Source organism: Pholcus phalangioides, unplaced genomic scaffold, assembly GCF_987345545.1.
Source record: "Pholcus phalangioides strain wild (caught in Gottingen) unplaced genomic scaffold, Ppha-v1.0 ptg000037l_1, whole genome shotgun sequence".
Classification (NCBI taxonomy): domain Eukaryota; kingdom Metazoa; phylum Arthropoda; class Arachnida; order Araneae; family Pholcidae; genus Pholcus; species Pholcus phalangioides.
Window position 1 is genome coordinate 2,949,379 of NW_028301624.1, and position 118,876 is coordinate 3,068,254.

The 118,876-nt window shown below is 36.2% G+C and overlaps 2 protein-coding genes across 2 annotated transcripts; both read left to right on the top strand.

Annotated features, from left to right (window-relative positions):
* The first annotated feature begins 41,648 nt into the window (after positions 1–41,648).
* Positions 41,649–54,819, top strand: LOC149065914 (sperm receptor for egg jelly-like). The gene is made up of 6 exons (XM_089253323.1): positions 41,649–41,742; positions 42,471–42,775; positions 43,422–43,581; positions 43,828–43,993; positions 49,773–49,969; positions 54,512–54,819. The coding sequence occupies exons 1-6, from the start codon at positions 41,649–41,651 to the stop codon at positions 54,817–54,819; spliced, it is 1,230 nt and encodes a 409-aa protein (XP_089109449.1).
* A 501-nt stretch (positions 54,820–55,320) lies between these two features.
* Positions 55,321–89,859, top strand: LOC149065915 (polycystin-1-like protein 2). Its single transcript, XM_089253374.1, has 22 exons — positions 55,321–55,434; positions 56,406–56,568; positions 57,732–57,883; positions 59,576–59,698; positions 59,899–60,021; positions 65,211–65,319; positions 66,726–66,805; positions 68,507–68,637; positions 68,849–68,975; positions 69,401–69,800; positions 73,544–73,791; positions 76,467–76,691; positions 76,869–76,970; positions 77,835–77,950; positions 79,663–79,828; positions 81,015–81,287; positions 81,580–81,706; positions 83,176–83,432; positions 84,611–84,743; positions 84,881–85,125; positions 86,951–87,122; positions 87,354–89,859. Exons 1-22 carry the CDS (start codon positions 55,387–55,389, stop codon positions 88,853–88,855), a joined length of 5,022 nt encoding a protein of 1,673 aa, XP_089109500.1. The 5' UTR covers positions 55,321–55,386; the 3' UTR covers positions 88,856–89,859.
* The last annotated feature ends 29,017 nt before the right edge of the window (positions 89,860–118,876 follow it).

Genomic DNA, 118,876 nt, shown 5'->3' on the forward strand with positions numbered 1-118,876 from the left:
AAAATTTCCATTTTGAACTCATCCGAATGAGTAGACGAAGCAAGCAGGTAAAATGTACATCATTTCGACAAGAAATTGAATATTCGATGGAAAAAAAACTATGTAACACCTCTCCTGTAACCTTTGTCTCCACTTACATGCATTCTGCAACTGACTGAACTCGTCCTTCGGTACACCAAGCTATTTGTTGTCAGCTAAGGCAGTGTTTCCGATTAGTGATTACTCAAGGACTGCTTGGTCTAACAGCAAAGAGATTAAGGACTGTCTAGGCTGTGCCATAATCATATTATTCACTATAATTTCTGCTTTGTTCTTGGTCGGTTCTAGACATTTTTCAAATTTAACCAAATAATAATAGTATTATTTTGATGATAAAAAATCACCTCTCCCCTTCACTTGGTGCCCTAAAACATTGCCTCCTTTCAGTTGACACCCTAAAAAAGTCAGTCCCCCCCTCTCTGTTGGTGCCTACTGTGGCCCATAGTTCGCAGGATTCAAGATCCAGCCTTATTTGTTTTTTCCTGAAACGTGTCTAGCCAAACGTCTCAAAACCATCTGGGGTTCATGGGACCCCATATTGAGAACCACTAGTTTATTGAATGGAAAGAAATCCGGTTTATTTTCACTTAGGGATCAATAATTAATGGAGAAAAAAAGTTTTCTGAGCTGTTTGATATGCATCATTTTTATTTTGTTTGCATGCGCAAAAGTGACAGTTATTCAAAAATCTTTGTTTAGAGGTTCACCTTAATATTAAACTAATGGGATGTGTTCTGTTCAATGAAAATGCAGCTGTTGTTCTGAGGTGGCCGTTATAAGAGGTTTCACTGTACCATGAAAATTTGATTTCCAACTGACCTGTCAGAAGTTTGAATAAGTCCTTGTGAGTAAAGAATCTGGTCGATCTCTCATGATATGCTATTCTACTTAAATGCTTATTTTATGTGTGAGGTGAGATCGAAAGTAGAGCAGCATAAACAAAACTAAAAACATTGTTTCGGCATGTATAAAATTTACCATAGACTAAAAACAGTATTTCTGTGCTGTAGCAACTCATTCCCTCTTATCTATGATCCCACCAAGATTATTCCTAAACTTGTGTGAAGGGTGAATGTTTGAGAAATAAAAATTAGCCCAGATTTTTGGCAAGATTTTCCAACTTACCTTACCTATATATCTTGGTTGCTTGTCCAATTATGATTCATTCTTGAAGGTTGCCATAGCATGAAAGTACCTAAAAAAAAGTTATGATTGGTCCAGAACAATAGGGAAGGACTAAATTTTTCATAATAAAATGACCCCAGATGGGAGAATACAAAACACGTTGCATATAAAAAGAATGATGAGTACAAGCACATAGGTCAAGGGGTCTTTTTTACCCATGGCCCTCTGTTTATGGTCTTTTTCACATGTGGCCCTCAGAGCTTTTTGCACTGGCCGGCCAACGAAAAAGGTTTACTTTGTTACAGAATCTATGGAAATGCAGAAAAAAAGACCCTCAATGAAATTACAGAATTACTGTAAAAAAAAGAAAGATTTTGAACTAACGAGAGAAATAATTTCAGAATTGGTGGAAAAAAAGTATTTTTCAATTCACACATGGAAAATTCATAATTAATGAAAAATATTTCCAGAATTATTTAAAATATTTCCAGAATTATTTAAAATATTTCCAGAATTATTTAAAATATTTCCAGAATTATTTAAAAAATTTCAGAATTAATGAAAATTCATATTTTTAATGAGAAAATTTCAGAATTGATAGAAATTCATATGTAATGTAAAAATATTTTAAGATCAATGAAAACTCATTGAATAGAAAAAATAATTTCTCACAATTGATGAAAAAATAATTTTGGAATTGGGATGAAAATTCATATAATTTCTCAGAATTGATAGAAATTCATATTTAATGGGCAAATAATTTCTCAGAACTGATAAAAATTTATGAATTAGTAAATAAATAAATTTTTTCAATATTTAGAACCCCTGAATTCCGTCAGGCCGACCTGTTCAGACGCCACTATATGAATCTATAAGTGATTCTAAATTCGTAAGACTCCTAAACAACCATTTTTTTTTTGGTCATGTAATGTGTGGTAGAATCGCAATGGCGGATAGTGCACAACAGCACTTCAACAAAAGCAAATACCTTATTTTTCTGATGGATTTGCCATGATAATTACAATCAACCATTCGAGGGTGTAGGGAGTTGCGATGTGGTAGGCCGGCCTACTCACATGAGCGCAGCATAACCTTGGTGGTCCTTGTGCCAATAAAAAACAAGCTCCAATCCGAAGGTGCATATGCACCCTTGAATGGTTGACAACAAATATCCCAGCAAATCCGTCGGAAAAATAAACTGTGTGTTTTTTGGCCAAGTGCTGTTGAGCACTCTCTAAAAACACCCTCTACCACTTTTGCCACTGTGATTCAACCACACATTCTATGATAAAAAAAATGTTTGATTATAGGTGTCTTATATCACCTCTTAAACTGTATCCCATGGATTTATAATCACTCTGTAGATACCACAGTATTACTTGGCCATCAGGCTCCAGGGAATACTCTAATTCGGCCTGCAATTGCTGAAAGGTTGAACACACGTGACATAGATATTGGTCATTTTTTTCATTTGAGGTATTTTCCAATTGATTTATGTGGTGATGAGGCTATGTAAGACAGTGTTGGGAAAGAATCGTTAGAGTTGTGATTTCCTATCATTGTTTCAGAACAATTGTATCATCTTTTGGTCTATGATAGATTTTATATTTCTGCCAAAATAAATGCTATACTTGGTTTTATTCATTCAAAGCGGTGTTGGAAAATTACAAGATTTCAAAATGATATACAGGGTGCCCTGTAAGTGCTAATGTGGCCTTTACCTCATCAAACGTTTGTCATAGAGGTATGATTCCTATTTAAAAAGTGCTCAAAATGTGTAAAAAAAATTACTCTGTACCAGTTTTGAGAATGAAAATAAGTGTTTTGCAAAATTAAAAAAAAAAAACTAAATTTTTAAATGGTCACCTTGTCTTTTAACTTCTGAAAACTTCTGAATAGAAAGTTGTTACCCAGTCTCTGAGCCCAACAAAAGGAAAATCCCAGGTTTTTAACTGCAATACTCACTGAGATATTTTGATTCAAAAATCTGAGAAAAGTCTGGAAAGGGCAGCGTAAATGAGGGAAAAGAGCGTTGCCTGTTTATTCTTGCTGTCCTTTCCCAAACTTTTCTCAGATTTTTCAATTAAAATATCTCAGTGCGAATATTGCAGTTAAAAACCTAGGATTTTTCTTTTGTTGGGCTCAGAAAAAATAAAAAGGTTAAAAACAGGTAAAAGGCAGGTAACAACTTTTTATTCGGAAGTTAAGAGACAAGTGGACCAATTAAAAATTTAGATTTTTCATTTTGTTACACACTGTATTTCCATTCTCAAAACTACTTTACCGCACACCAACTCCGGTCCTATATTGCCATATGACAATTTTCAACCAGAGGAGTTAAATGGGAAATGAAGGCTCCATCCATTGGTGGTCGCCCCCGTTAGAAGCAAGGTAAAGTACTTGCTTCTAACGTTCTATGCCTGCATTCGAACCCGTGAACCTTGATGGCAGGGTTGTTTGGTTTAAACCACGTTGGTTTAAACCATGGTTTTTTTCAAGAAATCAAATAAAAGTTGCCTAAATATCATTTTTTTCCTTGAAAAATATCATATTGGTTCATTATTAGCCAAAATGCTTCATTTTTACCACATTTTATATCCTTGGGGTACATTCTGGTGGTATATCTTTAAATGACATAAGATTTTATAAGTGGTTTTTTTCAAAAAGTCTCATAAAAGAGGCCAGAATATATATATATTTTTCATTTGAAGTATCTTAGTTATTTAAAGTTATATATAAAAGCCAAAATTTCCCATTCTTACAACATTTTCTAACCTTTGGCTACATTCTGATGCTCTATCTTTAGCAAATTCATGAATAAAGATTGCATCACACATCTAAATGTAGTGGTGTATTATCTCACAGGGTTTTCTTTTTCCCTTCACAAAGAAGCAGCTACAGTAGTGACACCATCATGTTAGGGGCAGGTGGTCCTTTAATCCAATAAAGACACCAGCTGTCCTTAAAGGACAAAGACTAGTGTACTAGTTGTTACATTACCTCACATACATTTTCATTTTATTTCCCATAAGAAGTAGCACATCTCCTACTGTATATCTCCCAGTCTTAATATTCAATAGTTGTTTTTTTTATACTTTCACACACACACTGTTAAGCCCAGTTAATCAAGGTTCTACTGTATAGTAGTAACAGATTTAAGAAAAATAATCAGCTATATACAGGGTGATTATAATTTAAGTTTTGATTCCAAAACTATATAATAAGTACTGATCAGAATGACTTGAAAATTTGCATGGATACTCCTGAAGCAATGGACGTTTCTTTTGCGAAAGAAAAAAGTGCAAAATGTGCAAGTAGATGATGCTGTGCTTGGCCAGCTGTATAATCTATTTTGTGCAACCACATCATTTCGGCACTTCCACAGCATCAGTGTGTGGATAGAACTTCTATCAAGATGCACATTGCAATACCAGCAAAGCAGCTGCTGAAGACCCATTTTGACAGGATGCACCTTAACCCTTGCAACTTCTGGCTGTGGGGGTACCTCAAAATGTTATAAACAGTGGTCAGATTGCAAACTTTGGTGAATTGCAATCTCCAGCACATTCCCTATTTGTTAGAAGTTCCTCAGGAATATTAACGGGGCCACGTTTGGTTTAATAAAGCTGAATTGCAAGCACATCCACATTATGACCATGGCATACTCCGATTCTGTTGTTGAACAAGAATTTTTGTGCTTTCAACCTCATAGCCAGAACACTCAGTGGACAACATATTTAACATTTCTTAAGTAAGTTGTAGTTATTTGTTCAATTTATTCGTTTTTTGTGATGTTTCCATGAATTATCAAATCATGAAATGTTATAATTAAGGTATCATTCTGCCATGACTGGCTATCGTTTCCATTCTGCGAGCAAATTTCCCACATGGTGGATGATGTCATTAATTTTACATTTTTAAGTATTTTTTCCCCTTTATCAAATAAAATTGAATTTTTTCAGGAATATTCATGTCAATTTTCAAGTCATTCTGACAATCGTTCTTTTTTTACAGTGTTTTGAAATCAGAACCTTAGTTATAATCACCCGGTATATCGTAAATCATTGCTAATTAATCTGCATTATTTATGCTTCATTAAATACATTATATTCACCTAATTTTTATTACTTTTTGAAAAATAGCTTCCTAATTAAGCATACTGAAAGTAACTAGAGAAAAAAACCTTTATATATTATATGATTAATAATGACATTAAAAGAATTTTCAAACACACAGTAATCCATTGAGTTAAGCAAAAAATAATTAAATTGCAAAAGTTGGTTTTTGTTAAAATGTAATAAATATTTATCGATTAATTAACATGGGAATAGTGTTAATTACATTAATAAACATTTTATTTTAGTTAATTATTGGAAGTTTGAATGATTTTTCAGAAATTTCATTGTTTTTAATGTTAATACTATTTAAAACAAAAAACCGGTTTAAACCAAAAAAACAGTTTTTTTTACCAATCCTGCTTGATGGTAACCTTCGTTGTGGCAGACGAGCATCTTACCATGGTGCCACTCGGGTGTACTCTCAAAACTGGCACAGAGTAGTTTTGGACTGCTGCTTGAGCATTTTTTAAATTGGAATCATACCTCTACCACAGGCGGTTGATGAGATAGACTCAGCATTAGCACTTACAGGACACCCTGTATAGTGCGCCACATAACAATTCGATTTAAGAAGAGTCAATTTTTTTCTTATATTTTTTGTGATCATGGTAATGTGTGTTTATAAATTCATCAAATGAAGATGTAAATTTCATGCAAATAAATGATTATTTTTAAATAAATGAAGGGTAGCTCCTCAATCTTTTTTTTTAGGAATAATTTTTTTCCTCATTTGATCATTTTGAGTGAATCATAATATATCTGTGTGTGTGTAGATTCTTGTTGGGCACCTTAACCCACCAAGGTGTATTGAGAGCTCATTTTCAGTTCATAAGAAATTAAGATTCATGGCACTAATTTTTTTTTCCATGTTTTGTGATGTGTCTGTGGGAAAAACATTAATGATTTTCTGTTCTTAGTACTGCCTGTGAGCCAATTTCAACTTGAAGTTGTTAAGAATTAAGGTATCAGTTCAGTTATTGCTGTACTAGTCGTCAGGAGGATTGGAATCAGAATCACGGCTATCCCAATGATGTTTGAAATCAAAAACTTTTTTTTGAAGCTAGTTTCTAGCATTTTGAATTGTGATATTAAACTCTTCTCTGAAGACTTCAAATAAAACCTGTTCGAGTATGCAGTGATGCCTTGGATAATAAATGCCTCGGCTAATGTATACTGATTTGGGAAATTAAATTTTTTTTCAGAGCATGCGCTGTTTCAGTGCAAGACTCTCGGCTAGAGGCACCGACATGAAGAAAACAATGGGAGAAGGGGGATGAAAGTTGCTGGTCCTCATATATATGCGGGACTCAGGCACATGTGCAGGAGAGGGAGGGTGCATTGCATTGTTTTTTCAGAAATTATTGGGGGGGGGGCCGAAATGGCCTCAGTCCCGAAGTTCCGGTGCCTATGCTCTCAACGTCCAACTGAAGTATGGGCATTCTAGGAGTTTATCTTTTCCATCTACTGCATGTACAAGCCACAGAAATGAGCTGACCAAAACTTAAATGGATGGGGCACCTATACGAGCTCAACTGGGTTATGTCAACACCATCTTTAGGTTGATTAAAACTAGTTGTGTACATAATGTGAAGTAAAAAGATCTTCAATATCTATGCTTCCTGCAAATTCTCATTTATCCAATTTTAAAGCTGTTTATTTTAGCCTTCTGTCAGTTTTTGTCTTTTATTATAGCGATCCTCTGTCATTTAAACAATTTTAAATTTTGGGCAGTATCTTTTGGAACAAATTAAACAATTTTTGTAAATAAAATCCTATGAGAAATTTAGTTTCAGTGTTCAACCACTTATAATCTCTATAGTGCCATGGGCAAATATATAATATCCAATGAAAAATTAATGAATGCCAGAACGTCACCTTACTTATCCCATTGTGGAGGTATTTTCCAGCCTAGTTTTGTGTTTATGGCAGAGTCTGGAACAAAGTGTGTACTGAAGAGTCTGAGTGCATATCTAGTGTTGTCTGGTTTTTTCAGTGCTGCCATCTATCTATATTTCAAGTTGTGAGTATTTTGACCATTGTAGGCTTGTTACTCTCTGTGGCAAGACTTATAGATGGAGAGTCGATTCAAAGTTGGGAACTATGGAAAACTAACTTCAGCCGACCATCACTGAGGTACTTAAAGGCCAGTCGTAGTCCAGGCTCTGTCCCTGGTGGGATGTAAGCCATTTACCCGGAAGGGTTGGACTACGCTGCAGCCCTGAGCTACACCCTGCGTGCGCTACACTGAGGTACTGGTAGGGTTCAAACCCGGGTCCTTGCAAAGCCCATCACTATAACTATTCAACCACCACAGCAGCACAGATGGTACAATAGAACCTAAACAATCAAAGTCTCAAAAAGTAGTGGTTCTGGATAATCTGAGGTGCTGAAATATTTTTCACCAATTCCTTCTACAAACCTCTTGTTTCTCTGCTTCTCAGAAAATATGTTTGATTTTTTCAACGAATTCAACAAATTTCATTTTGAAGGGGTTTTGCCAGTCCCAGCAAATGATGACATTTAATTTGGAATCAATTTGATAATTATTATGTATAGCTTCACCAAAAACAGCTGACAAAAAAAATTGAACCACATACATTTTGCGTTCTCATAGGCTTTCCACAGCCAGCATCTAATTCAAATCAAGGACTTATCTAGCTGTTTGGTCAGTCTTCTATTGACCTTAGAACAGAAGACCATAGCCAAACAGCCTGATAAATCCCTGTTTTCAAGATGCATTTTCATTGTCTATTTCAACTAGAATTGTCCATTTTTTAATACTACATGTATAGTATTAAACAATTAAAGTCATGGCATCAACAAATGGAAGCTAGATGGTTATTGGGATCTAGCCTTGAGAGGGGGCAGGATGAACATTATATGCAGTGATATGCCAATATAACGATGGTACCAGAGAAACATATCGTTATAGATGGAGTATATTAACACTATAAAAAGTGCATCAGAATCAGACAGTAAGTAATATTGTTATACAGGCATTTATCATTATATAGGATTTTCAATATATATATTGACAAGATAAATTTGTAAATCACTTTTTTTTAAGGGCCTATTGAAGGAAGTAGGGGAGGCCTTGATGTAAGTTTCATTTGGCAACACAGTTTTTTTACTCGAACTAACATTTTGTGCATTTTCAATTGTTTTTAGGTTGATCTGAGTGTTTCGTAATCTGAGGTGGCTTCCGTCCCATTCATTTAGATTATCTAAATTCTTTAATTTTGATTGCGTTATGGAAGTGTTTGCAACCGTAAATCCAATTGAAGTCAATGTTCATTATTTGTGGAGTTCGCTATAATGCAAGCAAACCAAACTTAATATGAAGTTCTAAACGTGGCAAAAGAAATGTCTTGTCTCAACCCCCCCCCCACAGGACATTCTTTTATTACAAAAAATATAGCGAACTAAATTTTTCATCTTTTGAAGTTTGTTATAACTGTGTAATTTTATTTCCCACAATAGAATTATGAATCTGTTCAGAGTTTGTTTTAATTTATGTGTTGAAACTATTTTCTCATTATTTGTGAAATGATGTGAAATTTTTTTTTTCCTTTCAGTCGCATTCTGAAGGTATGTGCAATTTCAATTCATGCATACAAAAGATTGTATTTAGTAAGTTGCACGTTGTGGAGAATGAATAATATTACATGAAGTTGGAAAAGTTTGACCTTGTGCCATCTTGTGTCTGTGTTTTCCAAAAGTGTAACGATTTGTATTTAATGTATTAAATGCAGTCATGGTAGAGTTTTTTTAGCCACCAACATGGAGGTCAGTTATAATCAACCATAAGAATTTCAGGACATAACACCTGATGCTAATGTAATTTGTGTTTTCTATTTTTTACATACAGCCAGTTCCTGTTATAACAAAAATTAAAGAACTGAAAAAATTATTTTGATATATCATAAGAGAAAAACATAAATAAGAAATCGTATAAGATGTAACCCAAACTATCATTTGACATATGGAGGTTAATTTGGAGGTTCATTGTAATCTAGGATATCCATAGCAGGACTCTAATTGAAGTGTTCACAACAGTAATCTGATTGAAGTCATTATTTGTGCAGTTTGCTATAATACAATCGAACCCAACTTATTATGAACTTCTAAAGTTTAGTTATTGCACTATCTTATATTTACAGTGGAACTTAATTAATTTGAAGTCAAAAATCACTGGAAAAAAGCTTGAATTATCCAAAATTTGAATTTTCCAATTGATTTGTCCCGGACGTGTAAAATTAGTACAAATTGCAAATTAATCATCAACATTCACATAAGAGGATAGTGATAAAATATTCCAAATTTTATCATGTTACAAAACTGTGCCTAATTTTAATAATTTTATAAGTATAATATAATTGATCTTAACTGCTGTTATTCCACTGTTTTAGAATCAGCACCAATGTAGAATTTCTTGAAAATGTGCAAACCCTGATTTACGGAAACCGGTGATGATCATCCGTTATGAAACTGTTTCCTAAATTTTACTTATCGTTCTTATTCCATCAATACAAGGAAATATACTTTCATTAACATATTGCAACCTGAACTTTCTGATACTTTCCATTTTCTCAATGAAGACAAAAAGATTCAGATTTTGAATCTTATACCTTGATCTATAGGTTGAAAAGTGTAATTGGTATTAAGTGGTACACATTCTCGATGCACTCCAGCTAAACAATGTTAACATGGGCATTAAATTATAGGAAAGAAAAAAAAGAAAAGAAAACAATTTTCAAACTTTTATTAGTCAAAAAATTTGTTTAACAACTTGATATAGAAAAGCAAAGCCTGACTTCTTGTAGAATTTTTCAAACTAAATTTGCTCAAACAAAAATCATGATTCCTTTCCTCTAACTTCAAATTACCAAAGAATTTGATAAAATGAAATTCAAATTAAACAAGAAAATTTAACAATAAATTAGGTAGAAAACTCAAGGGAGTTAGTAAAAGTTTGAATCATCCAAAATTGCAATCAACCAAGTTCTACTGTATTGTGAATTTATTATCATTTTAAAGAAAATCTTAAATGAACGCACACTGTATCAATAGGTCAAGTATTGTTATGTTTTTATACTTTGCTAAAAGCACCTGAAATTTGATTTGAAAAAAGATTTTAGTGAATGATCAGATTTAATTATCAGTTTCGTTGATTTTGAGCCTCTCAATGAATTCAGGTCCTATTGTATGAGTAGTTTTTAGACTAAGGCACCAGTTTTCCTCTGAGGGAGGTGCAAGAGCTTTCCAATTTTCAAAACTATTGTGTGATTGTAATGAGTTTTTTTAAGCTACTTCATAGGAATAGTCTTCATCAGCCTCTATGGCTTCTATAGGAATAGGAGTATGGGGAGATTTTGGATAATGAGGGACCATGGATAAGGAAAACAAGTTGACAACCCCAGGCTAGATTATTTATAATTTTTTTGCAATTATGAACATTCAAAATTATCTGATTATATTTTCCTATGATAAAATATTTATGCTTTCATGTGTGGGGAAAAACAAGCTCAATCAGGATGTTTCAGAATCAATCATGAGAGCACAGATTTTATGTCATCTCCTGGTGGATATGAAATTGATTCACTCACACAAGATGCATGCAAGCAGTTGTGTAATGAACAGAAATTTTCATATGCTGGACTGCTGCTTGGAATGTACTGCCTTTGTGGCAACAGTTTTTCTGGTGAGTAGTTTCAGAATGGCTACAGTACTTGCTATTGCATCATCACCATATAAATACGATAGGCCCTCGTTACATCGCATCTCATTATAATAAGCTTTCGCATAGTTCCCTCCTTTGCTATTACTGCTATTAAAAATGCAATTAACATTAGAAATTAGATAAAGTGTGTTACATCACTCTTTTCTTTTGTCTTATGAGATAATCTATATATAAGAAAGCAGGACTGGAGTCGTGGGGGGGGGGGCAATTTCAAGAGGGTAATAAGTTTTAGAGGGAAACAAAAACACTATTATAAAAATAATCAATTTACACTAAAGGGGACGACAAAATTATGTTCCCCCCCCCCCAATATAAATAATTCTAATTATGGCCCTATAAGAAAGGGTAGTTGTATTTTTCAACAGACTAACATGAGCTTTTTGGCAGCTGAATGGTCAGCTGACCAGCTTCTAATATGACGGCAGTTTTAAAAAATAGAGTTCTTTATTAATTTAATAAGGTTGTGAGTTTATTTAACTCTGACAATGTTTACTTTAACACAATATTACACTTTTTAAATATAAAATTTCTATTTATTTTTACAGATTATGAAGCTATGGAATCTAAAGATTGCCAAGAGTCATGTTCAGGTGATGGCAACTCTATCTGCGGATCAAATAGCTCTGGCCTGATGTATATAATACCTGTAGATATTGTTGGTTACATCTACAACATCACATTAAGCTTGGAAAAAAATGATTTCACTACAGGTGGTTTGACATTGATCACTATTGATTGCTTAGATGCGGTTTTTCATTCATATTCAACTTTTAAATTACTTCTGCTATGCATCTTTACCTGTTTAATGGCTCATCATGATTTTTTTTAAACAAAAAAATGTGAAATTCTGTGTATTTTGAAGCTAGAATTCATTCAATTTTACAAAAAATCAATCAACATTTTCCTCTTCAAGTTGATAAAAGAACTGAAAAAAAGTTTTTTTTGGTACTTATTGTAATATTGCACTTTGGAACGTAACAATGATAGCCGCATCATGCTGACAATTTATTTAGTAAAAATTTTGTGAGAGTCCAACATGTGTATCAGAAGTCATGGCTGCTGAATGAGAATAGAAGATTATGGGAGCATAATTTGACAAATTATGTGACTGCCATGTAACAAACATGATAGTATTCAATTCAAAAATTACTGCACTGACCTAATTATCATGTAATTATGTGTTGGGATATGCATGTTGTGAATTGGACCTTTTTGGCCATGCGCATGGGTTTCGACATGTCTACATACTGAAGAGCCATCATTATTGGTTAGCATAATGTTGGTTCTCTAGATCTGAATAGAAGGAGGTAAAATGGCAGTGAATTTCTCTATCAGGATGTAATGGAAGTGATTGCAAAGTCTCCATCTTCCTATCACATCAGAGTTTGAATATATAAATTATTTATACATCATTATTTGAAATTCCATAAGTCTTAGTGTTTATAATGATGTAACGAAAGGAATCTGAAATGAATTAGTTATGTGATTATACATTTGATAACAAATAGCAGAGCTTGACAAATCGCAAAAAAATCTAAGGGCCAGAACAATTTTCTAGGTGCCAAAAATTTTCTTTCCCAAGAAAAACAAGTCAAAATAATGTCTCTTTCGACTTTTTCAAGACAGTAACCACCTTCAGTATTAATAGATATGCTGATATGAATTCTACAATTTTGAATTTCCCTCCGATTCCAATTTAGTAACCACACACAAAAAAAAACTTTGGGTGGGTGCCAATACTAATTTCTTGTTTGCCACGTTGACCTGGCGCCTGGGATTTGTCAAGCCCTGATAAATAATATATCTAAAACACGGGAAATACAATGAAACCTTGCTACAATGCTACTCTATATAACGATAAATCCCTCTACAACAATATTTTCTCAAATCATGTTTGGAATTACCCATAGTTACCTATAGTCTAATGGCGAACTCCTCTGGATATCCTTTACTGCAATAAATCCCTCTGTAACAATATTTTTTAGGGGATTTTTAAAACTGCTATGAAGCGATATATATATATATATATACTTTATATTCTAATTTGCTCAAAATCATTTTTTGAATTTAATTTTTACTTCGTCACTTGTTTTCATTCTTCTGAAGGTGTCAAATAACACTGATATTTTACACTAAAGGATCACCGAAAGGTAAAGGATGTTATTGGTAGTGCTACTTTCTGTGTAAGACATAAAAATGCAATACAGTAAACTTCCTTACAACAGCAATGTATCTAAAATGAATTTTTAAAGTAAATTACCATTTTTTGAGGTGAATAAAGACATAAAAGTGCATTTTCTGTTGGTATTAACAATGCCAATGTAGAAAAGATGACAACAATAGCATAAATTTGATCACACATAAAGATAATGTTGCCTCTCAATATAACAAAAAATAATCTCTTTACCACAATATTTTTCATTTGTACGCAGAATACTGTTACAGTCGAACCTCACTATAGGCTATAGTGAACTTTTTCAGTGGTCCCAACTGAACACCTATTTAACTAACTCCAATGTTTCAACAAATTTATATATAGTGAATCTTGGGTTATATTGTGAACTTTTTATTGGATCTGCAGGCAGTTCACTATAACAGAGTTTGACTGTATATTGAAGTTTCACTGTATTATTCTCTCATAATAATTTGTTTTTAATATTTCTTAGAGGAAGAGATTGAAATAAACATCATGGTAGACTCTACAACATCATACGACTTTAAAATTGATTTTGGAGATAAAACTAGTTTATCTACGAGAGAAAATGTTTCATCTGTTATGAAGCAGTATAAAATACCCGGAGAATATAAAATTCATGCTTCAGTTGTGGATTCTGGTCATCTCAATCCAGTGAGTAACTTTCTAAAAATAGAATGTTTCTAGGCACCACTTATTTCATGCAGCCTAATTTGCTAATCAGTTCTACACCTCCAGCTCAATGCTCACTTTGAATGACAACATAAGGTTATCCATGCCTTCTAAGAGATTCTTATTTAGATTTGTGCAGCTAAAAATTTTTCATTGATTACAGTTTTTCATTGCATGCACACACTAAACTGCCAGGGATGGTTTTTGAAAATTAATTTTATCGCCCTCAAAAAGTTCTTCATATTAGGACGGAATAGAAAATTGTGTTATTCATTTTGTTATAGTTTAGGCAACTGCAATGAAAATGCATCAGGTTAGAAAGTTATAATAAAAATTCAAATAATTAATTGCATGCACACACTAAGGTTCTCAATTCTCCAATATACAGGTTCAAGGTTAAATACAATTTTGTCGAACAAGAAGGATAAACATGAATTTTGTACATTTCTTGTCCAAAAACAGGCATAGCTGAATTTAGACGAGTTGGTATTGGACTGAATAGTCTTTGTAGGTTGTTATATTGAATGAAAAATAATATGGGGTGAATTGGTCATTAGCAATTTTCATGCGAGCTATTTTCCAGCTGGAACATTAAAAGAAGTATTCTCTCTTTCTCTCTCTATCCTTTCTTCTAGGTGCAATACTGGCGCGAAATTGCAACCCTGTAATTGCCCATACCTCGTTCCCTCCTCTATTTTATATTTTTTTACCAACTTGAATTAAACAAAGAAAAGGGAAGAAAAAAAAGATTGAACACCATTTTTCCCACTTGCTTCAGAAATTTAACAAAGGATTCCACACTCTGCAACTTTCTGCAGCCAAAGAACAAGTTTTTAGTTCCAGCCGGATGTGGTTGGACTGAGATCTCAGTCCCTTGCTTGCAATGTGTTAAAATGGAATGGTTGCGATAAACAGCAGATAGATTTCAATCATTAGAGCTTCTCTTAAGTTTTCTTAGGTATCGTAATTTCCTATGTATAATCTGCATATGTGAATTTTGCTACTTTGAGAAAAAAGTATTATAGTGCCACATGCAAATTTCATTCGCGAATAATGAAATTTTAAGAAATAAAAAGTTGTTGGTCACATTTTTATTTTTAAAAATGTAGATTTCTTTACTCATATCTATATACAATCTCTGAATAAATAAAAATATCAAACTCTAGTTAAAAAATATTTATTCTTATTCCAATCTCCCAGAAACAAAAACAGCAAGTAATACACAGTGGTATATAACTCGCATTAAAAAATTCTGATGCTATTATTTTTTTAAATACATTAGCACCCCTATTTTGTGGGCACCAGAGGGACAGAAAAAAATTCTATGTGAAAAAGAGATGATCACAAATCTTAGGGGGTTGTTGTTGAAGATTTAAAAAAAAACGTAACATGGCCATAAAAGAGGGGTGATTGTTTAGAGGGGTTTTACTTATATAATCTGGGAATTATGTGTAGGAAAATATAGTACTTGCTCTCTCTCTCGATAGATGCAAACTTGTTATTTTATAAAGGGATTACATGACATTAATGATAACTATATTACAGCTAATTTTGATGCTTTATTGCAGTGTTTCCTAACCTTCCTAATGTTGCTGACCCTTTGTAGTGAAGGTCAATGCATTGCAGACCCCCTGTAGCGAAGGTCAATGTTTAGTAATTCCTCATTCTCTTGACCCCCTCCCCCACATCCTGTATCAAGGCCTCTTAGGCTGTGATCTCTGGAGGGCCCCCATGGAAAGATTTTTCACAGACCCTTGTGTAGTGTATTAATTGTGTAAAAAATTATATGAATGGTTCTGGGTCCCCGGGCTGGAGCCTTGTGAGTCTCTGTGAAGACATTGCCCAGCTCGCATAAAATCTAAAATGGTTTTTTTACGTATAAAAATTAGAGTAATAATAATTTCACACTGCTAAATGTATCATTATTAAATGATATAAGATTGTTTTGCACCGTTAGGGCAAAGTGATTTTTTAGCCCCCCCCCCCCCCCCCCCACCACCTACCTAGCTAAAAATGCCTGCTTACTAGTTTGCATATGCATACTCTTTAGATTTTCAGTCAGACCTCATTTTCATGAAGCTCCCTCTGCACTTTATGCCTCTGGGCCCCTACATTAAAATTTCGCAAAATGGTGGTAAACTTTCATTTACCACCCACCATCACCATGTCCCAGAGCCCCTTATAAGGTACTTACGAACTCTTAGGTTGAAAAAAACACTACTTTATAGTGGGTGCTTGGAATACATTTGTGGATAATATATATTATATTTTTCATTATATAAAAATATTTTTTAGCATGCTAACAGTCTTTGTTCTTATTTGAAATAACCTAAGCTAATTAATTTTCCTAAACTCATCAATGATTTTAAAAGTCTGCAGTTAATTTCTCATGAGTAGCAGCATTTGTGAAAATATGAAAGAAAACAAATAATTTGTTGTAAAAAATTATGACTTTATATTTATAAATACTGAAAATATATGTGAATCATTATTATAGGCTCTTTATGATGAAATTGTCGTAAATGTTGAAGCCGAACAAGTCTATTTTAATCTGGATTGCCCAAGGGTTGTTGAACCAGGATTTGCTGAATGTTCAATTCTGGTGTTAGAAGGATCCAATCTTTACTTGACTGCCAGAATGACTGAAAATGAACAAACCAATGAATATAATATTGCAGGTTGGTTTTAGCATTTAGTGGTTTGTAGAGAATTCATTTTGAGTTGCTATGTTTCGAGACCTATTTGGTAATTTTAAATTACATCGATTACATTATATCAGCTGGGTTAAGTGATGGACGTTGTAATAAAATTGATACTGAACAGAAAGAATATAATCATAATTTATTATTTGTTATTACAGATCCTGCTGTCTTTGGGAAAGGTTTGCCTGTTCCTGTTACCATTCCTGATCTGCAAAATGACATAACTGTAACTGAAATACGAATGCTGTACACCAAGTCTGACTTGTATGGTCGTATTAAAGGTTTTGAGTACTATGGAACCACAGAGGGAAAAATCGAGCTCATGGTAAAAGACTATTCAAATATTTATTATTGATCAAAAATCAAAAATATTTTTTGGAAAAAAAAAGCAAAAAACGAACTGAAAAGTTTCCCCATGTGCATAATATGCTGTATTTACTCGCATATAGGATGACATGATTTTTGAAATCAAAAAGTATATTTATTAATTCAACTCCTTATTTTGCTTATTCACATATAATAGCATAAGATTTTTAGGGTGAGACGATATAAATGCACAGTGATGTGAGCTGTTATATTGTTGTATAGAGGGGGCTTTCTGAATAAATTCCAGCAGGCACAGAAAGGTATTATACAAAGTAATGTGACCTTGGCTCTGGTGTCATTGTTAGGATCCCCGTGTCTGGTAACAGGGCCTCAAAAGTATTGAAAACTTTCCAAAATTCTGAAACTGTCATTTATACGTTATGAATTTTTGGGGTTGTACCCTAAGGTTGTTGATACTCTGTCTGATTTTGATTGGCGGAATAGTTTTTATAATGTTTTGGGTAAAAATGTAACTGCGCAGAGAGATATGTGATTTTTTGAACATGCTAACCACAGCCATTCTTTCAGCACATTTGGTGTAGTTCATTCCAAATAGCGAAATAGTTTAGGAGTTAGACAAAGCATCAAAACTAGTGTTTCTAATGAAGCAAATTAACAATTATTTAGGGTAAAATAATTCAGTACGATATACATGAGATATCTATTCAAGAAATGTACGGTTTTTCTTTTTTCTTAATAAAATTTTCTGATATATTTCACAAGTATATGATTATTTAGTTTGCAAATATTTTTTAAATAGTTGTTATTTTTATAAATTAAAATTTATTTAATTGTATATTTTAAGAAAATATAGATTAATGGCTAGTGTGTTAGTAATATATATATTTAAATATATCTTTTGTTAAAAAAATCAAAAAAATCATAAAATAAAATCAATAAAATAAATAAAAAAACAAACAAAAGAACCCTGCCGTGTATGTATGTATTGTATACCTAACATGAAGTTTGTTTCTGTGAGATGCCTGATATGTGTTCAATTGCCATGTTATGCTTGAATTTTGATTGTTGTGGGCCTGATTGCTCTCTGTGGAGGGACTTTTAAAAGGGGAGATTGGCTCGCATTCATGCCTTAAAGTTGAAAAATCACAGAAAACCCAACTTCAGCCAAAATTTATATTTACTAATACATGCACGTATACCTGCAAATTTGTGAGCAGAAAAAAATTCCTATCAGATCTGAAGTTGTTCAAAAAGCATGATTGAAGTTTGTGATCCTCTAACCATTTGCTTTAATGAGCAGAATACTCTATGAACAGTGAGTGCCTTTTATCACCAAAAGAGGGATAATTCACTTGCACCGTACTTAAAACCCTTTCCCTTATCAATGCACTCATACTAGCAGGATCAGTAAGTAGGGAATGTATGCCGTGGTTGAGCGATCATAGTGACAGACTCACATCGCAAGGACCCAGGTTCAAACCCTACTGCACCACAGAGGCGGTCGGCTGAAATTGGTTTTCTGTGATTCCCAACTTCAAGGTGCAAATATAAGTTGACCTCCCCATTAAAAAGTCTCACCACAGAGAGCAACAAGCCTACAACGGTGCAAATCTTTGATCATTACACTTCACTCATATTTCGAAAAACATGTACCAATTTATTGGAAGTTTTGCAGAGGAATATGAACTAGATGCATGTGTGGTTTAGTAGTTGTAGGGAATATATAGGAGAAGGCTACTACTATTACTTAATCGTAGTGGCACTTCATACTCATTCCTCCGCAGAATCAATGAATCTATACATGCCGGAATATGTGATCTGAATCAATGTGTGGATTATCAATATCCTAAAATATTAACATTGTTAGAGTCATGCATGTTTCATGTTCTAGTGGTGCTGCAATCTGCCTTCCATAATTTCAGTTGAAAATGGTGGATGCCTCAATTTTCATATTATATGAGTATTGTGTTGAAGGTCTATCTGCTTTCTGCAGAGAGACTTTTCAAATGAAAGACCTGCTTGTGCATTTGCGCATAGAAGTTGGAAGAACAGGAAGGTTGCAATTAGGTTAAGAATACTAAATTGTTGAATATGTAGTCATTCATCTTTTGCCATTGTATGTTTACATTGGATGAACGCAGGTGTCGAGGAGATATGATCGAAGTGTTCAAAATTTTCAATGGGATGGATAGGATGGACCATGAACTTTTAGTACACCGCCAATCAACTGCTTTTACAAGGGGACACCAGTATCGATTGGTGAGGGACAATGCAAGGCTATGGTGTCGCAGGGAATTTTTCTATAATAGGGTTGTTAATAAATGGAATAGCTTACCCCCGGAGGTAGTAAATTGTAACACAATTGACACGTTTAAAAAGAAATACGATAAACATGTTGGGGTGAATCGAGAAGCTATCCATTCTTAGAATAAGACAACCATAAGTATTCTTTATGGGCGTTGTATAATATTTTATCACGTGTATATATTGTTTACAATTTTTGTTAATTGAATTTTTAATTGTGTTGCTATATTTTTGGAAATATATGACATCCATATTTTTATGGGCATCTTTTTCTCAGCCACCTCGTTGGGCATTTTGCCTGTTGTGGCATTGTATTTGTATTTAAATTGCTTATACATAGTATTTTTGGGTACACAGTTTATTTCTATCACATTCGGAACATATTTTGTGATCCCTTTGGTTTATAACAGATTTTAATTCCATCGTTTGTTTCATTTAGGTTTTCAAACATTCTTGTGATTCTGGTGAATATTGTGAAAGTTCCAAGCTATGTGCTTCAGAATGTCCTGCTGAAGAAATCAGGGAATGCGGAACTGAGAAAACTCTATGTTCTTACATAAAAAAATGTGTTGAAACTGACGTTGAGCCCGATTGCTTGTCCAATTCAGATTCAAACACGAATTATGAAATTAAGTTTACAATACCCACGGAAGTTAAAATGGGTTACCAATACCATGAGATTCCTTCTACTGATGTATTCGAAATGCATGCTGGGGATGTGATAGGTTTTAGACTAATGGATGGAGCAGCAATAGCATACCGAAATGCCTCCGAAGAAGAAATCAAACAAGGAATAGTTGACTTTGATTTCGAAGAAAAATTAAATGTACGCTTCTATTTGAGAGCAATTCTTGTCGAGCCTGTTAACATCACTTTAAAATATTTTTACAATATGGTGAGATATTACATCTTGTTTTCCTTGTTATGCATATTTTGTATAATACTTTGCTTTTTCCTACAAAGAAAAAAGATTTTATTTGTTTGTAATCTCATACAACTTTTGATGCAGAAATCTCTATAGACATTAATATTCTGGTCATAGTGCTTCGTTAATCGCTCATATTTGCTTCTACTCTGTGATTGCATTTGCTATAAACGAGGTGGTGTGAAAAACTTCAAATCACTTACCACATAGCTTTGCTATAGTATGATGTTTCTATTAATAATTTTAATGTGATTCTAAATCTATTTTTCATCTTCAAAGACAGGAAATTACTCCATCTTGGCTTCTTTAGAAAGTTTGTCTAGCAGAAAGGAAATCTCTCACTCTACCTTTTTACCCGTTCAAGTTTTGATGTGTGATATGAAACTGATTGCAGATGTGAGTAGTGTCTTGGTCTTCGATTCCATTGTCTTTAGCGTTGAGATTTGTAATGGCAGTGATATAACAATGCTGTGGGATTTCGGGAATGGTACAGTTGAAGAGATTTTTTATGAAGGTAAGGTTAAGTGAATAAGTGTTGGAATATTAAAATATTTGAAAGTATTAATGGTCTATTTAATCATATTCTGTCACCCATAATTCTCCACAAGTATTGAAAGTTTGTTCTTGATTGCATGAAATATTGTATTTGAAGAATTATGTATTTCACATATAAAAAAATATACAGCAAATTACATTTATTACAATATACAAACTTTTTGAGACATACATAAATTCAGTCTCAAAACAAACTTGTTCAGGAAATACCCTTTGGCACAGTTTGACCAAATTGGTCCTTGCCCCAATAAATTTAAAATCCAATCCAAACCAGGAAATACTCTTTTGTATTTAGTACTTGCTTCTGAGATTTAACTACTATATCTGCTGATACACATGGTGTAAAGGCTTATCCTTATACACATTTTCTTGTAAGGTGTAAAAAATGTTAATCACAGAGGGAAAATATGACAGTGAACTGTATCTATTATGAGATGCTATGCCATCATTCAGTTATCATGATGACTTCAAATGATATACACTGAAACTTCTATATGACAATACTTGCTTGAGCAGAGAAAAATGTTAATCACAGAGGGAAAATATGACAGTGAACTGTATCTATTATGAGATGCTATGCCATCATCCAGTTATCATGATGACTTCAAATGATATACACTGAAACTTCTATATGACAATACTCACTTGAGCAGAGAAAATCTTTATAAAGGATTTACCATCATTAAATTTATAGGATAGTTTTATATAAAACACTTAGTCTTCTCATACTGGTCATTGTAATGGAGCAGCCATTATAATGCATGGTGAATATAAGCAGCGCTGACTGTATAGGTTTTTCTCTGTATTACCATGTTAAATTATCAAAATTATGTTACTGTAACAGCCAGGGACATCTTAAGAGCATCATGGGCCCCCGGGCCAAGTGATTTTTCTGAGACCCTAAAAGGTAAATTCTAGAAAATTTCAACCAAATCTCATTTTTGTAAGGCCCCTTTTTTCTTGAGGCTCCCGGGCCATGCCCGAGTGGACCCATGCATTAAGACGGCACTGGTAACAGCATATTTGAAGATAGTGATGTTTTTCTGCTTTGATACTTTGTAGCAAGTTATATTTTTGCTGATAAGTAAAAAAAATCTACTTTTATTTAAAAAAATATTATAAATATTATCTATTTTTTTTTATATTATTAAATTATTACACTTATATATATGTTTTCTTCTCATGAAGGTTTAAGCCAAGATAATGACTTTTCTATAGAGATAATTTGCAATGATCCTGGTGATCACACTGTTCAGGTGAATGCTTCAAATCTCTGGTCTTCGTATACTTCATCCTCTGATTTTAGATGCTTTTTCCCCATCACTCGAGAATGGGATTTGACAACTGATTCGCCCAAGACAACTCCTCCAGGTTGTTTTTTTAATGATTTCTGTTGTACCCAAAATTACAATTGTTTTCTGAAAATTGATACAATGCTTTATTTTGAAGAAAATATTGCAGTATTTTTTCTGAACATTGATTTTTGTTCAAGCTACTGTTAGCAATTTCATTCTGAACCAATTGGCAAGAAAGTTTGTTTTTTAGTATCATGTTATAACTCCTATTGATGATGCCAACCACTGGTGTTTGAGAAATGTTGACTAAATTAAACTCATAGAGACAATGGTCCTCTGCCCCAATAACTTCTCTTATAAAACCTTGTTTTTGTTATAAGTTAATTAATTGAGCAAATAAAATTGTTAATTGATTACAGCTGCTGCCCTCCCTCTCCTAGCACATTTACCTCCAGTTTGGCAATGCAGAGTTTAAATCTTGGCAGCGGCACAGAAGAATGATTATTTTCATTTAGATTTAAGTTGTCCTAGTCTAATTAACCCTCACATGCATAAAATGACTATAGTGCAAGAAAGATTGTCAAATGATCAGCTGCTGGGAATATAGATCAGAAAGTCATTTGCATACCAGGCTGGTGACAGTACTACAGCCTATAGTTGAAATATAATGGATCCTACTCGACACATATATTGTTGGGAAATCATAGAATAAAAACATATTTAGTAGGGGAAACTTCTCAAACAGAGAGGAAATGTTTCTATATGAGAGACAGGAGAATCTGGACTCTTAGAAATAAGATTTCTTTCATAAAAAAAATGTTTTGTGTGTCTTGGAGAGGGACCCTCTAAAATGTTTTTCTCTTTAGTTGTACCCAGATCCATAACTGGGGGGGGGGAGCAGGTGGGTCTGGTGCCCCATTAACTGAATGATTGAGAAGGGTGCAAATTTCACCCTTTTACCTATCCTTCAACATTACAGGGGGGGGGGCGTCAAAATGTATGCTTGCCCCCGGCTGACCAAGCATCTAATTGCTGCCTTGGTTGTACCGTATGTCTTGGAAGTTGATTGGGGGTTGGAGAAAATTATTCAACTAGTCCAGGGATTCTCAAACTGTGTGCTGCGGAGCCCAACAAAGGTTTTCGAAGAGTTTTTTGTTTTAATTGCTTTGGGGAGCTGTGGATAAGCGTTGATTAGAAGTTAGGAGCGCTGCAGGTGAAAAAAGTTTGAGAATCCCTGAACTAATCTGTTTGATTTTATATCCCCTTCAGACCCAGATATTTCCTAACATAAAGAGGTTGTTTTCTCTCACTGTTGATACATATATATTGTGGCAAGACTCAAAATAGGACAGATATTCAAGTATCATTATTAACTCGACTGCAAGACTAGCCATTAACAAGATATATTTTATTCTTGTCTTTTATTTTATTGTTTATTTTTCATGGAATGTTCAGAGATGTTCGTGTGTTCTTGTTGGATTGTGACTGTGTTTGTAATTGCTCTGTAACGAATATCTAATAAAAACTACGCGACATATTTGGTGGAGGTGCCGGGTAATCTAAAATTACGGAAAACTCAATCAGAAGAAGCCGTAGACTGCAAGGGCTAGGTTCTGAGCCCGTATCACTGCTTGACTCTTTTAGAAGACGTCGGTGCCCGATGGCTATGTCCAAGAATCCGGAAGGTGAGTCGTTAGCTCCATTATCGTATTCAACCTGCTCCCAATGCATATGCCCCAGCTTATCCCATGTACCAAGTGCCTCGCGACCACTGCATATTCTCCGGTACTGATGGTCAAAACCCCGAAAAGTGGCTGAAAGGTTATGAAAGGATCTCCAATTACAATCGTTGGGATGACTCGATTCGCTTAGCTAATGTTGTGTTTTACTTAACTGATACTGCTAGGCAATGGTTTGAGAACAATGAAGATCTCATTACAAGCTGGACAATTTTTCAGCGAGACTTCAAAGAGACATTCGGACAGCCCGAGGACATCAAGCGACGATCGGAAGACCTGTTGAGAACCAGGGCGCAGCGTCCGTGTGAGAAGTTTGAGTCCTATATTCAAGATGTTCTCTCATTATGCCGCCAAGTTGATCCATCCATGACAGATGACCAGAAAATTTCCCATCTCCTGAAAGGGATCGCAGAGGATTTCTACCAAGTACTGATAAACAAAGAAGCAGCTACAGTAGACCAGTTCATATCTATTTGTCGACAGATCGAGACTATGAGGAGACGTCGTGTAATCAAGCCACAGTATGAAAGGCTACCAAACGTGACGGCTGTGTCTTCAACGACCACAGAGAGTTTGTCAACATTGATCCGACGCATTGTCAAAGAAGAAATTCAACGAGTGATTCCTCAGATAGCTTCGCTTGCACGAGACGACGAAACTGAATGTCGGGAGGATATGATCCGGGAAGAGATACAAAACATGATCCAGGACACGCTAGCCCCTCTCACCCGAGACGACACCGAATCCTTGATGCCCGTAGAAAGAGGTAAGAGGAATTCCTGGAAAACCAGACCGAGACGTCCACAACAACCGGCAACTCCAATCGTAGAGAGGAAAACCGATCTTTGGCGTACACCTGAAAATGTACCGGTCTGTTTCCATTGTGGTCGAGCTGGACACGTGATCAGATATTGCAGCGATCGAAGACGTGACCTCACAGATATAAGGGCCAGGAGGGAGTCAAATCAACAACTGAATTACAACTCTGGACGATCAAGGATGGAACCAAATCGGTTTCAAACACTGGGTTCTAATTTTGTAGCCGAATATGGACATGAGAGTGGAGACGACGACAGACGTTATAGAAGCAGCTCCCCATACCCCAGACGCAATGCAGTTTGCCGACAGTCGCGCTCCCCAGGTCGCCGTCCAAGCCGTTCGCCCGGTCGATCCGCTGAGGAAAACTAGGCTGTGCGACCTGTTACGGGGGTGAGGCCGCAATTGAAGGAAATCCTCCAGTGCATACAGCGGCTAGACTGATGGAAAATTCTGTATTTGTCGTGATAAACGGACATAATGTGAAAGCTTTGGTCGATTCAGGTGCTGACTATTCCGTCGTTACAGAACATTTACGTCGCAAGTTGAAAACACCGTTATTCGCTGAACGTGGTAATATCCTTCGTACTGCCAGTGGAAAGCTAGTGGAAGCTCTTGGACGATGTGTATTAAGAGTGGACTTTAACGGAAATGTACAACCATTTGAATTCTTGGTATTCCCGCAGTGTAGCCATAATCTTATATTGGGTTGGGACTTCTTTAAAGCCACAGATGCAATAATTGATTGTGGCATGGGTGAGATCCAAATTGGTGAAGCTTCTTACTACAATCCTGAATCTGGAAAGGCGATTCATCTGTACGCTGCCGAAGACCATATGATTCCTGGAAATTCTGTCTGGAAAATTTCCGTGGTGAGCAAATGTCAAAAAATCTGTGGAAATGTTATGGTTACTGGCAGAAAAGAAATTCAACTAGAGAAAGAACTGAGTGTACCAGCATCTGTCATCGTGCTTGAAGATGGTCGAGGGGACGTATGGGTATCAAACATTTCATCGCAGTCTCAACTCATACCCCAGGGAAGATCTTTAGTTGAACTCACAGAGCTGGACGACTGTCAATTGTGTTCTCTATCTTGTGATACTGGATCAGAAGACGAAGAAAAGCATAAGTATAAAGTCGTAACAGACATGCAAGGAAAATTAGAGAAACTAGAGCAATTCGTGGATCCTCATCTTGACGACGGAGAACGAGCAAAAATTTTAGAATTATTGAAAGAGTTCATTGACATTTTTGATTTTGAAACCCAATCGGTGAAGATTTCCAAAAGTGTGAAACACAAGATAAACACTGGTAATGCTCTTCCCGTAAAACAGAAGCCTTACAGAGTTTCACTAGCAGAAAGACGTATAATACAAAACGAAGTCGATAAAATGCTAAAACTGGACATAATTGAACCATCTGAGAGTCCTTGGTCTTCCCCAGTAGTGTTAGTGAAGAAAAAAGATGGAACATGGCGCTTTTGCGTAGATTACCGTCGCCTGAATAAGATGACCAAAAAGGATGTATATCCTCTTCCGCGAATTGATGATGCATTAGACAGTTTCACAGAGGCAGGAATCTATTCTTCTATGGACCTAAAATCTGGCTACTGGCAAATACAAGTAGACGAGCAAGATAAGGAAAAAACAGCATTTATTACTCCCGATGGTCTTTACCAGTTTAAAGTCATGCCTTTTGGGCTCTGCAACGCACCCGCTACATTCGAGAGAATGATGGACAGTTTACTCAAAGGACTGAAATGACATATTTGCTTATGTTATCTGGATGACGTAATAGTTTACGGATCAACTTTTGAAGAACATCTTTCACGTTTGAGACTGGTAATGAAATGTATAAAAAGAGCTGGATTAACTTTAAACCATAAGAAATGTTGTTTCGGACAGAAGAAACTCAAGATTCTGGGTCACCTAGTGGATAAAGATGGAATTCATCCAGATCCAGCCAAGATAGAAGCCATCGAAAGATTTCCAATCCCGCAAAACATTTCCGACGTGAGGGGATTTTTAGGAATTTGTTCCTACTACAGACGCTTTATTAAGGATTTCTGTGTCATAGCTGCACCATTGCATTGGTTGTTGAAGAAAAATGCAAAATTCATTTGGAAAGAGGAGCAACAATCATCATTCGATCAATTGAAATCATGTCTCACGAAACACCCAGTCCTTGGCTACTACAAGCCCGAAGCAGAAACCCATATACATACGGACGCAAGTGGATATGGCGTAGGTGCAGTTCTTGTCCAGATTCAAGATAGAAATGAAAAGCCGATCGCATACGCTTCTCGGTCACTTTCAACAGCAGAAAAGAATTATTCAACAACCGAGAAGGAATGCTTGGCCGTTGTATGGGCCATAAACAAGTTTCGGCCATACCTGTTCGGACGCCCTTTCACAGTCGTAACCGATCACCACTCTTTATGCTGGCTCGCCAATCTAAAGGATCCTTCTGGACGACTAGCGAGATGGGCATTACGTCTGCAAGAGTATGACGTAACGGTTGTTTTCAAAAGTGGGAAGAAACACAGCGATGCTGACGGTCTTTCTAGGCACCCAGTACTTGAAGCTAAAGAAGAAGAAATAGCTGACGACATCCCCTTTCTCAATGCCATTTCGAATTTTAAAAACGAACAATTAAAGGACTGTCAGTTACAAGTTATCCGAAAGAAGCTTGAAGAAATTGGTAGTTACCGAAATTTCCAGATACTAGATGGGATTTTGTATAAGAAGAACTACGATCCTTTGGGAAAACCATGGCTCTTGGTCATGCCAAAACATCTTCGAATGGAAGTGCTGAAAATCCTTCATGACGCACCCACAGCTGGCCATTTAGGTTTGGCAAAGACTTATGATAAAGTACGTAGAAAGTTCTACTGGCCTGGAATTTATAGAACTGTACGACGTTATGTGTCTCATTGCAAGGAATGTCAAATAAGAAAATCACCATCACAACGACCTCCAGGATATCTTCAACCGATTAAACCTGCTGATGCCCCATTCCGAAAAATAGGGATAGATCTGCTCGGACGATTCCCGCTGACAACTCAAGGGAACCGATGGATAATTGTATGTACAGATTATCTCACCCGATTCACCATCACGAAAGCTCTGCCAAGCAGTGATGCAATGGAAATCGCAAAATTTCTAGTTGAAGATGTTATTCTAAAGCATGGATCACCAAGAGAAATAATTAGTGACAGAGGTCGATCATTTTTGTCAAATCTTGTAAGGGAAATAAATGAATTGTGTAAGACTTCGCATCTACTAACTACGGCATATCATCCGCAAACCAATGGCCTAACAGAAAGGTTCAACAAGACTTTGGCAGATATGTTATCTATGTATGTCGACACAGAACAAAAAGATTGGGATTGCATACTACCATACGTCACATATGCTTATAACTCGGCAAAACAGGAAACGACAGGCTTTAGTCCATTCTTCCTCGTTCATGGACGTGATGTAGAGACACCACTGGATGCCATACTACCGGATGATCCCGATCATACTCCCAGTGACTATGTGGCCAAATTAATAAAGAATGCAGAGGAAGCTCGAGAACTTGCAAGATTGCATATCTCGAGAGCTCAGGCGAAAGATAAAAGCCGTTACGACGAAGCTCATCGCGATGTTCAATACAAAAAAGGTGATCTCGTGTGGATTTTTACACCGGTCCGAAAACTCGGTTTATCAGAAAAGCTTCTTAGACGTTACTTTGGAGCCTATCGTGTAGTGAAAAAACTATCACAAGTCACATATGAAGTAGAACCTTGTGAGGAAAAGTCCCGAAAGCGGCAACTGAAGGATATTGTTCATGTTTTACGGATGAAGCCGTATCATGACCCAAAAGAGCAACAAGAAGATCCACATCCAGAGAAGCAGAGCCGTACACAAGCGAATGCAAACCGACTTTCAGCAAGTATTCATAATCTTCCTGGACCTCTGACGAGGAGTCGTTCTAAGCAGTTACAGCGAGACGCTGAACATTTGAAGAGGGGAGATATGTGGCAAGACTCAAAATAGGACAGATATTCAAGTATCATTATTAACTCGACTGCAAGACTAGCCATTAACAAGATATATTTTATTCTTGTCTTTTATTTTATTGTTTATTTTTCATGGAATGTTCAGAGATGTTCGTGTGTTCTTGTTGGATTGTGACTGTGTTTGTAATTGCTCTGTAACGAATATCTAATAAAAACTACGCGACAATATTGTGAACCTCCAGAGTTCAGCCTTGGCTTCAAAGATTGTAGGTGTTTTATCATTTAAGTCAAGGCGGAACTAACTACCTGAGGTTAAAAAAATAGCTTCATTAAGAAAAAGCAACCCCACATTCAGGGCTGGAACTAGAGAGGTGCAACTGCCTCAGACGGCAGCTTTTGGTGAGAACAAAGAACACCATAATAAAACTGTCAAATTTTAAAGTAGGGGGGGGGTGGCAAAATCATGTTTGCCCTGGGCGGCAAAAGTCCTAGTTACGGCCCCTCCTACATTTGTGCACACCATGTCTGAAAAGGGATATGCATAAAAATGATTTTTTTCATGGATTTTACATTTCCTTCCTTTGTATACAGGTGAAGTTCGAATCAAATTACTTTATACAAACTCAATCAAGTACATACCAACATCTGCTGAGTATATTATTGATTTTGGCGATGGTGAAGATGATGGTCCTCATACTGTTGAAGCAGATGATGATTCTGATGTTTGGGAGAGGGTTTTTACCCATAGCTTCAAAGAACAAGGCACATATAATGTGACTATGAATATTTCAAATGAAGTTGATTTCGAGACATTCTCAACAAAGGTGGGTTTTCTCCGAAAAATTTCGAATTTTATAGAGTCTATCTACAAGTATAAACAGTCAAGAGTTTTGTCCATTTTAATTATTTTATCAATTTCCACAGAAAAAACTTGACTGATTGTCCATCATGTTTCCTTTCATTTCCCATACAAGTTATTTTTTTAACAGTTCTAAATCTTTATATTAAGATATAATTATCTACATTACACAAAACATGTCATTAAGACAAAAGTTGCCAGTTGACTCTTGCTTCCACAAAAGATCTATCTGAAGATTTTAAAGACAAAAACAAAAGAATGCGAAGGATTCAGGTTATAGTGGTAAACTTTTTCTTCTCTTCTCATGAAATGTCAATTATCACAGAAAATTTTGTAATCCAGTAATTACAGTTTATTGAAGCTTCAGTTGAGCAAGCTCTTATTCACATCTCTCTAATTAATGTGTTGTAACCCCCCAAGCGGGTCAATCTTTGTTCTTCAGAAATTGGCTTTTATTGACCTTAAATAAATATACATGATTTTTTCTTTTTTTCTTCCTCTTCCCACCCATGGTGTAACTGGTTGCGATTGCAGCTCCACAGCCTTACTATACAAAACCCAAGAAGCGCAACGCAAGTCCCTTGTCCTTTTGATGTATCAACCATCTATAGATCATCGCAAGTACAACTTCCATTGCTCGTCTCATAAATCATTGCATCCTGTCATCCCATTTTTATACCAGAGCTCAGTGAATCACTCAAGGTAAACACATAGCTGAGTGTGCAGACATACCTTTAGAGAGATGGCTCTTTAAAATAGACGAGATCTTACAAACACTGTTACCTCAAATGTCATGTTAAATTTATTTCCTCAAAGTTACTTGCATTGGGAAAATATTTGTCTCAAAACAAACTGTCTCATATGATGGAACTCACTTTAATTTATTTCACATCCCTCTCAATATCCACATTCGTTTAAAAATCAATTCGTATGGTATTGATTAATTAACCATTTGCCTACAAGACAAATATAGCATGATAATTACCGTTGACTTTGCCTTGTTCAAAGCTTTCATACATCAAACGTGTTTTTTTAGTTCAAAAGAAGCTTGTAAATCAAACATTTGCTAGCAAGTTGAAACCTGTTTTAAGGAATCCCCTTTTCCTGTTTGACAAAACTCTGGTAATGCTATATAATAAATTCGGAAAAAAATTCGGGGTCATTAGAAAATCTGCTATGTAGACATGCTTCCTTTCAGAGAAATTTTACAGTATGAATGTGTTTTGTTAGCTTCTGTATTTCTCATGCTTATAGAGCAAAACCTATATAAGAGTTCATTTCTCGAGAAACCTGCCTTTGAAGAGACTGCTTCTTTAATTGAGGTGAATTAATGTATGGAGGAGAAATTTTGCAGATAAAAAAAAATTGGTCCCATTAAGAGGTGGCTTTGAAGAAAGGTTCCACTGTATTTTCTTGTAAACTGTATTTTTAGACTGAAAGTTAAAGATCACCTTTTTTTAACATATATGCAGATTGATATATTTGAGAAGATGGGGAATTTGACAGTGGAAATATATTATGTGAGTGATGGCATTTACCCTGATGACAGAATAACATTACATGGTCCAGAAAATACAGATGTACCCACCAATGCAACAATGTACTTTGATTGTTCTATTTCAGGTATTAATAGAAATATTTCATTTATAAATTGTGAACAATTTCAAATTGCTTATTAACCTTTTTTGAAACTTTGTGACAAACTCTTTTTTTTCATTCTTGAACATAGGACGTGTTGATTCCTATTTGATGAAGTTATCAGGTGAAGAGGAATTTTTGTTGAATTCAACATCAAATATACTCCAATATGCAGTGGATGAAGTGAGCTTATATTATCATTTGATCTCTTGTTATCGCTGTGCCTCTCTGATGCTCTCTCTCTGAGTACATTGCATTCAGTAACTTTAATTAGGTTAGAAAATTTGTATAAGCTCAAAGTAAGAAACAAAGTCAAGAAATCAATTGAAAGAAAGAGCTGTGATTCTATAAGTGCCTTGCAAAATAAAATATCAAATCTCAAAACAGTGAGAGAGCAGCAATTGAGAGAGAAATAGTGCATTGAGCTCATGTGAAAACTTTCAACGCATAAGTGGGGGGGGGGATAATAATAATACAGTGAAACCTGTACAAAGTGAAACATCAATGGACTGAAATAATATTCCGTTTTAGACAGATTTATGTTTTATAAAGGTGCAAATAAAAGCATTGAACAGACTATATTTTAATTTCGTTTTAAGACAGATTTCTGCTTCATACAGTGTCCATCTCAGACAGGTTTCACTATATTACCACGAAACAACCAGGAAAAACCCTTTCAGACAGAGATACTATAACATTTGTTTATTCAAGAACAGGATCAAAACTTATGGAAATAAAATATAATTATCAAATCACATGCTGGCATATATATGGTACCCAAAATTAAATTTAAGAATCAATTAAAAAAGAAATTTCCAATAAATATTTGGTTTATTATATTGGGCATATTTCCTCTAAAAATACGGCTGACACTGTTGGTTGTTAACAAGTGAAAAAATAATAATTAAATTACTGAAAATATGGCCCAGTCAGAAAATTGGCTAAGGTGAGCTGTTGAAAGGAAAGCTCTCATTCCTGATACAGCTACATTATCAAAGCAAGTGGGAGTAAGAACAAAGAGTGATGCTAAAGTTAAAGGAGGAAAATGAATAAAGAAAACTCTACTCTGAGTGGCAAGTATAAGAATATTGGTGTGATTGTACTTGCATGCAGATGACAGTCCAGGAAGAAAAAAAAAAAAGAAAAAAAGAGAAGTATCCCCCCCCCCCAAGATAGCGTTCAATCTCATTATTGAAAAAAAGGAGGAAATGTGCACACTGATATTGCACAGGGAGAAAAAAATGCATGTTAATTTAAAAATACCTTAACTTAGAAAAAAAATATTTAAATGAAAATCACATGCAAAGAAAAAAATGGCATTAAATCAGAAAAAAAAAGGAAAACAGAAAAATGTTTCTGAGATTCCAATTGAGATAAATGTGTTACTGTCAAGTCCAGAGTTTGGACACACTGACCACTTTACAAAGCATCTATGCTTTAGACCTTGGCCATCATAATTTTCAAAAATAAAAATATTTTTGAGCGCAGGTGTATTTATAGATTTAAATGTTAATAAAATAATTTTTTTTCTGAATGCTTGACATATTTTTACTTATATTGGAGTGGCGTATTGACCTGCTAGATTAATTTTTTCTTGAAAGTTGCTTGTGTAACAAAAACCTTATTATCCAGAACCAATTGTTCATGCATAAAGTACAGAAAACCTCTCTTTTGTGGACACCAGTGGAACAAAATATTTGTCCACAAAAGATGGCTGACCGATAATCAGGGGTTTGAAATGCATACTTTTACTATACACATGAAAATTCTTATTTGGCTATAAAAGAGGGCTGACTGCATCTTAAGGGTGTCTGTTAAGAGGGTTTTACTGGGAAAGATATTTCCATTGATTCACTTCATATACTTCTAAAACATATTCATCATTCAACGCTGTGTATTTTATACAAAATTAAATTTTTTGACTGCAAGATAAAAAAAATAGACTATGCAGTACTGTCTACCTTATCTGTTTTAACTTCTACAAATCGTTTTTGGTTCAAAAAATAATTTGTACTGCCTTATGTTAGTTACGCCCCCATTGATTTATTTCAGCCTGGACATTGGGTGATTGAAGTTGTGGCCTGGAATTCAATAGATAGTTTCAGCAACGACATCACTTTCAATGTCCGTGCTTTAGAAGTGGTTTCCAAATTCACATTTGATGCCGATACGCTTACACCACAGTTAGATTCTGATGTGGAGTTTTACATCATGCTGCCATATATAGATGATTACACATGTATAATGTTTGATGGTGGTGATGGTGGACAAAGACTTGGATTTTGGAACGAAGACTCCTGTAAAATGAATTATGAAGAATCAAGTTTTGATTTTCTCAAAGATGGCAAACTCAATCGGTAACTGATAATATATTTTTTTATGTCTTGGTCTTCTGTTCTATGTATATTTAATAATTTAATTTCAATGTGAAATGCATTTTGAATGAACTGTGATGTTCTTTTTATTAGACAACACAAAGTTTATGTTTAAGGATAAATTATTAACACATCCCCCTCAAACATACTGGTCATTGTAATTATATCTGAACTACTAAAAATTGAAAATTTCAATGAATTTAATATTTGTATAATGTTGAATTTTTAGCGGAACAAAAAGAAGGTTTTTGATTAAATATTAATAAATTTTCTTTTTCTTTTGTAACAGAGCCAAGAGAGAAGCCAAAGAAAGTGAATGGAAAAATTCAACAACATTGGTGTACGGATTATGTTTATTCAGTGTCATTATTATATATAACTAGCTATTATACCCGGCGCTGCCTGGGTTTTCTTTAATGAGGCTTTTTGGATCACGTGACATCTTCCTCTTTCTTTGAGGGACATGCAAACCGTGCCTAAGTTAACCAATATGGCGATTTCCTGCTGGATTCATGAAATAAACAAATCTAGATTTAAAGAAACGTAGAAATGAATATTTTTTTCCCTTTTTTTAAGGGGTGTTAGGTATTTTGATCCCCCCATCCCTGAACTTCAAGTTATCCACATCTGCCTGTTTCAACTTTTAAAAATGCTTAATTAAAGCTGTGGAATTTTTTAGATGTACTTTTTTACGGGCCCATAATTCATTTTAAAATATCTTAACCCACATGAATTTGTGCAGTTGAATATCAAAAGAAAATACTGAGACATTAATTTTCATGCTTGAGAAGATATAAATAAAAAGTTGAAATCAATGTTATTGCATGAGTATCCAACTCAAAAGTAGGCCCAGCTAATTACTTCATATTTAATCTCCTGGGCTTCGTATATCTCTAAGTGAACTCAGTATTTCAAAAATCAAGAATTCAATACAATTTTTAAAATTACTGATGTGACAGAAAACCCCACCTAATTTCTGCATTTCTACAGTAAAATCGGCAATTTTAACACTGATTTCTATGAGGATCACCCTTTTCCTGACCCTCAAAGTGATGCTGATGATTATGATGTCATTCAAAAAACCTCATTGCAGGAAGTATTGAAAATGTGGCAAACCATTATAAAGGCATAAATATTATACATATACTGACAGCGTTGCAGAAATTACAAACCATTGTAAAGGCATATACACGTCTTAAACGCATTGCTAGGGAACCACGGTAACCAAAGTAAATGTTCGGAAAGTGATTGTTGAAGCTTAAAAACCATTGTTGCCGACAGTTTTTTTGCCCATTTAGGGCATTTGCCCCACTCTGACGAAATTTTAAAGTAGCCTATCGTTCAAGTCGGGTCCCATTTGGTATATATGAAAATTTGATGACGATTGATCTAAAAGTGTAGATTTGTATAGAGAACAGACATACAGAAAATCAATTTTATATATATAGATTGGTTATATATTTAATCTTTTGAATTATGGTCATTGTGATTGCTTACTCAAAAGTTTTGCACTGGTTTGAAGTTTTGAAGTAATCAATAATTGAGGAAATTATAATGTATAATCTTCATGATTCATAACTTATTTCAGGATTTATAGCAACGTGGAAAGTCAGGGAAATAAAAAATAGTCAGACAAAATGTAAAATATGTGGCAGAAGTCAAGAAAATATGGAAATGCTTGATAAAACTCAAGGAAAAATATCTTGTGAAGGGAAAAAAACTGAAGCTTGAAAACCTTTGGAAAGTCAAGATTTTTAATTATATTTTTTTGTATGTGTCAGTGCTGTCTTAACGCATGGGCCCACCCTGGGGGTCACAAGAGAATGAAGGACCTCACAAAAATGAGATCTGGTTTAAATTTTTGAAAATTTGTTAAGTAGGGCCCTGTGTGTGTGTGTGGCAAAGTCATATTGCTCTTTCCCTCAGAAAATTCCTAGTTAAGGCCTTGATGCTGAAGATTACGTAAACATAGACAATGATGTACAAACTGAACCTGGCGTGACAGATATTGATACACCCCAATTGGAAATGTTTGAGGAATTTAAGAAGAAAGTGAATGTCATGATTTTAGAAGAAAAACAGTGTACGTCAGAATTTTATACAGATGCTGTCAAAACCTTAATACAGTATTTAGTAATTATGGACTAATTACTTATGTATTTCATCTATTTTAAAATTATTTACTTTACCTTCTCAATTAATTTATTTTTGTTTTATTTGAATAACACACATATCGTTACATAATTTTACACATTATATCAACTGAACCTTTATTAAGCAGAAACCTATGTTCAATGGGAAAAAAATCGGTCCCTTGTGATTCCGTTGAAGACAGGTTTTACCGTATTTGATACACTAGTGATCTGATAAATTCCTTAGTGAGATCAAACATGAAATTTTAATAGTATCTCTCTCTCTCTCTCTCTCTCTCTTGCATATACTTGTACATTTCAGGATTGTATACAATTATAAAGATGATGGTGATTTCTTAGCGAGTGTTGAAATTTTCAACACCGTAAGTGGAAAGAAGAAAACTCTATTAGTGATAGTTTCTGATGGAACGTATCTGCCTCCCATGGTCTGGATTGATGAGAACTCCACTGATATTGAAAATCCTTTGCAGGTAATTTCTTTTCTCAAAGATGATTTTTCAGCTAGTTATTCTAATTTTGTGTTTGAGTGCAGTAGCATAAGGTAGATTCATAAAAGTTATATGGTGCAGAGGTCAGTTATAAATAAATATGTACATAAGACTGAAATTTCTAATGGCTCGAGGCTAGAATTTTTATGACCTAAAAATTGGTAGAAAATCTATATATATATATATATATACAAACGAATGTATGTCTGTCCTTTATGCATTACTACACCATTCATCCGATTGCCATGAAACTTTGGCAAGTTGTTGAGTACACTCCCACAAAGAAGGTTGATGAAGAAGCAATCTCCACGAACAACGACATTTTGGAGGGCGAATGGGTGGTCGTGGATGAGGTAGAGGGGGATAGTGATAGGGGTTTAATCATCGGCGATTCTATGGTTAGGGAACTTGGGAACCGAGTGTGTAGGGATTTTCGGGGTTTCGAGCGCTGTTGTCTTCCTGGGGGGAAGATTGGCAACGTTCGAGACGTTTTTCATCGCCGAAAGTTGCCCTTGCGGGTGATTCTGTGGGTGGGAACAAATCAGGTAGGAGCGAATATTAGTGAGTCTCTGTCAGAATACCGGGATTTACTATTATCCGCTAGGGAGGGGGGTTCAGATGTGGCAGTGATTCCAGTGCTGCCAAGGGGTAGTAGGGGATATAGGAGTAGGATCCACCAATTCAATATAGGCCTGAAGGACATTTGCTCCTCACTTGGGGTCACGTTCTTGGAGCTTCCCGCATTTACCGATAGGTGGCTTCGTTCGGATGGGATCCATCTAAATAAGAGAGGGGTCTGGGAGGTTTACGATAGTCTTAGGTCAGGTTTTTTACTCCCAGACCACGTAGTCGGGAATGCGGGTTAGTTAATGATAATCACAACAGTACTGCCGGGGAATTACCCACCTCTGACTTGGATGGCTTCTCGATTGACAACAAACCACCGGGCAAATTAAAATGTGTGTTAATAAATGCCAGGAGCTTGGGTAACAAGAAAGATTTTTTAGAAACTATGATAGTTGTGGAGGACTTGGATCTTATAGCCATTACAGAATCTTGGGCAAGCGATGGGGATGAATCTTTCTTACACATCTCCGGATACGATACTTTTTTGAGAAATAGATCTGATAGGAAAGGGGGTGGAGTGTTGATATACGTGAAATCATGTTTGAAGGCTAGAGAGTGTAACGTGCAGAGAAGTGATATTGAAACCATATGGGTTGAACTTGAGAACAAAAGACGTCATAAGCTTATTGTTGGAGTTTGTTACAATCCACCGAATAGGGATCAAAATTATATCGCCAAAATGCATGATGAAATTTCCTACATGTGTAAGCGAAAGAGGGTTCTCATACTAGGGGATTTCAATTACCCGGGTATTGATTGGGAGAACCTTTCATCTGGAAATCAGTATGAAAGAGACTTTCTTAAGTTGGTGCTCGAAAATTTTTTGTATCAGCATGTATCAGAAGCCACTAGGGGTACTGCTATTTTGGATTTAGTTCTTACTAGTTCTGAGGATCTAGTTGAACATGTTTCGGTGGGGGAAGAGTTTTCTTCCAGTGATCATCGTATCGTCAGATTTCTCTGTAACTTTTCCTCGGGTAAGGTTGATAACAAAAGACTGGTTCCTTGTTTTCGGAGAACTGACTTTGATGTTTTGCGAAAAAGGTTAGCGGAAGTTTTCAAAGACCGGTTGGAATCAGTAGGGGTGGTAAGTCAATGGGAAGAATTTAGTACGAAGCTGTCCTCTGTTTTGCACGACGTCATACCCTTTGTTCGAAAAAAGCGTGTTTGTACATCACACCCTCTATGGTTCACGGATAGCGTGCGGAACCTTTATCTTGAAAAGAAAAGAGCATTCAGAGAGTATAAAAGTGGACGAGGTGACCTATCATTGTTTACTGATAAAAGAAGACTGTTGAAGAAAGCGATAAGGGATAGTAAAAAGCAAGTTGAATCTAGGTTGGCAGATAACATTGGCTCTGACCCAAAATCATTTTTTCGATACGTCAATAATGGATGTAAGGGGACAGTTGGCCCCCTCTCGATAGGAGGCTCAAAAGTAGAGAGCAATGTAGGCATGTGTAGTGCTTTCAATGACTTTTTCGCGTCGGTTTTTAATGGAGATAATGATATTCGATATACGGGTGTTGCATGGGGTAATAAAACGCTCAACGATATTCAAGTGGAAGACGTGGAGGTCCTAAATCTTCTAAGAAATGTATGTGCAAGCAAAGCACCAGGACCAGATGATATCTATCCCAGGGTTCTCAGGGAAGGTGCTAATGAATTGTTGGGGCCAGTCGCACAGATATACAGGAGTAGTGTTGCTGAGGGTATCGTCCCGAGAGATTGGAAACTGGCTAACGTTGTTCCGATATTTAAGAAGGGTAGTAGAGAAGTGGTGTCTAATTATCGTCCAGTGAGTTTGACGAGCTCCCTCTCGAAAATTTTGGAAATTATCATCAAAAGGCAGTTTGTGAAGTGGATAGACGAGAATAATGTATTGTCGGATAATCAGCATGGGTTCAGGAAGGGGAAGTCATGTGTAACTAACCTCCTTTGCTTCTATGATTACGTGACTAAGGCTTTGGGTAAGAGCAAAAATGTCGACGTTGTTTACCTTGATTGCCAGAAGGCATTCGATCGGGTCCAACATGGCAAACTCTTGAAGCGTTTACACGAGATTGGAATAGGGGGCAACTTGCTGAATTGGATAGAATCGTGGTTAAGAGATAGGTCGCAACGAGTTATGGTGAACGGGGAATTCTCTGGTTGGACAGACGTCACAAGTGGAGTTCCTCAGGGAAGTGTCCTTGGCCCCATACTTTTTTCACTTTTTATCGATAAACTCGATCAGGGTATCGATGGAATTACTAGCAAATTCGCAGATGATGTGAAGCTAATGGGGGTAATCGGGAATGAAAGCGATAGGGAGTTGCTCCAGACCAACTTAAACAAGATTGCAGCATGGGCAAATGAATGGAGCATGACGTTTAGCGTAGATAAGTGCATGGTCGCTCATTTTGGTTCGAACAACCCACGGTTCTCTTACGAGTTGAATGGTGTCACTATCCCGGATGCAACTAGAGTCACCGATTTGGGAATTCTCATTGACGAGCGACTTAAGTTTTCTGAACATTGTTCAGCGGTTGTCAAAAAATCGAATAGAATGCTTGGTCTCATTTTCAAAAAGGTCTCTTCGCGTTCTCCTAAAGTCATTCTTCCTCTTTTTCGAGGCTTAGTTCGTCCTGGACTGGAGTATGCTGTAAGGTTTTGGAGACCATACCTACAGAGGGACATAGACTTGGTTGAAGGGGTGCAGAGAAGAGCTACGCGTGTCCTTATTGGCACACAGGGCTTGAGTTATGAAGAAAGACTTCATTTTTTGAATATGTTTACATTGGATGAACGCAGGTGTCGAGGAGATATGATCGAAGTGTTCAAAATTTTCAATGGGATGGATAGGATGGACCATGAACTTTTAGTACACCGCCAATCGACTGCTTTTACAAGGGGACACCAGTATCGATTGGTGAGGGACAATGCAAGGTTATGGTGTCGCAGGGAATTTTTCTCCAATAGGGTTGTTAATAAATGGAATAGCTTACCCCCGGAGGTAGTAAATTGTAACACAATTGACACGTTTAAAAAGAAATACGATAAACATGTTGGGGTAAATCGAGAAGCTATCCATTCTTAGAATAAGACAACCATAAGTATTCTTTATGGGCATTGTATAATATTTTTTCATGTGTATATAGTGTTTGTAATTTGTGTTAATTGCATTTTTAATTGGGTTGCTGTATTTTTGAAACATATGACAACCATATTTTTATGGGCATCTTTTTATCAGCCACCTCGTTGGGCATTTTGCCTGTTGTGGCGTTGTATTTGTATTTGTATTTGTATAAAGGTTTGTGGCATAGTTTAAAAAAAAAAAAAATTTTTTTCCCTTTCCTTCATTTCCTTGAACTTCCTTTCTTCTGAGATCACAGCAATGCACGACGGGTAATCCGATCACCATGAAACTTTGGGAAGTTGAGTACACTCCCGGGAAGGTTTCTTGCATAGTTCTTTTTTTTTTTAATTTTTTTTCTTTTCCTTCATTTCCTTGAATTTCCTTTCTTCTGAAAAAAAAATCCCTCAAAAGATGCAAAATTTTCTTATATTCCATTAATATTGATTTGAGAAAAAGTAATTTAAAAATGAGTATATTAATTGCATTAATACAATTTAAAAAAATTAGTTGTGATGCTTGGACTAGAATCCTTGTTTACTGACCACCACATGTTTATTACAGAATCAGTAGGAAACACACAGGTGGACCTAATGGAAAGACCTAGAGGCACCCCCCCTCTTCTCCACTGGCTATGGCCTTGTCCAAGAAACAGTGGAAAATGTAAAATATTGAAGCCTTGTTATTGATGTGATCTGCCTAGAATCGATTGGATGATGAATCGATCCTTACACATTTTATTGAGGAAGAGGACAGTGATAGGGAACTTTGAGGGACCACCAGACAACCTTGAGAACAAGACTAGCATGAAACAGGTCAACTATGTAGGTAGAAAATGACAAAGAGGTTTAAAATCTCCAGTGTTAAAAATGCCCTGGAGAAGTTTTAATTTTTAAATCAATGTGGCTGATAGATATTAACTCAAATTCCAGTTCAATCATAGCAACTGTACACATACACTCATTCATAAGAAATTTTTATTTTTTCCACTACAACAATCGTAGTGAAGTATCAAAATTAATGACAATTCTTCAAATAAATGTGAGAGTAAATATTTTCAAAATTCTCACTTTCTAAGTGTTGAATATTATTTCTAATACAGTCAAACCTCGATATAATGATACTCTGCGAACCGAGAAAATATATCATTGTAAAGGGATTTAACGTTATATCAAATGTCTTGTAGAAAGGTTTCACTATGTATGCATTTTTTTCAGAGAATGAGGGGCAAAGACTTTCATCTCTCAACTACAGCTATATTTCGCAGTCAAATTTCTTTCAACGCTACGCATAAGTGGCGACTTATCAAGATTGATGACAGTGATGAAGAAGAAATAGATTTGTCCGATTTGAGAACTCATAACTGTTCAGTGATAAGATTTCCGAAACGATTCATTGACTTTGGAGTATATAAACTGACTTATACGGTAACTGTATATGGTATGTAATTTTTTTTTCCGGCAAATAATGGTACAATCATTGTTCCAAGTCTGGTCGATATATGAAATGGCCACAATTCAGAAAGAAAAGCTTGCAGTCTCTGCTAGACATTTAACCCAGGTTCTCTTGCAATCTAGGCAAGTGTACTACCTTATTCACCACAAGCGATACAACTCTGCTTCCCTTATTTCACGCACAGTAGCGTGACATGCTGAAGCAGAGAATTTGTAGCCTTCCTCAACTTCATCAAATGTCCTCCAGGTGGCAACAGTATAGAGAGATTTTTTCGAGCCCATCATACATAAAGGAAAGAGACTTTTCGGGATATTTTGCCCAGGTGAACGCTGAAATAAAAGTTTGCTTTCTCCGCCGGAAAGGCTGCAAAATATCTGCTTCAGCATGTTATGCAACTATATGGGAAATAACAGAAGCAGAGTTGTGTCTCTCGTGGTGTATGAGATAGCATACTTGTCCGGATTGCAAGAGGACCCAGGTTTGATTCCCGAAAAACAGCAAACTTTTCTTTCTGAGTTCACCTTGGCATAATATCCAGAAAAGTTTCTTTCCTTGATATATTATACATGATAGTCAATAATGATTTTCAATCAGATTATATTCTGTATAGAAACCTTTTTTTCAATGAAAAATTTTATGATTTATCTCCCGCCCGAACCTCCCCATCCTATTTCTCTGACTTGAAACTAGTCAGATGCCATCTTTAATGATATGACAGGGAGAAGAGCTGATCTTTGCAACTTCTATCATCTGCTATCAGACATAATTTAAAGTCTTTCCTAGATTCAGTGAGGTTTGCATTTGGGTTAGTGGGATTAAATTTGGATGTAGAGTAGGCTCTCATTATCCAGCACATATTAGACAATGGTAAGCTGGATCATCGAAATTGCAGAATTACTGGAAGTTAATTGAAAAATTCTATTTAAATAATAAATTTCTATGCACAGACATGCAGTGACACGTTCTCTTCAATGGTCAAAGAAAGCTCACCTAAAAATATGATTACTGGATGGGCCGGACTAGTGTATGGCCGGATTATCAAAAGTATACTGTATGTATTTACTGAAATTCTCTGTGAAACACATATCACAATTTATGGTCAAAAATTTATTTTTTTAAATTTTTTTGAAATTTTGTGCAAACTTTCTCTAAAGAGAAATTATGTCTGAACCATTTTTTTTTCATTTATCATTTTACAAATACCAGGAGAGAAAGAAAACCATAATGATGATAACAGTGATGAAGATGAAAGCTCAGAGTATGCAAAGTATTTTGAGAATGAGTCGTCAGAAAACGAAAAATCTTCAGAGGGTGCAGAAGAAAAAGGAAATGACGATGAACCTGTATTTTTGGGTGCTCGCTCAGCATCCACATACTTGGAAATCATCCCGACTCCTTTAATTCCTAAAATTATTGAAAGCAGCTCTTCTTATATTTTGAGAGGTTTTGGTCAAGAAGTACCCCTCGAACCAACACTTTACACAATAGATCCAGATGATCCTGATTCTAATGTAAGTTATTATATTCAACTATAATTTATCTCAAACATAATTTTTTCAACTAGACAAGAATTTACCATGTTTCCCTTTGTTTTATTAAATTTGAATGTGTTGAAATTATATGTTTCAAAATTTATGATCTGCTGATTATGAATTTCTAAAAATGAAAACTTTCTTTAAAAACTGATTGTAAACCTCTTAGCGCAGATTATATACTACTCAATCATATCTGAATACTTTTTTCTGACAGATTGGAATAGAAATAAATATTTTCAAAATTAATTTGTAAAAAATAATTTTTCAAAGATTTATAGATGGCGTATATAATAAATTATAGATTTTGCACAAAAAATACATATTTTTAACACAAAAACATTACAAACCCCTTTCATTCCTTCAGATTTCATTATTGATGAATGAAGTTTTTGCATGCCGATAATCTGCTGCTGCTGACTATATTATGACATTTTTTCTCAGTAACTAAATTCGCATCTGTGGATTATATGACACATGAGTTATTCACAGGAAAATATGATATATGGTGCAATTCTAATTGAAGAATAATTTCATCTGATTATGAGGGAGGTAAGTGGTGGCTGTGTGCCTACGAAACTCAACCATTCTCATATGAATGTAACTATAGATGTACTCTTTAAAGGATTATGATGTGGCATGGTTCTGTCATCGGGTCGATATGGGAGAATCTTTAACAGAGCAAGGAGATGGCTATGAAAAATCAAATCCCTCGAAGCCTATAACAGATCGTTCTGCTGTGAAAGAAGAAGAAAACAATGGTGGCTGTTTTGGCAAAGGTCCAGGTGAATGTAATTTATAAAATAAATAAGTACACACATATTGAATAAACTTTGTTGAAAATTCAAGTACACATATGCATACACATCAATAATAATTACCATTCTAAACAACTTGTTATATTTCATTGTGCCTCATTGTGAGATACTCTTCACAAATGTGAAGCTAAAATAGTGATATCCTTATTTGAGAATAAACTTAAATTTCATTGTCATACTTGCAATTTTTATTTGTTTCCATTTTTTTTTTAGGATTCATGGATATTGGAAACGGTGACTATATTCTGAAGACAGACACTCTTTGGAACTATGATGCAGTGTATGAAATAACCGCTGTGATACGAAAAAGTGGGAAATCAGTAAAGTGCACTTTACTCATTGAAGTAATTGAAGAAAGGCCTCCAAGTCTTATAGTCCAGTCAGTAGATGTTTTTTACACCAATTAACTCAATTTATTGATTGAATTTATGTATGAGTATTGAATTTTATTGATTTTACACATTAGACTTTCACATCCATTGTTAGTTCTGTAATTGGGGGATTTAGGAATGTCAGGTGGGAATTTCTCAATCAGATGCTATTGATGGCTGCAGAAGTCCAAAACATTTGATCAGTTCGAAAAAAATGGTTTACTAACTGTATCATAAGTTTAGGAAGCCATGGTAGAAGAAGGCACATTTTTCCGGCACATCAGCCAAAGCTAACGTCTGTAATAGAAGCAAAAACTGTCATCATTAAGCACAATACCAGTCTATTGTCATGGGTAATTTACTATTAAATGAGTTGTGCCAGAACTGTGTACATATACCTAACAGTCTGAGTGCATAACTTCGAAGCACAAATGCGAGCTGATCTCCCCCATTAAAAAGATTCGAAGCAGAGAGCAACAGCCCTACAATGGTACAGTTCATTCATTACACTTCACTCACTATGAGTTGAGAAAAACTCATAATTTAAAAAATTCATTGCAGATGGATGCACTACACAAACAAGCATTACACAGGAACAAACTTCATGGAAGGTTCATTATACCTGCACACACATTCCAACATGTACCAATTTTTTAGACATTCCGCAGAGGAATATGGACGAGTTGCATGTCTGGTTTAGTAGTAGTAGTCTGAGTGAGTATCTAATGTTGTGAATGAATTTTTAGTACAGCAATCAATTTTGCAAAGTATGAGTGAAATGTAATTTGTACCATTGTAGGTCTGTTGCTGTTTGTGGCAAGACTTTTTAAAGACGAAATTGACTCACATTCATGCTTTCGATTTGTAAATCATAGAAAACCAAACAACTTCAGCTGATCACCACTTAGCTGTTGGTGGAGTTGAAACCAGAGACAGCCAATATGGCCACACAGTGCCATGTAATTATAAATACTGAAGGTCTGATATTTACTGTGGCAAGATTTTTTCCAATGGGGAAGGATTACCTCTCATTTGCAACCTGAATTTGGAAAACCAATGCCTTGTGTATATATATTCCCCCCCACTGTTTTGCAAGCAGAGATTGAACCCAGGCTATTCTGATGTAAAGTCCCCTACTGTAAGGTTCAGGTGAAAAGAGGTTGGAAAAAGGCTGAGGAGAAACAGGAGTCGCGCGAGAGAGGGAAACGAGAACGATGAGAGACATTCGAAAAGAAGGATAGTGTAAAAGTTGGTACCGAAGAGACAGGACGGTTTCATTGGAGGTGTTGGATAATAAATTAAATAAAGTGTTGTTTTCTTCTTTTGGGAGTGTAGAATCCAGTTATTTCATCCTGGAATCGTAGTGGAGGTACAGCCGAGGACCTACGACCGATAAGAAGTTGGGGGAAAGTTTACTGGCGCAGTCGGCAGGATGAGGTTGTAGCTTCAACGACTCAAGATTGTGAGCTGAAATTCGAAGAAGAGTGTCCTAGCGACGGTGGAACCACCCGGTTCGTATAGAAGGATAGTAGCAGCGTCGAGCACCCACGCTGTTTTTCTTTTTTTGTGAAGTCAACCCGACAACCGGTGCTGAGAGGGGCAATCCTGCCCAGGCGAAAAGGAGCAAGTGTTGTACGGCGGTATCGAGACGATAAATAAAGATGGTGTATTTGGCAAAGGGGAACAAGGAGGATCTGGAGACCATGGCCGCCAACTTGGGAGTAGAAGTCCGACCGGAGTTCAACTTAATGCAACTAGTGAGTACCATACAGGAAAGTGAACTGTACAACGAAGCGACGTGCAGAGAGATGCTGAAAACGATCATAGGCAATAGGAAAGAAAGAGAAGAGATGGAGATGGAGCAGAGGCGTAGAGAGAAAGAGATGGAGATGGAGGAGAGGCGTAGAGAGAAAGAGATGGAGATGGAGAAGAGGCGTAGAGAGAAAGAGTTGGAGGAGCGGCGTAGAGAAAAGGAGATGGAACATGAACTCGAAAGACTGAGGATCGAGACAGGAGTCAGAAGAGAGGAGAATAATCAAGCTGGGCGCGGCAGAACCCCCAGCCGGGATTTCCAGAACATGATGCAAAAGTTCAGAATGGAAGAAGACATAAGTCTGTACCTGGTGTTGTTCGAGCGGCAAGCTCGTCGCGCGGGCACGGAAGATTGGTTAGCTGAGCTCTTGGGACTTCTTCCCTATGAGATGAACCAGTTAATTGCCCGCGAGCCAGAAGAGCAAGTACAGGACTATAATCAAGTTAAGGAATTGTTATTGCGGAGATTCAAACTCACCCCAGAGAAGTTCCGACAGATGTTTTCTTCGTGCCACAAGAACCAAGAGGGCACCTGGAGAGACTTCTACCATGAACTGTGTACCTATTTTGATGGATGGACGACGGCTTTGGAGGTCACGACGTTTGAGCAACTAAGAGATTTAATCATCAGCGATCAAATGAAAAAACGCGTCCCAGCTGATTTTAAGGAACACTATCTGGACGAATGGAGTGATATGGTGTCTCCAAGTGATCTATCGGAGAAACTAGATAGGTTCGATGATGTGAAGAGGACTCTGAAGACACCCTTCCCAAGTGACAGAACGAGAACCCCAAGACCAGTTCATCAAAATCCAGGATGGAAAGCCAGCGAGAACCAGAGACTTCAGGGTGAGTCCTTCCCACCTAAAGCGACGATGGGTTCGAATACCAGAGAGAGAGCCGCAGTCACTTGTTATGCGTGTGGAGCAGAAGGCCATATAGCAAGGTTTTGTCCTGCAAGAGTCCAGCAGGAGCCCTTGAGTCGGGTCCAGGCGAACTCTGTCCAGACAGAAGAGGGGGACATGATTGAAGAAACCGCAGTCCTAACAGCACATATCACTGTGCCGGCAGCTGGTGTCGGTGCGGACATTGACACACCGCAGACCGTGAGTTTGAAATATGGTCAGAAGACAATAAGAGGCGTGGTCGATTCTGGGACCCAGATCTCAGTCGTTAGATCGGATTTGGTTGAGATCGACGACAGTGAAGGAGAGGGGAGAATAAGGATCAAGTCCGCATTTGGCGAAAGTGAGATAGCCCCTCTGAAAATATGTATGATGAAGATCAGCGACGGCAAACACGGGTACGTGCCGATTTCTTGCGCAGTGTCGAGTCGCTTGATAAATGAAATGTTAATATGTCCGACGGCGTACGACGCACTCTTGGGAAATGTACTAGTTCCAAGTCCGATCAATGAGCCAAGCCGTAGGGATGGTGTGTGTACTTCATCTGCCGATGGCAAACAGAAGGCCAACGACGGCAATAATAACGATTTTTGCATACCTAACGAAGAACTTGAAGAGAGGATCACATCCCAAGTCGAGAGCTACTTCACCGACTTCAACATCATGAAGAACAACTTTCTGCTGAAACAAATCCAGAGAAACAAGAAGGGCTACATCAGCCTGAGGTTGGTCTCATCTTTCAGGAAGGTCAAGACCCTGACCAAGGATTGGAGGGTCGTCCGGTACTGTCTCAGGAACTCGAACAAATTCCAAGTCAACGGAGGAGGCACTAAAGTGCGCCGGATTGTGCCCGTACCGACTTTCGAGACCAGATGCGCAAAAATGATCCTGGTCTGCAACATGCCGTTCGAGGAAATGACACCCGAGTCAGTGTCGCAGTTTATATCAGAACACGGAGGAGAAGTCAACGTGGCAGTCGTCAATCGAGGATCTAAGATATCGGATGTCTGTACGAGGCGCTGTCTCTACGTCAACGAGAACAGGGTGAAGAAGACGTTCGCCCTCATCAAGTGCAAGACCAATCGGGTCGCGTCTGCATCCGAGGGCAAGGCCTCGCAGCTCAAGAAGATGAACTCGAAACGATACGACGATGGTCATGCTGTCAAAGGGAGGAGATCGACACCGAACCGGTTCCCGGCTAGACAGGAAACGTCCAAGCAATCGAACTGGCGATTGTTTTCGTGTCCATTTGCCAAAGGAATCAACAGAGCTGCGAACCGGCAGTCGAAGACCGAGAAAACCAGAAGCCAACCGGCTAAATCTTCAATCGCCAACAACGGCGTGCCCAGGAATCAGGGCAGGGAAAGGCCATCCTTCTCTTATGCCGGTGGTGACCACCACCCCATGAACTCTTGGATGAACAACCGTTATTTGCCATTCAAGGATGGTATAGCCACCAAAGTAGTTGCTGCTGAACGATACAACGCTCGCCTACTGGATAGCGTCATGCATTGGCCTGGCGGACCTGGAAGGGGGATATGCAAGGTAATGCCGACGCCCTGTCACGGTAGCCGTGAGAAACCGAGTTACGCTCTTGAAGCATCATCATCATTTAAAAATGATGGATGTGCTTTTTGATGATGGGACGTGTAAGGTTCAGGTGAAAAGAGGTTGGAAAAAGGCAGAGGAGAAACAGGAGTCGCGAGAGAGGGAAACGAGAACGATGAGAGACATTCGAAAAGAAGGATAGTGTAAAAGTTGGTACCGAAGAGACAGGACGGTTTCATTGGAGGTGTTGTATAATAAATTAAATAAAGTGTTGTTTTCTTCTTTTGGGAGTGTAGAATCCAGTTATTTCGTCCTGGAATCGTAGTGGAGGTACAGCCGAGGACCTACGACCGATAAGAAGTCGGGGGAAAGTTTACTCCTACACACGCACACATCCACACAATTGCTATTTATCTGATTTAATGGCTAGAGTATACAGCATGTATTTTTAAACATTCCTCTGGGGAATTTCCAACAAATTGGTACACATGCTCAAATGTGTCATATGTGTTCCTCTCCCCACTTAAAGTATTCAGTTATGTTCAAGGCATTTGTGTTCAAAATGCTACTGGCTACTTCAAAATTGACAATGGTGAATGTAGTCTGCCTGCTCTCCATATAGAGACCCTTTAAAGGAGGAAGGTCTGTTGCACATGCAGCTAGAAGTTTGAAAATCCCTTGACTTCACAGTGGCTAGTTATCTGGCTTCTACTAAACCACATATGCACCTCATCCATATTCCTCTATGGAATTTCTAATAAATCAGTACATGTTGGAATGTGTGTGTATGTGTGCCAACCTAACATGATGTTTGTTTCTTAGGAATGCTTGTTATGTGTTCAAGTAGTGCTCCCATCTGTTTTCCTAATTCAGAAGCACACAACTCGGCAGGTTAAGTTTTGCTTAGTTATCTAACTATAAGATGATCCCCAGATATCTTCCCAAAAACGGAATGTGATAGGCATAATATTTTCACTTCCAATGTATGACATACTTATTTTTGAAACTATAATGCTGGAAATAAACTTCCTTAACTTTTAGTCAGACAAGTACTACTATAGGCACTGAGACCAGAGGATTCAGGTCACTCAGGATCCCTTTCAAAAAAAAGTGAGGGGCATAAGCCACCAATAATTGATGAATACACAATCTATCACAAGTCCTCTTTCCTATGTATGGCCTTTAATTTATTTTTTAGCATCAGAGTTTCTGCATTGGGTATACATGTGTGTGATACAGCCAAGAAATTTTCTGAGCTTTCAACAAAAAAAAAGAGAGGTAAATCATGTTTTACATGATCCTGATAAGGCTTTTATCAGAAATTCTGGCAGAATCAAATGTATATTGTGATAACATGTGATATATACTCAGTTAAATGCTATGTTATAATTTTTTCTTTCGAGCTGTCTTTTAAATAAGCAGTTGTGTGATTTTTCTCCCCGCCAAAATTGACCTTTGTAAAGCATTGACACAATTGAATTTCTTCAATTGACCTAGTCTCAACACCTCATTAATTTTGTAGATGCACGAAAAGTGTTGCTTGTTTTCCTCGAATAAGAGGCCAGTATATTAATCCAAATGCTTGGACAGCCATAGATGCCAAATGTCGAGAGGACTGTGGAGAAGAAGGTGAAATATCTTATAACTGGTCTATATATATATCTGATTTGGACATGAGAGAAATAACTTATGTTGATGGTTGGGAAGAGCATGCTGTTGGTAAGTAGACATTTTAATGATTCAAATATTGAAAATACACTGGGATTCTTCATTGTAATTTATATTTTGGGGAACAAAGAAAAAATAAAAAAACTATATTGAAAGCGTGATATCACTCACAACTTTATCTAGATCTGTGATTCTCAACATGGGACCCACACTCCAAAAGGGGGCCATATGATTTTTAAGGGGGAAACAATTTGATTTTTTATGAGAGCAATCATGAGTTATGAAAATTCATATTTGATGAAAAATAATTTCTCAGAACTAATGAAAAATCCATATTTAATGAAAACATAATGGCAGAATTGATGCATATATGTATTAACATTTGATAAGGAAATAGTTTCAGAATTAATGAAAATCCATGACATTTACCGAAAAAGTAATTTCCGAATTAAAGAAATTCATATTCAATAAGAAAAGTTATTCACAAATTAATGAAAGGCCATGTATAATGTGGAAATTATTTAATTATCAATGAAGATTCATATTTAAAATGAGGAAATTATTTAAGTATCAGTGTGTGAAGATTCATATTTAATAAAAAAAAATTATCTTAGAATAAGTAAGATTCTCCAATAATGCATGATTCCCTATTTTTCTTGAAGACCCGCAGGGGGATCCCGTTAAGATGCTACTGCAAGAATCAAAATACTGTACTACAGTAGGACTTATTGGCCATTGGGCTTCATGGAATTTTTCTTTTGGCCTGCACTGTCTTAAAGGTTGAAAACTTGTGCTTTTAACCAGGTTATAGGGCTTAAGCCTTCAAGTTATAGGGCTTACACATTTTGGGCGTCTTTCATGTGGATTTTCAAATTCAAAAAAAGTTTCAAATTTACAGAAATAGATTGGAACAGCATTTTAAGAATTTTTTTCAATGTTTAAACTTTTTTTACAATTTTCGATCATCTTTGGTCACATATTCACCCCTTCCTGTGTTTGTCTTATAGAAAAAACAAAATCTTTTAAATATGACATGAATGTCGCTCTCCACTTGTTAATACAAGATATACGGAAGACTGGATGTTGTGAAGATATTTATTATTTCAGATGTTTATTTTTTAAGGAAGGAAAAAACTCATCTCTGCCTCCACCGGGAGTCGAACCCGGGTCCCTCGATTGCCGGACGAGTGCTCTGACCACTAAGCTACAGAGGAGATAGAGATTTTCCTTCGCTAGAGCGTATATATATGCCGAACGGAATTATTAATAAATATCTTCACAACATCCAGTCTTCCGTATATCTTGTATTAACAAGTGGAGAGCGACATTCATGTCATATATATAGCCCTCTGGTGGCTCGTCGTCAATGAGCTATTAGCTGATCGGTTTCACCGTCCATTGCACGGTTCCGTTCGGCATATATATACGCTCTAGCGAAGGAAAATCTCTATCTCCTCTGTAGCTTAGTGGTCAGAGCACTCGTCCGGCAATCGAGGGACCCGGGTTCGACTCCCGGTGGAGGCAGAGATGAGTTTTTTCCTTCCTTAAAAAATAAACATCTGAAATAATAAATATCTTCACAACATCCAGTCTTCCGTCATTATTCACACATTATTCCACATTAACAAGTGGAGAGCGACATTCATGTCATATATATAGCCCTCTGGTGGCTCGTCGTCAATGAGCTATTAGCTGATCGGTTTCACCGTCCATTGCACGGTTCCGTTCGGCATATATATATACGCTCTAGCGAAGGAAAATCTCTATCTCCTCTGTAGCTTAGTGGTCAGAGCACTCGTCCGGCAATCGAGGGACCCGGGTTCGACTCCCGGTGGAGGCAGAGATGAGTTTTTTCCTTCCTTAAAAAATAAACATCTGAAATAATAAATATCTTCACAACATCCAGTCTTCCGTCATTATTCACACATTATTCCACATTAACAAGTGGAGAGCGACATTCATGTCATATATATAGCCCTCTGGTGGCTCGTCGTCAATGAGCTATTAGCTGATCGGTTTCACCGTCCATTGCACGGTTCCGTTCGGCATATATATATACGCTCTAGCGAAGGAAAATCTCTATCTCCTCTGTAGCTTAGTGGTCAGAGCACTCGTCCGGCAATCGAGGGACCCGGGTTCGACTCCCGGTGGAGGCAGAGATGAGTTTTTTCCTTCCTTAAAAAATAAACATCTGAAATAATAAATATCTTCACAACATCCAGTCTTCCGTATATCTTGTAAAATCTTTTAAAATCAGGATTTTACAAGATGCTTCTGGGGGGTGGGGGCATGGTGAAAAAAAAGTTGGGAAACACTAATCTAGATGAATAGAAGATTCAGGGCTGAACTTTCTGTAGTCTAATGAATAATTTATCTCCAGGGGTTTTACCTGCAGTCGCAGCAGATATCATACATACATCAATAAGTATAGATGAAAATCTTTCTTTCCACTGAAATGCTTCAACTGTTCCTTCCTTGACTTTATGCATTAAAGATGTCATGTCTTGCTTATCCTTTCCTTGTTCTTTCTTGTTAAAATTATTTGGATGTTTATATAGACTTCTCTACAGAGGCATCGTCAGCGGTGACATGTTGCTTTTATCCCCTTGACTGTCCAGAGATAGCTGAGTCCAAGTCTGACTGTGTTGGTATTTATAAGTAGAGCAAATACTGTGGTTTCAGAGAGAGAGAGGAAGGATGTGCCACTTTCTCCTAACAATACAAATTGCAAAAGACAGTACCAAGTAGAGATGAATTTCAAAAGAAAATTCCCAGCAAAAGCATGCAAATTTTCTTTCCAAATTCTTCATCTCTGCTTGGTATCCAGTTTTTCAAACTTTGTAGCTACTGATTGCATCAGATTGATATCAAGTTAAACAATTGTAGCAATCTCAACAGAATTGATTGGACCAATGAATGAACTCCAGAACTTTGCCACTGGACTTATCCCTTTGCCGAAATCTCTTCCAACCCAGCTTCGTGGCATAGTCCGGAACACTTTATTTTGTGTCAAAAAAACAAAACAACATAACATACAAAATTTTTACAGCATATTTTCCCCGGACAATTGGGTACTGAGGCGATTAACAAATTTTGTTTTGATTACAGACGAGATGGGGTTGGGAGTTGGAGAAAAGTTTCTGGGTTTTGTTAGTGGACGAATGTACACATATTAGGATGGAGGTATATTTTAAAAGCAATTGGAGGGGGCCCCCATGCTATCTCATCTGTTGTCTTACACTTGTCATATTATATACACAGGATATAACAAAAACAAATGAAATAAGAATCTTATTGTGAAATATAAAATATCCATCAGAGCAAGTCATCTTGCTTAACATCTTATTGGTGAGCAAATGGTTTTGATAACTTGCGGACTAGAAGCCAGCATCAGTTTTATTGGGCTGAGTTCACTTGCTCCGGTGAATTTGATGAAAATATACAAAATAAAAATATTGTGTGGGGGAATGTATACAATTAGGAATCACCTGTGCCATCTAGCTTAGCATCTTATAGCACCTATGGTATTATCACCTATGGTAAGCAACGTGAATACGACAATATGAGTATGCACGTGTGTTGTGGACATGAAATGCATGAAGAACTTGAATAGAGGAAAGAAACACACATACATTCATATACATATATATATAACTGCCAGGCCGAGTCGTCTCACTCTTAACCTATTTTTGTAAGCAATGTGGGATTAGTTTAAATGGAGGATTGTCTGGAGAGAGCCTTACCTAAGGATAAGCTTTGGTCTTGTTTTGGTTGACTCACTCTAGCTGGTTATATTTATTAAAGAAAAAAAACGAATAGATATAAAATAAAAACTGCATGTAATGGTTATTATGAAACCATTCGTGTCCTCCCGCCTAGCACCCCCGTAGAGCTGAATGGAGGACACTTGTGGTTATCACATTTACATCATTGTTACGGGAATGTCATAAAAATTCTTGTTCAGGTCCTGTTAGTACATGCTATATCTTGTACGTGTAATAGTTACGTATTAGTAGTGGCAGTCATGTGGATATGATTTGTGTTGTTGTTTTTATCTATTTCTGTTTTTCCCTTATATCAGCTGGATGCTCTAATTTCAGAATTTAAATTTAATTAAAAAAGTTAATTTAATTACTATTTTAAAGTGATTCTAACAAAAGTCACAAAATATCCAAACATTTATTATAACAAGGCACAATGTAACAGCAGCCCACTGTATTTTGAATATTATTGGGTATTAGAATGCATCTCTCATTGCTTTTAAAATTTCTGTGGAAAAAAATTGAAAAATTTTTTTTTTTGTCTCCAATAAGGCATATTTAATTCTAAAAATATTCTCCTAGATTGTGAACTCTTGAAGAAAACAAAAAAATCGTATGCAATAAAAATATTTAGCATAATAATAATTAGAATGCTTTCAATACTTTCAATTTTTTATATTGTGAATGGTACTGTGACGCAAGTTGTTTTATTATCTGTCGCACTTTGTAATGCGGCTCAACCGATAGTTTATTTTTGGTCACTGGTAACAATAAAAACGATCGACTATTTATTTGGATATTTGATTTTATCCCTTTGTAAATTTTTCTGTAGTGGACGATGAAAGAATTGGAATAAATAAAACCCTGTATCAATCAAATCCAAACATAAAATCATTTCTTGTGCAAGTTGAAGGCCGATTATCAGGCACAGACAGCATTCTTGTTGGTAAAGCTTCAATGCTGCTTGTTTTGAACACTCCACCTGCGAGAGGATCGTGTCAAATGAATCCAACCTCTGGCTTTGCTCTGATAGATGTTTTTGATGTAGTTATTTCAGATTGGGAAGATGACGATCGTGGCCAGAGAATTGAAGACTACAGCATTTATGGTGAGTTCATAGCAAGAGGTGCCTCGAAATAAATTATCATGTGTGTTAATAAATAAATTACCCTATATGTTAATTAATAAATTACCCTATATGTTAATTAATAAATTACCCTATATGTTAATTAATAAATTATCAAGTATGTGTTAATAATATTTTTGAACTACCAGAGGTTTGGCCAGCTGAAATTTGGGTTTGTTTCCCAACCTTCATGAAATTCTGGCTGTGAAAAACAAACCCTTCACAAAATACAAATTAATGAAGCCATAAATTTTTCATTTCATTTTTGTAATAAATTAACTAGATTATTTTAATTTTCATAGAAACAGGACCCTACAAAAATGTCTGGACAGACCCTTGACTACAGTTATCCAAATGTGGTTTTGTCTGATAACCATACTTAATTTAATTTTTACATTATTTGAGAATGCAGTTTGTTTTATTACAGTACAAATATTTTTTTTTTAATTTTTGAACATAACATTTTTACATGCTTACTTTCAGTAAAAGTTTCCGGTGTTACATACCATCTTCGGTACGGTTTGAAGCAGAAATTCAATCTTGTATTACCATATGGAGACCTTGAAATATGGTGCTCTGTGATGGATTCAGTTGGTGGTGTTACATGCTTGAGCATTGCTAATTTCTCGGTATGTATATTATTGGTTTTCATTTTCTTTATTTAATAGGTTGCGTAGCCTAATGATGAGCAGCAAAAAAATTCTTTTTCCTGTTAGACTTGAGATGACAACTGATGAATGGCGCTTGATTAAGCCCTTGACCAAAGTCCCCTCCATCCAAGGTGAGGATGGAAGCATAGCATGACTTTCTCTAGTGAAAAAGATTCCAGACTCAATTTGTTGTCCACTAAAGCTGTGCAAAAGGAAAAAAAAGCCGAAGTTGATAAGACACTTGCTTATAGTACCAAAGGATGCATATAGAGACATTTCAAGTTTGATACCCCTTTCAATCCTCTTCAGGCATAGACGTAGAACAGAAAATACAATAAGATGGCTACTAAACCATGCATGCACCTCATCTACTTTCTTCTGTGGAACGTCTAATGAATTGGTACATGTTGGAATGTGTGTACGTGCAGTGAACCTGATGTGAAAAATATTTCTGTGGCTTGTTATGTGTAGTGCTCCTGCCCCCCATCTGTCATCAGTTTTTCTAACTATAAGTGAAGTGTAGTGACAAAAAGAATTGTATCATTGTAGGCCTGCTGCTCTTTGGCCAAACTTTTTAATGGGGAGATCAGCCTGCATTTACGCCTCGAAGTTGGGAACCACAGAAGCAATAAGATGGCTACAGTATTGCTATTGTAGACAGTCCTCACATTGACATGTTATCATATCAACATGTCACAGAGAGATTAAAAAAAACAATAGTACAGCTTTGTCGTTGGAGTCAGTTGTAAACTGTGAATCCCTGCATAATTAGTCCTCGTGCAGAAAATGACAGCATGGGAGAAAATATTAGCAACTCATAAATTTAATTTTTTAAAACAAATGTGAGATGTTTTGTTTATTAACTGATAGGCAATTGCTTTCTTTTGTTGTTTTTATAATTATTAAAACTTACTTCAATTTTCAAGTAATAGTGAGATGAATTTTTTCAGACTTATTTGCCTGAAAAAGATGAAATCACCGCTTTTGAAGATTCCAGATATTTTGAGAAATGTCTTGCTGAAGGGCAAATGTACACAGTATCACAGATTATAATGGCAAAGATATCAGTAATGGAAGGATATGCAAAGCAAGATGGCAGTAATTTAGGTCTTGGTAATATTTCATATTGTAGATAACAAAAGACTATAATAATTGCAATAAATTTCTACTGATTTTGCAAAATATTGTTAGCATGAGTCTCTCCATCTTATTAATTCAATTTTAGGCTTTATAGTAACTTTCACTGCTCTAAAAAGACGAAAAATATTTCAAATTTATTTTGCTCTTTCCTTTGCTTTAGGCAGGACGAGGTCACACATTTTGTTTGTCAAACATAAAACTTTTTGAAAATACAGAAAACTCTTGATTTAATGGGTCTCACTCCTCTATGAACTTTGAATTTAATGGATCAAAGTTTGTCACTATTTTATTATTATTTTTGGTTCTTCAAATAATGGATGGTATATGGATGGTTTTTTAAGCTTGTTGTAAGCATAACATGTATTTAAAGCATCAGAGGCTCAGAATACTGGCCAATTTTAACAACATATGACTGCTATAGGAGACAGGAATGATAGTATGATAAAATGATCTGATCAAAAGAAAAAAAATTATTTGAATGAAAGGAAAGGTAGTGTTGAGGAATTTTGCAGTTATGTATATCATAGAGTCCACCATCTTTTCATTGCTATAATATTACTACGGATGTACTCAATTTATATACATTTATGTAAAGAGTATTGGCAATGTTGATGAGACAGTGAACAATGGCTATTTAATGGAGATCAGTCAAATTATATTGAATACAGTATAGAGAGCTAAGAAGCTCAATCAGAGTGTGTCACTGCACTTATTGGTGCCACAGAATTGCCTGAATATTGAGCAAGGGTATTGCGGAACACTTAAAATTCTAATCTCATTTCACTGAAAATCTGACAGCATTTGACAGCAGCCCTTTTATTATTATGACATTCTTTACTTTGTATCTGGATGATGAAGAAAAAAAAAATTCTAAATTTCCTACTTTAATTACCAAAACTTCAATAGAAAACTTGGAGCCATTTAATTATTTATGTATTTGAAGACAGAGTAAATATTTTAGTTCGCCGTAGATTGATGAAGTTTTAGAATAATTTTCCTGCTATTTTTGTGGTGAAAAGAAGAATTATTTCACAGACATCCTTTCCCCTGTATTAGTCTGTTAAATCAAGGTCTCAGTTTATTCTTAGTTTCATGTAACTATAATCTGAAGAATTATTTGAATCTTCATTTTGTAGGAGAAGTGGATGAAACTCTTGTTTTAGAAGAATGGGAAAAATATTTGGAACTAGAAGGAATCGACAGCAGTTATTATACTGAGCAGGCTAAAGATGAAATAAGAGAAGACCTTACAGAAATCATGGAGAAAGAAAGCAATGCATTTGCCAAAGTTAGAAGTCTTTTCCCGTGACTCTTTTTATTATAAGTATTTCCAGGAAATAGCATATTTTTGTGTATTTACGAACATGGGTTAAATAAATATGAATGAAGCATTTAACAAAATTCATTCATAAATTAACCCCTTTAGCAATGGTGCCCAGACATATTTTATGGCTTTCTAGTAACTAATCAAAACACACTGCATGGAAGGAAGTAATGAGGAAAAAAATGTGTGTTTTTTGTTTGTTTGTTTTTCTGGTGCCACTTCAATCAGGTTTGAAATCTTGCTCTTCTGAATTGAAATGTCATTTGCATTTATTTATTTAACTTATGTGCAGTCCATGAACAGTTGTCACTAAACTTATTGTATTGTGGAAAATTTATTTTGTAACAGTTTGCATATTGTCGGGAAAAGTTTAAATTAAAACAACCATCCTCACTTGAGTGATCAAAGGCAACATCCAGAAAAAAGGAAATAACGTGGGTCACAGCATTCGCTTATTTTCTTAGAAATTAGTAGAGGGAGTAATAACCCAATTAGCCCCCTTCCCCAATAAGTGGAATGGCCACTGAGCCTATTCCCATCCAATTTCAATTTATATTCAGCAGAGTGTGTGTATATACTGTCATGGAAAAAATGAGGAAAAGTGGGGGGGGGGGGGAACAAACCCCTTCTCTTTTTCTGAGCATAACCTTTTCAGGGAAGGGGGCCCAAAACGGCATGCTACAACCCTGATATGTGCAGAAATATAGCTACTCAATATTCCTATTGAATGAGAAATGAATCATACTATCTAACAAGTATGTATTTATTTAGTAGGATTATATCCCCCCCCCCTCAAGCAAAAGAACACTGTCTTCACCATCACCACCTAAGTAGAGTCCCCAGGTCACAGAAAAAAAAATCTCATCAGATGTTTACCAGCACAACTGCAGATTTTTCCATGCCCTGCTGTATGAACCAAGAAACCAAAACCTTGCTTCATTTCTATAAGACAGCCATAAGTATTCTTTATGGGCATTGTATAATATTTTATCACGTGTATATATTGTTTATAATTTTTATTAATTGCATTTTTAATTGGGGTGCTGTATTTTTAAAATGTATGACATCCATATTTTTATGGGCATCTTTTTCTCAGCCACCTCGTTGGACATTTTGTCTGTTGTGGTGTTGTATTTGTATTGTTATTAAGTAAAAAAGTATAAAGATGCGACAAATCATTTATGATAATTGATTGTGTGTAACAGTAATGTGATTGTAAATATTGTCATTGATGTATTTAATTGTTAATTTTAAATAATTTTATTTCACACTTAGAAATGAAGGTTTAATGAGGAACCAATTTCCTCAAATTCCATGTTTTTACAGATTGCATTTTGAGATTTCAACCTTTTTCAAGTTTTAGTAACATTTTAAATTAGCCTATTCTGTGTTCAGGTTGTTTACACTTTTATTTAGAATTAGCTTATGACTTGCCAGATAGAAACAGAATTGATATTCTTGAAGAAAGGCCCCAGTTGCCCCCCATTAAGATGCCACTGGTTTGAGGTAGAGATATGTGTAAAGGTTTTCATATCCCATATGCTTCATTCAAAAATAGTTGTGTTAAATGTGTTCAGTTCAGGTATGCCAAGCTGAACATAGTGTAAAAAATAAAATTTTAACTAAAACAAATGATTTTGTTTTCACTTTTGGCAGAAAAAGGTTAAAGAATTGAATAGAGTCCTGAATCTACCCATAGAAACTTTACCTGATGTTGAAATATTTGGCGGGGCATTCAGTGCCATTGCTGACAATGGCCCAACAAATCAAGAAGGCCGGGTACGTTGCTTCATCAGGAGCATAGTTTTGGAAATTTCCCTCGTTATAATTTTCACTTTTATCTGTCAACATTTACTTTTATTTAAGCATACTTCAATAAGTATCCTGCATTCATTTTAATTCAGTTCTTAAATACCATGCTCTTAATTTCTCTACTCTTTAGTATGTCATCTAGGAATATCTTTATCTTTCTTTTTAAGGAAGTGATAATGAAAGGCATGGGAGAAATATTTGATGTCATCAACAGTACAGAAGTCGCTCATCCTGATGAAAAACTAGTATCTTTTCAAGTACTGGGGGAAATTGCTGATACTGCGGCTGGTGTAAGATTATCAGTTCTGGAATGATTTTTTTTGCACACAAAAATTAAAAATTTGCTTCACTAGAATTTTTGATTTGTTCATTGTAATTTGAAACAAAACACTATGATTTCATTCATAACTGTCGATTATACTTGTACATTAACCCTTTAAGCGGCATTGACAAGATATCTCGTCTCCTTGAAAGCCTCTTATTTTAGCATTGACAAGCACAGACATTTTGTAAAGTTGATTTCTGAATGAAAAACTTTTCCCTACACTCCTTACTTTGCACCTCCCCCCCATGAAAATTGAAAATCGGAAAAAAACACACTTCATTAAAAAAATATATGACATTTTGTAGGGGGATTAGTTTCTGCTTTGCTGCTTAAAAGGGTTGAAAAAAAATCTCAATTTCTTAGCATGGATTATAGATCACTGTGTATATTATCTGAAGCTTTTTCTCCCTCAGTGAGTCTGAAATTAAAAAAAAACATGAAATAATTCGCAAAAAAGTAAATTTTTTCTAAAGTTAACAGATAGCATATACAGGATCATTGACATATGAAAATGAGGAGAGGCTGCTTAAGCCTCCTTGACTCAAAGGGGTGCTTAAGCCTCCCCCCCCCCTTGAGTTAAGATTGTAGTTTTGCAGGAAAAAAATACATCCCCCCTTCAGAAGGGAAAAAAAATTTAAACCTCCACTCCCCTTGAGAAAAACCTGTGTATGCCTATGTACATGATGTCCCATAAATTCTTAAACAATTAAAAAATTCATAAAAAGTTGAAGGAATTGGTAAAAATATATATATATATATATATACATACACTGCTGGCCACCCAAATTGCAACACCAAGAAAGACAAGAGATATCGCAACAATATTTATTTTGTAGATAACATGTTGACCAAGCATCAAATGATTAAATTTATAGAATTCTGTGAAGTGTGGTTCCTGCCAAAATCAGTAGCCAGAGTAGCCACCATTGTTGGAGATCACAGCTGCCACACGCCTCGGCATTGATTCAAAGAGACTTTGGATGTGATCTTGGGGTACAGCAGACCAAGCAGCTTCCACGCGTTGCCAAAGTTGATCTGGTGTGGCAGCTGGGGATGCAATCTGGGTCAATCGTTGAGCAACCATGGACCACATGTTTTCTATCGGCGAAAGATCCGGAGAGTGAGCTGGCCAGGGAAGCAATTCAATCTGGCGATTGACGAAGAACCTTGGGACAATACGTGCCACGTGTGGTCGCGCATTATCCTGTTGAAATATGGCTGTGGGCAAGCCCTGAAGGTAAGGAAGGACAACTGGCTCCAACACCTCGGAGATGTAGCGCTGGCTTTTTAAAGTACCGGCAATGCGTACTAGAGGAGTGCGAGAGTGATATCCAATACCGCCCCATACCATAATACCCGGCGCAGGACCAGTGTGACGGTGCATAACGCAGCTGTTCAGCATCCTCTCTACACAGTGTCTCCAGACTCGAATCCGACCATCGTGGTGTTGCAGACAGAAGCGTGACTCGTCAGTAAAGACAATTTCATTCTATTGTGCCGTCCACATCCTTCTTTCATCGCACCATTGGCGGCGGAGATGTCTGTGGTTCTGCGTCAAGGGTAGACGAAGCAATGGACGTCTTGCGGACTGACCACTCTGCTGTAAACGGCGTCGAATGGTACGCGCAGACACTGGATGATGCGGTACAGACTGAATGTGCTGTGCTATGGTTCGTGATGTGGCTGAGCGATCCGTCACTGCCATATGCACAATATGCCTGTCATCACGTGAAGTGGTGCACTGAGGTGGATGCGATCGAACACGTCGGTCCGTCGTACCCTCCTGCATCCAACGACCACATATCCGCATTACAGTTGTTTGGTTTCGTCCAACACGACTACCGATTTCCCTGAAAGATAATCCACAATCTTGGTAGACCACTATCCTTCCTCTGTCGAACTCGGATACTTGATCAAAAGATGATCGCTGTTTTCTACGAGGCATAATTGATCATTTTTTTGAAAAAAACCACAAGAAAAACACAATTGCCATACTTCAAATCGTCGAAATCTCCAATCCTTAAATAGCGCTTTGAAGTGCCGCCACAGGCGCGCGTGATGTGCGTCTGCACTGAAATTCTAATCATTTGCATATCTCACCTCCGCTAATGCATGTTGTAAATTTCATATTATTTGCATGCTTCCTTCAGGGTGTTGCATTTACGGTGGCCAGCAGTGTATATATATATATATATATAAAAGTTATTCCCACTAAGGTTTCTTTTTGTGCAAAAAAAAATATTTAGTTCAAATTTTTGTCAATAGAGCATGCTGCACAAAAATAAATCCCTGGAAATATGAAAATTAGAGTAGAGTCCTATAAAATGCTGGGTGTAAAATTAACAGCTCATTTCTGAATTTTCCGGTACTTACACAAGATTTTCATTGTGATATTGGCGTCGGTGGATAAAGCACTGTTAGTGTAGCTGTTTTACCTCAGCCGCGAATGGTGGCTGAAGCTTTGCAAACGTTTTGGATCCTGAAGAGAAGAAACGTTTGTGTCCAATCAATTCCGTCAGACTTTCGCACAGCACCATCTATTGACATAAATGTGAACTATTTTTTTTCTGTACCAAAAAAATATCTTCCTTTGTGAGAATAATTTTTTCACAAAGCACATTCAAATATACAGATTCCTTCGATTTTCTATAAAGTTTTAAACTGTTTACGAATTTAAAGAATACCCTGTATGTACAAGTAGAAAAGAATCAATATATATATATATTTTCTAAAACGAATGTGATCACCAACCATTTCTATTGTTCTTAACTCAGATCATCTGCCAGTTGAAGTTCTTATAAATTGCACGATCCATGTACAACCTACACCTCCAAAAAGATAGACTGTAAAGCCAGTCGTGGCGCAGGCTCTGTCCCATGTGGATATAAGCCTTTTACCCCGATGGGTTAGACCACACAAAAAAAGCCTGAGTAGCGGGGTGGTAAGATGCTCGTCTGCTACAGTGAAGGTTGCTGTCACGGTCTTGGGTTTGAACCCAACGGAGGATATAAGTAAGTTATTTTCACTAACAAACTTGAGGCGACCACCAATAGACAGCGCATTCATTTCCAACCCATCTCATTAAAGACAGTAAATTGCAATATAGCAATATGGACCGAGTTGGTGTTTGGTGAAGTAATGCAGTAACCTAGCCAAAAAAGAGAGACTGGAAAAAATACCAATGTTTACTCTGACACATACCTGTACTCATTCCAAAGCAGGAAACAGAAGAGGAAGTGGAAACCCAGTTGAAAAAGATCACAAATGACACACAGGCATGCGCCGACGCTGCAACTTCTACTAAACTTAGAAGTCATAATCCACTAGCAATTCCATAATTTCTCAGAGGAAAGATAAGAGAGAAGAACAGATACAGGAAATTGTACCAGAAAACCAAAGATCCGCATTTTCACTCAGAGTACAATAGAAGGAAAACCAAAGCGCGAAGCCTTATCAGGAACTTCCTAAATGAGAGGTTCAATGAATGGGTCATGGACCCTAAGCCAGAAGATGGGAGCATGTACAACATCTATAGAAAAATGAACAAGAAATCCACCATGATTTCAGTGATCCACAGTAGATCCGAGGGACTGATTTGAGGATGAGCAGAAAGTAAATGAATTCACGGTGGATCTAGAACAGCAGTTTTCTCCAAATGACGTCTCGACTCCAGAACATCACTAGTGAATAAATCAAGTATTCAGAGAGTACTTGATGAACCCGCCTCTATTGGATCATGCAGTTTTGCCACAGACAAGCCCGGACGAGATAGCAAAAATCATATCCAAATTGAAGCCCCATAAAGCACCTGGCGTAGATGGCCTCACATCTAAAGCGGTAAAAATACCTACTGCAAATATCACCATATCTCTGACAAACATTTTCAATCTCATGCTAATTGTGGCTTATTTTCCCGCATATTGGAAAAATGCTATAATAAAATTAATTCCAAAACCTGGTCAACCTTCAGCAGTCGCATCATCGTATAGACCTATCGCTCTTCTTTCTCATCTGTCCAAGAGAGTGTTTGCTGCAAGACTGATTAAATTTACTAACGAATTTAAGTTAGGCCGAATGGAACAGTTCGATTTCAAGGGTCCGGACCTGCAGCACTGAACTACTCAGTAACCTGTTTAGCCCACAGTGTGGGGTGGTTCTGATCAGAAATCAGCCATAGGGTAAAAAAATCAGCTATAGGGTCAAGAGACCCATACTAGTTGGTACATTATAAGTTTATAATGAATAATAATGAACACAGTTACTTATTAGTGTACAAAATAACAATAAACTAATAAGGGAAAAAATAAAAATTAAAAAAAATTGTGCATTATATCAATAAAAAAGATAATCTCAATTCAGCCTTTAACTTGAAAAGATAAACCAAATTTTCTAATTAAAAATATTGCACTTATCAGTTTCCTGAACTTAGTTTGGGGGGACACAGTTAAGGGGTTCCTATCTTTACACTTATTTTAATTTAATTTTTATGGCCAAATACTGTGCAGAACGCTCATCTGGTATAAGAGCAACTGATAAATGGTTGAATTTAAGTAATGTTTCTATATGATTTCTTCCATATTTATAAAACTTATCAAGCTCATTTAGGTATTATAGCATAGTTATTAATTCATTGCATTTACCATAATATAAACTCTGTGAATTACAAAATTTGATTTTATTCCTCAACGGTGCAAAATCTACATGTGATGATCATACATTGCAGTAGATTGTAGGCAGGAAATTATGGTAATTTAAAACTTAAATTTTTTAAACATTGAAAAAATAATTGTATTGAGCCAGTATATAACTCTAATTTATCTCCAAGCTATCCTCTGTAAACTAAAATTTACAATGATTGAACACAGGATGTTGAAGCCACAAAAAGATGATCTCTTCCAATACAAAAAGCTCAAAATAAAGCTTACCATCTTGAATTAACACTTGAGTAAATCCAGATTAAATTGTGCTTCAGTTTTGTAAATTTTGTCTATATACTTTTCGGAAGACTAACAAAGTCAGAATAATTTATTATAGAGCTGTGAATTCAACTGTTTTGATAAACTGCATCGTAAGCAAATATCAAAATGAAAAATATGCTCTCGAATTATTATGTTTTAATTAAAATTTTCTGTTTTGTATATATATATATATAAGACTGTAGCTGATGCAATGATATCTGGGAATTTTGTGCCAGCAGATTTGAAGAAGGCTGAAAGAAAACTAGATTATAATATAACTGAACCAAATTATTTTATTCTGTATGGTGAGTACCATATTTCCATATTATTGCATCCATTTTCTTGGTTCTTTTAAAAACAGTATGATACTTATTGATTAAATGGACCACCAATAACACTGAACAACAACAAATTTTTACAAAATTTCTGCTTTGAACACCAAAATAGTCATTTCTTGTGTAATCTGGGGTGCTGAACACAAATTTGACCATTAAAAAAAAAGCTGAATTGGTTGTGGTTTTCTCTGAAATTGCACTTTTAAATACACATATAAAAATACAATGCATTGAAACACAACATAAGTATATAGAAAACAAAATAAATATATAGAAAATTCACAAATACATGTATATAAGAGGCACGATATCAATATACATAAAAACACAACTTAAATACATGAAAATGTGAATGTATTATAACACAATTCATTTATCAGCATCTGACACATACTTCATTTTGCATTTTGCTTGTATTGAACGTAAAAAGCATCTCTTACAATTGTCCAATGGTAGTCAGCCAGCATCGAGGTTGACCATTTTCTCAGGGGACAGTGTTCTATGGTCTCCTTACCACTTTTTCACCTAACAATAACATTCATAAAGTACTCCTTAATTGTTAACAAGGTAATATTTTTTGAAACAAGAGCCAATAACACCCTTTCATGTTGATATTCATGTTCAGCTGGTCAAAATAGTTTAGAATTGTATATTTTCATAGCTGAGGCAATTTCATTGTTGTCAAAAATATCCATGCCAGATTTCAGTAGAATTTATTTTTCAACTTTATTGTCTTAATCCTAGATAACTAAATTTAAATCAAAGTTGCTCAGTAACTAATAGGGGTCGTAGTCTATTAGATGAATGTTTAGTTATCTAGGGTGAAAAAAAATATTACAAAGGATGTCCATTGGATAAAAATATTTTGTTCTCGTCACTAAATACTAAAAATTTTTTTTTTAACCCCTTTAGCCATTAACCTGTCATCTGGCTGTGACGGAACAACATGTCATGCCGGTTTTCAGTTTATACCGAATATAATTAAACATTTCTGTTTAGAAAACAAATTAGTAATTACTTTAATCATTATTTATTTCATTGATGATTTTAAAAAACAGCAAAGAACATGATAAACTGTTTATTACGTTCACAGTTCTAATGCATTCATAAAAAATTTCTATCAAAAATATATTTTATTAACTTCAAACTTTCAAAAAAGGAAAAAAAAGGTATGCACCATCTTCATAAAAAGGGGCACAGTGGGTAGCACACGGCCAGATGACGGGTTAAACTTCGCAAAAAATATATGAAATATAACTTTGCGTGCGAGGAAGCATCTATTGTATGATGATAAAAGGGGGCACCCTGTGTGTATTTAATAAAAATTTATAAAAGTAATAGAACATTATATTTTAGTTCATTTTATTTCAAATTAGTGGAAGGGGATCGCCAAAAGGTTAAAGAAAAAGTCAAGTTCAGAGCAATAGAGGCAGCGAAAGCTAAACAGGAAGATACAGTAAGATATGTACTAGCAGTTTTTTTCTTCACAATATGTATATATATGCTGACAGTGCCATCTTAACTCATAGGCATGGCTTGGGGGCCTCAAATGCAGATGAGCCTCATGAAAATGAGATCTGGTTAAAATTTTTGAGAGTAAGCATGTTAATTGGCAGGCACAGTCATTTCTATCCAGATAAAGGAGCCTCAGAAAAATCACTTTGTCTCTTAAAACAGCCCTGTTTACGGGGTGAACACTCAAGTCTCTTGGTCGCAAATTATTAGTGAGCCGTTTATTCTAGAGACATACTTTCAATTAGAAAAGTAAATTAATGGCATGTGAACCTCAGATACGTCATTCATATTTCAAGGGTTTTTGCTAGTTAGTAAAATGATCAAATTAACTTTTTATTTGATCACCGTTTTTCCAAAAAAACCAAATTAGAAAGTTGTTCCCCTGTCTCTCCTGAATCTAGCAAACAACAAAAATACATATTTATAAGTACAATATTCGCTGAAGTATTTGAATTCAAAAATTACTGAAAATGAGAGAAAGAACCACATAGACTAATGGACAAGCTCATTATATGTTTAATATGCTGTTCTTTTCCTCCCTTTAAGAGATTTTTTTTTAAATTTCAATATTTCAGCAAATATTGCTCTTAAAAACAGATTTTTTTGGACTCAGGAGAGACTGGGCAACATCTTTCTAATCAGCTTTTTTAGAACAAGGCGACTGAATAAAAAGTTAATTTCTCTATTTAATAACTCTACAACCCCTTGCAATATAAATGACGTATCTGAGGTCTACATGTTATTTGGATACTTTTTTTCTAATTGGAAGTATGCCTGCAGGATCAACGGTTTGCCTGTAATTTGTGGCCAAGAGACTTGAGTGTTCACCCTGTACACACACTTATATACACCCATAAAGTTCTTGAACATCTATCTTGCCATACGGCAATTTCCAACCAGTGGAGTTCAGTGGGAAATGAAGGCTCCATCCATTGGTGGTCGCCCCAGGTTTGGTAGGTAAAGAACTTGCTTCTGAAGTTCTATGCCTGGATTCAAACCCATGCACCTTGATGGTAACCTTCATAGATGGAAGACGAGCCTTTTACCACTGCACCACTCTGGCAGTTTGCAAAGAAATATATACTAGGCGCATGTAGAGTTGAGTAGTAGTAAATACAAATGCAAGCACAAAGACCACAACAGACAAGTAGCCCAACAAGGTAGCTGAAAAAAGATTCCCAGAAAAGTTATGGATGTCAAATATAACTAAGATACAGCAACCCAATATAGAAGTATAGTATATATCTACATAGTTCAGGGATGTGATATACACTGCCGTTTAATGATTATGCATTGCAAGCATTTATCTTTCCTTAGAATTAAGACAGGAATATTGGCACTCAGTTGTAAAAATCTGTGAGAGATATGAAATAAAAACCAAAAAATCTCTATAGTTTAATTTATTTAGTGCAGATTATATTCTGCATTGCAAATAGCAAGAAATATTGAACTGTTAAATTTCTGTTAATGCTATATCAGTACATCTGCTGTATCGCAAAGCAGAAAATTATGAGACATGGGCAAAACTGACATGTGAGCGTCGCACTTAGCAATGAAAGCAGCACAAAGACACACGAGGCAAAAAGTTGCAATGTTAGATGCAGCATTTTTGTAACATTTTTTCTATCTTTTATGCTTTAAGATGCGTGAAATGGGCAAAGAAATCAAAGAAATGATCAGTGCTGTGCAAGAAGAAACCATGACAGATATTATGGTTGGTGAAAGTCCATTTATAGTGGCATCAAAAGATGGTTTCCAGATGACATTCATGAAGTGAGTTTATAAGTTTTTATCTTCAAATGAAACCTAAAAAATCTGTTTAAGCAAATAACGAGTTTTTCATCAGTGTAATTTTTTTTAGCTCTAAAATAATTTTCGGACTGATGGATACCACACTTTATATTTTGTCTTTGACTTTTATCTTTAAAATTTATTTAATTTTATTTACTCTATTTTTTTTCTACTTCTTTTGATTGCAATGTAGAAAGATGGTCTCTGAGCTTGATGGGAAAGAGATACAACAAGGAGATTCTTCTTTTATTTTGCCAAACATTTGCATGACTCTCAATGAGGATGACTGTAATCAAGGGAACACGTCTCTTGGAATTCAGGTACTATAATCAAAATGTAAAGAACGTAAGACTTTAGAAATTCCACTGAAGTGAAATTCCTACTAATTTTTACTACTAAATTTTCTACTAATGAAATTCCTGCTGATACTGTACATTAAATTTTTTTTTGACTTGAATATGTCTTTTGAATCATCTAATTATACTAGGTGCATTTGCAAAAAGTTGTGTTATGAAATAATTTAAACGCTTATGTTTCAAAATTTATTCAGTGTATATCAGTGCTTTTGATGTCTACAGGTAGATCTCGTTCAGGCAAATCTATGCATGTTGTGACATGTTATAACGAGGTGGCTGTTCAGAAATTAAAATCATGCAAACTGGAAGAAAATTAATGAAACAAAATAAACAAATCATCTTTATGTTATATAAAAATTATTAACTTTTAATATCTTTCTGCATTTTAGGCTGTTCGTTGGACTCAGCCATTGGAATCATATGGAAAAGGAGCATCAAATCTCAGTTCTGATTCTAATGTTCTCCAGATAGAACTCACGAACAGGGTTGGTAATTCTACTATTGCTGTTGAAAATTCCAAAGAACCCTTCATGATATGCATTCCTCATGGTACAAAAACCAAGGCTGGACCAGAGATGGATTACATTGTTCCAAAATTTGAGAATGAAAACGATATATTGGTTTATCATGAATTGATGATTGAATCAGCAAGTTTAGCTGTGAATATTCAATTGAAACCTGATGACACAAATTCTCCACTTGTTGTGTTTTACAAATATGGAAATCGGTCTGCTCTCAATGACTATGACAATGTGTACCCATATGTTTTTGATGACTCCACACCAGAAGGTATGGGCTAATTATTTAACTTTTTATCATTTTTATTTTTATTTATTTTTCATTTATTTTAGTTTCATTTTTCAAATATGGCTCTTTAATTTATACTGCTTTGCTTTTTTACATATAAGACCATTATTAGCAATTTATTTTTATTGTCCATTGCATGTGGCGCCTTTTGCAAATCTAATTTTTTTGCTTTTATTGCCTACTCATTTTACTTAATCATGAGAAAATTGTTTCATTAACCACTTTACGATCAAGAACGCAATATTGTGTCCAAACGCCAGTGGAATAAATTGAAACAAGTTCACTTTGTTTTCTTTCCTCTCTCCTCATCCTCGCTAAGCTTTGTTATAACCCTATAATTATTTTTTCTGCTTCATTTTTCCTATACCCTGATAGTGATTTTTTTCCCACGTATGATGTATTTTTCTACTATATACATATAAAAGGGAAAGAGAGCAGGTGGGGCAAGGGTGAAGAGAGAAATCTACTTTGTACCTACACCCATATCAACTTATCCATTATATGGTTTTACTCTTTCATTTGTTTTTTTTCTTTATTTTCTCTTCTATTTTTTTTCCTTTTTCTTTTTCTCTTTTTCTTAACATGCAGTTATGTTAAGACAATAAGGTTACCATATTTATTGCTGATTCTTCAAATAGTTGGCATTTTCATTCGAATCTAGTGGCAATCACTTGTAAGTGAAGGGATTTAAGAATAATCCTGATTTAAATTATCTTTCTACTAATTTTTTTTTTGTTATTTTGCAATTCATAGTTTTTCCTTGGTTTTTTATAAATAATTAATCAAAATATAAGCATACGCAGTGAAACCTCCCTTAATGTCGCCTCTGAACAATGGTCACATTTTTCTGAGGATAGAACACATTCCATTAGATTAGTATTAAGTGCTGCTGTATGGTCATTTGCTTGGTCATAGCGACAGACTCGCATCGGCTACACAGTTGATGAAGTTATTTCCTGTGCTTCCCAACTTCAAAGCATGAATAAGAGCTGATCTCTCCATTAAAAAGTCTCACCGCAAAAAGCAACAGACCTACAATGGTACAAATATTTAATCATTTCATTACACTCGTAGTTTGAAAAATAGATGGCAGCCCTAAAATAATTCATGCACAACACTAGATATGCATTGAAACTGTTAGATACACAAGCACACACACACTTCTCACACATCTTATTAAGTAGTTAATTGCCCATGGCGATAGACTGAAATAGTGTTCAGCCTGAAATTAAATAAAGATTGACATTAAGGTCAACCTCTCTCTGAACAACGATTTCTGACTGATGGCCACTTTTGGACGTGAAGGTGAGAGAAAAATTATGAATATCATAGGAAAATAGTCTTCCATATTTGCTCTGAACGAGTTTTTTCCCCTTCAACCCAATGAACATAAAAATGAGCTTGGATTCTTTCCTATTTCATAGGGGGCGACTAGAGACAAAATGTTCACTTGTGCAAGGCATTGTTTCGGCTTCGCTTCAGTGTATAAGCATCATCAGTGAAAATGACCACGAAAACTCCCAACTAGATGAAATGTATCACAAAAAAGTAGTTTTCTCCATGAATCATTCTATTTAGTACATTCATAGTTTGAATTTCACAGATAAAAAAAAATTTTTTTTCCTTTACCTCTGATTTGACACCACTCTTACATTGGCCAAGTTACACAGCCCTATATTCGACCCCTGCTACGCCAATTTTGATTTCCAAAATGCTGTCCACAGCCTTGACTTTCACAAGTAACTCAGTTGCTAACTAGTGCACAATATCTTCATGTTAAATTCATGCATTTCCAATGAAAAATAAACATCAGGTGCTGCAAACAGCTTCTTCCATTGTTTCAGTTTTACATAAAATCAAAAACACAATTTTTTTTCCTCAGAAATACCAAACCCCTTGACAACAGCAACCTGAAATAAGAGCTACGTTTTCTCGATTCTGTTTGTAGCTGTTGTTGGGAGGTTTCACTGATATTACCAATTCACCCTTTGTCATAATACAGGGTGTCTCGTAAATAGAGGTACAAAATTTAATGGGAGGTAAAGAACATAGAAAGGATTGAGAATTGCATAGAACCCATTATTGGAAACTTCATTGTACGTCTCTAGGAGACGCTGTTATGACAATGCTGGAGGAGAAATATGTGATTTTTGCTCATTCAAATGATAGGTGCCATAACAGGAGCATGCAACGATATACAAACAGGGTTCCGGTTATGGGTTCCTATGCAATTTTCAATCGTTTTGATAATCTCTACCTCCCCTTAAAGTTTGTAACTCTATTTATGATAGATACCCTGCAAAGAAATTGATATTGTAAGTTGTGTGAATAATATTTTTTGTACAAAAATTAAATTTTGAAGAATATAGGCTTTCATGATGGTTGTCATGGTAAAACTATGTTCAGTCAACGGGAAATTTGACTTCAAAACATTTCTTTTTTTTGACATTGCAGTCAATAGTTTTGGGCTCTCAGTAGACGCAATAAAAGAAGTTAGTTTTCTGTAGTTTTCAAGGTGCTAAATGAGAGCAGGCAGACAATCAACACAAAACTTTGCACAAAAATGTAGGCATCTGTCGCTTTATTTTCCAATATGGAAGACAAATGACAGCACAAAACATGCATGACTCTGACATCATATATAAGGACATACAAATACATACAACAAATACAACAACCATCTTTAGGTTAGGCACACAATACATAAATATACACAGCTTTTTCCGCCATGCACCAGCTCATTACAAGTATCCCAAAAGAATGTTTACTAGTTGCATGTATGGTTCAGTGGTGGTAGGAGAGATTAGAAGCAGAGAAAATGTGATCTCTGCTGTTCAGAGATGACAATAGTTGCAGACAAAATATTTAGCAATGAAATTTCTCTAGACCATAGATCCTTAGCCTCAAATCATCATTTTGTCATAAAAACTATTTTTTTTTTAGCAAGAAAACTGGTTTTGGTAAAATTTTTTACATTATGTAGAGTAAGGAGAATGTGAAGAATTCAGATCCTTCCTAAATTTTTTTCTCAAGACAAAGAGCGAAACTGTGTCGCTATCTGCTGTTCATTTCATATGAAGTACGAAAGCCTGGATAACCAAGCGGAGATCGAGATGTAGTTTGGAAAGAAAATTCACATTCCTCTGTGGAGAATTGAACCACCAATCTCTCACTGTTCGGGCGAGTGTTCTAACCATTGAATTAAAGAGGACAGACATTTTCCTTCCTTAGGGCATATGTATGAATGCTGAATGGGACTGCGCATGGACAGCCTCCTAGTCCAGCTAATTGCTCTTATGATGTTAGCCCCCGATGGCGACATATAGAGCGAAACGATGTCACTCTCTGCTGTTCATACGAAGTACAAAAGCCTGGATAACCAATTGGAGATTGAGAGGGCTAACGTCGTAAGAGCTATTAGCTGGGCTAGGAGGCTGTCCATGTGTAGTCTCATTCAGCATTCATACATATGCCCTAAGGAAGGAAAATGTATTTTCTCTGTAGTTCAATGGTTATAACACTCGCCCGGACTGTGAGAGATTAGTGGTTTGATTCCCCACAGAGGAATGTGAATTTTCTTTCCGAACTATATTTTTATTTACTGTATAAAAAAAGCCTGGTTTCAAATGTCAAGTGGCAATCTTAGTGAACTAAAAACTGTCAAACTCTCTTGAGTTTTGCTCAAAATCATTGAGAGAATTTTTTTGCTTTGCTTCTTGATTCAGGTGTACATGAGCATCTTATTCTTTCGAAGATTTTTGCCGGTGAAGGAGGCAAGTTACTTTACGTTGCAGTTGGTGAATTTTCTGAAAACTTTGATTCCAAGTCATACTTTGAGAAGCCACAGAAACCAAACCTTACTATTGCTGACATGACAAACACGTTCACTACCAACTACTCCATAAAAATCTCAACTACTGGTTGTTATTACTTTGATGAAAGTGAAGAACGATGGACTTCTGATGGATGTGCGGTAAATTGTTTTTTCTTTAATTATACTTTTGCAAACTAGATCAAAATATATTAGTTATAAAAACAATAACTTTTTTTTTTCAAAGAACATTCATGAATCAAATTAACTGAAAAAAAATTTTTAATTCTTAAAATATTTTGCAGCTATTGCTCTTTCTTGCCTTTTGATCATGTACCTTTGTTGCCATCCTGAAAATATTGATTGTATAAATCAAATAAGCCTTGGGCCCTTCTCACCCAGGGTTCTTCAACCTTTCAGGCCAAATCAAAACATCCCATGAAGTCCCTGGGCCACCAACTCATGCAATTTAGTGACTTCTTAATAGAAGGGGCCAATTGGACCCTGAGTTAAACTGGGACAAAAATTAATTGAAGACTTTTATTTATTCTGAAATTATATTTCTTTTATTATCAATTTTTATTGGTGCTGAAATAATTTTTTTTCACTAATTCTGAGAAAGTTTTTGATTATTTATTCATTAAATTAATTTATTTTGATATTAATTAGAATCTGAAATCACTTTAAATGATTCTGAAATTATTTATTTTGGTAATTCTGAAATTATTTATTTTGGTAATTCTGAAATTATTTATTTTGGTAATTCTGAAATTATTTTCCTTTTCAATATATCTTGAAAGTATTTTAATAATTATGCAATTATTCTTTTATTAATCGTAAAGAATTTCTATCAGAAATTATAAAACTATTTCTCTCACTGATTTATAAACTGGGTTTTTCTTCACTGATTCTGAAATTATTTGTTTAAAAAATTCTATAATTATTTCATTCATTTATTCTAGAATTAATCGTTTTTCAATGTTTTCAACCATTTTCTAAAATTGATCAGCAGACCATGACAAAAAACTGAGAGCCAAATGTGGCCTGCAGGCGTGGAATTAAAGACCCCTGTTCTAACCTCTCATTAGGCCTCAGCTCATCATGACGACCCTAACAGAGTTTGGTGTTACCCCCAGGAATGGTGACACACACACTTTTGGGAACCGCTGCTGTGGGGGGCTATGTGATTGAGAGGATGGGCTCATTCTCAAAACTCATCCACTAAATTTGGTTTTCTGTAATTCTTGACCTCAAGCTGCAAATGCTAGCAGGCTTTTCCCATAAAAGAAATCTGCTACACCGATAGAGGCCCGATACCGACACTGTTATAAGCCTTCACGACGACGACATACGTGGAAGCCCTTTGAAGTCCATGGAGTAGATACTCCTGGTGTCCTGGTGCTTCAAGCACTTATCCGCTTCCAAAGTCCTGTACGTGAAAGTCGTCTTTGAGCTCTTTCTTCTGTAGCCGACGTAATAACCCTTCAGAGGCGCTGACCAATTGCGGCCTTGTGGACACTAAAAATAATAAAGTACCCATTTATAGTCAATATTATAACTCAGGTTATTAACAATAATTTTCTTTTCCTTTCTTTACAGGCAGCAGACATTAAACATCCTAAAATATATTCACTCATGGTTGTTCCAAAATATGGGTAGCAACACCTATTCTATAATACACGTTTTTGGACGTATAAATATTTAGGATACTAATAATTATTGCAAAGAGCACTGCATGGCAGCAACATGGTGGGGGAAGTGTCTAGAATCTGATTGCCGAATCAGGAAGGGAACCCTTTTTGCAATAAGTACTACGTGGGGGGAAGCACCAAGATAGGCTGGGTGTGTCGTCAGGGACCACCAACCTGTTCGATTGAGCAAATTTTTGTTTCTAGTTGCAGCTGTGGTACTTTGTAACCATTCCTCTGCGGGACATATGAACTGATGCAGTGTTTCTCAACCTGAGTTCGAGGACCTGATATGAAATGTCTGAAAAAATTTGATGGACCACAATCCAGAGTCGGAACTGAAAGGGGGGGGGCAACTGCCCTAGGCAGAAAAATGTAGAAGGCTGCAGTTTTTGGTGGGAACAAAGAACATTGTTATAAAATTGTCAAATTTTGAAGTTGGGGGGGGGGTGGCAAAAATCCTGCTAAAAACTTATAGCATGATGGTGTCTCATATTTTACTGGGCTATGGGGAACGGCCACATTTTATACGGTTGTAATGTTTTTTCCAACAAAGCTTATTTGAATTTGTAATGCTTTCTAAACTCGTGAAGTGAAGTTAATTTTTATAGCTTATAAATCATCTTTTAATAATAAATGTAGAACTACATTTCAATTCACAGTGATTTCCAGTGTCCTTCATTTCTTAATCATTTATAATTTTTTGGCAATTTATGGTCACTAAGTCAAAACCAAAGTTTTTACTGCCCTTTATTTCAACAATTTTTGCAACAATAAGAAAATCTGTTGCAATTTGCACTTTTTGGCTGCAATTAGTCATATCCTGTATTTGGGGTTGCAATTTCCTGCATTTTCTTTGATGAGATATTGTGACACAAAGTATGAAGCTATAATTTTTATTTTAACCCGTAAGGATGTTACTAGTATCAATTACAACAATTGAACAATTTTATGATTGATATTTGGAAGTAAATTATCAAGCCTGCCTGCAGACCACCTTTGTGATCATCAAGGGCCACTTCTGGTCCGCGGACCATAAGTTGAGAAAAGCTGAACTAATGAATTGATATGTACCAAAGAGTTTTGAATTTCCTTGTATATAGACTTTTGCTGTTTTTTTTTATAATGAGATTTAAATTTTTATTTTAGGTGGAATCAGTGACTGATTTGGTGACATGTTGTGAGTGTAATCACTTGACATCATTTGGCAGTGGGTTCTTCCTTCCTCCCAATCAAATAGACTTCAGTTACGTGCTTGCAAATGCCCGTTTTCAGGAAAATAATGCTATTTACATCACCTTGATTGTCATTTTTTGTCTTTTCGTATTATGTCTGATATTTGCTCACTGGAGAGATAGGAAGGACGTAGAAAAGGTGAGTTTTTTGACAATATTTCATGGCAGATGGGGGAAAAAAAAGTCCATTGAGTTTTTTAGTCAATGTGGAATTGGTTGTAACATATACATTATATCAATACAACACATAATTCAATTAGCTAGTAGAAAGTGAAGTTGAAAAAAAATCATAGAGAATAATGTGTCATTTTTTCAGTTGGGAGCTACGCCATTACCTGATAATGAACCAAGTGACAAGTACCTATATGAGATTCTAGTCTTTACTGGACACCAAAGAAATGCTGGAACTAAATCAAATGTGAGTTTCTTGTCAAGTGTTATCAAGATCTAGTCAAGTGTTTTTCCAACATTCATGCATCTAGGCACACACACATGCATTTTTTATGGCAGATGTTGCACATGTCTAGATTTATCATCAAAAATGCTATTTCATGAAGTACTAACTGTTACCTGTGGCTTTGTGCACGTGGATTTGGTAATCTCAAAATTCCCCTGTTAAGACCCCCTTAGGTGTTGAATTTTGAAAAATATCTTCTGAGTGAGCCCCTACTTTAATAAAACTAATGACCAAATTTCATACTTATAGCTTCAGTGGTTTGCGCTCCTCGATCATGAATCAGTCTGTCAGGACATGTTACTTTATATGTATAGATAATATAGCAAATTTGTTTAACATTCCTGAGTGTCAAAGAAGTCTGGTGCCATTTTGAGGACTACTGGTTTCATCCAACACAATGGATTGACATAATTATGGATATTTTATTCATTTGAAAAGCATAATTATATTAGCAATGACCCAACTTATGTCCCTCTTGACTTATATCAACCTGCAGTTACTGTGTCTCTTCCTAAAAATGTATTTTTTTCCATTTGATGCATTTTGAACAAAGCTTGAAGCATTTGTAGACAAAAAGTTTTTCTGACAAAGTTGCATACAAAAAAAAGACGAATAGGTGAGAACAATAAAGAGAATCTTTTGTCTCCTCCTGAGTAGCGAGTGGTATTACTATTGGGAAAAGTTTACCTAAACTTACATCTTTTTTTACTTATGTCATCAGTCTTAGAATGAATTATATCACTGTACTGATGCGAACACTTACAATTTAATATCCTGTGAACTGTTGCTTGCATTTCTGTTCAACTTCTGCAACTTGTTTTTCAGGTTTATTTCATTGTTTCTGGAGAGGATGATGAAACAGATGTTAGAACTCTATCAGACACCAAGAGACCAGTTTTACAAACTGGTTCGATTGATTCTTTTGCTATGGCTGTTCCTAGGTAAGTCAATATCTGAGATTAACAACTAATGTTTAAATTTGCGATATTGGATAGACTCTAGAAGGGAATGATGTCTTAATCTTTTATGTATGTTTTCAGAGTGAAAATCTATGTTGATAGTTTAACTCTAGATAGGTATAGATAGGAAGTTACAATTCTTTTTGATTTAGCTATACTCTCCCCAAGATGTTTTACGCACTGATAATGTATTAATTATCTGATATGACAGCCACATTCAATTTATGGAAGTGAGTTGCAGAGATAAAGGCAGTGCCATTATCCAAAAGAGAATTTTTACTTCTAATCTGTACTCCACCCAGGCTCTGTTGACAATAATCAATTTTAGCCATTGTCCCAGTTAAAGGGTTAGATAGTGTCGGGGAACTTTATTTTCTGTGTACATAAAATACATACATAAAAAAGAAAGTAAAAAAAAACAACTTGCAGCACATAGAGTTTACTAAAGAAAATTAAGACAAAAAAAAAATTATTTACAAATATATACAACTCGAATTGCAGAGGATTCCAGCAAGTCAGTGAGTGAGTTCCATTTGGAAAACAAGATATATACAATTTAAATTCTGGGTGATTCTCCAGTGGGTCAATGAGCTATGCATGGAATATAAAGCAGATGACAGAAAAAGAGAGGCGAAAAAACAACAATAATAAAGGGGAGAAGCTAAACTGTATTAATGAGCGTTCGCTGGGGAGCCTTCAGCACAGGACTTGCTTGGGTCCAACTTAATCAGGAGATGTGTGCAATCAGTATGAGTTGAATGAGTCTGATTCTTCGACAAATCGTTGATGTTTTCCTACCAGCCTGGCTGAGCATCTTAGCTCCACAGCAACGGTGTGGGTAGAACGCCCCCCCCCCCCCACCTTCATCTAGGTCTGGACGACTATCTTTTTCTGGGTGGTCTTGCAGGAATCTGACAAGCCTGACCAGTTTTCTTGTTGGTTCCAGTCTTTTTAATGTATTGGCCATGTTGTTTCTATGGCTTCCGAGGGAGCTCTTAAGTGGAATTCTTTGTTATGTTGACAAGATGTAGTGTAGTAAAATTATGTTCCACCACAGAGCATTAGACCTTCTGTGAGGTTAGCAGAGAACACGCCGTGTCCAGTAATGAACATAACCAGTTCTCTGCTGATGGTGGTTTTAACTCAATGCAGGATCTTGTGTGTGTGGACCTTCCTGAAGCCTCAACGTCATCCCAAACTACCTGCCAATTCATCATCAAGTCACCCTATAGCCTGGCTTTGGCAGCAGATGCTGGCAAGCAGATTTCGTTTGTGATGCTACCATTCTTTGTGGCTTTCTTTGTGTAGCAACCGTCTCCTCATTGCCATACAAACCCGCATTCATATTTTTCCATGATATGTTGATGTTCGGGTGTCTGTGGAGCAATGTTCTTATTTTCCAGGCTGTCTGGTGTATTGTTTGGGTGTTCTGGATGGCCATGATTGTTGTTAAATTCCAAACATTTCTTGCTGCTCTCAGTCTGCAATTTAGTAACTAAACAAAGAAAATTTTAGGAACCAATACCAATTTTTTCAGTTGCCATGGTGCCCTGGCGTTTGTCCAACCCCGTTTTCATGTATGGTGATTCACTACAATAAATTACTGCATCTTATTCCAAGCCGCCATTCATAATGTCTTTCTCCCATTATATATAAAATTCATTAATCATGTTCTAATTTATAAACATGCACAGGTGTTTGGGCCAGTTGAACTATTTGAGGATCTGGCATGATAATTCTGGAAAAGGAAAGCTTGCTTCTTGGAATGTAAATTTTGTGATAGTCAGAGATGTTCAAACTGGACATAAGTTTGAGTTCATCATCAACAGGTGGCTTGCAGTAGAAGAAGATGATGGCATGGTAAAATGTTTTTATTTCATTCTTTTTAATCCACTTTGTTTGGTGATTTGCCTGTTGTAGCCTTAGATTTTGTATTCAAAGATGCTATGGAAAGTAAATGTATCATGATTTCTCTCTCTCATTAATCAAGTCCAGAGCATTTATAGCTATGCTATTAAGTTATATAACGCTAATACCACTACTTAACTATACATGAACCTCGTAAACATTCCTCTTGGGGAATTTCTAACCAGTTGGTTCATACCAAAACATGTCTTCTGAGTGGTCCTAAAATATTTATGAAGTCAGAGTTATGCATGCTTCATGTTCCAATGGTGCTGCCATCTGTCTTCCATATTCAAAGTGAAAATTGCAGATTTCCTGAATTTGCTTGTATTATGTAAGTATCATGATGAAGGTTTAGAGCCTCCACATTCTTATTTCTCTTATTATGTTTTTCACATGAATCTTGATACATTCTGTACTGAAGCACAAGATGATCATGTGACCAGATGCCCCTTGTGAAGGGTCCAAAGGACAATGTGTGTGTGAGAATATTCAGTCATTCTCCAGCTGTCACACAAAAAAAGATCACCCACGTCATCTTTCAATCTCATGTAAATACAACTGCACATATCACATAATTGACACATACTCTCAAAAATATCTCTTTTCAACACAGTTAGATGCATCACTGTCCAACACCATATCAAAGGCATGCCCGCTCTCTGCAAAGAGTCTTTTTCACACTTGATAAGATAAACTATATGATACTATAAACAGCCTCTATCTTGAATCACCATTTAAATTTAAGATTAACCATTTAAATAAAGATTTTATCCTTGTTCGAAATGAAAAAATATACAAGGTAATTGACATTTATAATATATTTAATTCTGCATATTTTTTTTATAGAATTTGTAAATCATCTATGATTAGTATATGATTTATGTTAATATCTTGATTTATGTTAATATTTGGTTGTGAAAAACTGCAAAAGAAAACACTAGGAACAGGGCCAAAACTAGGAGGAGCATTTCTTCTACATGGCAAGGGGCATTAAAATACCACTTTGCCCAGGTGACAAAGTATCTAGTTATGGTCCTGGCTAGGAAGATATCAGATCTAATAATCTGGAGAAAGTTTATAGCTGTATGTAATTTTGTACTGAATATTTTTTTAATTTTAACTTTATTTGTATTCACAGATTGACAGATTGATTCCAGTCGCTGGGATTGAACAGGTCACAGAATTTTCACATCTATTTTCTACAGCATCTAGGCGAAGTTTTGCTGATCAACATCTTTGGTTTTCAGTATTTCTTCGACCTCATAGAAGCCGTTTCACTAGAGTTCAGAGGGTTTTATGCTGCATGACTGTTATGTGCCTCTCCATGTTAACAAATGCTATGTATTATGAGCGAACTACGCCACAATCTGGAGCTTTCCGCTTGGGACCTCTCTCAATATCCCCAGAACAAGTATTTATTCATGTTTCATAATGGTGATGATCATGTTACAATGGAAAACATTGGGTCAGAAAATTTTTATTCTTAATGAGATGTGTAGTCTTTGTAATGCCGATGGAGAAATATTTTCGAGAAGAATATAATATCTCTTTCTCTCTCTCTGAACCAACCCCAAGAAATAAAGCAAAAATGAGCAAATATCATCAAGTTTTTGTCATTCCATTAATTTTTGGTGTTGGGCTTTATGTTTGTTGTGGCCATTGTTTTATTTTATTTTTAATAATTATTTTTCCTTTCCTTGTAGATTGCAGTAGGGATCATATCCAATCTCATAATATTTCCACCAACTTTCATCATTATCTGCTTATTCAGGAAATCCAAGCGACGTATACTCCGTCCATCAAGAATCGAAGAAGCCATAAAAGAACAAAGTAACACAACTTTATGTTCCGTTATTTTAGAAGTAAATGTTTTTGAATAATAACTCCTGATGTTCTCATGCATTTGATTCATTAAATACCTGATGATTGATATAATAAATTTCTTATAACTATGTATTTTGATTCCAATATATAGGGTAATTCAAAATTCATCCTTCAAATTTGGTGGTGAGGTCTGGAATAGCATAACAATAAAAATTTGCATAGGAATGAATTGTCACAAATGAATACATGGCTAGTAGACGGTGTTGTGTGTCTACAACTTTTGCTTGTGATATCAATTTTTTTTCATGATTCTATCCCCAATCAGTTTCTTTGTGTGGAGTGACATGAAGAACTTTGTGTATGAGACTTCTGTGTTGACAGTGACATGGACCTTGCAGGCATAACTACCAGTTGCAGCCAGCAATGTCTGTGAAATGCCAGACATTTTCCAGAATGTCTGACAGTCAATGCAATGGTGCCACTGTGGTGGTCGAGTGGCCATAATGACAGACTTGCATCGTGAGGACTTGGGTTTGAACCCTACTGTCACTACAGTGGTGGTCGGCTGAAGTTGGTTTTCTATAATTCCCAACTTTGAGGCGTGAATGCGAGCCGATCTCCCTTTAAAAAATCACAGAGAGCAACATGCCTACAACGGTAGAGCTATTCAATCATTGCACTTCACTCATAATTAGAGGAGTTGATGCACTTCATATAACAAGCATTACACAGTAACAAACTTCACATTAGGTTCACAACACATTCCAACATGTGCCAATTCATTAGAAATTTTGCAGAGGAATGTAGACGAGTTGATGCATGTGTGGTTTAGTAGTAGTAGTCAATGCAACAATTGCAACTTTGAGCACCTGCTCTGTAATAACGATGGAGAAATAAGTTTCACTCGACTTACTACACTTGCTTGTACTGTATTCTTCCTTTCACCTTCTGGTCATATTTTGCCCCTCTGCATTACGTTTATGACCATACTTTCCTATGTGAAATCATATTCATATGCTATTCCCACCAAATTTGAAGGATGAATTTTTAATCACCTTGTATGTACATAAAAATTTAAGATCATACTTGTGTAGTTTCACCTGCACCAATTTCCACTCTGGAAAATCTGGGTTTGAATCACTGTGGTAAGGAAGAATAGCTATTCTAAACAGTTTTTTCTGGTCTATTAGCCCTTGTGTGCAGGGATGTCAAAAGTTTTTTTGCATGCATGGATGCTCAGGTCTTGAGCTTCATGTACAAAATTTTGATTTTTAAATCAGTTTTGCCTGTGTGCGCTTGGACTCATGAATTTCCGTGCGTGCTCAAGTACCCTCAGCAGTTCATTATGACATTTTATTTCATTCTAAGCAATTTCACTTTACGGTTTCACTGCAATTGCTTCTCTTATAAACATGTAAATTAGTAATTTGATTACTAATCGAATCTACTCAAGAACTGCTATTGTTTTTTTACAGGAGGCTCTATATGGCAAAACCAAGTAAAAGCCCATGGACGAGATGAAGAATCTCAGACTTATCACAGAAAAAGGCGGTTCATGTTACCATGGTGGTGTGTGATATTTGGCTATCTGCTTGTCTTTGCTTCAATTGGGCTCTCCATGTTCTTCATATGGGCGTATGCAATACAATTCGGCGATGAAAAAACATCAAAATGGCTCACTTCACTTCTCATAGCATTTGTGTCATCTGTTTTGATTACACAGCCTTTGAAAGTAATTAATTGCCATACATAGTAGCTCTGATTATATTTTATACATCAAATGAATTGTTATGTAGGAAGGTTTTTACATTTTGGGAATCTATCAAATCACACATGCTCTTCATGAGCATTCCTCTGAAGCACTTCGGACAGTGTTATGTTGGTAATTCTAATAGCTTAAGTTTATGTGCAATGAGTGTGTGTGCATAATATGTGTTGAATGCCTGTTGCTATCTTCTTTCCAAATTGTGAGGGAGAAATGGCAAGCATGTTCAATTTTCGTATTGAAGATCTGCTGCTGTTGGTGGTGAGACTTCAAAAAAAGTTTTTGCAAAGACCGAAAATGTCCCTAAATATGTTTCTCCATATTTACATATATTTTTTCAGTGTCTGTGTTTAAAGCTTGAATTTCTTACTTCCCATCCCCTCATAGATCTCCCTCCAAATTTAATGACTACTACCTCTAAACTGCATATGCTTCTCATGCAAATTGCTCGGAAGAACCTTTAAGGATTGAGACAGCTCAGAATGTGCCATGTATATGTTCTTTGCCTAATGTGAAGTTTGCTTCTGAGAAATGTTAGTTATGCATTTAAAAAGTACTGCCATTCGTCTTCTGAGTTTAGAAGCAAACTACTCAGATGGTTATTTTGCCCATCGTATTATGTAAGAAGTCAGATCTCATTCTCACCAGTACTCTTTGGTTTGGATTTCTTCCAGATCAAAAACGTTTGATTTGGAAAACCAAACTGCCAAATTCTTTCGTTGGGTCTATTGGAGTGTAAAGCGAATGGTCTCATTTTCTTTCGTTGACTGTATGAATGAATTTTCAAGCCATTTTCTCAACATCATAATTTCTTTTGTAGACAATTGTTTGAGGACTTCTAGTAAGAAAATTTATCTATACATCACCTATATACAGTGAAATGCCTTTATAATGATACTCAAGGGATCAAAGAAACGTATCATTATAGATAAAATATATTAACACTATGCATCGGACCAGAGAGTTTATTCTCATTATATAGGTGATTATTATTACAGAGGGTATCGTTATATAGGGTTTTCACTCTACGTATATTTCTTTTATTGATTGGGCAAATTTTAAGTTTTGTACCACTTCCCTTTATGATGATTTATTACACTTTTATTCAGTATATATGATAGATTATTTTCCATGGATTTCCCTAGGTAATTCTTCTGGCGATTGTAGTTTCGTGCTTATGTAAGACAAGTGACTTTGATGAAGATGATGCCGATGAAGATGAGGAGGACCCGAGGCTTGCAGCTGATGAAGAATATTTGCATGCTGATATTCTGGCAGGTAATTTGTATAATGGATTTTTTTAGTTCTTTATGTATCTTATGAACTCTAAGCTAGTGATGTTCAGAGGTTGTGATTCAAATTTAGAATATATTCTTTCTGATGAACAAAATGTTAACTGGATTAATCATCATCAGGAAATCGTACTAGACGTAGGATGTACAGACCTATGGATTTACAAGCTCTTGAAGAAGCGAGGAAAGAAAGAGAAAAAGAAGTGAAGATGTACAGCCTCATCCGAGAAATACTTGCTTATTTCTTCTTTATGTGGGTAGTGATGATACTGAGTTACAGCTACAGAGACATCAACAACTTTTATCTTAGGGAAGCTCTAATGAACGGATTTGTGAAACGTGGTGATTTATGGGTGGATTACAATAATGTAAGCATATTGCAAAGCACACTTCATTTTTTTTTCAACAACTAAAAAATTCAGTACAGATATCTAAAGTACAGTAAAAGTCTGTTATAATGAGAGCTCACAATCGCAAGGGAAATTGTTGTTATAACAGACTTCTCATTATGAGCAAATTTCAGGTAATAAATTGTTGCTTTATCTGCATTAAACATCCGTTTGATCATTATTTTGTTATAGTTTTATCATATCACTATGTTATAGTATTCATCATATTAGTGAATGAACAGAACTCTCCAGTCATGAAATTTATTTTTGGTCTCACAGCAATCGCTTCTTCAAGATGATTTTGTATAGAGTTTTGTATTCTCAAAGCAATTTAGTTTATCGACCAAAAAATTAAAATTCTCAATCATTATATCACTGTTCAGTTCCATGGCTGTGCAGACACCTTAAAAATTTTCAGCTTTATTTTTCCAAGATTAGCTCTTTGGCAATCATGTGCAAATCACACATTATAGTGAGATTCTTTGTTTTAAGCTATGCTCGTTATATTAGACTTTTATTGTATCTCCTGAATTTTTTATTAAATATTATTGAATAGTTTCCCATTTTAGAGTCATTCAGTTGGCAAATACACGTTTTGGCAAAATTCCCAAAACACCAATTTGTTAGAAATTCCCCAAGGATTGTTTACAACTTACTGTTAGGTGGTATTAAGAAGTATGAAATTATTTGAAATAATGCATGTTTTTCACTATTTCAATGCACAGATAACTACTATAGTTATCTGTTCTGATGGATTTCTTTTGCCAGCAATGCAACCAATTTATTTATTTATACAATATTGGTGCGGTGATGGGATTTGACATAGGCAATTGATGCTACATACAAAATCATAGATTGAAGTAATTTGAAGTAATTAAAGTAATTTAGTTTTTTGTTTTGTCAACTGGAGCTCATAAACCCAGTAGATAGTGAAATCTTCATTTTCTGGCACAGCCTGTTGTCCTTGTCGGAGGGGGGGGGGGATAATAGAGCAAGCATCAAATTGTAAAATGACGATATGGCGGGGCTGTAGTTATCGAATAGCATTGTAAAGACAAGAGTTTAGTAACTATATGATTAGGTATTCAGTTTTTGCTCCATCTATGACTATAGTCTTGTTTGCAATTATGAGGTCTATTGCAGTTACAGATAAAGTGTTTAAAAAAATATTAGATTTGTGTTCCTGGCTTCATAGCCTATATCTCAACTACGCCTAACCATAAATGCATAAATACCTACTAACCATAAAAATTCAAGTATGGAAATATGTGAATAAAATCTAATGCAGTAGCATTCACAATAAAAAAAAAAAAGGTTTTTTAAAAAAAAATCCTGCTATAAAGTACTTTTGATTGTTTACTTAAAGGGGAAAATCAACAAGCCTGAAATTAATAACAATAAGAAAGAACGGCAACATACATGTACCCAAAAATGTGGTGAAAAAAAACTCATTTGATAACACTGCTCAACAAAGAAAAAAATTTGTGTTCTTAAAAAAATTTCAACTGTTTTAGAGTATTTTTGGCATGCTGATTTCAAAATTGATTTTACTTTTGATGGGTTGGCTCAATTTTTTGAAATAATGCATGTTTTTCACTATTTCAATGCAGTCTATATTACATGTGCTATTGAAATGTAATTTTCACTTTATTTGAAAAAAAAAAAGCCAATTTGTGGCAAAACCAATGCAAATTCAGAATCGGCACCCAAAAATCACTCTAAAAATCACTGAAATATCTTTTAGAACAAAATCAGTGTTGAGCAGTGTAGTATTTCTCATCGTTTTCATATATCTTTTCCACAGGTGAATACTGAAAAACGATTTTGGAACTGGACTTTCTCAGCTCTAATACCTGAACTCTTTGCATCTTCTTGGTACAATGGTAGGAAACCGTTAGGGTTGCGATTGTACTTGGATGATCGCAACAATTTCAAAATTGGATATGCAGTCATGCGCCAAGTCAGAATAAAACCAAGTAATTTTTTTTATAACATTTTACATTTCTAAAGTTTATTTCTCTGGAGGATAATATATTCTAATAATTAACAAAAAATAAGAGGAAGATATCCCAAGCCATAGACAAATCTGAAATACGTGCACCATTGCTGATGTCTTTTACTATTTCTCATATGTTTTTAATTAGCCATCCTATCTTTTATCTCAATAATTATCTTCTTTTTATTGATTTCTTTCTTTCAATATACAGGAAGTTGTACAGTATCACCTATGATTGAAACGATCACATCCGAATGCGCAGGCTTTGGTAAAATGTCTTTCGAAGATAGCACTGCTTATACAAGTGGATGGAAACCAGTGGAATCCATACAAACACCTGTACCACCAGAGTACAAATACCTTACTGCCAGTCAGTTGAAAGGTTATCCATTTTGGGGCCAAGTAGATTGGTACGGCGGTGGTGGTTACGTCGTGCCACTACTTGCATACAGGGAATCTGATATCATCTCATTAATGCTGAGGTTGAAGAAACTAGAAATTGAAGGTTGGATCGATAAACATACAAGAGCTGTATTCGTAGAAATAGGGACATATAATGCTCAGGTGAACCTGTTTTGTTCTTTGACAATAGTTGCAGAGTTTATACCTGGAGGTGGTATAGTACCATATTATCAGATAGATCCGATACGACTTTTGAACTATCATACCGGGTTTGGATTATTCCAAGTTATCATTGAAATTTTGTTCATAATATTCACAGTTTTCTTCACTGTAAGGGAAATAATGCAAATTTCAAAGCAAGGTAAATCATATTTCTTTGAATACTGGAACATAGCCGAAGTAAGCAGCATACTAGCTTCGTATCTGGGTATAGCTCTCCATATATACAAGTTGTTCATGACGGCAGAAATTCTACGGATATTTAATGAAACTGAGGGAACTGGCTATGTGAAACTTCAAGAGGCTGTCATCCTTAATGAGATCCAGTGCTATATCGTTGGTTTTGTGATGTCTATCTCAACACTGAAGTTTTTGAAATTGTTGAGATTTAACAAGCGTATAGGAGTGCTGAGTAGTACTCTTCGAAAATGCGCACAGGAACTGCAGAGTTATGGTGTATGCTTAATGGTTGTTTTTGTGGCCTTTGTGATACTCTTTTGGATGCTTCTTGGACGACACCTTCGAAACTTCTCTGGCTTCTTTGCTTCATTTGAATCTTGTATCAGCATGATGTTGAAGAAATTTGATTATGACGATATGTATTCAGCATCTCCCATTTTCACACCTATAGCCTTTTTTACATTCTCTTTGGCAACTGCAGTGGTGCTTGTTAACATTCTTCTTAGTATTATAATCCATTCTTTTGAAGATGTTAAAAGAGATGTGGACCTCCAAAGCAATGAGTACGAGGTCATGGAATTTTTCATCCAAAGACTGAAAAGAACTTTGGGTTGTGGTACAAACAAGATTCAACCATCAAAGCCAATCTATAAAGAGGAGAAGAAGAAACCTGATATGGTAGCCTCTTTCACCACTAAAGTAGATAGACTGGTTGATTTCATCAATACTGTCTACTTTGATGAGCAGCTGGATCTGAACAGCAAAGAGTTTTTGAAGAAAATGAATGCAAATAATGAAACTGCGAGCACATCAGATGTTGAAAAACATAAAAAGAAAAAGACTATTCCAGTCAAAGCTTCTGAAAAAAGCAAAATTCCAAAGGGAATATTGAAAAATTTTGAAGACTTTTGAATTTATGCCTCATGTTTTTTTTTTCTTTTATGATTTAGACTAGCGCAGAATACAAGACATAAATAACCTTTGTAATTGCCATGGAAATTTCCTTGGCACTGTGGAAACCACCAGATCACTTCATGTGCAAATGACTTAATTCTTGGCTAAAATTTGTGAAATACAGTCAACTTGGTTAATTTGAAGTTCAGTCACTGGAAAAAAGTTTGAAGTATCCAAAACTTGAATTATCCAATTAATCTATCCTCAACCTGTAAAATGACTACAAATTGCAATTAATCATCACCATTCACATAGGATAATAATTATCAATTATTGAAATTTTATCAGTTATGAAACTGCTTCCTAAATTTGAATAATTTTATAATTATGATAATTGATCTTAGCTGGTACATCATTCCACTGATCTGAAATCAACATCACTGCAGATTTTATTGACCACGCTCGAAGCTTAGTTCATGATTACCCATTACACCAAACCATCTTCCAAATTTTGATTGTCAATCTAATGTCATCATGGAAATATATTTTCATTAACGCATTACAATTTTTACTTCCTAATACTCAAGGCCGCAAATAGATACTTCGTCAGCCGTGGCAATGCATTTTGGCACCCCTGTATAATGTAGAAGGAGCAGTAAAAGGGTCTATTCGATGCCATCTCTAAACCAGCACCCAAAGCAGCAGACAGGCTGCTGATTCAGTTGCAACCCTGAAGATATTTTCTATACGCTTAATGATAAAATGATTCAGATTTTGAATGGTATGCCTTGATTCTTGGTTGAGCAACATAATCAGTATTAAGAGATACACATTCCCAGTGTACTCCAGCTGAAACAGTTGAAATGGGCATTATAACTTACCAAAGAAAAAAGTAGATGATAGAGTTTTCAAACTTTTATTTGTTTAAAGATTTGTTTTTTAACAACTTGGTAGAGAAAAGCAATTTTTTTTTACTCTTAGAACTTTCAAACTAAATTTGCTGATATAAAACTAAAAGTCGTTTTTTTCTCCTCCAATTTTCAATTTGAAAAAACATTCAATTAAACAATAAATTTTACATTAAATTAGATAGAAAGCTCAAGGGAAGTTTGTAAAAGCTTGAATTATCCAAAATTCAAATTAACCAAGTTCTATGGTATTATCAAAACTGTGTTATTCTTTTTTTTGCTTTACATTACTTGTATGCTCATAGCAAAGATAATTTTCCCTGAAATAAAAATAATATTCAATTCTCAATGGATTTACCAAATACAAATACAACACTACAACATGCAAAATGCCCACCGAGGTGGCTGAAAACAAGTTGCCCATAACAAATATGGATGTCATATACTTCAAAATTACAGCAACCCTAATAAGAAGGCAATTACAAAAACTTGAAACAGTATTATGTACATGATAAAATATTATATGCTCAAAGAATACTTATGATTGTCTTATTCTAAGTATGGATAGCTTCTCGATTTACCCCAACATGCTTATCGTATTTCTTTTTAAACGTGTCAATTGTGTTACAATTTACTACCTCTGGAGGTAAACTATTCCATTTATTCACAACCCTATTAGAGAAAAACTTCCTGCGACACCATAACTTAGAATTGTCCCTTACCCATTGAGACTGGTGTCTCCTTGTAAAAGCAGTCAATTGATGGTGTAACAATAATGCATGGTCCATCCTATCCATCCCATTAAAAATTTTGAACACTTTGATCATGTCTCCCCGACACCTGTGTTCATCCAATCCTACCACTTACCTTTTAATATGTGTGATCAGCATAGATAGACTCTAACATTTCCAATATGCACTTGCATAAATAGAGATAGACGTGAAAAAGCCTGGGGGGGGGGCATGATGATTATGTTTATGCATATATACACATGTATACTAGGTAATTAGTTCGTAAAATTGAAAGTTTGTAGATGGAAAAGACATTCAAAGAAATGTCATATTTTTTAGGACCAGAGGACTAGTTCGTAAAATTTGTGTCGGTTAGTAAATTTAATTTCCATAGAATCAAGCATTGACTGAAACATACAACCAAAATATATGCATTTTCTTCTGCAGTAACTTTTCGCAGCTTGATTTAGGACAAACGTTTTGCGCAGCACTAACTTATTTATAATGATCTAATCATTTAGGCTGCCATTGCACTATAAAAGTTTTGTAAAAGCTCTTTGATAAAACTTGAAAAAAATGCAACCAAATAAAAGCATATCAGTTACATTCGCTCATAAATGTAATCAATAGGCTTAGGCCTATTGGTTGTTTCTTTCAAGTTTTGTAAAAGGCCCTTTATCAAACTTTTATGGTGTTATCCTGGCTGTAAGCTAGATGTGGGGCGCGGTAGCCCAGGTCCGATAAGATACTCACCTAACGTACCAAAGGATGTTTAGAGGTGTCGCAAGTTTGATACCCGGTTTGTCCTTGTCAGAAAACTTTCTTGACACGGGTACAACCAAAATGGCAACATGACCGCAGAAAAGATTGCTACCACAGGGAGTCCCCCATCAAGGGGTTAGCACACCAACTTCTCGATGAGTATAAAAAAAAGCCGGCCATTCGGAATCTGCAATAAATTTTGCAGGTCCGATCTAATTAGCCCTCATGTGCATAAAAAGTCCATGGTGCGATAAAAATGATCAAATATAAGCTAGATGCTGTTGGATTTCAAAAATTCAATTTTAAAAACTCTGACATCATAAATTTGTTCGGGCCAAATGATACTCACATACAATCAAAACACAGATTTCGGCATGTACCAATTCATTAAAAATTCTCCAGAAGAATGTTTATGAAGTGCATATACAGTATAGAGTAATAATAGTAACATTTTGCAATTCGCAAGGATATTATTCCTTTTCTGTGTTATTATACAACTGAGTCTATATTCATCTGGATCATCTACTGCTGCTTTCTGGTCCCAGTTATTTTGAAGGTCTTGATAATAAAAGTCATTATTCATCCAAACTTTTTAAGTTATTTCAACATTTCCCTAAAATGGACAACAGCATCAAAGATCTGTAATGCCATCAAAATTTAAAATATAAAATAAACAAAAAGATGTCATAATCATGAATTGATAAATTGAGTCATAGACATCCACATTCAGTGTTTCCATTCAAAAGTATAGGATAACAATTAGAAATTTGAATAGCAATCTAGATCATTCGCTTTGTGTCGTCATTGGTATTGAAGTTCAGGCTAATTTCACCTCTCAGTAGGGACACTCTGAGTAGCATCAGTGATGATCAGGCCCATTTTGAAATAAAAGTTGTAGATGCCCTCCTGCCAGTGGCATATTAACGCATGGACCCATCCGGGCACCTCAAGAAAAGAGGGGCCTCAGAAAAACACGAAGTAGTTGAATTTTTTGAGAATTTTCCAGGTAGTGGCTCAGAAAAATCACTTGGCCCGGGAGCCCATGATGCTCTTAAGACTGCCCTGAGACCTGTTGCTCTCTGCGGCGAGACTTTATAAAGGGAAGATTGGTTCGCATTCGCACCTCAAAGTTGGAAACCACAGAAAACCAACTTCACCCGATCACCAGTGTGATGCCAATAGGGTTTGAACCTGGTTAGAGTAGGTGGTGATCAAGTAGTCATAGTGCCACACTGACTGACTAACCATACCACAAATTTGTCGCCCTGGGCGCCTGTTTAGCCTTTCGCTCTCCCCCCGTCTTCAAGTCACTCTTTTAGACCTACGCAGTTAAAAATATTTTTTGTCACTTTATAGGTCACGCTCTGACCTGGTCTTTCACCCTCTTGGTCACTCTTTTGATCATTCACATGCTTTTGCACTGTTTTAATAAGCCTCATGCTTGCAAACTCTCTGGGTCACTCACCGACCTTTGCTCTCTTTCGATCACTTATATGTTTGAAAATTCTATAAGTCAGTCACTGACTGGTCTCTTGATCTCTTGGCCACTCTTATGGTCATTCATCGACACGCTCTGTAATGTGGTCATGTGAATAGATGGACACAATGGTCATGTTCCTCGCTCTGTAAATTACTCTTTTAATCACTCATGCTTGCAAACTCTGTAGGTCACTCTCTTGGTCATTCAACATGCTTGTACACTTTATTACTCACGTCCACTAATTGACCACTCATTCTTCAAATTTTCCACCCTGGGGTATAGCCTGCTATTTCCCCCCCCCCATAAATATGCTTTTAATCATAGCGTCTACACACAAAAAAAGCCTGATTAAGCCTCTCACATTGAACTTTGAGCATCCCCCAACCTTTCTATTGTAGGCTGACCATGGGCTAACAACCGAATTTATTGAGAATTTATGCACTACAAATTTACTAGAGAAATCAATTTATCAAAAAAGGGGGTAGAATCTCTAAAGAATTTTCCAGAATGTAGGCCCCTGTGCAAGGTAGTAGACTAGAGCATCGATTATCCGAATACCGATCAACCGAAAGCGTTTCAGTAGGCAAATTCACTACCTTGAGACAGCTATGAAGTGGTTAGAACAACAAGAAGAATGTGATGCAGTCCAATGCTGTCTTTAAAATGTTTGCGAGATTTAGGGGCAAAAAAAAAAAAAAGAGTCTTGGGACTCCTTTTGGATTTCTTTTCCTAAACTGTAGGCCTACTTCAATGGTCATTTGGAACGTTTAAAACTAGGCTAGTCAGTTCTCTGTGTTATTTGTAAGACGTGTGATCCAAAATATATACAGTTTTGTGTTTAATATCACTGTTTCTTTGTTTCATGTTGCTCCTATGACACTGGTACAATTTTTTTCCGTGAATGATCGGTTATCCGAACACCTCCAGTCGCCAACTGTTTCTGATAATCGATGTTCTACTGCACAAGTATTTCAAGACTATGAGGCTTGACCTCATGCCAGTGCCGTCTTAACTCATGAGCCCACTCGGGTGCTTTAGGAGAAGGGGGGGAGGGAAGACTTACAAAAATGAGATCTGGTTGAAATTTTCTATAATTTACGAGATAGGGCCTCAGGAAAACCAATTGGCCCGGGGGCCCATGATACTCTTAAGACGGCCATGCCTCCTGCCCTGGAATGTGTCCAGTGGAGAGGTTACATCTTCAGTGCCTCAAGATGGTACTCTAGGTTTGGATCTGGTTCTCGGAGGCGAACACTTCGAGCTTGCTCTGCCTGTACTTTTTTCTCAGGTGTGGTGGTGGTGAGTAGTCAGGATCAGATTTGTTTACATACTTAAACATTACATTACTCTTCTCCCTTGTTCTTTTAAAAGTGATGGACCCGATTGTGCCTATTATTGTCTATTATCTCATTAATGAGATACTGAGAAAGGAAAATCCCAGGGCTCGATTTCTGCATGAGCAACATGGACATTTGCCTAGCCCCACCTGCCCCCAAATTTGTAATAGTATATATTTTACTTAAATTTTTACAAATTTTATTGGTAAAATTTTGAAAAAACAAAGAGTTTCCCCCTAAATCACATTGTACTATTTCCAAAGTGCCCATTATTAGCAAACCCTATTAAATATCAATTTTAATATTATACCAATCCGTAATAGACTTTACACAGTATGTACAATGCACCTATTGCAATATTAACTTCGTGACGAAAATATGTTCCAATGTGTCAGTCTTTTATTTTAATCATGAATTTCACATTTTCTTGGCCATAAAAGGATTTATGAAATGATGGCAAGAAAGTTTGCATGTTTGATTGACACAAAATCCTCAAATCATCATGAAGGTTCTGTATATTTGCATTGAAAAACTTTATTCATCTGATGATGTTGCAAACACTTTTCCAAATGAACTGCAATAACTTTCATCCTTGATTCAGGTTGGAAACAATGTCATAAATGTTCAACATTGCTAGAGTTCTAGAAGCGAGGTTTAGACTAGAGAGGTTAGAGGTTTCCTAATGTTGAGACAGTATTGAATCATCATTGTCTAAATCCCCAATATCAAACTGTCTCAGAGAAAAGATCTTTCTTCTTATTAAAAAGGATATGATATTTCGTGGAGAATTTTACATTAAATTCCTCATTTAAGATAGTGCATATTCTTTTCTTTATGTGTTTACAAACATGTACTGTATTTGTTGATGTACCAAACCACAGTCGGGGGGAGGGGGGCTCCAATACCTCTTTTGCCCAGATCCCCATCAAGTCAAAGTCGGACCCTGGGAGATCCTCTGTGGAAGAAAACCAGTGTCATGACATCAGCATTGAGCAAGGCAGATTTAATGTCACATCCTTTTCCCAACGATCAACAAGTAATTTGGAGGTATCGATTCATCCATCCACGTAAGGCTTATGCCAACAGCTATATAAGACTTAAAAAAATAAATAAGAACTCAAAATGATAGACCTCGCTCAGTAGTGTTGTTTTTGTAAAAAAACAAAAATTCCATAAACTTGATGCCTGACTAAAAATTTTGAAAGATTGATGAATTGCAAAAAACTCTTGAAAAGTTATTTGCCAACTTGACGTCGGTTATGAAAAGCAGCATTTTAGGTGAGTGACACTCTTATTTCCCTTTGAACTTGATATATGATATATTTGTATTTATTTCATTGATATTTTGAATGATCTAAATCAGTGGCTCTATATCTGGGGCCATATGGTTTCCTTTTTGATCCTGGGGTAGCGGCATGAGTCAAAATTAGGTAGAAGTTAAGCCATGGAAGGTGATTGAGAGGGCCACAGAGAGCTGTTTAAAAAAAATTGAACGTAAAGCAAGGAAGCTTTTGAGTGAAATGTTGCAGGAAAGTTCCAGTTCGTTCATAAGAATCTAGCAAAACTGTTCATGGAACCTAGGGTCATCTTAAGGTATCAGCCCATCTGGACATAATCACTGGGCTTTATGTCATGGGGGAGGGAATCGTAGTGATATCTGTTACAATGACTTTCGAAAGTATGTAAGTAAGCTACTAGGCACCAGAACATCACTTTGCCTTCATGAAATCATCAAAAGCTATGCAAGGCACAACAAAATTTACAATCATCATTAATGCCTTAGTACTATAACTAATCAGAAGGAATATTTACTATCATGCAGGTGCAGTGACATCTTTGCTGTGCCACTGTGCAGTCCTGACAACGATTTCAAATCATCATTACATAATTGTGTCATAACCACAGTGACACATTCGTTGAAAAAAAAAATTAATTTCTGTCAAGTTGAAAAATAAACACAAACCAATCTTAAACTTCGGGTAGAAGTTGATCTTATTAATGAAGGCACTTTAAATTAGTTTGATGATGATATTAGTTTCTAGAACACATGGTTTAGCAGGGTGGCGCCATCTAAAAATTCTATTGTTCTATCACTTTAGTTTCCTTCCCCCCCCCCCGAAATAAATTTCTGGCTATGACTGACTCCAGATCATCAAACAATGATACATAGTAGTCATTTCTTGTGCATGGATGGCAGGGCAGCAGAAACTTCAATGATATTCATCTTTTCTTCTCATAACATGCACAATTGCACATGCACAAATAAATAAAAAATAATTTTATGAGAGTTATGGAGTGAAGAATGTATTTTCGAATAATTTAGTGCATCGTGGATTTTTTTGAAATTTTTTAAAACCTTCATTTTCAACAGACTTGATGGTGAAAACTGCATTTTAAAATTCCAATTAGGCGAATTTGCACAATTTTTGAATATTTTTGGATTCTAAGGCAAATACAAGTAGTGTTGAAATAAACTATTGTTGTGATGTCATTGCTTGAATTCAAATGCTAGAGATAATATTCAATTGTTAATAAATAAATTAATGACAAGAAATCTGGCAAACCCATTGTTGTAATATATTTATTGCATTGAAGTGTTTACAGTTAATTAACTTCCTTATTCTGTCACTTAGGCAACAAAAAGAGCGGGAAAAATCCCATTTCCCCATTCATGAATGAACTCATGAAGATTTTCATGAATGGGCGATGAAGGACATTGATTACTCCCTCGTATATAGTACTATGAATGTAATCAAGAAAGGTCAAATGAAGATTACTTCCATACATGGAAGTTTACCTCTGATGTCATTCATTCATAACTTTCGCAGTTGATTAATAAAAAAATTGCTATTGGTGACGTAACCGTGACGTCAGTTCATTCGTAATTTTTCCCTTGTTCATTCATAAATTCTTGCTACCAAATATTGAGATCTTTCTCGTGTAACTAAGGAATTGAAGAATTAAATCCCTACATGAGTGAATTGCCACTCATTTTGAATAGTGTAAGTAGAATTTATAGATTTTAAAAGTGTTTTTAATGACCAAATTAACTACAAAATTTTCAATTTATGATTTGACATAAATATGAGACTATATTTTAAAAATCTCTGCCATAGAATGAGGATATGGCCTCTATAAGAGAGAGGCTGACAGGCAGGGCCGCAACTAGATGCTTGATCAGTCGGGGCAAGCGTGCATTTTGGCGCCCCTCATAATGTTGAAGGAGAGGTTAAAGAGTGAAATTTGGGCACCAGACCCCGTATATATATTTGCTAATATTATAATATAATTATATATAATTATATATAATATATTATATTATATATAATAATATTTGCTCGTGTTGCTAGAGCAATACCAATCATTTTTATGGTATTGTTCGGCAATACCAATCATTAGAACCCGGAAGTTCAGGCAAAATGCCATATAAATGCCCTTTTTTGCCTATTTTCAAACTTTTTTGGTAAAAATGCCTTTTTTGAAATTTTCGTGCCATAAATGCCTATTTCAACATAGTTTAAAGTTTATTAGTGAGTTTCAGAGGTCACAATCTGTAAAACTTGAGTATTTCGGGCATTAAAAACTTGAAAAAAAATCGTTATTTTTAAAGTTTTCCAACTTTCAGTATAAATTATTATCAGAAGTTACCCCCCCCCCCCACTTCCAGCCTATTTAACGTTGCTTTGGCCAGATGGTGAATGGTGGTGATGGTGTTAGATGTAGATGGGAATGATTTTGTTTCAGATGAACGCAGCCCATCCTAGAAAAGCAGGGGGAAAACTAGAAGTTTTTGTTTCTCTCCCGCACGCTTTACATTATGTCTCAGCCAGGCATTGGACTGCATTGTATGTGCATAGCTGGCTGATGGTAGAACTCCTTAATACACATATATGAAGGCGTCTTAGCACGAGCAGGGAATTTTTTCTCCCGAATATTTTTAGGGAGAAAATAGACTACTTACTGACGTCACAAGCAGACTGCGAAGATCTTCTATCTCTGTCAGTTGATAGCTTCATATATGCCAATAATCACATTATCTTAGCAGATTCTGATACGTGCTCACCACTGATTCCATGTGTGTGTGTACTTCGCAGAAAATGAGAACCTTCTGTTAAGACCAGTCGAGATTTGCAATTTATTCGTTTTTTGCATTTTCTGTGTACACCCCTTCAAGTTTTATTTAATTTAAGCATTTAAAACTTTATTCTATGTTTATTTCTTTAAGCGATTTTCTCTCTAAATCGGTGCATTGCTGCTTAAAATTTGAGCTATGATCCTTTATAAGTGTATATCATTAAAATCTAATTTTTTTTTTTCTGAGTGAAGCACCTTGAGTTTGAAACTAAAAACTAAAAAATTCTGAGGCATATTTCGCAGTTTTTAATGTTGAAGCTCAAATAATCTGCAGTTATCAGAGCAATAACCTGCAATTTTTAAAGAATTTTTCTTAAATTCAAATCTATTCCGGATTTGTATAGGCAAACCTCAGCTATGGCAATGTTGAAGAAAAGTCGCTGGTGTCAGTGAAGTAGCAGATATTAGCAGCTGATTTCACTTTTTATCATAAACTAAAACATGCTAAAGTATGTTGAGAAATGAATTTCAGGAGGACACATCAGGGCGTTCTTTTCTACTCACAAAAATGAACTTTGTAAAAAAATAACTTGGTTTTGGCAATAATTTGTTTTTTAATAAAAATGCCGAAAATGAAATTCAAAATGTGTTTCTAAATTGATATCACACTTGAAGGAAAAAAATAACTGCCTAAAATTCTTCGGAGAGCAACGAAATTTCTAACCGAGAGCGGTTTTGTAAAAGGTTTACATTCATGTGCGGTATACTGCTACCTGAATCACTTACATTGGAGCTCCTTCTGGGCGAAAACTAAGATTCGATAAACGGAAAAAAAAGTCAAGAAGCCGGCTTTATTCACTCCTCATCTGTGAAAAACCACGATTTTCGCGAAACGCACCACTGTGCGTCGTATAAATAGGAAAGTCGTATAACTGAGTGAAGCATAAACGAGACTATCTTTCAGTACTGGAATTTCTGCTTCAACGGGATAACTATCAAAGAAAAATTGACGGGAAAAGTGGTCCACCTTATCGGCATTAAGGCTTACAGGGTTATCGATCTATGACCACTTGGAATCATGCCACAACAGACGAACCATTCATAACAAAGGATTTGTATAAGAACAAACATTTCATTATCTGAAACTACAACAGTGATCACTTTTATCACACCACGTTCATTTTCAGCACACAAGAACTAATTAGACCGGAGCCTACAATTTATTGCCGATTCCGAACTGCAGCCTATTTTCTTATACTCACCGAGAGTCCTGTGCACTAACCCCCTCGGTGCGTAGCCGGTCAATTTGTCGCAATCAACTTGTCGCGCTCAACTCGTCGCGCATCAATTTGTCGCAGTGCCAATTCGTCGCGGTACAAATTCGTCGCAGAGCCAATTCGTCGCGATACAAATTCGTCGCGGTACAAATTCGTCGCGATACAAATTCGTCGCGGTACAAATTCGTCGCAGAGCCAATTCGTCGCGGTACAAATTCGTCGCAGAGCCAATTCGTCGCGGTACAAATTCGTCGCAGTGACAATTTGTCGTGTAACCAATTCGTCGGGACGTCAATTTATCGCAGAGTCAACTCGTCACGCGATCTGTATGTAGGTTTTTTTGTCTCATACGTGAAAAAATAAACATGAAGAAAAGTTTTTTTCCATCAAGAAATGCACACAGTTTACTAAATTTTTTTTTTTGTCATTTCGAAAAAAATCATCGAAATTACATCGAAATTAAAATTACAATTGATATTAATGTTTTATTATTTAATTATTGTAAATGTTAAAAAAATCATTTTTTCTATGATAAAATTTTAAAATTCTGTAAAAAAATGTCGGTGTTTATGATATTCCCCAAATTACAGTACAGCGGAGGCTGTCTTTAAGTGTAAACTTGTATCTGTCCCATGTGGAATCGAGACTCCCACCAACATTAACCACTACAGTATCTCCACAAGAACCTGAAATAATTAATAATTTAATTTAATTAATATTTCATTTTCACCGGATAAGCCACACTTGTCGCTTTCTCTCGAGATTTGCATTACTCGTAGCGAGGGGAGTTGGGGCGCACACCGAGATGATAAATTGCGATCACATACATTTTCAAAATTTAATTTGCACCGGATAAGTTGCTCAAGTTAAAAACTCAAAAAATCCAACCAATAAAGTTCATAGGTTACATTCGAGCAAATGCAACCGATAATCTTATTGGTTGAATTTTTCAAGTTTTATAAAAGGACTTTTAGAACACTTTCATAGTGTAATGCTAGCCTTAGATATATTGTCGGTAAAAAATTCCTCAAAGATGTATTCCCTACATGGCAGATACATATTCAATAGTGAATTAGGGCCATTCAAGTATTACGTGAGCAGATTTTCAGCCATTTTTGACCCCCTCCCCCTTGTCAGCAAAAATCAGCAAAACACTGACCCCCATCCCCTCCCCCGTCAGCAAAATTTCACCAGAAGCTTAGAATATTTCATATCTTCAAAAAGGGGTGGTTGATGACGTAAGCGACCTTCAACCCCCCCCCCCCGCCATCAAAAGTCAACAAATCCGAAACTCCCTCCCCGATCCTGACGTAATACTTGAATGACCCCTTAGGCAAATTGTGCTTTGGGATGGGCATTGATCCTAATTTATCATCTTGGTGTGTTCCCGCAACACCCCTCGCTGCGAGAAATGGAGATCCCGCCAGAAAGCGGGAGTGCGGCTTATACGGTGAAAATTTAATTTTGAAAATTTATTTTATCGTAATTTATCATCTTGGTGTGTTCGCCCAACGCCACTCGCTGCGAGAAATGGAGATCCCGCCAGAAAGCGGGAGTGCGGCTTATACGGTGAAAATTTAATTTTGAAAATTTATTTTATCGTAATTTATCATCTTGGTGTGTTCGCCCAACGCCACTCGCTGCGAGAAATGGAGATCCCGCCAGAAAGCGGGAGTGCGGCTTATACGGTGAAAATTTAATTTTGAAAATTTATTTTATCGTAATTTATCATCTTGGTGTGTTCGCCCAACGCCACTCGCTGCGAGAAATGGAGATCCCGCCAGAAAGCGGGAGTGCGGCTTATACGGTGAAAATTTAATTTTGAAAATTTATTTTATCGTAATTTATCATCTTGGTGTGTTCGCCCAACGCCACTCGCTGCGAGAAATGGAGATCCCGCCAGAAAGCGGGAGTGCGGCTTATACGGTGAAAATTTAATTTTGAAAATTTATTTTATCGTAATTTATCATCTTGGTGTGTTCGCCCAACGCCACTCGCTGCGAGAAATGGAGATCCCGCCAGAAAGCGGGAGTGCGGCTTATACGGTGAAAATTTAATTTTGAAAATTTATTTTATCGTAATTTATCATCTTGGTGTGTTCGCCCAACGCCACTCGCTGCGAGAAATGGAGATCCCGCCAGAAAGCGGGAGTGCGGCTTATACGGTGAAAATTTAATTTTGAAAATTTATTTTATCGTAATTTATCATCTTGGTGTGTTCGCCCAACGCCACTCGCTGTGAGAAATGGAGATCCCGCCAGAAAGCGGGAGTGCGGCTTATACGGTGAAAATTTAATTTTGAAAATTTATTTTATCGTAATTTATCATCTTGGTGTGTTCGCCCAACGCCACTCGCTGCGAGAAATGGAGATCCCGCCAGAAAGCGGGAGTGCGGCTTATACGGTGAAAATTTAATTTTGAAAATTTATTTGATCGGCGTACTGACTCTGCGACAAATTCGTACCGCGACGAACTGATTCTGCGACAAATTCGTACCGCGACGAACTGATTCTGCGACAAATTTGTACCGCGACGAACTGACTCTGCGACAAATTTGTACCGCGACGAAATGAGTCTGCGACAAATTTTCACCGCGACGAACTGACTCTGCGACAAATTTGTACCGCGACGAACTGACTCTGCGACAAATTTGTACCGCGACGAGTTTGTAGCACGACGAATTGACGCTGCGACAAATTGATTGCGACGAATTGTCGTGCGACAAGTTGATCGCGACGAATTGACCTAGACCCCCCTCGGTGTGGGGCTCCCTGAACAAGGACGAACCGAGTATCGAACTCACGACACCTTTAAACCTCCTTTGCTACTTTGGGCGAGTACCTACCTCATTGGCCTGAACTACCACGCCCCAACGCAACAGTGGTGTATGTGCGTAATTGTTGACTTACTGTTCTTCTTCGCGTATTGTTGCGATCTAACAATACTTTTAAATTTTATAAATAAGGATGTCATCATCACGTCGTCACTATTTTTTTTTTCTAAAGCGAGTCAGAGCTAATTTGGGATTGGTAAGTGGGAAGGGAAACTAATGAGCGTGGTTAACTGTGGCCTGGTGGACCGGCGATTCTCGAAAGGTTAATTTCTTTCGGGCCATTCCATGCTCATTAGATAGGTCAAAAGCGGACCATCATGCGCTTCAGGTAAATGTGGAGGGTGGGCAGGGGAAGTATTACCTCCCTGATGTTGCATGGAATCGACGCTGAAACGCGTGTCGGCGTCGATCTCGAAACTATTTTTGTCACTGAATCTTCAATTATTTCTGCCTCACATTCCAAAATTATTCTTGTCACTAATAATGAAATCATTTCTTTAACTGCAGAGTCGTAGCGTGCCTGCTTGGGGCCCGGGACGGGCATTTTCTTAGGGATTCCTTGAAAGGAAAAAAATATGCAAAATAACTGTACATTATTTGTGAGGCCCGGAGCCAGAAAGAGAGCCTGTTGTTTTTATAATTCTGAAAATATTTCTTTCGCTGATGCTCAAATTGTTTCTGTCAGATATCGAAATTATTTTTCTCGCTAACACGCCAATTCTGAAGTTATGTCCGTCACTAATTCTTTAACTAATTTCTGTCCCTAATTTTGAAATTATTCCTGTCACTTATGTTGAATTCGTGTCTAATTCTGAAGTTATTTCTTTCATTAATAAAAAAATTGTTTCTGTCACTAATAAATATGATTTATACGATTGGCATCCGCCAATGGCCGATTTCTCTTCGCCAGTGTACTTTTGCCTTTCTACTGTCCTCTGATTTTTCCCGACACTTCTTCCATCTGTTTCATTCCAAGCGTTACTTTAAAGTTATATTATTTCTTGCGTTATATAAAAATATTTGTTGTTTTCACATACAGTGAAACCTCATTACAACGTTACTCGATAAATACCTCTACAATGATATTTTTGCAATACTTATATGGAAATGGCTATCGTCTAATGTTAAATTGCCGCCTCTCGAGATAAAGTTAATCTCTCTACAGCGATATTGTTTTCTTGGTCCTCAGTGTATCGTTGTATCGAGATCGGCTCGCATTTGCGCCTCGAAGTTGGGAACCACAGGAAACCGACCACCACTGCGGTGAGGTCGGTTTCCTTCACCACTCGGATCCTCGCGATGCGAGTCCGTCATTATGACCACTCGACCACCGCAACAGCCATGTATTGGACTGCCTTGTATATGCATAGCTGACCAATGACTCTCCCAAGAGGTCATCAATTGACGTCATGGTTCACACAAGGCGGGGTAGGAGCAGACATGGCTCTTTGCCCCATGTTGTTCTGCTGATATTACCATTAATGCACTGCAAACAACCGAGGCTATTTATTTTACATACATATTTAGTATTGGATGAAATTTACCAGTCGCCCTCAGAGGTGTGCGACAGATGAAGCCACGCAGGGCCCCGCGCTTGAAGGAGCCCCGCATACGTGATAATATAAAAAAATCTGATTTTTATGCTACTTAGAAAAATGGCTATTTTCCAACTATAGAAATGATAATGATCACATTCCAAATAATACAACAAATAAACGAGAATTATTCGCAATCGAAGGAGTCCCTCGCGTTAATCTTATATATAAATGTGAAAGTATGTATGTATGCTCTTTATACAAATCTACAGTTTTAGACCGATCGTCGCCAGATTTTGCATATATACCAAACAGGACCGGGATTGAGCCGTAGGCTCTTTAAAAGTTCGTCAGAGCTGGGCAAATGCCCGAACTGGGCAAAAAACTGTCGGGCAACAATAGTTTTGGGGCCTCAACAATCACTTTCGGAACGTTTACTTTGGTTACCGTGGTTTCCAACTATGCGTTTCAGACGTGAATATATGCCTTCACAATGGTTTGTCACCCCTTTAATTCTGTTATTATAACAGTTTATTCCTTTATAACGGTTTGTCACTTTTCCAATCCTCCCATTAATTGCAGAAAACTCGGGAAGCGCCGGGTATTTCTTCTAGCCTATATACAGGGTGTCCTGTAAGTGATAATGCGGCCTTTATCTCATCAACCGCCCATCGTATAGGTATAGTCACTTTGTATTCGTGTAACACATGTCTGAATTTGTGAAAAAAGAAAACTCCATATTTTCTAACACTAACGAAATGATGGCCAATTATCATTGATTAATTAATTGATTGATTTCGTTAAATTGACTTCATACTATTCGGAGAAAATTAATTAATTCGAACAGTTAAAATTCATTTTCAATGAACCAATTGACCATTGATGGTCGGAGGGAATTAATTAGATATTTAATAATAATCAATAATTGCTTAATCAGCATCAGGAGTAAATAATTTTAACAATTGTTAAATTAGTGTCAGCAACTGACAAGTTCATGGCAGCTAATTAATTAATTTGTTCATTATTAATTATTTATAATTCTTAAATAATAAGAAACTAACAAGTTCATGATGTGGTTGATTTAATCATTAAAAACGGGCTTCGACTTGGTTAATGTCTCATATGAAAACATTTAAAAGCGTAATTCAAGCTTTTACCGTAACATACATTCATTAACTAAGCAAAACAAAAAAAAAAATCAAGGTTTTGATTTACAATCAAAGAAATTTCTATCGGATTAACCCACGAAAAATAAGACGGTTCAAGGTGGTACAGGGGCGTAGCCAGAAATTTCGTTCGGGGGGGGGGGGGACCAAAGTGACAGAACAATGGATTTGGCCATCTTTTTCCCTTTTTTCGGTCATTTTCTCACATTTCGGGTGGGGGGGGGGGACCAGACCGCCAAGTCCCTCCCCCTCGCTACGCCCTTGAGGTGGTACTATAAGTACGTAGTGAATGATAATTTATCACACAAAGCGAACTTTCCGTAGCTCAGGATTCGTGAAGATACTGTATCTGTGTATCTTATGGACATGTATTTGATTTTTCACCTCCCCTTTCTCAGCATATGAATCAATTAAATGAGAATCAACCTCAAGTATTTATTTTTCTGTCGTCGCTACGTTACTGTGAGAGTCATGTTTTCTGTTTTGATGTTTTTATTTGCTCAACCACGAAATCAAATACTAATTGTCACGCACGATTTCAGAATTATTTATTGGCGCAAAACCTGCAGAAACGAATTCAGCTCCAAAATTGGAAGAGAGGAAGTCTGAATTCGGCCTTATAGCTAGTTATAATTGAAATTTACTTTAAAAAATGATTGTATTAATAATATTAATGTGGTTTATACCCGGAACGCGCTTCAAATGGTTGGTGTTCGTAACCTGGAGCTTTTCAATCGTCCTTCAGGTAAAATTTTTCAATTTTCTCGATTCTTTGTGAATAATCCTTTGAATGTAGTTAACTTTGAACAACAATCTGCAGAAGTTCCCTGTGTCTGTCATTGATTTTGTAGATTCTGCGATGTAAGTCGAATTGCAACATACCGTAGAGCAATGGTTCTCAACCTTTTGAAGCCCGCGGCCAAGTTTCATTTATTTTTGTAAGTGGAAGGTCCGGTCAAATACGCTACTAATGGAAAATGAATGGAGGAAAATGAAATCGCGGCCAGGTATGAATGATGTCACGGCCAGGTGGTTGAGAAACACTGCCGTAGAGAGTATTTCATCCTCTCTTGACGCATGAGCCCTGCACGGCTTGGAGGCCTCAAGCGCATAAGGGGCTTTGAGATAATGCGATTTGGCACCATGATTTTCAAGAACAAGTACGTAAAAATTGTAGGCGGCTATTTTTCAGTGAGGTGGGGATCCAGGAAGAGGGGAGGGGATCACCCTCTCCAAAGAATCGGATAATATAGGAAAAATTGTTCTATCCCGGAATATGCAAGATATGATCCTACCAACACACGCAATTAGTCACCCCCATAGATCCAGCTTCCAGCACCCCAGAACATCACTTCGCCAGGGCCCCCATCGTTCTTTTTAAGATAGCTCTGAGTGAAAGCGTTCCATGCAATTATCTGGAAGAAATCACAAGAGAAGTATCGCCTAGCCAAGGGTTTCTCGAACTTCCTATATTAATGGCAACCTTGAACATAAGATTGGTATTTGAGGCACTCCTACCCGATCTCAAGAGGTATCTTAAAGTGCATTCCAGTTTGAATGGGAACCACAGTCCTATTAATATGTGGTTGCACATAAATTTTGAACCTGAAACATCTCACGATACCCATGACTAACATCACGGGGTATACTCTATGCACCCTTGTGTATTACTATCGAAGCTCGAAGTTCACCACTTCGCGAACTAGCAGGCCCAATTGACCCGGCCAATACCCGAAATTCGGGCTTTCGCCTGCCCCTATATATCTATCCTTATGACTCGGGGTCATCGCCCAGTTGGCGTATTTTTTGTGTGTTAATTATGGCCATTTATAGTTAGCCATATCTCACCATAGTTATTATGCTCAGCTATGGCAACCCTAACGATCAAAGGAATCTGAATATTGATATTTTAGTGACCCATATATAGGGATCGACATATGGGGCCGGTCAAACCCCAGCGAAAGCCCGCATTTCGGACATAGGCCGTATCAACTGGGCTGGCCAGTTCACGAAGTGGCCAACTTCGGGTTTTGGCAGTAACATATATACTTTAAATCAATCTAGCTTATGTACGTTTACTTTCATCTCTTCCACTTAAAATGACGTTAACCTTACTGTCCAGAAATGCATTGAATCATGGGATATTGTATGTACCTGGAAACTAAAAAATAATTGTGTGATATTCTGAACCGTTCTAGCTTAAGACAGTCTACTACAAGGGCCTTTGTGGTCCAAGGGCCTTGGTGCCAGTAAGCGCTCTTTGCCGATAAGATGGAAAAGACCCGTTTCAGGGCTGGTCCCAGAAATTCTGCCGTCTTAGGCGAATAATATTTTGCCACCCTTGAGATACGAATTTAGCCCTCAAAATGATTTCGATGATTGAAAATCTGTGAGAGTGTCATAACAACTCTGACATAAAAAATGTCGCCCCTGTAAACATGCTGCAATAGGCGGATGCCTCGTCGCCTCATGCCTAGCTCCGGCGCTAACCCGTTTACAGAATATTCAGCATGAAACATAAGAATAATAAGTTAATTGTTTTTTCCTCATCCAAGCTTACGGACCACCCTGAAATCTCACCAAGGACCCGTGGTTAAGCACCAGTGATTTACAGGCACGATACCTATACTTAAAGATTTACTTAAAAAATTAAAAACAATTATTACAATATCTACAGACGTTTTCAAAATTAATTTTCTTCATAGCTGCGTTGTTAAGAAAATTAATTGGACGAAAAACAGGTGTAATTAGCTGGTGCTATACCAGCAGTTTCTAATTGGTGTGCTGTGTTGTTAACTGACACGTGCCTCCAAAAAAGTAAAATGGCGGAAGCCAACCGATGGAAATATCGTTTCTGGTATTCCGCCGCAGAATTTCAGAATTTATCATGAAATTTGCGTCACGGCATACGGGAAACAGTGGAAAGTTGGTATCTATTATATCGTCGGCGTTTAGCCAGAAGTCACCCAAGTCCAAAATTGTAGTTTTGAGACACAGGTAATTTATATAAACTTTTGAGTCTTTATGAAAAAAAAGTAAAACTAATTTTACAGATTTCTGAATTCTACAGTAAGTTTACTGATGTTTAGGTAACTGATTTATGTCATGATATAATCAATTGGAAGTTCTAATGGAGTGTGAGGTAATCCGTCAAAAGTTTTTTTTTTATATTTTGATAATCAAAAGTCACTGGTTCTATGCATTATTTTTAATCAGTAATAACACTAATCACCACTTTAAGACCACACACAACCCAGGCTCTGTCCCTTATGGGAGCCAGTTACCCCGAAAGGTTGGGTCATGCTGGAGACTAATCATCACTGGATTTTATTGCCGAAAATATGTCAGTGATTTTAGGGTGACTTTGAGATACTGAATCAGAATCTGGCATTGGTTTTACTGTAGATTAATAAAGCTGCCATATTTCGGTTTCGATTCTGACTACCACATGTGTCGGAGAAAAGTGATGTTTTTTCAATCCGAAGATTACGTCACTCTCCGCAAATCCAGTTGCATTTTCTTTCTTGGATTTATCTTCGCATCAGCCAGCTGTCGAAACCTTTGTATTTTTTCAATATTTCCTTGGAGTAAGGCCAGAAAAGTATACAGGCATATGTTTCAGTTTCTAAACTACCACACTCACCATTGGCTTCATGCCATGAAGTAACAACTATCAACGTGATGATGCATAAACAATAATTCGCGAGCAAGTAACATCTGCAACTATGCCTTCTATTGTAAGTATAGTTCACTGAATCAATACAGTGAACTCTCTGCTTGAATTAAACATCAATAATATAAATCACCAAGTCCTTTTTATGACTCCTGCACATCGACATTAAATCTTCGGCGTCCAAGCAGAAATCAAGTCAAGTTTCCTGATTTTGTCAATTGAGTCGTTAGGGGCCGTTCAAGTATTACGTCATCATCGATGGGGGGGGGGGGAATTTCCGATTTGCTGACTTTTGATGACAAGGGGGAAGGGGGGGGTTTGGATAATGCTTACGTCATCAACCAACCTTTATGAAAATATGAGTTAGGATTCAGAGGGGCAGAGCTGATGACGAAATTTTGCTGACAAGGAAGGGGGGGAAGGGGGTCAGCGTTTTGCTGACTTTTGCTGATAAGGGGGGGGGAGGGGGGGTCAAATATAGGTAAAAATTTGCTTACTTAATACTTGAACGGCCCCTTATGAAAAATAGTAAAAAAAATATTTTAAAGATTTCTACATCGCTCCTACATTAGATAACTGTTTCGTGGGTTCGTAGCATGAAATAACTAATTGGAAATTCTAATCAATTTCACCGGTCTATCAAAAGTTTTTTGTAGACTTAGTAGCATGGACTTAGAAATGGCTCTGTCAAGAGTCAAATAATGTGGGGAAATTTGTCTATCATGTAAGATACGGAACTATCCAACGAACTTACACAATAAGATAATAACGTAATTGGTATTTTCGATATTTTAATTTTTCTAAACGAAAATATTAAGGGAAAAACCTAAATTTTTGGTTAGCTTGGGGGGGGGGCTCTATCCTCCTCCCCCTCTGCGTACGCCTGTGGTGGGGGTCATACCCCTAATGCACTTGAAGCTTCTGGGCCATGCTAGGGTGCGTCCATGCGTTAGAATGGCCCTGTCAAGAGTCATAATATGGATGGGGAAATTTGTCTGTCACGTAAGGTACAGAACTATCCAACGAACTTACACAATAAGAACGAACCTACACGACACATCGCTCTAGATTTTAGAGCGATGTGTTGCGTATCGGAGTTTAGATCCTCTTCTAATTACAATCAACGCCGACGAAATCTGCTAAAACTCATTAAAAGTGCCAATAAAGGTACTTTTATTGGTAGGCAGAAGTCATTAACAGGGCTTAGGGAAATACGGGCACCTCTTTGTTGCTTTAGCAACGGAAATTCAATTCCGTTAGTGAGCTTTACCAGACTGTTGAGCATTAATGAGATGCCGCTGGGGTAATTATCTCAAAATCGTAATTTTTGGACTTGCAAGGAAAGGGTCCCAAAATGATGTCTTCAAAAAGTTTTGAAAAAAATACCACTGATTTTTTACTGATATAAATATGCACAAAAATAAAACAAATCTGGCGAACTTATTATGGGCCATTTTGCAAATATTAATATTTTGAACGCTAACAGAGGCCAAGAATTGATTTAGAAATTCCGCACCATCCCCCCCCCCGAGAGTGACGTCATTCAACGATTATTTTATGTATTTATTTATTTTTATTGTTATTTTTTCATTAAGCATCGTCGCGAATTACGTTTAAATGAAAATTTGAAACTTGCTTGAAGTTGTTTTTTTTGCATGATCACGTAAATTGCGGTAAAACAAACATTACGTTAACACGTCTTTCACGACTTCAGCAGTCAGGCGCAGATCCAGATAAGGGCGATGGGAGGGAGGGTGTTGGTCGTCCCTCTCAACTGGTAGGGTCGTTTTGAAAGTGTCAGCTTCCCCCCCCCCCCTTCCTGGTCAAAGTGATGTTATGGGGCCCATACACAGCTGGAAATGCCTACTTACATATTCCGATACTTTATTTACTCCCGAAAATCAGTTGACAAATCGAATTATCACGAGCCCCCTTCTCTCCCAACGTTGTCCCTCACAAGGGCGGGCTCCAGCTCTTTGCTACACTATAAATTCATTATAGGCGGGGGGAGGGCACAAGGAATTATTTCCAGAGAAATTTTCAGTTACAAACATTCAAAAAGCATTCAAACTAACAGAAATCGGTTAAAATAACACATAATTGGTATTTTCGATATTTAAATTTTTCTAAACGAAAATATTAAGGGAAAAACCTAAATTTTTGGTTAGCTTGGGGGGGCTTTATCCTCCTCCCCCTCTGCGTACGCCTGTGGTGGGGGTCATACCCCTAATGCACTTAAAGCTCCTGGGCCATGCCAGGGTGCGTCCATGCGTTAGAATGACCCAATGGCCCTGTCAAGAGTCATAATATGGGGAAATTTGTCATGTAAGATACGGAACTATCCAACGAACTTACACAATAAGAACGAACCTATACGACATATCGCTCTAGATTTTAGACCAATGTGTCATGTAGAGCGATATGTTGCGTATCTAGAGTCTAGATCCTCTCCTAATTACAATCACACTAAATAATATCCTGTGATTAGTTTTTTTAAACTTTCACTTTTTTATGATACTCAGTAATGATATGTCTAACACAGTTGCAGACGAAACGTGTGGTTGTGTTTTAACATTTGAAATTTCAGTTTGAAAATGATTCTGAAAAATTACATGTGCTGACATTAAAGCAATGAAATCTTAATGAATATCTTATAATTCAAATTATTCCATTTTCCAGGTTTCTGGCCAGGAAAATACAAGTGAGAATACGTTCCTTATGAATATATTTTTTAAAAGAAAAAGTTTTATTTTTCATTGACTCTTTTCATCAGACTCTGCCACGACGCTGGGCTGGAAGAGATTTTGGCAATGGGATAAGTCTGGTGGCAGAGTCCTGGCGTTCATGACCTTTTACATTTGGCGTTTATTCTAGTGTTTCTCTCTCCCCTAAGGATGTGTCGAAGAAGACTTCAGTGTTCCAGATTTCCGTATGTCCCCTGCAGGCTATATCAGCAGCCAAGTAAGTCCTTCAATCTGTGAAGACCTGTGCCGTAATGAAAATGGTAACTTCACATTCGCTGCCATCATGTCCAACTCTTATTGTTTGTGTGGATGGTCCGATAATGGTGAGTTTCATCCCTGTACTGACTTGTAGGAATTTTTTTTGTTACTCAATAGTATAAAAATGAAGGCATGACTGCACTGTTTTGTTTTTTTGGCAGACTTGGCAGATTCCAGTAGTCCATGTGATTTGACGTGTGACTTCGAAAGCGGAAGCATTTGCGGCTCGAATGACACAGGAATACTACTTATAGTTGGTATAAATTATCCACAGCTTCGGAATATAACGCTGAATGTTATCTTAGGGATTTCTGAAGGTAATTTATGATGTTAGTTTTGAGTTTATACAGGGTGATTCTGAAAGAGTCATTGAATTTCGAAATTATATATTTTCTAAAATTAAAATTACAGAATGATGAAGTAATATATGAATATACAGGGCCGCCCTTACCAGAAGCGGGGCCAGGTGCTTCTCAACAATGTCGGGACACCAAAAATGTTGAGGACTCCCCTTTGAACGATTTTGTATATTTTGGGGGGGGGGGGGGAAATCTGTATCTATTATTTCAGAATATATACAAGAATGCTGAAAAGTATCCATACAAAAAATTTTGAACACACAATTAAACGTAAATTTACCCAAAAATTGATGAAAATTCATCATTGAAGATAATTTTAAACAAATGAAAGAAACATTATCTGAAATTAATGAAAATTTTAGACTTGATGAATAAAAACAATTGAAAGGAAATAATTCCAGCACCAATGAAAGTTCAGAATTAATGAAAGAAATAACTCAAGAATTGATGAAATTTCAGAATTTACTGAAGGAAAAATTTCGAAATTGACGAAAATTCAGAACTAATGAAGGTAATAATTCCAGAATTAATGAAAAAAATAACTTAAGAAATGGTGAAAGCCTCCAATAATATATCGTGGGTGCGGGGCCTGGTGCTGCCGCATTTGTCCAATACCGGCTTTATTAGACTAACAGCTGGTGTTGACCTGTTGCACATACCCTAAGGGCGGCTCTGTGAATATAAAGGAAAAATGTTCAATATTTGTATCATGATACAACAGTCGATGCTGTTTATTAAAATCACAAATAATGTTATCATTTGGATATTGTTGTCACTTTTCCAAAGAACAGAACGAACCAATATCATAACATGGAAAACATTTGTTTTTTGTTATCGGGACTTTGGGTAATGTTTTTTTTCTGCATCGAATTTTTTCCCCACACTATCACGCTAAGGTTTGCCAAGAACTTACTTTCCCCCCCCCCCCCCTGTAAGTTATTGTTGGCTGCAAGGCGAAAGTTATCAGGCTGCAAGACTGTAGGAGGCTTGAAGGTGTTTGCTCATCCCTCCCTTGTTGACAAACATTTCTGTACTCCGTAATTGGTCAGTAGTATTCGCTGTGATCTATGTTCATGTGGATCTGCTTCTGCAATGATCAGTGAAGGCAAATGCATGGCGAAAAAGAAAAAGCTCTTTTTTTCAGTTTCTTTCAGTGGACAGATTCAAATTTTTTTTCTTCAAGAGGCTTTCTCAAGAAATCTCAGAAACGTATTGTACCAATGTATTGCAAAATGTAAAATGTATTGCAAAATGTAATTCGTGATATACATTAGACAGTTTCGTTATAAAAAAAACAATCCAAGATTTTAGCTAGAAAAAAAAATGTCCCGTTTTAGAAAAAAAAAAATCAGAACACACGATTAAACATTTTGCAACCAAATATGTAGGAAAGAGGAAAAAGTTATCACATTTCACCAATATCTGCTTATCATACGTCCCATTTGACCAAACAGTATGTATGGTCACCGTAGTTACCAGACTTTTTTGGATATAGTTATCATTCAATTATTGTTACCAGAAATCCTGAGTCCCGCTGTGATCAGATTGAGTGGCTTGGACTGCAGTATGTTATGATGCTCTTTTTGGTGAAGAAGTAAAATGCCGTCTATTTAGTAAAAAGCTTTCTGTGTTCTTTCATTTGCATTATCACAGTCACTAATCACCATTGTCACAGTGCAATTGTGTGAACATTATGCTGAACTTTCATTGTGAGGATCCAGGTTTAAACCCTTTTTGTCGGCTGAAGTATGTTTCTTGCGGTTTTCCAACTTTGAGGCACAAATATAAGTCAGGCCTCCAACACGATACTTACATAATATGGAAAATTAAGAAATTTGCCACTCTCACTTCAAAATATAGAAGACAGATAAACGAGAATAACTCTGACAACATAAATATAAGAAACAGCACATACTTGCATGCACCAATTAATAGGGAAATTCCCTAGAGGAATGCTTACGAGGTGCATGTTCTGTTAAGTAATAGTGGTCTGGGGCTTTTGGGAGGTGATGTCTTCGACTGTTTGTCTTATTAAGAGGTTTTTTGGGTCTGAATATAGTTTTTTTCTACTGTGGGCAACATCCTCTGAATAAATTGCTTACATTTCCACTGAGACTGAGCAGGGGTCAAAGTCGGTTTGGTGGTGGTAATCACCATTATACGTGCTTCTCAGACTATTGTTTGATATTGAGGAAACAAAGCCATACAAATTGCATAACTTACAAGCGCCGAGGCCTAGTAATTAGTTAAGCTGCCTGAAATTTAACTTCACATGCAAGAGACTATGGAGGTGTTTAAATTTTGCACTTGACTTTCATAAGAACATGTTTTTTAAGAATTTTCATATCACCTTGACATTATTTGTGTGAATAAAGTTGTATCAAACACTTGTAAAAAAGAAAAAAAGTTAACTTTTTATTTATGCATTGTCGTGCATCGCTAATTCAAAATGTATGTATCATTTTGTAATATTGAATGATTTGTTTTCAAAATAATTTTTAATGTTTGAGCTCTCTATCCTCCTCCTCCTCTGCGTATGCCTCTGGTGGGGGTCACACCCCCAATGCACTTAAGCTCCTGGGCCATGCCAGGGTGCGTCCATGCGTTAGATTGGCTCTATCAAGAGTCAAATAATATGGGGGAAATTTGTCTGTCACGTAAGATACGGAACTATTGAATGAACTTACACAATAACTCTTTTTTAATGTTTGAAATTCCCCTTTAATATATCTTATTTTCAAGATAAAGCTAAAAGAAATTGAAAATCAAATATTAATATGAAAAACCAAAAAAAAAAAAAACAGAACTTGTGTGTGAAACAAATATTTTTCACTTATGTGTTCACTTAATTTCTGTATTCAAAAATTGCTTTCCTTTCAAAGAAACTTCTTTCTTTCTTTCATAATTTATCTTCTCATTAGAAATTTGCTTTTCATAATTTCAGATGTTGAATATCATATTGAGGTCGATGGCAGCCATCTTAGCTTGGTCATTGTGCTTGATTTTGGAGATGGAACTCGAGCTAGCTTCACAGATGCATCTGTGAATGTCAGTCGACATCTTAGAGTACCTGGTTCTTACAGAGCAAAAGCTGTAGCGATTGAAACCACCACACAAGAAGTAATCAATGATAGTTTGTTATTTTTTCATAATCGATATTAATTAAAAATAAATGTTTTATTAGATTCGGATAAAAGTGATCAGTTATAACTCAACTTTTGAGTAAAACTGATATTTTACATTCGCCTTCTGTACCAAAGGATGTCAAGAGGTTTTTGAGTTTTAAACCGGTGCAGTGTGAGTGCCCCACTTAGTGTCAGAGTCTTTTGTGACACTGAGGTATGACTTACACTTGGGAGTCATGATTCTTGGAAGAATAGGAATAAATGAAAAATTCTGCTATCCTGTAAAATTTGGAGCTGTACAATGAACCTATGCAATAAGTCGCTCCTCCAGATACATTGCCTTGTATCTGCACCTCAATGCTCAATGAACCTGAAAAACCAGCCAATTCCCATCTTGCATCTCCTATAGAAGTGTCCACAACAGTGATGGATGTGTCCGGAAATAAAAGAACACTTTCACTCTCTGAGTTAGCGATGTATGATTTTATGATTAATTCTAGTTCATGACCTATAATGTTCATGCTCATTAAATATGCACATTCAACAGTTGAAGGGGAAAAAAATATACTATAGCCTGCCGTCCAAGCGTGGATTCAGTGGGGGGGGGGGGTTTGAGAGAAATTTTGCTGTCCTGTAAAACAGATAATCCAATGCACCTACACAATAAGTCACTTTTCTGACACATCACCCTGGAGCCGCCTGTCTACACTTCATTCACATCTGGTCTGTCTACACTTTACTCACAGCTGGTCTGCCTCAACTTCATTTGCAGCTAAAGATATCTGCCACCACTCCATTTGCAATTGAAGCTAACTGCCTCAGCTTCCTTGGAAGATGGAGATGTCTGCTTCAGCTTCTTTCACAACTGAAGATACCTGTTTTGGCTTCAATCGCAGCTGAAGATGGCTGCTTCCATCCCATTCGCATCTTAAAATGCCGACCTCTGCTCTGTTCACGGCTGAGGATGTCTGCCTTTGCTCAGACACGGATCAAGATTGGGGGGGGGGCGGCCTTGTCAACAGAGAGGTGATTGTTCCTATCATCTCTCTCAAGAGCCGAATACATATAATATTCGGAAATTTGTCTGTTCCATAAAATATGGGCTATCAAATGAACTTACACAATTCACCCCTCCTGACACATTGATCCGCACCTGCTGCTGTCCTCAATGTCAGAGGCACTGGCATTCAGGACAGGTATGGTTGATAGTCATGATCAAGCTCAGAATTGTGTCATTAAAATTTTAACACAAAGATTTTAAGATCATTTCACAATGTAGAAGTTAGCTATCAAGCTAAATTAAAATTTTGATCATTAGCTCCCTTTTTACCGTCACAAGGTTTCATTCATGATAGAGTTTTAATTTGATGAATATGCTTTTAATTTTCTCTTTGTTAGGTTATATCAGATGAGAAAGTTTTTGAAGTCCCCGATTACTTACCCGAAGTGTATTTTTCCTGTCCTGAGTATGTAAAAACTTTTGAGGAATTCCTGTGTGACATGGTCGTTACTCGAGGAACAAACTTGATTGCTAAAATGTTGTATGATGACGATGATTATCTGGAATTCAATATACCAGGTTATTTTTCAGGATTATTTTTATGCCTTTTTCATTCAGATATCATTTTTGGAATTACTCTTTCCATTTGCAAATAATTCATTTTCTGAATTATATTTTTCATTATTGCAGATGGTGTTGTGGTAGGATTTGGTGAATCTATTCCAGAGCATTTGCTTATTGATGAGTATGCTTCTGGTTGTTCAACGGGAGATATAATTATCTATCATCTCCCTATAACATCAGGAATCATTATGGGATTTGAACTTCTGGCTGTTGGTGCAGGAAAAGTAGAAATCATGGTAAGATGGCGCATTCAAAATCATTTCATCTTTTGATAAATTAATGATTTTCTTTGATTTCAATGGGAGGTTTTCCCCTTGATGGATTGATTTTTGTTACTGTGAAAAAATTGAGTTTTTTCCCTGTTGAATCTGAATAATTTTATACAAATCTTTTAGGTTTTGTCTCCAGAATGTACCGAGTCAACAACTTTCTGTGGATCGTGCAAGAAAGAATGCCCATTTCCAGATTCAGTTTTGTGTTCAGATGAAGGGGATACATTTGATGCATATTCATTTTCATGTGTCACTGGTGATCAACCCTATGAGGTTACTGAATGGAAAGAGAAACATTCTTTTCCTTTTGATGTATCTGCTCCTGGGTATCAATATCTAGATTTATGGGATGAGAGATATGAGGTATTACCTATACAGATGGATTTTTTTAGTAACATTACAATTATTAGACATTAATTGATATTGAAAATTATAATTATATTCAACTTTTATTGTTTCATATATTTCTAGGTATCTTTCGGTGATGTATTTGCGATCAGAATCCAGGCTGAAAATATCATTGCATGCAGAAATGCTACAGAGTTTGAAAGTGAAAATTCTTTCTTGGACAGAACTTTAGATGGAGATGTGATATCTTATAGGCATATTGTTCGACTAATTGTTGGCGGCCCACAAGAATTTAAATTCAGATATGCATTCAATGAGGTATTGTTCATAACATTTTCAAATTACCAATCGGGGCCATAACTAGGATTTTTGCTGCCCCCCCCCCAAACAACTTTGAAATTAGATAATTTTGTAACTGTGTTCTTTGTTCCCATCTGAAACGGCTATGTTACCAGTACAGGGTGTTTATAATTAGAGTTTCTGTGTTCTGAGTTATTATAGCTTTAAGTACACCTATCAGAAAGCTATAAAAAAATGTTTATCACTCTTGGTCAATTTCTGTGCAAATGCAAAATTGCAGACATGAGGATGAACTGATAGAGTTTCCTGGAAGGATATCAAAACATCTCACAAGGAGAACCATTTCTGTTTTGACACTAAAGGAAGATTATGAATTTGAGTTTATGTATATAAGAATATGATTTGCTGGAAAAACTCTTCTTCAAGTAAGGGGATTCTTTAGCAAAAGTTATACAGTGATTGTAGGCGTTTAAAAAGACAAAAACTTCTCACCATTCCTTCATTAGTACATTCCTAGTTGTTCATAGTTTTATGACGGTAATTAATGGCTGTAGACAGCCCAGAATTCAACAGCTTTAACCTTCAGTAGCCGTGACCTCTATACCAACATGAAAGGTTACTTGTATTTCCTGGATACACTAATGTAAAATTTGAATTTGTAAAAGTCCAGTAACGGAAATTTTGATGTAATTAGTGTATGGCTAATAAATACATATTATGCAAATAAAAATTGCACTTATTTTTATAAAAGAGCACAATATAAGTATTTAATGAACAAAGGAGCTATAAAAATTGCAAAAAAATTACAAAGGACTAAAATTTTCAACTAATTGCAAGCATTGCACAAATTTTCATAGAAATTACTTCTCATAAAAAAAATGACACTTATTAGTTTATAAAATCATGACTTTGCAGTCTGAGCAAATTTGCTTAGCATGCTCTAAACATAAATTTCTGGAAAAAAATTTTGCTAGAATGGTCATGCATATCTCAGAAATACAAATACCACCTGCAGAGTAACTCTGAGGCACAAAGAGCATTGGAAGACGACTGTGATAAAGCAGTGGGGTCAGAAAGAAATAGACAAAGACAGCAGAGTGCAGCTCACACTAGCTTAAAATATAGTAGATTGAATTAATCACATGCATATCTCCTATATACGCATGCCCACTAGGAGCCTAATTATAGAATATCCCACACATATTAGTCTTTATAAATAAATTCCACCCAAGAT

Excerpts from the sequence above, each read along its gene's own strand:
- LOC149065914 (XM_089253323.1), top strand. The coding sequence starts at position 41,649 with ATGTTATGCAACTATATGGGAAATAACAGAAGCAGAGTTGTGTCTCTC. Across the intron at positions 41,743-42,470 it reads CGGATTGCAAGAGGACCCAG|GAGAGAAAGAAAACCATAAT; the intron begins GTTTGATTCCCG and ends TACAAATACCAG. Across the intron at positions 49,970-54,511 it reads TTGGGAAGAGCATGCTGTTG|TGGACGATGAAAGAATTGGA; the intron begins GTAAGTAGACAT and ends ATTTTTCTGTAG.
- LOC149065915 (XM_089253374.1), top strand. The coding sequence starts at position 55,387 with ATGGATTCAGTTGGTGGTGTTACATGCTTGAGCATTGCTAATTTCTCG. Across the intron at positions 77,951-79,662 it reads TTTGCTATGGCTGTTCCTAG|GTGTTTGGGCCAGTTGAACT; the intron begins GTAAGTCAATAT and ends AAACATGCACAG. Across the intron at positions 79,829-81,014 it reads TAGAAGAAGATGATGGCATG|ATTGACAGATTGATTCCAGT; the intron begins GTAAAATGTTTT and ends TTGTATTCACAG.